Genomic DNA, 144,179 nt, shown 5'->3' with positions numbered 1-144,179 from the left:
TCTGGAATCAAGGATAGAAGTCATCCACTGCTTCCTGGGTAAAACCTAGTGAGACCACCTATGGATAAATTTGATGTTCGTTAATTCAGAGCAGGAAGAAAAACAAAAAATTCTCACTGTACCCACCAACCGGTATATTTTCCATCACAAGCTGGATAATTATCTGGAAGGCCTAATTATCTGGAAGCCTCAAAAGTGTGAAACTTTTGAGTTTCAGTGATTTTTCCATGTATGAATCAAGATTCCATTATGTACACGTATGACTGATTCTATTTTCTAAAGATGTCCACGCTAATGTACATTCTGGGTACATGTTCTTCTCCAAACATGATACTGATATTCCTTCACTGAGAGACGGTGAAAAAAATAAAAGAAAGAAAAAAAGAAAAACACTGCTTTAGGGTTTTGATTTTATTTTTTTGCCTTCATTTTTGACAGTTGTTAACAGCATTAGGCTTGCCTAATTAGAAACAGTATTTTCCTGACGTTGTTCATCAGTCCATTTCAATGGGTTCTCAGCTCATCTGTTGCTACCATGTTCTGAAGTGAGTCACAGAACAGGGGGCTCCAGAGACACAGTAACCTCTGAAGGAGGTAACTAATCATTTTGATCCTGTCCACTGCAGATCACCTTGGTTACAAATGACCTCCCCAAAACTGTTCAACTTGGATGGTTCTAAAGGCATCTGGTTGTGGGGAGTGCTGCTCAGGCCTGAAGTTCTGATTAATAGCCATTTTCTTTTGTCCCACCTCCTTAATTATATGGTAAAATAAAATATAAGATGGTTCTGGAATCAAGGATAGAAGTCACCCACTGTTTCCTGGATAAAACCCAGTGAGACCACCTATGGATACATTTGAACCTGTGGGGATCCAGTGTCTCCACACATAGGATGAGACAGAAATAACACTGCATAACTTCAAGACTAGGTCATAAAAGGCGAGACGGCTTCCCCTTGGCCCCTTCTCTTTGGGATCACTGCAGAGACCCCTTGGGTAGATTTCTATGGTGGCAGTATTCCCTGACAGGTTCTCTGGGTCATTCTTGGTTCACTGCTGCTGCTCTTCAAAGTTTTACCCATGTCAATCCTGAGCCAAGGTGAACAGAGGCTGGCTGGGTTTCCCTAGGAGGAGCCTGGCAAGATAGGAAGGTGAAGCAGGATGTAGTTGCCGCTGTGTTTGTTTTTTGCTGTGGTGGTTGTGTTGTGTTTTGTTTTACCACATCACCAGTCTTCACCTACCCAACCAGAAACACCCTGTGTAATCTCTGTCACACCAGTATTATTTTAAGTAAACCCAAGGAGGTGGGACAAAAGAAAATGGCTATTAATCAGAACTTCAGGCCTGAGCAGCACTCCCCACAACCAGATGCCTTTAGAACCATCCAAGTTGAACAGTTTTGGGGAGGTCATTTGTAACCAAGGTGATCTGCAGTGGACAGGATCAAAATGATTAGTTACCTCCTTCAGAATTCATGGTTACTGCTGTCTCTGGAGCCCCCTGTTCTGTGACTCACTTCAGAACATGGTAGCAACAGATGAGCTGAGAACCCATTGAAATGGACTGATGAACAACGTCAGGAAAATACTGTTTCTAGTTAGGTAAGCCTAATGCTCTTAACAATTGTCAAAAATGAAGGCAAAAAAAAAAAAATCAAACCCTAAAGCAGTGTTTTCCTTTCTTTCTTTCTTTCTTTCTTTCTTTCTTTCTTTCTTTCTTTCTTTCTTTCCTTTTTTCTTTCCTGAATAATCAGCTTCCTGAGACTATGTGGATATATATTCCCCTTTCAAATACAGAATCATAAGGCGCCTGCGTGGCTCAGTCAGTTGAGCATCAGACTTCAGCTCAGGTCATGATCTCGCGGTTCATGAGTTTGAGCCCCACGTCGGGCTTCCTGCTGTCAGCACAGAGCTTGCTTCAGACCCTCTGTTCCCCCACCCATCTCAAAAATGAATAAACATTAAAAAAAAACCCACAAATATAGAATCGAGTGCTTTGCAGCTTGATTTCTTTCCTGTCCTTGCCCAGGCCTGAGCACAGCTAGCAAAGGGAGAAGGAAGGAGGGCTGTAACTCAGCAGTGAGGAGTGAAGTCATGGTCCCCCTTCCAGCTTAGGCACCCCACCCACCCTACACTGCAGCCTCAACATGTGCGGCATCTCATACACTTGGTTATTCCCAGGCAGGGTCTCTCCTGGTTAAGGGCATGAGCGTGTTGCCAAAATGCTTGGGTTTGAACCCTGGCTCAGCCACTTACCCTGTGGTTTCACCCCCTTGTGCTTCAGCTTTCCTATCTGTAAAATGGGGATGATAATACTATCTACCCTTCAGCTGTGGGAATATTAAACATGTTAGTATCTATAAAACACTAAACCAGGGCCCCAAATGTATTAACCACCCAATAAATGTCAGCTATGATTAGTACCACCTAGGAATATAGCAAAATCATAATTACAATGCAACATTATATAGTATTGTCCCCTAGCTGCATACCATGAAACCACTGTATAGGCAAAAATTAGCCAGAACTTTTGCTACTGCAGTTCCTAAATGCTTTGTTATGAGATCCAACGGGCAACAACTCAGGCTGACTGAAGTCAGTGAAGACTAACGAGAGGCTCTGTTAGTCTTTTGTGCCAGTAATCCTACTTCTAGGAATGCTGTCTATGGGAATTTTCTTTCTTTTTTAATGTTTATTTATTTTGAGAAAGAGAGAGAGAGAGAGAGAGAGAGAGAGAGAATCCCAAGCAGCCTCCATGCTGTCAGCACAGAGCCCGACTTGGGGCTTGAACTCATGAGCTATGAGATCATGACCTGAGCTGAGATCCAGAGTCAGACGCTTAACTGACTGAGCCACCCAGACGCCCCAGGAATTTTCAAATATGCAAGCACAAGGTACAAAGAAGCTCACTGCAGCATTATTTATATAGTGACAAGCCAGACCCAGCCTACCTGTGGAGCAATCTAAGAATGATTAAATAATGTTATAAATATTATGCAGCCACTAAGAGGGGTGCTTCTGAAGAATTTTTAATGACTACTAAATGCTCATAGAAATAAAAGTGGAAAAGCCAGCCTCAAAAATACATGTAAAACAGTGTCACATTGGGTAACTGTGTATGCACATCTGCAGAGAAAACAAAACTCTAGGGAAATGTATCATGATGTTTACAGTGGGGTTTCTGAGGGTGGAAGGACTTTACGCCTGGTTTTTATTTCTTGATATTTTTTGGTGTCACATATTATTTTACATTTGAGGAAAACATTAGGTCATAAAGTCAAAACATTTTTTAATAAAGCATCTTTTAGGGGCAGCTGGGTGGCTCAGTCGGTTGAGCGTCCGACTTTGGCTCAGGTCATGATCTCGTGGTTTGTGAGTTTGAGCCCTACATCAGGCTTGCTGCTGTCAGCCTGTCAGTGCAGAGCCCACTTTGGATCCTCTGTCCCTCTTTCTCTGTTCCTTCCCTGCTTGTACTTCCCCAAAATAAATATTGAAAAAAAAAAACCAAAAAACCAAAACTTAGAGAATCTTTCAGAAGACACACAGTGGACTAACAGAAACTGAACCTTGTGCTTCCTAAATTCCTAGGTATTTTCTGTGGCTTATTTATTTATTTTTTAGCCCGAAACAATGCCAAATAGCAGAGACAGGTGTTGCTACTCTTCAACTTAGTTTGGAAAGAAAAACTGAGAAATTTCTTGGCTAAAACAAAACCAACCAACCAACCAAACCCAAAAACGAGAGAGAGACAGAGAGACAGAGAGACAGGGAGGGAGAGAGAGACGGGCGAAGGTCATGGGGGAGGACAGCAAGGGTTTCCTAAGACACTAGGCCACAATTTGGCACTAACTAATCATAACCGTTGTTTTCACAACATCGGGTAGAAACATCCTTGGCCTATAGGAAAATGGAAAAGAGCCCTCTACCAGTTTTTTTTGGGAAGAAGTTTAAAAAAAAAAGAAATCTGTGGTGAAAGAAAGAAAGAAAGAGACAGAGAAAGGGAAATAAAGAAAGAGAAAGAGAGACAGAAAGAAAGAGAAAGAAAGAGAAAGGGAGAGAGAAGGAAAGGGATAGAGAGAAAGAAAGAGAGAAAGGGAGATAAAGGGAGATAAAAAGAGAAAGAGAAGAAAGAAAGAAAGAAAGAAAGAAAGAAAGAAAGAAAGAAAGAAAAACTACCAAAAACAGCACATGAGGCAGGTTCAAATGGACAAGTAACAGAATTCCATGAATTCCCATGCGTCTGCACACAGAACCTTGCTAACGCACCTCCTGTTTTGAGTCCTGCACCTAATGAAAGGTTACTAGGAAGAGCCACACTCTGAAAGGGCCCGGAAACCTCAGGGGCTGTCAGTTTCAACTGCAGGCCACCTAATGCCCTTCACCAGGGGCCCAGGTACTGCGCTCTGCCTGGGGGCCTTCCCCCAGCTGTGTGCTCCAGAGGCGAGGGGGAAGGCTTGTAGGAGCTGAGCTTCGGCCTGAGATGCAAGATTAATAAAATTAGGATTATTTATGATGCTGGAGTGATTTAATAATATTTTTCAAGAACCTGAAGGATTTATGTCGAGGTACTGCTGTTTTAGTAACTAAACCCTTTTGGATGGACTCCAAGATAAACTAGTCTTGTCTGGCTTCCGCCCCGAGCCCCTCCACCTTTTTCCAGTTTCTCTTGGCAAAGAATCTCTTCTAATTCACCGGAGGGTGATGGGCAAGGAGATGACCTTCCTGGCTGCTTTATCTGCCCTTGTCCCACCTCAAAATGCCTCTCAGCTTTTCTTTGTCCCTTCAAATCTCAAAGGAAGAATCAAGAGGGGAGGGAAGTAACATTTGCTGAAGGCCTACTACATGCCAGGAACTGGCAGATACATTACCTCATTCAATTCCCACAAACACCTTGTGAGGTAGGCATAATTATCCCTATTTTGCTTGTTAGGGGATAGAGGAAATTTATTCTTTTAGCAGCTGGTGGAAGAATTCCTCTTGGGGACAGAACCATCTTTGTGGGGAAATGCCTTAATCAGCCTCTTTGGGCTATAAAGCAGGGATATGGGGAAATGTGTGGAGAACTGGGGGCGGGGGGAGATCGGGTGGGGGCTCCTTATTCAGAAAGAAGAGACAGAAGCAAGAGGAGAGCAGGAGGAGGAGGGGAGGAGCACAATACACTCCACTCTCAAGAGTATTAGCTCTTTAAATCTCTAATAAATATGCTAACCTCAGGAAATGCTTGCCGAAAGAGAATTCTCTGAATGGGATTGTTGGCACTGGGTGAAACTGAAGCCCCGTGTGTGTGTGTCACCTGAATTGGGGAGAGGTGGTACCAGAAGGATTTGTTTCCTAAATCAAAGAGTAGGAAAGCCCCCACTTGTCATGTGAGCTCCATCAAGGGTTGGGGGACAGGGGCTGAGGCTCAGAGAAGTCTATCGAAGTTACTAAGGTCACACAGCAGCGATGAATACATGCATCACTTGCTGAGAAAGAAACGAATCCAGGTGTGTTTATTGTCAACCTCCTTTGTTTTTGCTCTATTCTACACGCAGCACTAAGACAGGTGACCCTCTCCTCTCCAAGGTCAACTGTTCCACTGCTGTACTCCATCCAGTCCTAGTCATAGCAGTGAGTGTTTATTGAGTGCCTACTATAAGCCAACCATTGTTGCATGCACTTGCTCCATTCAGTCCTCACAACATCACTCTACACTCTACATTCGAGTATAATTGTTCAGATTCCAGAATATGAGAATTTCTCCTTAGAGAAGGGAAGACACTGGCTCAAGGTCCCCCGGCTGTAGATGGTGAAACCAGACTGCTTGGTTATCTCATCTCATCCCTTCCCCACCTCCATCAGGTATGAGTCCTCTAATTAATCTATCAAATTAACTGATTCTTTCCCCACCACCCCCTGGGCTGCACCCGGTGGGGGGTGCACAGGTAGCACAACACCGAACACAGAAGTCACTCTGCTGAGCTCAGGTCAAAGTCATTCTCACAGCTCAGGCTAGTAGGGTTACTCAGGGCTTGGCAAACCTTTTCTCCACAGGGCCAGACAGTAAATGTTTTCGACTTCATGGGCCGAAAACGATCTCTGAAGGCAAACTACTCAGCTCTGCCTTTGTAACATGAAAGTGGCCATAGACATAAAGGAATGAGCATTGTTAGGTTCTAGTAAGACTTCATTTATGGACACTGAAATTTGAATTTCATGTAACTTTTACATGTCACAAAATATTCTTCTGATTTTCCCCTCCAACTATTTAATCAGGTACAAACCTGGGCACCTGGGTGGCTCGGTCAGCTAAACATCCAACCCCTGACCTTGGCTCAGGTCACAATCTTGCAATTCGTGAGTTCCAGCCCCGCATGGGGCTCTGCACTGACGGCGTGGAGCCTGCTTGGGATTCTCTCCTTCTCCCTCTCTGCTTCTCTCTCAAAGAAATAAAAAAATATATAGATTGTTCTTTAAAAAAAAAAGAACAACAACAACAACAACAACAAAAAGGTAAAAACCATTCTCAGTGTAAGAGGCACATAAAAACTGGAGGCAGCTGGATTTGGCTTATAGGTCACAGCTTGCTGACCTCTGGTTTTAGTAAATGCTCCCTCCTCTGGGGTTCTGCGTCCAGCTGGGCCTGCATCCAGGCCAAACAGCCTGTGGGCTGGGCTTTGATCCTTCTCTCCCCTCGCCTATAAAACCACACATGTTCAGTTCCTGAGCTTCCGCACATCACTCTCTCATTAGGAGCACTCCTCCACCTCTATAGTTTCTTCCACTGAATAAGAAGAAAGGTGGTCTGCTGTCCCTGAAGGAGGTGGCCATCAGATAAGACAGAACTGCCATTACTTACATGATCGGTGAAGCTAAGCCCCAGGGCAGGTGAAAGGAGTGTTACCCTAAGGCTGTGACAAGGCTTGGGAATAATATGCTTCAAACAGACGAATATCCTAGAAGGAAATCTCCAGGGAGGGTGGAGAAGATGTTGCCAAGAATGTGTCTCCAAGGAAGGAGTCTTGGAGCCCAAAATGGGAATCTCTTTCTCATCCAGAAGGCCACAAGACAAGAGAACAAGGGATGGAGGGCAGGTGAAGGACAGGAATGAAATTCAGTCCACTGCCAGGGGACAGCATAAGTCCAGAGCGGGGAAAAGTGACTAAGAAGCACTAAGGAACAACTGAGGATGATAACTGCTAACATTTATTAACCATCTGCTATGCTCCAGGCACTATATTGCTGGGTTCTTTACATATATTATCTCATTTAACCCTTTTAACACTCTGGTAAAATAGACACTTAAAAAAATTCTCCTTGCGGGGCACCTGGGTGGTTCAGTCCGTTAAGCATCCAACTCTTGATTGAGGCTCAGGCCATGATCTCACAGTTCATGGGTTCAAGCCCTGCATCAGGGTCCATGCTGACAGCGTGGAGCCTGTCAGGGATTCTCTCTCTCCTGTCTCTGCTCCTCCCCTGCTTGCACACATTCTCTCTCTCTCTTAAAAATAAATAAATAAATAAACTTAAAAAAATAAAATAACTAAATAAAAATGCTTTAAAAATCTTCTTGCATTTATTTAAAAACACAAACAAAAACAAATATTTTTGTGCATCTTCTATGTAGCAGACACTGTGTAGATGCTGAAGACAGATGAATAAGCAAAAAAAGACCTTGTACCTGCTCTCACAAAGATTATAATGTAGTACAGAAGTTGGCAATTTTTTGCGATAAAGAAGACAATAAATATTTTAGGTTTTGCAAGTCATAAAGTCTCCACTACAACCACTCCACTCTGCCACTGTAGTACAAAAATGGCCACAGATAATATGTAAATAAGTGAGCTTGTTCCTGCTCCAATAAAACTTTATTTATCAAAACAAGGTGCAGGTTAAAGCTGGCTATAGTTTGCTGATCCCTGGTGCAGCAGTAGACCAACTTAAGCAAATAATTTCACAAATAATAACCATGAAGTGCTATCACATAAAAGTTCCTGATAATAGAAAAGCCTATAATAGGAAGGAGTTTACCTATTCAGGGAAATTAGAGATTTTCTAGAGGGAGTGGGTTTAGATCTAAATGTAGTGATTACTGAAGAGGACAGCAAGAACTATTCCAGAGGAATCAGTATGTGCAAAGGCCCTGTGGTAGAAGGGAGCATGATAAACACAAGCTTGAAATAGAAGGGTGATGTGGTTGGAGCAGAAAGAGTGGCTGACTATAAGATGAGGCTGAAAAAGGCACATAGGGGCCAGACTATGGAAAATCTTATGGATCTTACTAGGGAATTAAGTCTCTAAGTACAGAAACTATGGCATAAGAAGTTAAGTAACATGCTTAAGGCAGTATAGCTAGTAAACAATGAAGCTAGAAGCCTACTCTGTTTACCTCCAGACCCAACTTCTGTATTCTCTTTGCTTACTTTGGTTTTATGTTTGCCTGTGTTGTTACAAATTCCTTTTATGAAATTCCAAAATCTCTTGGCTAAATTAAAAGGAAATGGAATTTTGTCTACACCTAGGCTGGAAGGCTAGCAAAACCCAGACATCAGCTGAAAACCAAAGTAAACCTGGTAGAGGAGTCCTAGTTATAGAGAAGGAAGCACTGGGGATAGCTGTACTGTCTATTCTCTTTCATCTCTAATGTCCCCTTACAGGGAGCCTGATCAAATTGTTCTTAACACTTAACGTCAATTAGTAGTCTTCAGAATCTTGCCAAATTCCTTCAACCTGCTCTGATGTCCCTTCTTTTTTCCCTTTTTTTAAGATTTTATTTTTAAGTAATCTCTACACCCAACATGGGGCTTGAACTTAAAATCCTGAGAACAAGAGTCACACACTCTATACCAACTGAGCCAGTGACATGACCCTCTGATGTTCCTTCTTGGTCTAGCTCCTGCCTGCTCTGTCATCACCACTTTGTCACCCTTCCCTTTGGGAAAACTGCATGACTTGATGTTGCATGAAAACTCCCCACTCCCTCTTCAATTCCATACAGTTCCTTCTGCTGGAAGAGCCAGGCCACCCCTGTCCTTTTGTCAGGATACCTTCCCTTCTTCAGGACTTAATCCTCAGGCTTCCAGTTCTGCAGGAAGCCTTCCAGGCCTATTCTGCACCTAGCCTGAATGCTGTGTTCCTCCTCTGTTCTCACACAGTTTCTTGTGTTAATGGTTAACACATCCTAACCTACTGTTCATGGCCAGCCTCCCTCACTGGACCCTGAGTTTGTGAGCTCTGTGACAACAAAGAACTTCTCTGGTAGATATTTAGCATTTTCTATGTAGAGATTGATTTGTTTAACATCACTTTCTATATGGAAGTTAACTTGCTTAACTTGTTAATCTTCTTGCTTCTCTGCCTCCTAATTATTTTCATATTTCTTCTTTGGAAGTCCCAGAATCCCAGTTCTCGAGGTGAGGTCCCTGGTCCAATAGCATCAGCGTTACCTGGGAACATACTAGAAATGCAGATTCTCAAGCCTTCCTCCACCTCAGTAATCAGACACTCTGAGGGGTGGGGACCAGTATCTGTGTTTTTCATAAGGCTCCAGGTGATTCTGATGGTCTCTAAAGTTTGAGAACCACTGCCGTGTAGGAAGTTAGTGCTCATTTAAAGTTTCTTAAATAGTACCCAGAAGACAGTCCCTTCAGTACCCTGAAGCTAGTACCCAGTTATTTTCAATCTGGAAAAGAAAAAGTAATTGAGGAGATGACAATGGAAACTTTATTAGACTGGATTTTTAGAAAAGGAATTTTTCTGACATGATACTTCAAATACATAATTGGTTCAGAGAAGGCTTTCCTTCATATGCCTTAAAAATAAGACTCCTCCAGGGGTGTCTCAGTGGTTCAGTTGGTTAAGCGTCCGGCTTCTGCTCAGGTCATGATCTCGGATGTGAGTTCAAGCCCTGTGAGTTCAAGCCCCGCATCCAGCTCTGTGCTGATAGCTCAGAGCCTGGAGTCTGCTTCAGATTCTGTTTCTCTCTCTCTCTCTCTCTCTCTCTCTCTTTGGCCCTCCCTCGCTTGTGCTCTGTCTCTGTCTCTCAACAATAAATAAAATGTATTAAAAAATTAAAAAAAAAAAAAAAGACTCCTCTGTCTGGCTTGGGTGTGGTTTTGGCAGGGGTCTGAACAAGATAACCCTATTAGGTGCCTTCCAGGGCTCAGGTTCTCTGCTTCTAGGATTTTCTATACACTGTGAAAGAAATATAAGGTATGGGGCAGGGCATTATTAGTAGGGGATCTGGGGCTTTCAACACACAAGGAAGTATATGCTTTTTTTCCCCTTCCTAAGTTGAGTCTTTGCCAGTCTATACTCATAAAAAGAGATGACCAGGACCTTTCGAGAATGGTAATTGTTTGTTTTTAGGTCATAAAAATGAATCCTTGCTTTGTTTTCAAAGGAACACGCTCTTCATGCAATCTATACAAACTGAATGACAAGTAGGTGAGGCCCAAGATTGGGAAGATAAAACTTCATTTGTTGATTTTTGGCCGAGAGCTGAAACAATGGGACAAAGGAGTGGCTTGTTGGTAGAAGCTCTATAAAACACAATAATATTAGTCATGTAAACAGAAGAAAATAGGAGAGGCTTAATGAGATAAATTACACCAAGCCACCACATTAGGGATTAAAATATTCTGATAAAGCAAACACTAAAAGGACCAGAAGAAAGGATAAGGGGAAGAGTGATAACTTTAGATTTAGAAAACAATGGGTCCTTCTATCTAGGGAGCTGACAAGAGGAGTTTTCAGAGGCTGCCTGAGCTGACTGAGCGCCCATTAAGATCCTACTTTTCATCCAAAAAAAAAAAACCTCTACTCAAACCACTGGCAGACAAAGCCAACACATTCTTTTCTTCTCCGCTTCCCTATTCTTTTTTTTTTTTTCCTTCACAATTGCAAAGCAATCCATTTTGCTATGTAAGTCTGTGAAGGGAATAAAAGCGCTCACAGGTTTCTCTCTATTTGCATTCGCTAGATTTGTTGGCCTGACTTCCAAAGTGTGAATCGGCCGTTGTTCTCAAGCTCAGAGGATAAGAGCCAACTTATCAATGTTTAAGATTGCCCATGTACCTGTGTGAACAGCAACTTTTTCATAACCGTTTTTATAAGGACATTTGAACAATTGAAGTGTAGTGCATGGATTTGTGCTATTTAAACTAATAGCGCTGCCAGGCCTTGAGTGGATATTACATATTTCTATAGCTGTCTTTATTAAGTGTATGTCAATAACTATGAAGTAGAACTTTTCCCAAAACTTGGAACAGGTAAATTCTCACTAGGTCACACTACCATAAACTTCTTGGCAATGGTGATGAACACAAGGGTGCCAAAAGCCAGTGAGTGTTTAAAAAAGAGTGAATAGTAGTAGCTGTAATAATATTAATATTAATAATAATAATAATAATAACCAGGCTACCAGATCTGCCTCCAGGCCAAGAGCTGACATTGCTACTGTTAGAGATAAGACTCCAACTGTGCTTTTCAGAAATATTCTTTTTGAGTGTCAAAACTTGAACCTATGGGGGAAAAAAAACCAAACCTGAGCCTATGGGGAAAAAACAAAACAAAACCACTTGGGCCTAGGTATTTTCACAATAAACTTCTGATGATTTGGTTGTTTTTATTTATTTTTATTTATTTATTTTTAAGTAGACTCCATGCAGAACGTGGGGGCTTGAACTCATGTCCCTGAGATCAAGCGTTTCATGGTTTACCGACTGAGCCAGCTAGGTGCCCCTATTTGGTTGCTATTAAAAGAAGTGTTATGTACTTTTGTATTGTTATTTTTTAGAGAAAAAAAACACAAGGGAGGGAGAGGGTCAGGGAGAAAATCTTAAGCAGGCTCCAGGCTCAGTGCAGAGCCTGTTGTGGGGCTTGATCCCATGACCCTGGGATCATGACCTGAGCCAAAATCAAGAGTTGAACACTCAACCGATTAATGCACCTATGTGCCCCAGTATATATGCATTTGTTGTGGAAAATATTAAAAATATTAAAAATGCAAAGAAAAATTAAAACAGCATTGATCATAAGACCTACATAAAACCATATTTTGGTTTATTTCCTTCCAGACTTTTTCTGTGCATATATTAAAACATGCATACACACACAAATACACAAAAGTATCATCCAATTCAATACCATACTATGATATACTACTGCATTATGTACTTTTTCACTTAAAAATTATACACATTTTCTTGTCAGTAAAAATCTTAAAGCACAGGTTGTAAACGGATAGCCAATGAAGAGGTCTGATTGGCTCACACAGTGGTCAACCAAGTGGAGCTGAGGAACAGCTAAGCCTGTGAGACAAGGCTGTGCTCTCTACTTTCCTGAAGTCCCCACTACTCTATTGTTCTCCATCTGAGACTGGTAACTGCGATTTCTAATTTCACTTGCACTCTTTATAAATAATAATAATAATGACAGTCTTAGAGGAACGTGAAATAATCCTTCTCTTCTCCATGTCTGCACTTTACATCCAGACTACTTCACTCACTTCTGTTACTGCTTAACCCCCAGGTGTGGGATCCTTTTACTAAAGCATGTTTTATAAAAGCTTTAGAAAATACAGCATTATGTGACTTCCATAATTTATTGAACCAAATCACTGCTGCTGGACATTCAAGTTGTTTCCAGTGTGTTGATATTACCATTAAAAGGGACATCCTTTTACATAAATGTAAAAAAGAAGTTCCTAGAAGCAGAATTGGTTCTGAAGGGCAGAAATACTTTCATTCATTTTTGATATATACTTCCAAATGCCTTTCAGAAAAGTTGCACCAAATGTAACAGGGGGTGACTTTGCTTATTTCCTGTTCTCTGTGCCATAGCATTACTATACATTTTGGTAAAAGTAGTTGCCAATTTGGGGAGTTAAAAGTGGCATTTCAGGCATTACACTAAGTGAAATAAGTCAGAGAAAGACAAATACTGCCTGAGCTCACTTATACATGGAATTTTTAAAAATGGCATTTTAAAAAAATAATAAAAATAGGGGCACCTGCATAGCTCAGTCAGTTGAGCACTGGACTCTTGATTTCAGCTCAGGTCATGATCTCATGGTTTGTGAGATCGAGCATATTGGGATCTGTACTGACAGAGCAGAGCCTGCTTAGGATTCTCTCTCCCCTCCCCCTCACAATACATACATACATACATACAATATAATAAATATAATAAAAATGGCATTTTTAGGGGGTCCTGGTTGGCTCAGTCAGTAGACCATGTAACTCTTGATCTCGGGGTCATGGGTTCAAGCCCCATGTTGGGTGTAGAGTCTACTTTTAACAAATATTATTTAAAATTTTTTTCTATGTTTATTTATTTTGAGAGAGAGCGAGTGAGAGCATGTACGAGCAGGAGAGGGGCAGAGAGGGAGGGAGAGAATCCCAAGTACTGACATGGGGTTTGATCTCATGAACTGTGAGATCATGACCTAAGCCGAAATCAAGAGTCAGACACTTAACTGACTGAGCCACCCAAGTGACCCCTGAAAAAGGCATTTTTAATATGTATTTCATACTCATTTTTTCATATATAGCCAATTATATTTTCTTTTGGAATTGCCTATTCATGGGTTTGCTCCTTTTCTACTAGGGTATTCATAATTTTCTTTTTTTTTTTTTTAAGTTTATTTATTTATTTCTGAGAGAGAAGGGGCGGGAGAGAGAGAGGGGGAGAAAGAATCCCAAGGGGGCTCTGCAATGACACAGAGCTCAATCTCATGAACCGTGAGATCATGACCTGAGCCAAAATCAAGAGTGGGATGGTTAACTGACTGAGTCACCCAGGCTCCCAGGTATTCATAATTCTCTAAATGGATTATAAAAGTTTCGTAAGTTAATGATATTATTTTACTTGGTCATATATGCTACCGGGTTCCTCCAATGTTCATTTTAATGTTTTGTGTGTGTGATTTTCTTTCACATGCTGAAGTATTTAACATTCATGAAGTCGAACCTGGCAATACTGTGTTTCCTTCTTTTGCTTTTATGCTTACAAAGTTCTCTACCTTGTGCCTGGGTAAAATTTGACATATATTTTCTTCTGTTCTTTTACATTTATGCTTTCAGTACCCTCTTGCCCTCTCAGCAACATTGGCCAGGGCTCTGTAGTGAAACTCTGCTTCTTGGCTGTGTGGCACCCGTATCACCCAGAGTTACCTCTTACTTCTCATGCTTCTCTAATTCTTCCCAACTTCCCATAATAGCTCCTTGCATTTTCACAATCCTTTAAATATTTCTTAGACTGATATATGCTTCAGAAAACACTTAGGGGTGGGGGCCGCCTCGGTGGCTCAGTTGGTTGAGCTTCTGACTTTGGCTCAGGTCATGATCTCTGGTTTGTGAGTTCAAGCCCCATGTCAGGCTCACTGCTGTCAGTGCAGAGCCTGCTTCGGATCATCTGTCCCCCTCTCCCTGTGCCCCCACCTGTGTTCTCTCTCAAAAATAAATAAACAATTAAAAAAAAACTTGGGGAGTATCATAAAAATGCATTTGTTCTGCTCCCTGAGGTAGGACCCAGAAAAATACATTTTCATCAAGCATCTGAGAGAATTTTTCTGCAAAGTGATGAAGGAACTCTTGGGCCCTCCTACCAATCTGCACTCTGTCTATATCTGTTTCTCCATGTCTACACAGAGCTACATCCACATCCATATCTGTGTAGTACCCACTGAACATCTCCAGCTGTCTATCTCCCAGGTACATCAAACTCCATCCGAAGCACAATTCACTACCTCTCTGCTCAAAACTGCTCATCCACTAACAACAAGATGTTTCCCTGCTCCAGATCTGAATCAGCCATTTCTTCGAGGATATCTGATATCTTTTATTGGCTAATGGTATTTAGAAACTAAGATCCGGGCACTGTATACCTCCCATTATCTTGCGTTACTTTGAACTGTTCCCTCGGGACACAGTTCCAGCAGTGAGATTATTGGATTAAGGAAGATGAAATATTTTATGGCTCTTGATTCGATATTGACAAAGGTACAACCAGTCCATTCGTGGGCCCTGTTGGGACCATATATCTTTACCTCTCCACCCCCAGCTTGTGTCAGTTGCAAATATTAAAGCAGCAGCATTCCCTAACACTGTCTTCCTGATAGAAGTTTGGGGAAGAGTTCTGACATACAGCTCCTATCTCTGTCTTCTCTAGTCTTCCAGGGATCTTTGCTGTTGGAGAGAACAGACACAACTCTGAACAAGAGCCAAATGGGGAAGAAAGAATTAGCGGGGCAAGTACCCTAACCAGCTCCCACTCAGCGCTCCTTCTCTAAGTCAGTGCGTATCTCATTCGTAGAGGAAGATGGGGCCAAGGCCAGGACCTGTAAGAAAGGCTTCCCACTTGCATTTACCTCCTTGGTCTAAGCATCTTCAAAATGTACTGGGAAGGCTAGCCTCAGGATGGCAGTGAAAAACAGAGATGAATAGTAATAACATCTACCAAAAATGTGTGGTGCAGATTAGCATAGTGGAGGGAACGGAGGATGGAAAGAAAGGCATTCAAGAAGAGGGTAGAAAGGGGGCAGAATGGTGACTTCTCCTAGACTCCCGTAGAGTTATCGTTTGTGACAAGGAGATGAGATTCCCTCTCCTAAAGTACTACCAGGCATGCCCTCCAACCACGTTTACTCTCCCTTCCCTGATGTAAAGTCCACATTTGCTCACCCAAACTAACTCCAAAAGACACTACGAAGCTCTTGGAAAGAACAAGACTTGCTATAAGCTATCTCAATATCCTTAAGGACTAGAAGTGAAGAAAGAAATGCCAGGAATACAACACTGTATATTAACTATCCTGGAATTAAAATACTGGTCAGGGTTCTCTACAGAAACAGCACCAATAGGCGATATATAGTGGGAGTGAGTGAGGGAGAGAGAATTAATATAGGAAATAGCTCATGTGATGATGGACGATGAGAAGTCTGCCTGCAAGCTGAAGAACCAGGAAAGTCAGTGTTGGAATTCATTCTGATTCTAAAGGCCCAAGAACCAAGGGAGCTGATGGTGTAACTCAGTTGGAGGCCAACGAGAGGACAAGGATTGAGATGGTAGGAGGGATAGTGGGAGTGGTGATGGTGTAAATCCCAATCTGAGTCTGAGGACCAGCAGTACTGTCAGAGGGTAGAAGATGGGTGTCTCAGCTCAAGCAAAGAGAGCAATTCACCCTTCTCCTACCTTTTTGTTCTATTCAAGCCCTGACCTGAGCTGACTGGATGATGCCCAATCACATTGGTGAGGGCAATCTTCTTTACTCAGGCTGATTCAAATGCTAATCCCTTCCTGAAATACTGCCACAGTTACACCCAGAAGTAATGTTTTACCAGCTTTCTGGGCATCCATCCCCCTTAGTCCAGTCAAGATGACCCATAAAATTAACCATCACAGGTGATAACAGTACTGACTTCAGAGTCATTGTGAAGAATAAATGGATTCCTACGTAAAGCATTTAGAACAGTGAACTCAGGAACAATAGTTAAAAGGTGACAATGATTTCAGCTCAGGTCATGATCTCCTGGTTCACAGGAACCCCAGTTTGGGCTCCGCTCTGATAGCACAAAGCCTGCCTGGGGTTTTCTCTCTCCCTCTCTCTGCCCCTCCCCTGTTCACCCATGCTCTCTCTCTCTCAAAATAAATAAACATTTAAAAAAAGAGAGAAGGTGATGATAATGGCAATGACAGTGGCCAACTAGGAAGGTGCCAAAAGGCATCTTCCTTCAACCTTCCAGTACTAAAATTCCCTCTGACCACTGCTATAATTTGAAAGTGGTCCCAAGACCATGTTTCAGGAGCTGGACCATGGACCAAAGTAATGTACTGCTAAATCGAACAATGATAGCCTATCCTGCCCCTTTCTCCACCCAATGCAGATCAAATTAAGTTAACGGACAGAATTTTTAAACTTATATTCTCATCCTATTAGTTTTTACACCTTCAGTGCCTAGTGAGTGTTTGGAAGGAAACAATTATTATTGGAAATGCTCAGAAATGGACACCTAAGCCTAGCTCGATAGCCAGATTATTTTTCATGAAGATGTACTCACTGTTTGTGTTCTAGATTGCATAGGTTTAAGAGTTATTTTCTGCTAGTAAAATTAGTCTTAATTTGTATGAGAGAATGAAATAGGTCAGAATTTAGTTTTGCCCTGGCAAGAGGATAGTAGCATCAAGGTTCACTGCCAGCTCAGAGAATCTGGGTCCCCAAGGTGAGGTACTAAAGGCTTCCTGAGCCATCTCCAGGCACAGAGCTCCTCTACTGGGTACAGGGCTCACTGACTGTAACACTTATTTGAGTGTTAGCATGTACTGTCTTACAGGCTTTTAAATTTTTTTTAATTATTACTCATTATTTAAAGTAAAAGTTTTTATTTCCCAGTAGTACTTATGCTCTCTGAAAGAAGAACCAACTTTTATATAGTTCTTTGTGTCTTCAGTGTCTAGAAGGGAGGCATATTTTTTGTGTATATCCAAATAAACACATTGGTTAATAACCTTTTACCTAGAATGGATCATGCTTCGAAACATTTAACTTCCATTAATCACCCCCAAAGTGAGACGTGGGGTAGCTAAATCTTAACAGTTAAGGGAAAATGTCCACCTACTAAGGACCAACAGCCCATAGTATGAAGTCTGAAGCTGGAGCTTCATGAGTCAGGCATTAGCCCCTAAGAGCTGTTGTGGCTGGGGAAAAAAGGAAAAAAGAAAAACACACACAAAAAACAACCCGCTCCCCCAAAGAAATGCCACTCACTTTAAAGGCTGGCTGGAGGCCATCACTACCAAACTGTAAAATGATTTGCACTTTTCTGTGTAATATTTGAAGAGGCTGTTTCTCTACTGATTCCCTTTACATATGGAAGAACTGTTTATTTTGCTTTCTATACAGACCACTTAGCTAAACTCAGTGAAACTAAATTCAGCTTGAGATTCTTATTGGGTATCTGTTGAGACTGCGGAATTATTCAGCATGCTATCAGAACATTTTTCAAGAAATGTGAATGATAGGGTTCACGGAAGGAACATTTTAGGCTCTTTTTGCACTAGAAATAAAGATTCTCACCATCAACCTCTTCCACTCACGATGAACACCCCCTCCCCACCCACACTTTTCCCCAACACCATCTTGGCTGCCATACTCAACCCAAAAGGATGATGGAAATGAGAATATTTCATGCCTAGAAAAGAATCTTCTAATTCTAGCCCAGTGCAATTATGGACCTTCCAGTCCATGCTTGTCCTAATGTCTGTGAATGTATTATTATGTGAACACATGTATTGAAAAACAGGGGTATATTCTGAAAGATCTGCTTGAAGATATTGGATAACACTTAAAGGACTGCAAATTCTTGATATGCCTCTCCATTTGACACTGAAGGAATTCCTATTGAGTGAAATGTAAGAAGAACTGAGTACCACCTTCTCCTTGTTCATTATTCCTTCTTCATCTCCCCTCCTCCAATCCTGGGAGCTCAGTACTGTTCACAGAATAAAGACAGGCTTTGTTCTATCTTCCCAAACAGAAGTTTTCCTGAAATGGCTGCCATGGGGGAGGGAAACAATAGCTATGTAAAAGCTGATAGAATTGGTGTACATACACAGCAATGCTAAGCATACTGTGTTTTATAAATCATAAGGCATAAGGTTCTTTTTTTTTTTTTTTTAAGTCTAATTGGAGTAGCCAAGATTGTTTACTTGATGGTCTAATTTTTCCTTACTGGGAACAGCCAAACCTACAGAGAAAAATCCTTTTTTTTTTTTTTTTTTTTTTGTCTCTCATTCTTCTTATAAACAAAGGTTTTATATTTCAATTTTTCCCATCTTTCTAAAGTAGGCAGGCCTGATTTCAAATGAAAGATTTCAAATGAAGAAAGACACATAGAAGAGGTCCTAAACAGTCTCTTGGTAGACAGAGAATTGTTGAATTTAAAGATAATTGAGTTTGACTTCTACCATATAACAGCAACCCATGGCCATTAGGATTCTTACTTAGACAGGGCTCATCAATTCTCACTAAACCTTATTCACAGATTTGAGAGACCTTGGCCACCGCTAATAAAATAGATGATGTGAAAGGGAAGTCTCTGGGAGGAAAGTGGAAGTTCCCAGTTCAAAAATAATCCTAGACCAGATCACACTCCTAAAAAGAGTCCCATTAATATCTAACTGACTTCCTAATTTCTGTATGTATTTCTCAAGGTCTTTCCAATGTACAACTTCATATTCATTGGGTGAGATGGCGGGACATTCAAGAAGAGCATACTTGAGACCTAACTCCATTAAGCTCTCACTGGTTAGCTACATTTTTTTTCCTTATTATATTATCTAAATTGGGCAATCCAAGGCATTTGGCCACCAAAAGTAACTGTTTTATGTTGTGATGAACTGTTGTTCATTATTTTTCATAGCCCTTCCGCCCCAAATTCCATTTTTATTTCCCAAAAGATATGTGTATTATTGTTATTTCTTCTTGGGTATGAAACAGCCTATGAATGTAGTGGGGGTGGGGGGGGCATTCAAGGTCAATGGCTCCTGCCTTTTCCTGAGATCCACTTACCCTGTCCCCAAGAAGCACATGATGACGTACTTCTTGAGCCCCAGAGGACTGGGCCATGACTGGACTAAAGTTCCACAGAAAACACCTTTGGAATCCATGCTGCACAGTAGCAAGCGTGGTACTTCCCGAGCTCCGCTCCGAGGGGGTAGGGCCTTCATCAAGCCCCAGGCAAAGAAGGGAAAGGGAAGAAGGCTGTCAGGGCCAGCCACGGTGTTAACTACTTTACTGCGTTATCTCAGGTCATCTCTTTCAGTCTAGCAACCACCAGGAGAAACCTGTGCTATCATCTGACTTAATAGGTGAGGAAACTGAGGCCCAGAGAGGGGAAGTGGTTTGTCCAAGGTCACACAGTAGGAAGCTGACTGGAATTCCATTTCAGGACCCCCTGTCTCTGAGCCTGGTACTCTGTTACACATTTGTTAAATTTTTGTTTTTGTTTCTAGGGTTGGGGGTATGTGTGAGCAGGGAGGTAGATGAGGGGTACCATGGATGTGGGGGATGGGATGGGGATGCAGAAAGGAAGAAAAGGGCCAGCGGAAAAGGGAATGACAAAAGAATATGCAGGAAATTCCCTGAAGAGCTTTGAATCCTACTGATTTGGAACTGTGACTAACTTTAAGGCAAGAATTATGATTTATCATTGTAAAAAGTGTAAAGGAAAGAACAATCTTGTCCGAATGTTACTGAGTATTGTTTGGGGTAATGACTTTCGATGAGCCTGAGGTGTTAATTGAATTAAAACATTCCATAGCTGTGATGGTTCATCTTAGGTCAATTTGGGCCAAGGGATGCTCGGATAGCTGGTAAAACATTACTTCTGGGTGTGTCTGTGGGTGTGTTTCTGGAGATTAGCATTTGATTCAGTAGAGAATAAAAAGGAGGAAGGGCAAACTCTCCTTTTTTCCTGAGCTGGGAGGTGAAGCTCCTGGTTCTCTGGCCTCTAGTTTCCAAAACTGATACCAGGAGCCCCTCTGTTCTCAGGCCTTTATACATGAATTGGATTATACCCCTGGCTGTCCTGTTCTCTAACCTGCAGATAGCAGACAGTGGGACTTTCTGGCCTCCATAAAGTGTATGTGCCAATTCCTAACATCGGTCCCCTATTGCTTCTTTTTCTCTAGACAACCTTCACTAACATGACTGTGTAATTTAAAGCAGTGTTGGTCAACCAGGTGTTATATGCTTGTGGCCTGTGTATGCATGTGTATGTGTGTGTGTGTGTGTGTGTGTGTGTGTGTGTGAAAGAGAGAACTAGACAGAGATTTAAAAAATGTATTTCTTACTATGGTTCATGGTCAAAGATACTTGAAAGCCATTGATTTTAAGAAGGCTTTGGAGGATAGAAATAAATCCATTTACATTTGATAGGCCAAATGTTTCCAGACATGTTATCAAGGCCCCAACTGTATGTCTACTGTTACCAGCACATCTCAAATTACTATTAATCACAGAACTATCTTGGTCTCCCTAATTTTGTAATTTTATTTTTAAAAGTGTTACCATTTGTGAAATTGTATATAAGAACAAGTTGCTCTGCTGTTCTAATTGAATGAAGACTTACAGTCTCCCTCATTCCTCTGCTCAGTTGGCTACTGAGCCTGCCTTTATTTGCTGAACTGCAATTTGGGGTATGGATTGGGTGCTGCCAGAAAGCGCACAGCTGAAAGTGACTGCATTTCTCTGCTGGCGGGCACAATTCCAGAGCCCTGAGGCAGCTGTTAGCTCTGTTTGCAGGAATATAAATTCTTAAAGTATCAACCTTACCTCCAAAGTGCCAAGAGAAATCCTACCAAGCTTGTGGGCAAAAGACATATAAACCTTTTTCTATCAGTAGGTCAATGAGGGATGTAATCTAGTGAGAGGAGAGTGAGAAATGGCACTGTGAAAGGGTAACTAAGTACTCAGCTGTGGGTAGTGGCTCCTAGTGAGCTCTCCCGAGTGCCAGGGTTCAAAACCAGCCCTCCCAACTGTGACTCTGTACTCGGCTGTACTCGGCTTCAGGTTTCTTGTTCCATAAAACATGGATAATGATAGTACTTGCCTCATAAAAATGATGTGAGGATCAAATGAGGTAACACAAACAAGTAAAGCACTCAGAAGAATGTCTGACACATAGTAAGTGCTCAATAAACAATGGAATGTATACACAAATTTAGGAAATGAATAGGATGAGAATCCACTGTAAAACTAACTGGTGCACAACAGAACGGAATCCTATTGACTTAACAAAACTGGTAACATATACATAACATAAAATGTATCATCTTAACCATTTTTAAGCATAGTTTAGTGTCATTAAGTTCATTCTCACTGTTGTGGTGCCCTCCCCACCATACATCCGGCGGACTCTACAGCTTGCAAAATTGAGATGCCGAACCTATTAGGCAGTAATGCCCCATTCCTTCCTCTCCCCAGTCCCTGGCAACTTCAACTTGACTTTCTGTTCATGAATTTGGTTACTCCAGACATCTCACGTAAGTGGAATCATACAGTATTTGTCTTTGTGTCTGGCTTATTTCACTTAACATAATGTTCTGCAGGTTTGTCCATATTGTAGCATGTGTCAGAATTTCTTTCCTTCTTAAGGCCTGTTGACTTTTTAATCTATCAGTTGCTTCTTTTCAAGTTTTCTGAAAATAAGATGTCAATATGACAACCCCCCCCCCCCAACAAAGACAAATAACTTCTTGAAACACTCCCCTGAGTTACCTGGAGATACCTGTCTCCATAGAAATGCTAATTGGAAAACCAGTTTTCTTAAGAAAGATATTATTCCTTGAGGCAGGCTGTTTACATTAATCAACATTCCTGTAATACTTGTCAGTGTTTTGTAACACTTTTTTCAAGTGCCAATGGTAGCTTGCCAGTTCTTCTGAAGTGTGGAGGCTGAGAATGGGGGAAACCAGAATGGTAACTCTGTCCCCTGGGGGCTTTTTCCATCAGAGTGAAGCAGTAATTTTTATCATATTCATTTTACAGTCATTACTTAGGTGGATGGTGGCTAGAAACACTGGATGGACTGATTTGTCCCTGTGTGAAAAGTCCCGGTGTCCCTGTATTTTCCTATTTTGCCTCCCTATAAGGTACTCAAGGTTTTCATTGAAAGTCATGGATTTCATCTGTTCACACACAAACCAGAATCTGCTTACCACTGTCACAGAAAGTTTTCCTTTCAATAAACATAATGGTGATAGGAAAAACAAAAACACGCTAAACAGCTACAATGAAAGAAAAAGAAAAGATAGAGGGGACATTCCAACTGCGGACTCAGATAATTCCTTGTCACTCTTCACGACTTTCTGGGAAACTCCTTTTAACGCATCATAAATATGTGCTTCTGTGGTTTTAGATAAGCATAACATCAGTGTCTGGGATTTAGTGCTATTCTCATTTCTTTCATGATTAATATTTAAAGGTTAGCATAGAACAATCATATGTTTCAGCATTAAATTTGAAAATATTAAGGAAATTTCAACATCAAACCAATAATATATAAATTTCACTGTGAAGCTCAAGTGATGAAACAGACAGCAGAACAACTATTTATAATGGGAATTAAGAAATTAAAACAGGGATGCCTGGGTGGCTCAGTTGGTTAAGCATCTGACTTAGGCCCAGGCCATGGTTTTCATGGTTCTTGAGTTTGAGCTGATAGCTCAGAGCCTAGAGCCTGCTTCAGATTCTGTGTCTCCCTCTTTCTCTGTTCCTCCCCTGTTAGCACTCTCTCTCTCTCAAATATAAATAAAGATTAAAAAATAATACTTAAAATTTATTTGCTGCTACCTTATTTTTAATATATAAAGTTTTCTTTGTTTTATAGTAGATTTTCTGGTGATTCTGAGCTTGATGGCCCACAAAACGATGCATTTAAGGATTACTAATGTAATGTGCTAATTTATTTAAAGATTTCCATTTTATATTAATTGATTGCTAAGGTTCATTTGAGACTGTAGAGAAAACAAACAAAAATAAAGTAACATAAATAATAAAAGAACTAAAAGATCCAGAGCAGAGATAGTGGGTAATACTTCGGTTATCAGTATGGCAGCTTTTCCATGATCAGAAAGAAAAAAATACACACCATTTTTTCTCGTACTTTTTAAAACTGGAAACATCATGAATCAATCTTTTCGGAATCCCCTTTTTAACACATGAAGAAAAAGGTGTAACACTGATCTTGAAGTGGTTTTCCCATCTTTTATCATGAAAAATTTCAAACATACAGAAAAGTTGAAATGCTAAAAGGGGTAGCTACAGGTTCTATCCCTACATTCTGTGACTGCAGACCCTCATCAAATTTGCTTTTTCTTTCTGCACACACACTCGTTATTTGTGGTTGCAGACATCACTTGAAGTTACATGCCATGCATCTTCTCAGAACAACATCCTCCTATACAACCAGAATTTTCTCACATCAAGAAAATTAACCATAGTTCCGTATAACCTAATATCTAGTCCACATTCAAAGTGCCCAAGAAAGTCTTTCCTAGTTGCTGGTTTTCTTTTTTTTTTTTTTTTTTTCTTTCTTTCTTTCTTTCTTTCTTTCTTTCTTTCTTTCTTTCTTTCTTTTTTGAACAAGGAGACAATAAAGATTAACATATTGCATTTCCATGATTATGTCTTTGTTTTTAGGGAATACTCTTCCCCATTCTCTTCCCCACACCCATAATATTGACTTTTAATTTTTATTTATTTATTTGTTCTAAAATAGGCTCCGCATCCAACTTGGGGCTTCAACCTAGTACCCTGAGGTGTTTTTTTTGTTTGTTTGTTTTTAAGTTTATTTATTTTGAGAGAGAGAGAGAGAGAGAGAGAGCAAGCAGGAGAGGTGCAGAGAGAGAGGGGAGAGAGAATCTCAGGCAGGCTCAGCACTGTCGATGCAGAGCCAGATGTGGGGCTCAAACCCAAACCAACTTAACCAACTGAGCCACCCAGGAGCCTCCAGGCCAGTTATCTCATGAAATGTCCCAACATCCTGTACTTATGCCACATGATTTGTTCATCTAGGCATAGAATTTCCAATCTAGAGACCTTGAAGCCAACTGGAATATTGCCTAGGCTTCTAGCTCCTTATCTATTCCCAGAGCTCACCCGCCTTCCACCATGAGGAACACCAAGAGATCAGAGATTAGCTGAACTCCAGCTTCAACTCCTCAAAAACAATTGCTAGTGTCAGGAAGAAAAGTTATTTAAACGATACTGCCAAAGCAAAAGCTTTTAAGGTCAAGAGAGAGGTGTCCCGGTTTCATGTTGATTTCCTAGCAAGTCCAGGGCCTGCAGCAAGGTAGGTCATCACAGACAGCATTCAGGGGTCAAGGTTGGCTCTTGTGAGGTGAACATGTCAGAAGGACCAGCAAAGGTGCTTCCTTTAACTACTTTTTTCTTTTTTTCTTTTGACTCTTCAGCTTCTGTTGAGCTAAATGGTAAACTGAAATTAAACTTTTATCGGACATTGGAATGGGCTAAAAGAGGCAGGGGCTTGCTAACTTCACTGAGACACACTGGTATGTTATGGTCTGAGCTCCAGGAATTATCTGATCTTGCCTCAAAATACTGTCTTTGCTTTTCAAGGGCAGCTCCCCAAAGACTTGGAGCGCTCTGACGGAAAGGCCCTCTGCTTGAACTATTTCAAGGAAAACTAATCGTGAATCTATGAACACATAGGAGCGTGCCATCCATGGACATAAGATGGAAACAGGCCGAGGGGGCATGTGTATGTGGGAGAAAATGCTCTAGTGGGGTTTGTATCTGTGCTTCCATGACGGCTTATGGACACAGGCTATTTTGGACAGATACCTCTCTAGAAATACAGACTTAAATAAACAAAAGTTCAGCCTCCACGGAGGTGGTGTTCTTCTGCAGGCCAAGTGTTTTGAAAAACGTGACTGGCCAGCTAAGAAGTTTATCCGCCTGGTGCCTCAAATTCTCAAACAGTTTATTTGAATACCATGTGAATGGCTAATCTCCTACAAGTTTTGGGGCTTTAACAAGGTAAACAAATGAGTGGCTGTGAAAGTAAACACTGCATTTCCTCTCAGGCTCATCCTTGGCTCCAAAATTCTGTTCCCTCCAACCCTCCCACTATCCCCAGCTTTCCCCTTCCCAAGCTTGGTCTCTTGTACCCTGTGCAAGTACTGAAATTGCAAAAGAGACATTTTTAATTATAAGTACTACAGTAATGAATTCAAGTACACTCGTTTATCATAAAGGGCTTTCCCATCTGTCTCTAAAGTATACTTAAAAAGGCTGTGTATTTGATAACATTAGCACCAAGCATCTTCCACATGTTAATGTTCAGCGTTTTAGATGTTCACTTTCCCCCACTCCCAAAGACAACATGGTGGTTCCAGAAAAGGCACATTGATCTCCGTGTTTGGGAGTGCCTGTGTGGTCTCTTCCTAATTTATTTGTACTCTAATCCTCAGGGATAGCATCCCAATCCCCATAGGCAAAGGGAGATTAGGGAATGGGGCTGTCTGCTACTCCCCACCCTACCAGAGAAGGAAAACAACTTCCTCAAGTCCCTCAAGTTCATCTGGCCACTGTACAAATTGTTCTTGAGCATGGAGGGTTTCCAAAAGCCCTAATTAGCAACTCACAGCAAACATTTCTTTGCATTAGCTAATGATCCGGCTACACTTGTAAGCAAACAGAACCAACATATCTAATCAATGCTGAAAAACCAACCAAATGCCTATTAAACATCTGGATGTAATTTTCTAGTTAGAACAAAATGAAAACATATGCAGGTTCCTTTGATCTGCATCTTAACAAAGAAATTGTTGATAAAAAAGCATACTGGTCAGTCAATGTGTCATTTTCATAAACTCTGCTCGTTTCTCTTCAAATGCTCCCAGTTTAATTTAGTTGGTTTCCTGCAATCTCTAATTTTACCATATTGTGTGAAACCGCAAGAGATTCTTTGGATGTGATTTTATTTGAGGTTTTACTGCTGCATGGATCTGCTACTGATTTTTTTTTTCTTTCTTTGCTTTCTCTCCTCCATGCCCCACGCCCGTACTGCCCTTTTCTTTGGTAAAGAGGTGGGGGAAAGGGTTATATAGCAATGCTGAGAAAATTTCTTTTGGACCCTACATTCTCAGGTTTAAGAAAACCCTCAGTTAAAAAAAAAAGGCAGATGAAAAAACATATAAGAAATAATTCACAGCTATAAGAGAAAATAACAAGTGAACTTTAGATATTATTCATTTCAAATAAAAAAGTAATAGATTTAAAAGATGCATAATTTCTATGACCAGCATCCACAGTGTTTTCTATTTTGTCCAGAATCTATACTATATACAACATCTAGTTTTTTGTTTTTTTTTTTTTAATTTTTTTTTTTTAACATTTATTTATTTTTGAGACAGAGAGAGACAGAGCATGAACGGGGGAGGGTCAGAGAGAGAGGGAGACACAGAATCCGAAACGGGCTCCAGGCTCTGAGCAGTCAGCACAGAGCCCGATGCGGGGCTCGAACTCACATACCGCGAGATCGTGACCTGAGCCGAAGTCGGACACTTAACCAACTGAGCCACCCAGGCGCCCCCAACATCTAGTTTTTGTAATGACTTGTGCCATTTCATGAGTTATGAAAATTTGATAGTCAGCAACAAATGAATGGAAATATACCCATATATACATCAACGATAAAATAAACAATCTGGCAATCTTTTTGTTTCTTTGCAGAGGATAAAAAGGGGATTGTTTTTTTCAGAGACAATTTTCTGTGGAAGCACAGTACTTAATATCATTTTATGTTAAAACATCACCAACATATGAATATGTTAAAGGTAAAAAAGACTATGGTTAGCAGACTTTAAATAGAAGACTAAAATTATAGATTTCATGAGTAGGATTATTTTCTTCTAAACAGGCTGTAGACAATCTGCACATATATCATTTAAAACATAAGATTAAAGCTACTTGATTGTTTAAACACCATCATTTGTAATGCAGTTTGATGAGAGTTTTGTAGTATAATTATTACAGCATGACAATCACAGAGGAAAATATGACCTTGAAAAGGGGCCCAGCCTTCTCCCTCTGTCAAGGAGGATGGGATACACTCGAAAACCAACCATCTTTATGCACACAATTAAAGGTCTTCCAATTTTAAAATCATTACTCTTTCTTTTTTCCAGATACTACATTATAAGGAATTCAGAAGGCTCCTGTCTCAAAATACACCGTTTTAATTTCTCTGTTTAAACCTAATTACCAGTGTGTGCCAGTAAATCAAAGTAAAGCTTGGGTAAGCCAGGGAGAAGTCTCAGTTGTTTCAGTTGGACGAGCAGGCACAGGCATATTTGTGGCATCCAAGTTCTTTTTACACAGTCCTGAGGCTGATTATGGGATGAACTGACCACAGACTGGCCCACTCAAGAGACCAAGTTTTCGAGGGAACGCAGGTTGCCAAAGTCAAAGCTTAGTTGCCCATGGATCATATTATTTCAAAAAGTCCTATATGTGGAGCAAGCCTGCTTTGAGTCATCAATCAATCTAACTCAGGAAAGTGGGGCAGTGCTTGCTTCCTTTTCATTCTCCAAGTTAGCAAAATGAATATAACCCCCTCCCCAAACCCACTTAATGAGAACACTGGAAAACCGCATGCCGAAACTTGTTTAAGAATTTACTATGGCCTTGTACAAGCTGGCTAAAATTGCTCCTTTAATTTTTCATTTATAATTGATATTTGGGATTGATGCAATTATAGACAAATCAATATCATACATATTTAAAATCAACTCCAACAGTGAAATGTATTATCTAAAATGATTCTTTTAATATTTCAAGAAAAAGGTCTCTGAGAAAGCAAACCTTCGAATAAAATGTATTTCTGTTTAAATAAATGCCTTTTCATAAGTCTCTTGAAAGTAAAATAATGAGGACACGGGGGCTATTAATACCAAAAACGTGTTAAGTATATTCCAACGTAGGATCAATGCTTGTCGATGTGTCTTTCTTATAGAAGAATTCACCACCATTTGGCTACAACACCGTTGTTCATTCACCAATCTTGTGTGTGTGTGTCTGTGTGTCTGTGTGGCAACAGCTCAACCTAACTATTCTTTAAACAAAAATATAAATGCGGCAATACTGAAGGTTTTCTGCTGGGTGGTATATTTGGAGAAACAGACAAAAACCGGAGATTTACACAGTGTGCCCCGTTTATTTAAAATCTCAAAAAACCTTTTAGGTCAAATTCCACTCATAAGAATTTTAGCCATGTCATGCACCCAACGCTTCCCATTTAGCTCCTTACGCAGCTCAGCCCGGGGAAACCACCCGAAGCATGGGGCTAAGAGTGGGCAGGACAGGTTTCCAGGTCAAAGCTGGTTTATCCCATTGTCTCCCTTTGTTTCTAGTAATTGGAATCAGACTCGTGCTCAAGCTGCTGAGAGGCCCCTAAAACTCTCAGCAGTCCCCTACTCCAAGCCCGCGAAGTCCATACTTTGAAGACAAGGACCAGAGATTTCGAACCCGGGCAAAAGCCTCGATTTAAGACTGGGACGCGCGTGCCTTACCCCGGCAGTAACTTAGGTATCCTTCCCGCCAAACGAAAACAGGCCAACCTTTTTGCAAAGTCCTTTGAAAGGCGCCAATAAAAGCCAATCTCTACCACGTTGGGTGCAAAGAAGGGAGTGAGCACTAAAATTAAAAGCCTAGTCTTAGACGGCCGGTGTACGTACGCCAGCCAAGGCGCTGCCGCATTTTCCACCAAGTGCACAGTCCACGCCTTCTCACGAAAAGGCAGCTCAAGGAAAAACAATCCTCAGAGAAATTTTTGAATGTGACCTCACTTTCAAAAGAGGAGCATCAAACAAGAGGCGAACACTGAAAGACGCGTTTGGCTCGAGCTACCACCCCTCCCACCCCCAAATCCCGCACCCCATAAGAAACTACGCGGTTAGTTGAGTTACTTTCACTGATATTTTAGGATTTCCGTTAAAGGGAAAAGTGAACAAGTGGCAAGATTTTTTTTTTTTTTTTTTGCAAACTCGAGCCCCCAGCTTCCGCGACTACACACTCTCTGGGCCCTCCCGCTCGCGCGCTCCCGCGCGCTCCCTCGCAGGCCCCACGTTACTTTGATTGACAGCCCAGCCCCGCCGCTCTCCTTCCCACCGACCTTCCCATCCACAGTGCCAATCTCCGCGTCTCGCCTCTTCTCATTGGTTGGTTTCGACGTCCCGCGGCTCCTCCAGGAACAGTTCCTCTCCGAGCCCGGGAGGACGCGGCTGGCGGAGGAGGGGTAGAGGGGTGGGAGGGGAGACCGAGGAGACGGCGGAGATGGAAGCAAACCGGGTAGGAGAGGAGGGGGAGGACGGTCCGTCCGGTGCTCTGCTGCCATAGGCTCCGGGGACGCGTCGCGTCAGCACCCCACGTTGGGCGCGACGCGCGCGATTGGCTGGCGACGCTTCCCTGCTTCCCCCCCCCCCACAACTCCCCCCGTCACCGCCGGGCCCACGTCCCCGCCGGCTCTGCGCTCCCGCCCCCCGCCCGCGCGGGGCTGGGCGGGGCCGGCGCTGGTTAGCTCCGGAGTGTGAAACCGCGTGTTAATGTAACCGGCGCGAGAGGCGCGGGCGGCGGCGGCGGGAGCGGCGGCTGCAGAACAGCAGCAGCGGCGGGTACCCTGTGCCCCGCGTCCCTGAGGCGGCCGACTGCGCCACCCCCACTCTCTCACGGCCGGGCGGGACCCGCGCCACCATCCCGGACCTCCGCCGGCCGGTGGCGACCTAACCCCCGCCGCGACTACTCCCGACCCGCCCGCGGAGTTTGCCCGCCGGGTAGGGAGGCCGAGCTTCGGAGCGCACTCCTGCTTTTTTCCCCCATCATCTCCTGGATGTCGCCCCCCGGGTCGTGAGAGAACTTTGCAGCGGGCTGGAGCGCCCTTTGCGGAGCAGCAGACGAAGGGAAGGAAGGAAAGAGGGCCGAGGAAGGGGCTCGGAGGAAGAGTCCAGAGCGGCCGGGCCGGCCGTGCGGGGCGAGTGCGCGCGGGGCGAGTGCGCGCGGGGCGCGGCGCCCTGATGCGCCCCGGGATCGAGGAGCAGCGGGCGGCTGCGGGACTACCCTCCGTGGAGTAGCCCCGCCGGGCCAGGAGGGTTTGTGCAACCGGGGAGAACACCGAGTGTTGGTCGCACGGGGCGTGCCGAGCCGCCTCCCGGCGCGCCCTCCGCACTTTCCCCGCCTCATCGTCATCCCGCGCTCCTCCGCCCGGGCTGAGGCTTCGGAGCGCCGGGCGCGGAGCCTCTGCCGCTCCCCGGAGCCCGCGAGCGCCCGGCTGAAGGCGCTGCCCGGACCCGCAGCGGTCGGTCCTTAACGTCGCCAGGTTTGTTTGTGTGGTGTTAGCCGGGGGCGCCGGGCCACCTGCACCTCACCCGCGGTCGGCGCCGCGGGGAAAACCCGGAGAGGAGGCGGACCGGGGGAAGAGCGAAGAAAAGCAGTCCGCTTGGATTTGTTTGCCCCGGAAGAGTGCCGCGCACGCGGATCGCCGAGAGGAGCGCGGCCAGAATCACCGCGCCCTCACCTCCCCGCCGGGGCGGCCGAGGCCCGCGGGTTGGATCGCAGCCCCCGCGCCCTTTTCTTGGGGGCCGGCGTCACCGCGCAGGTTCTTGGTGCAGCCGGGCCTGGGGCGCCCCGAAATGTGGCCCTGAGCGAGGGAACCCGCAGCGGCGGGAGCAGGAGCAGCCGGGCGCCAAGTGACCGGTGCGCCCCGCCGAGCGCGCCTGCGTGCGTGGCCAGCGCGCTCCCCGCGCTCCTCGTTTCTGCCTGGCTTCTCGGCTAAATTTTCCTCGGCAGGATTAAAGTTGGAAATTGAGCGGAGAATCGAGTTGTCCGGAAACAGAGCTGCGGCCGCCGCCAGAGCGATGTTCCCGCAGAGCCGGCACCCGGTGAGGCGCGGCAGGGTGCTGGTTGGAGGGTCTGGGCTGTGGGATAGGGGGTGGGGTAGGGATGGGCGCTTTTCCCGAGCTGGAGACGGGTCTCTGTTACATTTCTGGAGGACTCCCTAGCCTCTAGGGGTGCAAGGCTGATTAGGTCCCCTCTTGGGCTGGGGAATGAGCTGAAACTCTCAATTTCCCCCCTTTACTATGGACCCCCTCGAAGTTGATGTCTAGACAGGGCGGGTGGGGGCGCCCGGGGAGGCTGGGGTTTCTTTTTCGAAGCGACATCGCCCCCCCCCCCCCCCCCCGCCTCCCTGTGGCGGGTAGGGCGCCCCCACCCCTTTGTTTCTCGTCTCGCCTATTTACATGTCAATGCAGCCCCCGTTCCGGCGCTCCTGGAGATGGCCCCGGCGATTCTGGGAACGGGGAGCGTTAGGGAGTTGTTTTTCTACTCTGATCCTTGGGGTCATTATTGCTCCCTTGGGGGAGGGGGCGGTGTCCTCGATGACAATCTGGCCGGGTGTTCCCCGGCCGCCCGGGAGCCTCTGTCGTTCCAGCCGGGCGACTTGGGCGCACGTAACCGCGACCCGCCCTGAAGCCTGGAAGAAGCTCTGAATCTCTTTGGAGGCTCGAGCACCGGCGAAGGACCACTTCCTGCCTCTGTAAAGTGCGGAGCAAACTCGAGTTCGGGGCTCCGTTTCTTGTCATTTCTAACTATTTTTTATGTCCCACCCACTTCTCCGTTCTCTGACTTACTGTTTTATCTATCTGCCCCCACCCCCGTCCCTCGGTTCCCCTCACTGGTGGCCCCCAGACGCCGCACCAGGCTGCAGGCCAGCCCTTCAAGTTCACTATCCCGGAGTCCCTGGACCGGATTAAAGAGGAATTCCAGTTTCTGCAGGCCCAGTATCACAGGTGCGTGTCCGGCCGCGCTGGGCGAGCAGTAGTCCGGGGGCAGCCCGGTGCCCCTCCTCGCCCTGCCTGGTGGCGGTGGCGGCTGTACTTAGTACTTGCGTCCAGGCGGTGGCGTGTGGAGTCGCAGTTAAGACCTGTCATTCAAGTTACCCCCTTTCCAGGTTCTTCCCGGGCCGCCTCTTCTCTAGTCTCCTCCTCCTACCATTGTTTCCCTTTTGCCCGTTTGCTGCTGTTCCAGGGAGTCTTTTCGAGTATTTAGGAGTTGCATGAGAACCGTCAATATTTGCACTTCGTTTATTTATTTTGCAACAAGCTGAGCTGAAACTTTGGTTCAATCGATGCCCCAGCCCTGGAGTGCAGGTTTAGGGAGGCAGAGCCAATGTTGAAATCGCTCTGCTATACTAAAGGATTGGTTTGTCTGAGGCAAAGTCCATCATGGAAGGCTAGATGCTGGTAGCTGTGCCCATCATTGGTGGTGAAGATGGGGGTGGATATGTGTAGGGTAAAGCTTCCCTGCTTTGGCGTCATTCTTCCTTGGTTTGGGTAGGACAAGGGATTCCAGTCTCATTTATATACATTTCAGGTTAGTCTCTTCACCTGATGAGACCTACTTCAAGAGGTTCATAATGAAAAATGATTTAAAACACCTGTCCATAGTGAATTTTCCAGAAATGTTATTTTCTTTCCTTGTTTCTATGAAGTCTTAGCTGATTAGCGCTAAGAGATAACTGTAATGACAGTTTTTATTTTTGTCCTGCTTGAGAAAAAGCACACAGACACTTGGGTGTGAATTTTCTTCTTTTGTCAGAAGCTTTCTGATTATTGACCTTTTGTCTGCTTCAAGATAATTATCTCTGGAACTTGAGGCATACCTGCCCACTAGTGTTTACCAAGCAAGGAGGACTTCAAAGCACTTTATTGCAGCAGCTACTTAACATATTTTGGCAGGGATTTAAAAACCAAAGGTTTTAAAACGGACCAACAATTGTAGAAGTAACTTTATAAGTACAGTTTTCAAACCTAGAGACTATTTGAGTTGGCAAAGGTAGTACAGTCTATGTCTGAGGCTGAGAATTGTGCAAAGGCCAGATTTTGGTGGAGTCCAAAGGAGCAAACTGGTGTGGGGAAGTAGGAGGGAACAGATGACCAGGAGGAGGAATTGGTCTTCTGGGAAGATCAGAGGTTTTTTCTTGACAGATTCTTCATTCTTGGCATCTGACCAGGTATACACTAAGAAGGAAAATAATAGCTGAATGGATACCCTATACTGTTCACCTTATCCCTTTTCCCTATTAAATGCAAGGACAAAGCTTTTGGATGTTTACCTAGATAGTTTATGGCTTTTCCACATTGGTCTGTGTTTTTACTTGAAGTGCAAATATGTGAGGCAGATGTTAAAACAAGTGACATAATGTTTACATTAAGTTGCATGTTTTGTTTTTGTAGCCTTAAATTGGAATGTGAGAAACTGGCAAGTGAAAAGACAGAAATGCAGAGGCACTATGTGATGGTAGGTATCAAAGATTGTCCTTTTTTCCTTTTTATGTGATATTAGCAAATATGTGTTCTTAACGTTATAAAACATGAGTTAACGAAATGCTTGATTTTTTTCTTTTTGCAGTATTATGAAATGTCTTATGGATTAAACATAGAAATGCATAAACAGGTAAGCTTTAGTTAAATCAAGTTGAAATGAGAAATTAGTGACGTTTCTATAAAACTGGCTTTATCCTCAATAGTGGGAGGATTTGTATGCTGGTTTTCTGCCTTGGTTTCCCTTCCTGTGAATTGGTGACAGTGTTTTGCAGCAAGGGTTGCTTCTTGACAATTACAGAATCTTTAAATGACTAGATGAGAGGTGCTTTGAAAATGTGAACCAACCTGTTTACAAACTGATAGAAATTGAGTCTTGAGTTGACTTTTCCACCTGGATAGATTTATTCTTCTCTGGAAAGATCTGGGTATCCTGTAGCATTCTGGAATTCAGAATAGCTAATGTTTTTTTGCTAGTTTGGAAAGCAGTGTGGTCTTTTGGGGGAAAGAAGGATATTTGGGAGTTCCCTAATCAGGTTAAAAAATGTATGACTAACTATGGGGTTCTCTTTTATGCTTTGGGGTTGCATAAAATGACACTCAAGGTTAGTGGCTTATTAGCAGACATCTTTTTGAAAAATTTCTCAATTGATGCGGATTTGGAGGTGAAAAAGCATTCTTTTATGGCCACAGCATATGTTGGGAGTTGCTTCAGTCCTAGTGGTTTTAAAAGCATGAAAAGATTAGTGACTGGAAAGCTCTAGCTATGACTATGAGTTTGCAAGTTCCCATAAAATTCACACTTATGGCTACTATAATGGTGTATAAAAAGAGTATTGAGCTGGAACAAGGCACTAAGGACCTCATAAGAGAAGAAAAGCTAAATGATTGCTCAGCCCAAAGGACCCTCGATTGAGTAGTCATTGTCTGCCAAAGAAAGCATTAATGGCAGGGTGTAAGTATTCTGGAGATATGCTGACATTCACTTTTTCATCAAGACGCTGGTACAATAAGTCTTTTAGAAATCGATTGCCTCTTAAAAAATTATCATCAGATGAAGTTGCACAGTTGGACACATTTCAAAGTGCAACAATACAATTCTTACTTGATGTATATGTGCTATTTCATCTCAAACCCTTGTTTCATTAAATTAAAGAGCATGGCTGACCGGCTGGGGCACAGTGGAGAAATTGATTAGTTCAGCCTTCAGATCTTCCTTATATTCAAAGACTTTCATTAAGCAAGTGTGTTTCAGAGTTGAATTCTGCTTTTGTAACTCCGCACTCTTTGATTTTTAATTCATCATAGATTTCATAATGTTAAGTTACCGTCTTGTACAGTAGATCTGTTCTCAGATATGTTTTTGGAAAGAGATAGTTAAGTTCAAGGCCTTTCATTAATAATATAATTGGGCCTTTAAAATGCTGATTTTATTCTGATTTGCAAAGTTGGTAGCCTAGATTATGTTGGGCTTGTGCCTTTGTTTTTTGTGTGTTTCAGTGGCTAGTGTCTGATTGAGGCAGTTGTAACTTGTTGATAGTAATTGGGCAAGAAGTTGTATGGTCATTTAAATGAATTATGCAAATAAACTGGGTGAAGAGTTGTAACCTGCCACTTTTTTTGTAAGTTACCCTAAAGGCACATATTTTGCTAACAAATATCGTAGAAGGGTAAGAGGAGACTGAGTTTTTTCTTAAACTCATGAACTCAAAGAATTTAATAACTTCACCAACTCCTTTACAAGGAAGCACCACCTCCGTATGATGTTGTATGCTGGTGCAGGATTTATTGGGGAGGTAAAGGAGGTGTATAATTCTTCTGGGTTCCTGTAGGTTACATGACCTCTTCGTTATCAAGTAGGAAAAAGGAAGAAGGGGTGAAGAGGGTCAGGAGCCCCATGGTGTGAAAATAGGTTTCTAATGAGTTTCTATACTCTATTGGGCATTTGTGGGTGTATATTGTCCATCCATGAGCCAGTATGCATTAATAATATGCTGTGTGTAATTGGCTCAGTAATTTGAAAAATGTGAAAAGCTGAGAGATGCCATGTTCTTCATGGTAGGGTATTAAGTCCCCTGAAATTTAGTTTATACTGTAAATGCTGACAGACCCTTAACTAGAGTGGTGTGCAAAGCAGTGCTATAATTCAGTTTAAAGTGGCCTTACATTTGAAAAACATCCTTCTGAATGTCACACATTAATAATAAGTTCTGAGGAGGCATTTGGTGCAGCTAGTAATCATAATTCTTATTAAAACTGGTGACGTCTGGCCCCCAGGGTGTAGCCAGGCTCAAATTGATGCTTTTTGCCGCCTGATCACCAGCATGGCCTAAGTGCTCATTATATTGTAGAGAGAGCCTTTGGAGCTCTCATTAGATTTGACAGGAATTCTCTCTGGGGGGAAACTGGGCATTAGCGAGACTCCTGACAGGCTGGAATTAGTCCTGCTTTATGGCTTATAACCAAATGCTAGCAAGGCATCATCAAGGGACACAAAAAATTGTCATTTCTGACAACATCTTTGTTACTGAAGAAAAAAAAAAAAACACACAGCGATGGGGAAACTTTCCGTGGAGAGAGCTTTAATGTTAAGATTTGTCTGCACTGTGACTACCGCTCTCTCTCCCCACCTTTCAGCGGGTTTGTCGACAGAGTGAGTTGTAGAGATTTCAGTGTCAGATCTCACCACCGACTTTTCCGTCTGGAAGTTTTAAAGTGGAAGTGCGTCCAAATCGAGAATGGTATAATTGTGGTTTCCTTACTTGGTTTTGTGCCCACGGTCCATGTTTATGTTGTGTCAACACTTCCTGATAAGCCTTCCCCTTACTTTCTCTGTTCCCATTTGTGGCTGGTTACTGAAAAGTCAGCGGACTAGGGATGGTAATGGGTACTTAAATTTGTTATTGTAGCGCTAAGACAGTTTTTTTGTTTTTTTTTTTGTTTTGAGTCTTTTATAGATCTCTGCCTGTCCTTCCTTCTCTCTCCAGGTAGATCATAAATTTTAGGTATATCTCTACAGGAGAGGTGGAGACATCTCATGAAAAATTGAGGCAATTTGATACCACCGAAGTGTTAGGGTGCGTTAGAAAATAGCAGGTTAATGTGAATCTAGTTGTTTTGAGGGCTGTGGCTAGTGTGTTTGGCAGTGTGATCTTTAAAGTTTTGTTTTCTGTCATGTGGTGTGTGGTATTACCTCATTTGATAGTTTTGGAACAAGATTCACTGTAAATACATAAGCCTTATTTATTCTACTTGTGTATCTTTTCAGCGTGCTGATGAAGCCATGCCATAAGTTGTCTTTAGTGGTGTGAATTTATATAGCACTTAACAGTTTTGAAAAGTGATTAGCCCCATCCTGTGATGAGGTATTTTGGGTAGGTGTTTTGATCTGCCTGCAGCTCTGGGCCTGTGTTCAGAGTGTGGGATTTGTCAAGCCCAAGTTTCTGTTGAAGCTGGATTTGGGTCACCTCGTCCCTAGAATTTAGGGCTTCATTCCTTTACCCACCCCGCTGCCATTGGAGGATGAGGCTAGTGATGAAATCACCTTTAGGCCTGTGTGGTGGCCCAGTCTGCCTGGCTGCGTGTCTCTCCTGTTCTCTCGCTCTTTGTGCTGACAGCTTCATGATACACAATCACATCGGGCCTCGGTGCATGTTCTAGGAGTTCGTGAAAATCAGCAGTACTGACTGGTCTGTGGAGGTCACAGCCATGGGTCGGTAGAAAGTTGTAGCCAACCGAGCAATACTGTCTGCAGGTTAAAATATGTCTAAGAACAAAAGAAAATTTGAAACTGTTGTCGGGACTCCTGGTTGAGGCCGAGCTCACAGCCAGCGAGTGTGATCAGTCACTTTGTCTCTCTGTGCCTCTCTTCTTCTGAAGAGCGGGCAGAGTAGGCACTCGGGGCTCTCCAGGGCGGCCAAGAATTTAAAAATAAATGAAAGGACTCGCTCTGGAAGGAAAGAGGTATTCTGCAGTGCTGGTTGTGGGGTGGGGAAGGAGAGGAGAAAGAGAAAAAAACAGATGAGAGCCTAACCAAGCTCCATGTGATGTTGCAGCCAGCGTGGTGTCTCAGACCACGTAAATTTCGGAGTGACAGTGCTTCCACCGTTTTGATATGTGCTTTAAAGTTTCCCTTAAAAAATAAATTGTTCTCTGGTAGTGTTTTAAAAGTGCTTAGGTGGCCCTGTTAAGGGTTCACCTGTGGGTTAATCCCTTAGATGTGACTTACTATTTGTCTGCAAGTCTTACCTTTCTTCCTGCTTTTTAACCATGTGTGTTTTCTGTCTACTGTTCTCACTTTGAGATTTTTTTTTTCTAAGTCCACGTCTCAGAATGGGAAAAGACTAGCTGGAGTACTTGCACTCAGAGTTAAGCTCCGCCAGGTGTTAGTAACCTTGTGATACAGCAGCTGTCATCAAGACTGAAGTGGTCCCCAACTTTACTTCAGTAGCCAGGCCTGCCCTTGATAAGCATCAGTTAAAACAGAGAAAGTTCCCTGTGTATTTAGAACCCACATTTTGAGGCACAAGGTTAGCCTTTGTTTTTTTATTGGCAATCAGGGCGATTCCTCCCTACTTTCTGTCACCCTGCCCGACCCCTTCAACAATCAACTAGTTCACGGTTTCTCTCCAGAGCCTGGACTAGGGTGAGGTGAGGTATGCACTTGCCTTGGGCACAGAATTTAAGGGAGGGTTCACAAAACATAGTCTTTAAGATAAAAATATTTTTAAAATTCAAAATTAATGCCAAAAAACTATGAGGAACCAGGGGTGCCTGGGTGCTTCAATGGTTAAGTGTCTGACTCGATTTCAGTTCAGGTCATGATCTCACGGAACCCCGTGTCAGTCTCGGTGCTGGGCCTGTAGCCTGCTTGATTCTCCCTCTCTCTCCCTCAGCCCCTACCCCTGCAAAACAACAACCCAGAAACAAACTCTGTGAGGAACAAAATATGTGATCTTTATTTAGGATGGCCCTTGGTGTAAAATACAGTTCATTTAGGGGACTTTGATTAGTGACTGGGTGAGTCATTGACTAGTTGCCTGGGCCTCAGTTTCCCTTTCTGTAAATGAGGTTAGACTGGGCAGGTTCTCAAGTATGGCTTCTCTTAGGAGAGGAGAGTCATCCCTCCAGACCTCACCTCCAACCAGTGTTTGAAACCCAGTGCTTGGGTTGTGTATCCATTGAGAAGAGTCTTTGGCCAGAGGGCTTAAGACGTTCCTCTTCTGTGTTTATTAAGAAACACAGAAAGAATCTGTTCCTTTAGCAGATATTTAAGTAAATCATCTTATGTGGTAGTTAAACTAATGATATATTCAGTTTTGGGCTCATGGAACCATTTTAGTTTTCCATAGATTTTGAGTCTTTGCTCTTCTGTTATTAAATATTTGTGGTCTTCAGGAGTGGATTAAATTGGACGAAACTAAGAAACTGACTGGGCTTCTCATAGGCTTGGATTGGCTGGATTGTCCCTACCACCCCCATCCCTGTTGCTTACTGTTACTTCAGATTTTGAAAATTGAGATTTTTTTTAGAACTCTAGTACCTTTAATGCTGAATATTTGGTATAATGATTTTTAATTAAGTTTTAGGCAGTTGTTTCAGAGGGTGGCTAATAACTGACAAGAGTAGGCATTTATAGATAGAAAACAGTCCTCACCAATGGGATTGGTGAGTTTTGCAATATGAAACATGCCATAGTATTGTTCTATGACTGTAGTTGGGTGTTTTGAGTTAGAGTGCATGCCCGAGTGTGTGTGTGTGTGTGTGTGTGTGTGTGTGTGTGTGTGTGTAGGTGTGGGCACTCATGTGGGAGAGCTTTTCTAATTTTTTTCTGAGACGTAGCTTGATCTGAAAAATGAAAAAAATTTACACTGAAATGTTTAACATAAATTAAGATATTCATTTGTTGTTATTCACTTGGCTTAACAAAAAAAGTTTCTAAAATTGTTTGCAAAATGATGATGTTCACAGAATCGTTTAGTTTATAGACCACCCACTTGCCATGCGTTTTATGAAACCAAGAAATGTTGACACAGTGTTATCATACAACCTGTGAATTTGCACAAACCTGTATTTTCATCATTTCACATTTCAATTTTTTTAAGTTTATTTTGAGAGAGAGAGAGAGAGTGAGCATCAAGCGTGAGTAGGCGAGGGGCAGAGAGAGAGAGAGAGAGAGAGAGAGAGAGAATCCCAAGCAGGCTCTGTGCTGTGAGTGTGGAGCCCGACGCCGGGCTCCATGTCACAAACTGTGAGATCATGACCTGAGCCGAAATTAAGTGTTCAACGTTTAACCGACTAGGCCACCTAGGCGCCCCTCACGTTTCAGTTTTTAATCACTACTGAGTTTAATTCTGTTTGCCTGCTTTGAAGCAACATGAAAGCAACTCAGAGCACAATGTTTATAACCTTCCCCCACGCGTTCTCGCACAAGGTATAACAAACAAATCTTGGCTTTTCTGGAAGTGTTATTTGCTGCTTAGATGTTCTTTGACCACAAAACGTTAGCCAAGAAAGGGTAGGGTGAAGGTCATTTTGGATATAAGGAAAAGACTGGGAGGAAAAAACAAACGGAGACTTCCATCCATTGAATTTATTTTTTCATCTGCCAAATAGAGAAAACTGTGAAGTGTGGTGTGTGTATACCACCGTACATGTGGGAGAGGTAGAGTTGTGTGTACAGCTATTTCCTGTGTACTGGTAGATATTCATTAGATTTTCATTATTCACTTGATGAAGTGGAATCAGTTTTTGAGAATGTAAGTATGTTTGAGTTTTGCACGTTCAAATCATATGATTTGTATAGCTGCCGAAATACATGCAGTACTGTATTGGGTTTGGTATTAGTGCTGTTATTGGTCTAACTGGATTATTAGCCAGTGGTATTTTGTGCAACATGTCAGTAAAACGCTTGAAAATGTATCACCAGACTTATACTTACAGATTTATAAGTTATAAATATATTATGTACTAATATATCGTATACATTTGTAATAAGTGGAAATTTTAAGCCGAGGGGTTAAAATACAAGTTCTCATCACATCCTCCATGCCCCCTATTGGCATGTCCTGGGCGGCCTCTGGCATATGTGCACTCTACTTTAGAGACCACCAGCTTACATCCAGACGCTCATGACTCCAGCCCTGGTATTGGGGCATCTTTAACGTAGTGAAGGCAAAACCCCTTTAGGGTCTCTGGGTATGTTGTTATGTCTGTTCTTTCTGATTTTGACTTCTTACTCCAGTAATGGCCTCTTTGCCTGTCACTCACACAGCTTCGTGTGTCTGCCCTGATCACTGTCCTTGGTAGTCTTACCAGGTCAGCTTTGTCCTCCTCTTAACAAGTCCTTTATTCCAGCCAGTGGGTCTCCTCTTCGTGCCTGAAAAAGTGTTGTGTGTTGTTGTGTTTTCTTTATAAAAAGTCCAGGCCTTTTTGTGAAGCTTCACATGGCCTTTCTCAATATCCTTCAAGGTCCAGTTCAAATAACAACACTCATGTGTACTTCAAGGCCTTCCACGACAGCTCCAACAGTGGCCTGTCACACCACTGATTTTTGCTCCAAGTTCTGTAATCATGTTTTTTTCATGTGTGTCTTTTGTTACTCCCAAGGAGGCTGCGGACTGCTTGAAGCTTGCATTCAAGACTTCCCTCCGTACCCTTGCCAGTGGGTTGGACTGAGGGGGCACTTGTTTTGTAGTGTTTAATGTGCTTCCTATGGAGGGTGCTACTTGTAAGCACTGCGGATCCTGAGCCTGTATGAAAATCAGGTAGAAGTTGCTTGGCAAAAAAATCCCACACATTTAAAAAAAATTTCTTTAATGTTTATTTATTTATTTATTTATTTATTTATTTTTAATGTGTATTTACTTTTGAGGGAAAGACAGAGCATGAGCAGGGGAGAGGCAGAGAGAGAGGGAGACAATCTGAAACAGGCTGTAGGCTCTGAACTGTGAGCACAGAGCCTGACGTGGGGCTCTAACCCATGAGCCATGAGATCATGACCTGAGCCAAAGTCGGACACTCAGTTGACTAAGCCACCCAGGCGCCCCCCCAATTTTTAAAAAAATTTTTAAATGTTTATTTATTTTTGAGAGAGAGAGGAAAAAAAACATCCCACATGTTTTTATACACAACATAGCTTTTCCACAACAACTTTGGCCGTTTGTGGACATATTACAATCCTTCAGTAAATCTGTGGAATCCAGATTGAAAACTTGAGCCAAGAGTACGAGTCTGGGTCCTAATGCTGAAATTCAGAATGAAATCTCTTTGAGGCACCTGGGTGGTTCAGTTGGTTAAGCATCCAACTTCGGCTCCGGTCCTGATCTCATAGTCTGTGGGTTTGAGCCCCACGTTGGGGTCTGTGCTGACAGCTCAGAGCCTAGAGTCTGCTTTGGATTCTGTGTCTTCCTCTCCCTGTCCCAGCTCTGCCTGCACTCTCTCTCTCATAAATAAACATAAAAAAAAAAAAAAAAAATGAAGTCTGTTTGATATCACTAGATGTTTTACAGGACTTTAGTTCTCACATAACCACTTTTGCTCAGTTGTTTTTCTTTTGGAAAAGTGATTTATGGTCAGAATATCCAGAGGCTTTTAAAAAAAAATTTTTTTAATGTTTATTTATTTTTGAGAGAGAGAGAGAGAGAGAGACAGAGCACAAGTGGGGGAGGGGCAGAGAGGGAGACACAGAATCTGAAGTAGCCTCCAGGCTCCAGGCTGAACTGTCAGCACAAAGCCCGATGCAGGGCTTGAACTCACAAACTGCATGATCATGACCTATTTGAAGTCAGACACTCAACCCACTGAGCTACTCAGGCGCACATCCAGAGGCTTTGTAGTGGGGAGTTTCATTATAGTGATATATTTGGGTTTGTACTGAAGAAAAGACCGCGAAAACAGAAGTAGTGTGTGGCCAAGGCCTGGGTTTCTGTGTGAACTGAGTGTGTGTGTGCATCTCTGTCCCTGAAGCCCCTGTGTGTCTCTTCAGGATGACCACAGCCCCTAAATAGAGTTGTGGATTAGTTGCTTGTAATGCATTAAGTATAAAGGCATTTAACTTGCCTTAGTTGCCAGATTTAATAATAATGATCATACCCCTTGATGATTTACTTTTGGCCGCTGCATGGTTCCTTCACCCCACCAAACATTTTATTGAGAATTTCCTTTTTTTTTTTTTTTCATGTTTATTTTTGAGAGAGAGAAAGCGAGTGTGCACACAAGTGGGGGAGGGGTAGAGACAGAGGGGTCATGATCCAAAGCGGGTTCTGCGCAGACAGCAGAGAGCCTGATGCAGGGCTCAAACTCATGAAGTTAGATGCTTAACTGAATGAATCATCCAGGTACCCCTGGAGAATTTCAAATATACAGAAAAGAAGAAGGAAATACAGAGTGAACACCCATGCTATCCCCACTTGTATGATGCCAGGAGTCTATAAATTAACATTTTGTGTTATTTGCCTGTTGCATACCTTACAAAGAGCTTTTGCTCCCCTCTCCCCAATAGATAAGCAAATAACTCTGGAAAACTTGGAAGGATTTGTTGGAGGGCCAGGCATTTCTTTAGCTACCTACCCTGTTTTAGACTGGTAGATGAAGAAGGGCTTTTCTCCAGGTACATTTTAAGATTTCCATCTCAACAGGTGTTTACAGCATTTTATAGTACTTTCTCCTGGACTCACCCTTTGTGTTTTGGCCTGGTTGTATTAGGGGGATCCACCATTATATGGTGTTAGGGTGCTTTCTTTTTCAGCTATCACCTGGAAGCAGAGATTTGCACTTAACAGAAAAGCCAGACTCCCTTTCTCCCCAAGCCTTCCTACTTTTTAGTCTTTTGTAATGTACCTTTAAGGTGCCATCAGCATGTTTGCAGTGGGGAATAGTTTGAGCGTCCTTAGGTAGGAAACCAGGAAATAATTGTGCTAAAGGACTCTGATTTTGAACTTTGTATGACTGGAAACTGTCCTATTAGAGAGTTTAAGTTGGCCTCAGAGGCCATGGGTGGTGCAGGGATAAGAAGTGCCAAAAAACAAACCTCTTTGAGGACCCCAGCGTGAGGAGGAGGCTCTCCAAGGCTGGGCCCTCCAGGAGCACAGTCTTTGTCTCTCATAGGCACCTTCTTGATGCCTTGAGCAAACAGCCGGTCAGAGCCTCTTACAAGTAAGGTGACCAGCCAGTGTATTGACACGCACAGACACAATAGAAAACTGCATTAGGAGGCAAGCCGTTGGGATTTGCAGTAAATATATTACAGAACACAAGTGACTTGCCGATACTGCTTGTTTAGCAGTTTGCAAGGGCAATGGCAGTATGGATTTTTGAATTAGAAGGGAAGGGCTGTTCTTTCTCTGTGCGGGAACATCTAGTTGATGGCTGGGGAGAAAATTGATTTAGAGCACAAAATGCAGCCGCCTTTATTTGTGCCATTTGAAAGGCTTCTATGGATTAGTGAGTGAAAATAAAAAGGTTGAGTTCAGTTTAGGAAAGGAGGTCTTAACATTGATCTGCATCTTGGTCTGGAATGGAGAGAAGGAAGGTTGGGCCACCGAGATGGAGGAAGGGTATCCAGTGTCCAAGCAGCCTGCAGCTACAGGTGCCCACTCGGTTCCTAGTTGTCTTTTTCAGCGCTTTGGATTTCAAAAGTCAGCATCTCGGGCTGATTGTTGTAGAGTAAGCTGATTTGGGACATCAGAGTGAGCAGTCATGGCTCCCATCCATTGAGTGCCCATGTACCCTAGGAGCTCTATATAAGTCCTCCCAGCCTCCTTTTGTGTGGTTATTATTCCTGCTTACAAAAGAGAAGGAAGGCTAGTGGGGTGGGGGATGGCAACAGTGCCTACTCCATGTAGGTTAGTTGTCGGGAGTGAGTTTCTCACATGGGAGCAATTACATTGGTGCCTGGCACTTGGACACTTTGAGGGAAGAACACCTGTTCTTGAAATTGATTATCTAAATATATTATTGGTCGCTTTGAAACTATACCCTGTTGTTGGAATTCTAGGCCATGCTCCCATCTTGTTTTTCCAAAGCCCAACAGCTTCCTTCCTCCCTACATCTGAATCATTCACTTCTCATTATTTCCCTCAATTACAAAGGTTTTTTTTTGTTTCCTTCTAAGATCAGAAGAATTTATCTTTAGGCTCAAAAGGAAATGTTTTTGTTTTGTTTTGTTTTGTTTTAAGTCACCCATTGGTAACCTCTGTTGTCTAAGGAATCTAGAGGAATTAAAATGCCTTATTTAGGCTAAGCAGCAAAATGTCTCCTTGCAAGGCAACGGTCTTAAGTATTTAATACAGCTACCATTGAGAATAGAGTTATGTGGAGTTTTTTTGATTTAAGGGGATGGAGAAGAAACAGAGAGGATTTGGTTCATTTTGTGGAAGTGAGTTTTGGGGGAAAAAAAAGGATGAGAGCTTCATTTTTTAAAAATTTTTTTAATGTAGTGTGAAAGTTCATCTCTTAATTGGAAGAGAGATTTTGTCATCCTGAAAAAAAAAAGGGAGGTCAGGATTACCAGGTTCAGTTGTTGCTCGGTTTGAGAAGGAAAAAGTCACCAGCCTTGGTGAGGTATACATACAGACCAGTGTCCTTTCAGCTTGAGTAGACACTTGTCTTATTTTCTCCACGTACTCCTTGGGCTTGGGATTTTTGTGGACTGTCACCTTCATAGCTGCTGCTTATGTGCTGGTATTTGGGGAAGCAGGAAAAAAAAACACATGAGGGGAAATCAGGGCCATTGGGATTAGACACAGTGGAAGATTAGGCTGTTGGCTCTTACTGCCAGGCACGATGCAGTAGAAACTGGACGTCATCATAAGTGTCTGGGATAGAGGAGGGCACTGCTCAAATTGTGTTCCAGTTGTGCCATTACCTGCTCTCACACTTAATTCAAGGCTCGGCCACCTGCTGACATCTGTGTCCTGAGAAGCCCCATGTTGCTATCTCTGTGTTGAGCTTGAGAGAAGCAGTCCTGAAGTCCTGAATATCTGCAGGGGAAGCACGAGGTTCTCCACAACCCATTCAGCCTGCCAGTTGGCCTGGGTTCTGGAGCCTTTTCCATTTGTGAGCCGCTGGCTCTTTTACAGTGCTCGGGCCACGAGCTCCTGCCTGCAGAGCCAGTCTCCTTGCACAGCTACCCAGAAGATTGGAATTGGACCGCTGAAATGTGTCCAGCTTCTGTAGTTTTTAGCTGACCAAAGGCCAGAAGCATACCACTAACTCAAGAGGGGAATTGTTGACTTTTGAATCTCCTAAGAAATCTGTATTCCATAATAGACTTACCCAAGATGCTGTAATATTTGTACATTAACTGAAATACAGAAAGGTGTCACTTTTGACTACATGTTTGGCTTTCTCTAAGGGTACAGAGATTTTTGAGCTAGTTGTTGAATTCTGTATTCATTCTTATTCTTGACTAATGCATCAAATATGGCTTACCCACCTAAAGAGCCCAGACAGATCAATGTCAGTGCACTGATAGAATCTTGCGTAGCTATTGTTTGGTTATTATTTTATCACAAGGTCAGATACCTCCAAAAAGCTGTGATTTTTATTTTTATTTTTTCTGATTAGCTTGTGGAATTACTCTTGTCAGTTTCCTTCCAAGTACTGAAATTGCTCAGGGTTTGTGTGGAATGAATCCCAATTGTTGCTTCTCAAATTAAAACAGTATAAAAGAGAAGGAGCTTTTGAGTAGACTTTGCACTGTGAGAATATTGGTATTGACACCATTTATAATTTGGAGTATAGTTTGAAGACCAGATTCTACTGTTTGTCGCATACTGGTTAATATGGCTGTAAAGAGGAGATGAATGTGGCTACTTTTCCAAGTCTATTACTCAGGAGGACTGTAAATTTGATTGGCTGTTACAATTCTAGCAGAATCATTCGATTTGAGAGCAATAGAAAGATAAGATATCCAATTACCCAAATGATTTGCAGGGTTAGCCAACGTTGTCATGGAGACACGAGTTGGAACAAATTAAATTTTAAGCAATAAAATAATCTTAAAGCCCGTCTGGGAACAAGAAAATTTGGCAGTGGCACTTACCTGAATTGAATCTTAGCTTGACACGATGTTGTTTGACATTGATATACTGTGGGGGCCTAAACTTATATATGGTGCAACATTACCTTAAAAAAGGAGCTCTGCCAAACCAGTGAAGCGGGGAGGGGGTGGGAGGGGTGGGTATTAGTATAAAGTCAGGATATTAATGTTTATTCCATGGCCTAAATGATAATTAGGGTCTGCGTTCCCAGAAATATTTTGTATTTAAGGATTGAAATGCCTTAATAATGATTAAGCAGCATTAATTGGACACTTGGAAAAAGAAAGATTTATTTCATAGCAGCATGCAGTTTCTGGAACTACTGCTGTTCCCTCTTTGTGTGTGTGTGCTCGCAGATGTAATAGAAATCGTGTGGATGTCTTTTGGTGGGGGTGGAGGTGTAAGTATGCATATATTTGCATGTACAAACAAGGAGATTTTGGCACATGCCCCTGCACTGCAGAGGATTCTCCGTATTCGTTAAAATTTCTACTTTGCAGTGCCGCGTGCAGACTGGAAAATTGCGTTCCAAACTTTAGCCGATGGCCTAAAACCTGAGTAAGCGTTGGTCTGGGGCTTAGGAGGTTATTTCCCCTCATTAATGTATTGTTTAACTGGTTCCTGGCTTGTGCTGCGGATTTGGAAACAGCCGAGTGGCCCAGAAGGAGGGAGGGGGAGGGCCTTTTATCCACATGTCTATTAGACAGATGGAGATGAAAATTGGTCTGAGGTCAGGCCATTTGCAGTGTTCTCTCAGCCTTCGATTTTCCTCTCATCCTCACCACAGATCATCTCAAATGATTCAGTAATGACCAAAAGTGCAACATTGACCTTTATTCCCTGGTGGATTACTGTTTCACAGTCCAAATGGCAGGAAGTCTATTCTGTTCTTCCAGAAGGAGCTCAGCATTATTGAGGCAGCCCAGCCTGGTGGGAACCAGTGTAACAGAATACAGGGTTCAGTTTGGTTTCTGCTGCTCTGGGAAACAAGAATTGACATGTCCCAAACCCACATAATGAATGAAAGGGTATCTGGGATGCTTTCTAAAAACACACATAAGCATATAAATTGATTTGTCCATTTGTAAAAGAACTGGTGAGTTACAGGAGTAGTGACTTCTGGTGGCCTGTGGCTTATAACTTGTTTTCACATTCATGGCCCTGATTGTTCCCCCTTCTAGGTAATGCTTCCTCAGTATAGCTTAGACAACACAGTGACATCATAACGCTGGTTCATTTTCAAATTACAAGTTGGCGTGACAACTCAGTATAAGGGGACTCCGGGTTTTTCTTTGACATGCTTTTAATTATACATATTTTTGGTCAATCCATGTAACCCTGAATAAAATATCTCTCATGCAGCACCCCTACCCCCAAAGTGGCTTGATTGTTGTTTTGAAGAGTTGGTAATTTTTTTGTTGCTTAGATTTTTCCACAGATTGCATTGTGATGCTATGGTCAGGGTTGTTTTTTTGTTTTTTGGGTTTTTTTTTTAGTAATTTAATTTTATATTTAAAATGATATTCCTGTTTGCCTCCACTTGCATTGCTGAGTAAATACTCTGTGAATCTTTAATACACTAGTGAAGTCTGTCATCTAGAATCCTTGTACTTACCCTCTTCTAAATATTTAAAAACTTTTGCAAAAGGAGTATGCGTTGAAAATTTTCACCAGCATCCCACATTTCATTTTAATCATGATCTAAGATGCTTTTCAAGAAAATAATTTGTTTCTTGACTGTTGATTTCACTGTGCACGGTTCTTTTTCTACCTCAGTGGCTCCCAGCCTGTGATGGCTCCCCCTGCCCCCCATACTTGCTGCATTCTGGAGCTTTGTGGGCTTCTTCGATTGTGGATTGGAAAGAGAATCCCAGGTTCCAACTGGGAAAGGCCAGGAACCTTGTCTTCCTTCCCAAAGGACCACCTTTCCAGTAGCTCAGCCTGTGAGGAATAAAGCCCAGGGGTGGGACTTCCCAGTTGAGACTGAATTTGGGGCTCTGAAGGCTTTGCCTGGGTGCTCACCATCACAAACCTGTATCTAACTTGTGGCCATTCTGCTGCCATGCCACATGGCACTGATGGGCTAGGCCTCCCGGTAGGGTAGCTGCTTTCTTTCCCTAAGAAGTTGCTTTGGAAGAAGAATAGCAGCCGTCATGCATATGTGTGGGTCATTCATCTGCAGCATGCTTTTTAAAGTTTGGGAATCCCTGGCTCATGGTCACCCCGGGCTGGAATTTCCTTTCCCACTATCTGGATTGGCTAAAGATTCCAACCTGTTTAGGGAAATACTCAGTGCCCAACTATTTATTCAGTGATCTCCAAACAAGATGTGGGAAACGAGGCAATGGTTAATGGTAAAGCTAATAATGATGGCTAGGGCTTTATACAGTTAATGTGCACTGGTTGTTTGCTTTGTCGTGACGGAAGACGTGGAGATGGTGATTGTAGACGGTTGGAAGTCAGTACCAACCAAAGACAGGTTACACAGTTCTAAAAGGTAGGTGTTACTACATTCTTTTGGGAGGAAAATAATGTTAACAATTTTTGAAAAAGAACAGCCTCCTAAACCCCATTTTCAGAGGTAACTGGATTTTTGCATATTCCTGTGCAGTCTTTGTCTTTACATAGGCATGTTTTATTTTCGTAATTGTAATTTTAGCCTTCGTGCCAGGATGATGTAGTCTGCTTTTCCTCCCACTAACCCTGCTATTGTATGATATTATCTAATTTCTCATGAGTTCCCTAATGACTAAGACCCGTGAAGAGGGTGAAAGGTGTGGGCTTGCTCTGGGTGTGTTCCAGGAGAGGCTTGTTCTCTTTCCAGAGCGAGAACAATAGGTGGTGACTTCATGGTCGTGTTCTGTGATTCACCCCACGGAATGTATCTTGAAAACCTTCTGTGGCATAGCAGTGCATTTTCCTTTAAGGGCCACCAAAAGCTGTCTTTTTCCATCACGGGACAAGTCCGTACTATTTCATGTGAGCAGCACTTGCTGAACTCCGTAACAAGGGTTTCTGAATAATGGAAATGTGCTGTTTGAGCCCTGAAACAGCTGCGATGCTTTTGTCAAGGATGCATCTTTACCAAAATGACAAATTAAAGCCCAAATGCTCTGCTTGGCAACAGTTGGGTCAAAACATTTAAGTCATTAATTAGAAGGAACTGAAGGGGGAAAATTTTTACACAAATACACAGTGTTGCAGACTCAACTTCATCTTGGAAAATGCAACTGAATTCTTACAAAAAAAAAAAAAAAATGAGGGCAGCCCTCAAGTGGGGCCTGCCAGGCTTGTCATTTGCAAATAAATCAAAAGACCATCATTGCAGGACAGAGAACCAATGAATAGAGTTGCTTTGTCATTCTTTGATGGGCCCCACACTCAAGCCTGCTATTAAAAATGAATGCATTCAAGAGGCTCTGCATTAAGAACATAAACAATTAAGGGCACTTGAGTTGCTCTGCTGAGAGCTTTCTCCGGAGATGCAGGCCCCTACAATCTGCCTCACGAGGAGCCAGAGAATGGGAGCAATTAGTGTTGCTATCTCAGCCCCAGCAGCCTTCAGCAGGGGTTTTTTTCCCCCTCCCCTTCCTTTTAACCCCTCCTTGTTTTCAGAGGAGCCGGGAGTGTGAAAGATGGGGAGGGGGGAGGATGGAGTATGCGCCCAGTTGGAAAGGGCTCAGGTTTAGAACACGGTAGGAGCTGCCAAATGAGGGGGAGGTAGGACATAAAAGTTATTATCTGCCAGTAATTGGTGACTTCTGTTCTGATTAATTGAGCCACTAAAGGGTTTCTGTCATCTGGTACTCTTTGTTTTGTTTTAATCATAGGGTTTAAGCAGGGGCGAGACTACATTGCCAGGGATGGAATCATTTAAATGAATATTGTTTGAGGTTTCCCACAGTAGGCAAATGTGCTCCTACATCCCCCCCCCCCCCCCCCCCCCCCCCCCCGGTTGTGTTCCTGTCTTGCTCTAATTTGGTAAAATTGAGTGGAGAAGGGCTCCGTGGCTTGTGGCAAGGCCTTGGGGGAGAGATGGGCCTGACCTCCCTACCTGCTTGTTTCTGTGGCAAGGCCTTGGGGGAGATATGGGCCTGACCTCCCTACCTGCTTGTTTCTGACCCCAGACAGGTTTTGCTAACCTTTCAGCCCCTTCTCTCTGGGAACCTGTACAGATTGACAGGTGTGAGAGGGTCGGCCCTGTTTGTGCACTAAGCAGTTGTCGCTGCAGCCACTGTCCTGGTGGACCATGTTTTCAGCGTGGGTTCCTGGTCCAATAGCTGCAGATCATCTGGGAACTTGTTAGGAATGCAGATGCTTGGGCTGCAGACCTCTGGACTCAGTCTGGGGCGGGGGGGGGGGGGGGGGGTGGGGGGGTGGGGGGGAGGCGCCCAGTCATCTGTGTTTTAACAAGGCTTTCATGTGATCTCACTGCACCCTTAAGTTTGAAAACCACTGACAACCTCGTTAAACCATTAAAACCTCAAAGAGACACCAGACCCTTTCCATTTGGATTTCCCCAAAATGTGGTTAGTCATTTATCTACGTATTTATATTTTAAACAGAAAGCTACTCTGATTCATTAGAATATAAGATAAAATTATCTTTCCATTAGCATACCTGTGAAGCAAGGTGCCATCATGCTGGGATGGCATGTGGAGGTCTGCTAAATAGCCGACCTTCTGAAGAAGTTCTCCAGGCAAGGAGCCTTTCTCCTCCTGTAAAGGACAGGGCAGAGTATTGAAAGATTGTTTACAGTGTTTTGCATATATCATTTTAGGTACGCAGTTTTTATTCAAACATCTTGAATTTTTCTTAGGTATATCAGATGTCATCTTTAGGATTATAGAAATGTATTCGTGGATGTGTTTTTGTGGAGTTTGCTTTATGGTGGAGCTAGATTGTCTGATGTTAGGGCTGATGCACTGATTCTCTCTGCCTGTGAAGGGGAGGATGAAAATGCAGAGTGGGGCGGCTACTCTTTATTTGCAATTTATTAACGGAGGTCCCTTATGAAATTCCTGCTCTGCCTTGCAGAGCACTTCTGCCGTATCAGTGACAGACTGGGGCCACTTGTTGTGGTACCATTGTTGGCTGAGGAATAACACGCTCTTGGCTTTGAGCTGCTGTGGTCCTGTTTGGCTGTATTGCTTAGCAAACAAGGCTGAGTTCATCAGCTTTGTTTCCGGTTTTGAGTGTGTCCCTATTTCCCACTTCTACTTCTTAGAGAAAGGACTAGGCAGAGAAAGTGGTTTCTAATCTTGCTTTATGATCCTGGGCCAATCATTTCCTTTAGACATTGGTTTTTCCATGTGTGATAAGAGGGTTGTAAGAGGCTGGGCACACCCCAAGGGTTTCAGGGTTTAAGTCAGTGCCACTTGTCAGTCACAGGAGTAGTGAGTGGGTCTGACCGTTCTTTTCTCCCTTCCCCATGTAATCATACACTTAAACAGTAAATCAAGGGTGGTGTTCCCAAGGCCACTGGAGGGGGAAAAAAAGTTACAGATAACCCTGCCACCCCAGCATAATTACTGTTTTTATTTTGGGTATCAAATTACAGTGCTTGGCCACATGCGTTTTTTTTTTTTTTTTTTTTTTTTTGAATAGGCAGCCTAACACCACATCTTTGTTCTTCCCCTCTTGCTTCACCTAGTAAATGTGTTGGCCATTTAAGCATCATTATCCATAAAAATGACTTTAATGGTTGCTAGCCATGCCTTTGGGTTGATGTAGTATATTTAAACATTCTCCTAGTATTAGACAACTGATATATCAGGAGGGCAAATGTTAAGTTTTTCAAAAACTCTGCAGATGGTTGTGATGTGTTGAACTGCTCTTATATCTTTACCTGGCTTTTTCTCTTTTGCTTTGAAGCGAGTGCCGCAGTGAACAGCTTCATGCATGGAATGCTTTTCATCTGAACTATTTCCTTAGGATAAATTCTTAGCTGTGGGAAGCTTTACCAAAGGGTTTGAATAATTTCATGCTCTTGAAACACATTGCCGAGTTCTTTCCAAGACGACTATACCAATTTACTCTGTCATCAGTAATGTTTGATTGTTCTGGCTTCCCAGAGGACTCATCATTGTTGGCTTTTATTAATTCTTTTTTTTTTTAATAAACTAACTTAACTGGTGCAGAATGACCCACCTTGGTTGTCAGTGAGATTGAACTGTTTTTTGTGGGGGTTTTTTTCTGTATTTCAGGTTGTCAATTCACAGACTCAGAAGCTTCCAGTCATAAGGGATTTAGAGATTATTTATTTCTTTTTTTGTATGCTTTATTTTCATGTTCTTGCCCGTTTATCTGTTGCCAGACACTTCTTACCAACACTTTACTGTGTTTTTCTCTTGGCTTCCCGCTTGGTTCAAGGAAACCAAAAGATCAGTTTGCCAGCCCTCAGCACAAGCAGCATTTTTTATGATCCTTCAATTTGCAATTTAATGGTGGTGGAGTTTCCCCTCCCTAAGCAGACTTTGGGCAAGGTGCCATTCATTGGATTGCTTGGAGACCCATGGACAATTATTCTTAAGCAGTCTTCGCCCTGTTTTGTGCTTCAGACAACACTCATTCTGTATTACTCTGTGTAGTGGAGAAATGGGCAGACGTTGGGGAGTGGACTCTTCAGGCTAGTAAGTAGATGGAAGGTATAAGGAGTATGAAAAACTGGAGAGCCGAGCTCTTCGGAATCATAAGATCCTACAACTTTTAAGTTCAGATGCCCGGAAGAACATGTGTTCAGTTCAAAAGCCCTGCAAAGATACACCAGGGTTTGGTTCATAGCTGGCCTTGGAGGTATTTGACCATATTTAACTCGGTCAAAAAATACATGTACGTGGATCTTCTCCTTGCTTAGATATGATTTCTTCATGTGAACAAAGCCTTATTCAAACACTGTTCAGACACATCTTATCTGGTTGCATCTTGGTCATTGAGTTTAGGGTGTATGGAGATTCCATTTTAGTTTTAGTGAAACATTCCTTTCAAAGTGTGTTGAATGTATACCGTGTGGTCAGTGTTGGTGGGGCAGGTATGGTGAGGAGCTGTGTCCCTGTTCAGTGGATGTCTTGTTCTCATGCTTCCCATCTTGCACGGAGAAGACTTTAATGCCAGAAAAGCTGGTAAGAAACTGTACAGAAGCTTTATGTAAATGTGATTTTAAACATAGAGGCTTGGGGCACCTGGGTGGCTCAATCGATTAAGCTTCCACCTTTCCGCTCAGGTCGTGATTTCATGGCTTGTGAGTTCGAGCCCTGCATCAGGCTCTGCTGACAGCTCAGAGCCTGGGGCCTGCTCCAGGGTCTGTGTTTCCCCTGTCTCTCTGGCCCTCCGCCACTCATGCTCTGTCTCTCAAAAATGAATAAATGTTAAAAAAAAATTAAAAAATAAATTGACATAGAGGCTTAGTTTGGTAAATGACAGTAAATGCTGTGGAAGATCTTGAAGGGCCTAGACAAGTGTTTTTGGTGTTATGGGGCAGCTTCTGACTGGATTTGAGACAGGCCTTCAAGAGTTGGGGTAAGAGTGTAACACTTTGTCTTTTTTTTTCCTTCAAGTTTGTTTATTTTGAGAGAGACAGAGAGCAAGTGGGGGAGGGGCAGAAAGACAGAGGCTCTGAAGCGGGTTCTGTGCTGACAGCAGAGAGCCCGATGCAGGGCTTGAACTCATAAACTGTGAGATCGTGATCTGAGCCGAAGTCAGATGCTTAATCAGCTGAGCCACCCGGGTGCCCCAAGAGCATAGCACTTTGTAGTAGTGTAGCTATAGTTGACATATTTGCTCACTTGATTCTGATGAAACACTAAAGCAGGTTGGCAGAGACCTGGGGCCCAGCAGTTGAAGTGACTTCCCTGAGGACACCTCCTACTCATTTGCTGAGATGCAAACCCAAGTTTTTGGATTAGGAGAGCCAACCCTGTTATAACCAAATCAGTATGGGGAGTTGGCATTGACAAGGAGAATTGAAGATCTTTCTGGACAGGCAGTTTGGATTCCTGTTTCCTGCTTGCTGCTTCAGTGTGGCAGCTGTTCATGAAGTAAGGCTTGATACTGGAGCCTTTCACCTGCTGGTTAAGCTTCTGGGCACTAAGTTTCCTTGCAAATCTGGTTTGGGGAAAGCTCTTGAACGCTGACTTAATGTTGTTGCCTTATGTGGTGTCAGAAATACAAGCACAGGGAAAGTTTATTTATAAGCGTTATGACTATTAGCAGGGACCGAATATAATCTTCAGCTTTGGGCAGGAGAAGGATTTCTAGGTGGAAAATATGGTTAGCCTTCAGGTTCCCCCCTTCAACGCTCTTCCCCCCCCCCCCCCCCCCCGGAGTTGTCCAGCCCTCGGAAGACGTAGAAGGCAGTCTTGAAAGAGTCACAGAACTTTCTCAATCCCTGCTGAAGCAGGGTCACACGTCCAGTTTAACCTGCTTGCAAACTCTGTGGTTAGGAATTAGAAGCACAAGTGGAAAACTGCACCTTGTTAATTTGTGCTAAATGAAAGGTCTTATCAAGAATATCCTTGCATTCAGGCAAGAGGTAATACTGAAGAATTATTGTCAGTTTTTATGCTATCATCCACACTGTTTTATTTAAGGGCTGGGAAGAATGTTTATGAAACCGTCCTGGGGTGGGGGGGGGGGGGGGATATTTTAGAACGCCCAGAGCATACTATCAGGGAAGCAAGTGGCATCCTCGGGAGGGTAGGTACTCTCTTTGTGGAGAACCAGGGCAGCTGGAGGAATGTCAATAAGTCAGAGGTGAGATCTGAATTCAGCTTCATGGCTCAAAATCCAGCTCACGTGTCAGAGGATAGTTTAAGATGAGGGCTTTGAGACCTGGCGGAGGAGGGGACAGCTAGGATAAGAACCTCCTCTGTTTTTCTTATTTCCATTCTTTCTCCAGATCATTTATTGCGAATTCCCGGGGCAGATGGTATGGCTTTTGATGTTTCTTCATTGGTTTGAGCTTTGATCTTTAACCTTCTTCTGTTTTCGTTCTTACCTACTCTCCCCTAATTTATATTGTCTCTGCTTTAATCTGTACTTTTCTCCTTTTGTGTTTAGTAACTTTGATATTATTAAAGGTTCGTGAGTTCATTCCAGAGTCTTAACTGTCCCCTGGCAATTAAGTTTAGTTCTCCCTTAAAGCCATTTTATGTAATAACACATATAATTATTATTACAAATTACATCTTCTTAAACAAAATAAATTCCATTAACAGCCCTAGAAGAAAATTAAGAATGGCTTCTATAATTTTGGGGTGTTCTAACCCTGGCCTGAAAGCCAGGAACACAGGAAAAAATTCTTTATTGTGACCACATAAAAATTTAAAGTTACTTACGGCAAAAAAATCCATAGTAAGCAAGGTTGAAAGACAAGTGGCAAGCTGGAAAAACTATGGGAAAGGGTCAGTATTTGTCATATGGAAAGGAGTATTACAAAAAGTGATGAAGAAACACCAAAGGAAAAATAGAGAAAAGGACATATAATGTGGATCAATAAATAATATGAAAAGATGTTTAACTTAAGGGAGAATCTAATGCAAATAAAAATGAGGTCATTTTTTAAAATCTACTAGGTGGCTAAAGATTTTAGAAAGGTCAACAAAACCCAATATTGACATTGGGTAGGAGAACAAGCCCCCTCATAGACCAATGATACTGTAAATTGTAACCTTCTCTGCTGGGTACTTTATCAGCATGCATTACAATGTAAAATATGTATACACTTTGACCTAGCAGTTTCACTTCTAGCGATGCCTTTTGGAGATCTATGTAGCGGGTTATTCCACACAGAGTTTGTAATTACGGAAAATTAAGTGAAGTATGAATATCTACAGATACCAGGAGTGCTTAAACACTAGCATGCTTGTATAGTGGATGGTGTTCTTTTTTTGTTGTTGTTTTTCTAAGTTCATTTATTTATTTTGAGAGAGAGAGTGCCAGCGAGCACATACAAGCAGGGGAGGGGCAGAGAGAGAGGGAGAGAGAATCCCAAGCAGGACTCCCCCACCCCACCCCCTGAACTGTCAGCGAAGAGTCCAACACAAACCGTGAGATCATGACCTGAGCCGAAATCAGGAGTCAGATGCTCAACCGGCTGAGCCCCCAGGCGCCCGTCATATGTGTATTTATTGAGTGGAAAGGTACCCATATACGTTTTTTTTTTCCTAGACATAACATATTATGGAAAAGCAGTGTTTATAATGGGACCTCTTCGTGTAGAAGTAGCTGTTTCCCCTCTGGGCTTGTGTGCACATATATAATGAAAGTCTGGAATGATGCTTTCCAGAATCACCAAAATGTTAACTAATCATGGATGATAGACTTAAGGTTATTTTAACTTTCTTTTTTATTTCTGTATATACAGCTGTGTGTGTGCCTGTGTATGCTCAAAGTGAGCATATATCATCTCTAAAAGTGGAAAATCTTAGGAGAAATTTTGAGAAGGGGAAAATACAGAATACTGTTGGGATGTATGGAGTGGAGGCTGACGACCTACAAGTCCACAAAGGGCATCCCTACTCCTTCACACGTACCCAAACATATAGTGCAGAACCCTGTTGTGAAAGAAAGGGAAGCCCGCCCATACTTTCGAGGAGAACCATGACCTTGAGTTAGCTTGAGTGTGTGGCTGTGATCATACGAGCTGGGTGGGGCTCACCCAGTTCTGTTTTTGCACCTGGTACAGCTTCAGCCTTTTTGCATAGATCTATTTGCCCCGCTGGTTAAAGCAAGGTCACGGGTTTGCTCTCTGTGCTAGTCATTTCCCCCTTTCTTCCAAGGCAAGGTCTGTATGTAACCCTAGCTCATTGGTGGTCAGGGAGAATGGTTGGGTTGGCCTAAATCCCATCCCATGAAACCAAAGGCCTTGTTGCTCATTTAACTGGAATCATCTTGGAGGACAAAGGCAGCTCTTTTTAATGTACTTGATTACACAGTTCCCGAGTTTTCTACTTCATCTTACTTATTCCATTCTCGCTTTCTCAAGGGCATGGTCTGTGCACTTCATAATTTTCTTCTCCTCATGTTCCTTTTCATTGCCTAATTCGGTAATAGAGGTGGCATTAGTAAGCATTGACAGAAAATGATGAAATAAATAAGGTCAACGCTGGGACTCTTTTAAGATGACTTTTTTTTTTTTTTTTTTTCCAAGCGGAACTGGTTCTTCAGAGTTAGAAGAAAGCATAGCTGCTTTGCAGTGCTGGAGGATGTTGGAGGTGGGGTGGGCAGGTAGATTCTCCCCTAGGCTGGAAGCAGAGCACCTTTATTTCTTCTCTTGGCCAGTTTGTTCCTTAGAGCAGAGGGACTGCTGTGGATTTGGACTCGAGGCAGGGACTTCTGCTTTCTTTACAATAGTCTGTGCCACAGACACTCAGGACACATTTTGTTATGTTCAGCTGACCCTTGGGCTCTGTCAGGGAGGTGTTTGCATTTGATGCTGAATTGTGGGCAAACTTGACAAATACCTAGAACATCTCAATATGACCCTCATGTTGGACTTGGGTTCTGTTTCAGCAATGTTTTTCTTGGCTTGTTTGAGACAGCGAGACTCAGTGAAGGCTACTAACGTTGAAGTCGAATATGAGTTGTATAACAGGTGGGACAAGCAAGGGGGCACCTGGGTGGCTCAGTGGGTTGAGCACCTGACCTCGGCTCAGGTCACAATCTCACAGTTCATGAGTTTGAGCCTCACGTCGGGCTTTGTGGTGACAGCTCAGAGCCTGGAGCCTGCTTCAGATTCTGTGTCTCCCTCTCTCTGCTCCTCTCCTGCTTGTGTTCTGTCTCTCTCTCTCAAAAATAAATTAAACATTAAAAAAAAAAAAAAAAGAGTGGGGACAAGCAGGAAGGAGGTCTGTGGGCTCCTTTCTTCTCTCTCACTCTCGACTTTGTCTTGAAAGCTAGATGGTGTTTGACCGGTCCCCTGCCCCGCTGGCCTCTGACACCAGTAGGAATAAACTTGCTGTAACAGTGTAAATGTGTGTTGGTACACCATAATTGAATAAGCGTACAAGGGGCTTGGCAATCACCAGGTTAAAGGATCATACAGCCTTAAACCATGCAGATTTCCCAACTCAATTAAACTACCCATTATCTTTTCTTTAAGTGACCAATAAAGCGTGTGGTTATGTCTTACTTTGCAAGTGGGATTAATATCTGCTGTTTATCTCCAGATAAATATTAGCAGCACAGGCCGGGAAAAGCCAGTTTTATGCCCTTGAGAGTGAGGTAGTGGAGGGCTCAAGTGTTGGGCATGAAGTTTTATCTTTCTGAACTGATTATGAAGTATACTAAACATTTATCTGGCTTTGTCTTTATAGACTGAAATCGCCAAGAGATTGAATACAATTTGTGCACAAGTCATTCCATTTCTGTCTCAGGAAGTAAGTAAAACTGTTCAGCTGTTAAAGTGCAATTATGTTGCTTCTCTGTTTGCAAATTAGCTAGTTTTAAGATGTTAATTTTATCACAAGGAACAAGTGTGAAGAACATCTGTTACAGCTGAAGTGTGTAAACCCCCTGCTATTCCATCTCACAGATCTGAGGGCACACTGTAAAAGTGGTGACAGTAGCTCAACCCCAAATTAATTTTTTTTTCCTGTGGAAGACTGCAAAATGACGATCAAACAGAACAGCTTTTCTTTTCTTTGACGAGTAGTATAAGCCTGGTAGCTGCTGCTGATTCAAGTGTCCTTCCTCTAGAGAGCTTTTCCTTTGCTGCGTTTTCAGAATAGTTCCATCAGGGTTGACTTGACCATGAAAGCAGGTGTCTCATTGGTCGGTCCTTGTACCTCAAGTCAGGTTGACTTCACGCTGTCCACGAAGGAAGCGGATGTTCATACTCTTCAAGTTTACTTTACTTTCGGATACATGCCGATAAATGCTAAACTGTTTTAAGTGTGTACAGGATGCATGTGTCTTGAGACAGAAAAGCTGTAAAAGCTTTTTGGGCCCGCAGCTAGAATACTGGGTGTGTGTTCTTGTTAGTATCTGCTGCTCCTTGCTGGATAGCACCCCTCTGCCTTTTCCTGCCTAAAACATCTACTTGATGTTACAAGTTCGATTTGTTAACCTTTGGCATCATGTTGTTAGACTTGAGTAATCCTGGTTTCTGCTAAAGTCTCATGCTTCCCAGAACAAAGATGTGGCTTTGTTTTTATTTGTGGGTGGAGTTGGGAGGTATGCAGGGTGTTTCCAGCGTGTGAACTAATTGTTGAGGGGGGGGTGGGGGGTCCTTCGTTTTCCCCTCAGGAGGATGAAAAATCTAAAGGCTAAAGAAGGAGAGGAATTCCCAGAGTTCCCAAAAACTGCTGGTGGGTTGAGATTTGTTGGCCAGAGAAGTAATCGAAGATTTCAAGTTTAAATTTTCAGTATAGAAATGGGGGTTTTAAACTAGCTGTAAACTTTACCTGTTCAAACTTACAACAAACCCCTTTTGCAGGCCAGGGTGATCTTCCGAATCCCATACTATTGATTTTCTAAGGCTTCGGGTTATCAGTTTGGATATCCTTTTTGACTTTTCTATCATTCCAAGCCCCAAATTCCCATCTGAAGTTAAGCGGGGACTAGTGTTGGTTAGAAATAGGGAAGTGCCCTTCTCTGTTTTCCTTTTCCTGCTGTACTTGTGTTCTGTGAAATAGCAGTAAGTGCTTGAGACCTTCACATTTGAATCCATAGTCTCCTTGATCTGCATTGCATGTGCCTTTGTGTTTTTGTTGTTGTTGGAAGGTACAGTGAAGTTCTTTGCTAACACTTTTTCTTCTCTTTGTTTTCGAAGCATCAACAACAGGTGGCCCAGGCCGTCGAGCGTGCCAAACAGGTGACCATGGCAGAGTTGAATGCCATCATCGGGGTACGTGGCCTTCCAGGTCTACCTCCTACAGTGTGTATAACCAGCTTTCATTTCTTATTAATTTGATGGCTTAATCTGTCTACCTATCTGTATAGTGTTATGTGGTTTAACATTGGCCTGTTTGATAAGTATGGGGGAGGGGGGCTTAGGTATGGCAAGGTGTGTAGGGGAAATACAGAGGAGCATAAGGAAGGTGATAGCAACATGTTGAGGAGGGGAAGAAATACCTACTTTTCAATGGGAACATAAATGCCGTGTATCCTCTGACACTTAAATCACCCTTGCTCTATTAGTTAAATCAGAGCTTCAGGTTAGAGTTGTATATACTTCCCTTACTTCTGGCTTTTTTTATACCTTTTTTTATACCTTTGGATCACAGAGAGGTCAAGACAGGTCTCAGAATTATCCCTTTTTTGGTCATCTAGGGTATTAGACCCAATGTAACTGCTCTTTCCCTTTCTTGTGCCTCCTTCATGAATTTTTAAGTGGCACCCCAATGAAAAGAGCGCTCTCTTGCCGTTGAAGAAGTGATAATTGTCTGCCCCAGTGCTCTCTAGCCTTTCACCAGGTTTCTGCTCTCCTGCCTTGAGTTCAGTTAGCACTCCATGCTGGCGACTGCTTGTCAATCACAGGTCATTTGCTCTGCATTAATGAGCCCAGTGAACCATGCGGTCCATCCCCTGCATGAGCCCTTCCCCCACCACTGCAGGACCCTGGATGGTTCTCATGTTTGCTGCCCTTCCAGACTAAGCCAGAGAAGTAGCTGAAACAAGGGACCATCCTTTCTGATTTTATTCATATGTGACTGCCTTGAGCGGATTCAAATCACTCATTTATCAATTTATGTTAATTGCTTGTGAGAAGATGCCCTGCTGGTCTTTATAGTTCCCTCAGACACTTTGTAATGATAATTAGACATGCTGCTGTACGGATTAAGAGTGCCATAGTCCAATGACGGCCACAGACAATGGAACCAGTTAATCCATCAGGGTTTAAAATTACATCCCAACTGGAGATGGAGAAAAAACATAAGAGCCAAGGAGGATTAAAGAATGAGCCTCAGCTTGAAAACTCTCCTTTCATCAGTTTCTCAATTGCGGATCTGCAGTCGGGTTGCCTGTGGTAAGCTATTGGCAGTCAATTAGGTGAAATAAACTGGGAGGGTGACCTTCATTTCCTTTTAATAGCTTTTTCCTCCCCGAAATGGGGAGCTTCAGTGGATTTTCAGCTTAAATTTTATTCAAGCTGCTTTATTACACTTGACAGCTTAGCTCTGCATAAACAATTCTCCCCTCCTCCTCTTTCCCCCAGACCCAGGCTCTGCCTTTCTCCCCCTTTAGATCACATTTTTGACTGTTACTTAGTGGGCTCTCTAATCACATTTCAACAAAAAACACAATTACATCTGCATTTGTCGGCTGCCTTCTGTACCCTTTTCTTGTGTAATGAATTGCTTTATTTCAGAGATCAAATCAAATATTCGCTGGTACTTTTGCATGTACCGTGTTTGATTAGCAAAGACTAATAGCAAATTGTACTTGTAGCTCGAGCACAGAAATTTTTTAACCCAAATGAATGAGGATGGAAAAGCCTGTTTTGATTAAAGAAAAACATATGCAAAGCAGTTCTCAAGTACCCAGTTAAACTTTGTGGAACATGTTTGTTTTCTGATAGTCTCTCAATTTTTACATATCATCCTCATACCTACAAATTCTCAAAGGCACTGCCCAGTCCTCCACATTAGAAAGGAGGAAATTGTATTAACCAGATGTTTATAGGTAATACCCACTTTGAATTGAATCAGAAAATAAAAATAGCAGGTTGCTCTAGAAGGGCAGATGAATCGCTAATTTTATGAATGGCTTTCATCCAGGAAACATGTTGTTGAGATTATAAAGGCAGATTAGCTCTGATAGCTAGCAACAATAACTCAAATCAGTGAATTGGGCCTAGCACAAGACTTAATGCCAATTGCATGTCTCCAGCATGTGCAGTTTTTTATAATTGTAATTTTTGGCTCAGTATATTAATTTATGTCAGAAGGCTCTTTTAAAGTTCGTAGTGATCAATAATTATCCTGCAACCGTAAGTTTCATGCTCTGGCATATGCTTGATTTTTGCTTGAAAGGAATTGTGCGCGTCCCGGAAAATTGAAGTAGCATAAAATTGGGTTGACAATTCAGTGGACCTTTGCACCCCTTCATTGAACATGCAGTGTGTCAACCTGTCTCCCCAGAGGGGAGGAGGCTCCGGGAGGCTGTCTGTTCCTACAAGCAGCAGCTGCGCACAGAGTAAATGCAGCCCGGTTTGATAGCAGCTGTCAGTATTGTTCAGGAACGACTCAGGATGAAGAACAATGGGAGAGGCCACGCTCTTCGTCTGCATCGACTTTCAGGCTAAGAAAAGAAATAGTAATTTAACGGTTTAGACATCTATTACAAGTGTGAAAGATCATGAAAGAGTAGCCTTTAAAATGCAAATGAGCCGAAACATTCTCATTCCCTTTAAGGTACAATCAAGGGGGCTTACTGCTTGCTTGGCAGGGCTAAAGACATTTCTCTTTAGCAAACCTGGAAAAAGTGAAATCTTCTCAAGGACACCAAGCTTCTAACGTAGGCTCAGCTTGTGTCCTGGGACTCTGGATGGTCTTGGAGAAGGACGAGAGAGGTTCAATTTTTTGCGTCCTTGTTGAGTGAATTAATGACGCCCATTTCTCAGCAGCGTAGCAAACTTAGTTCTCGTACCTGACAAAAAACACTGAATTTTAAATCTTTTCCACTACAGATAGCACCTGCCTTTAACTTACAGATTACTGGTATTTAAGAAAGATAAGTCTCTTGGATACTTGATATTTGGAGAAACTATTGAAATAGTTTGGCCATACTTTTTTTTTTCTCAACAGTTTCATTGATAGTGTATTTGATAATTGGTGGAATAATTGCAACCCTGATTCCTGAATTTTGCTTTTTATAAGCTCTTTTGCTATTAAACAAGTTATGTTCTTGTAGCAATAGAAAGTATTTAATAATGCAGAGATCTTAATAGGCACAGTGTTTATTTGGTTTGACACAGCTCACTTGTGCTTTAGAAAACAGGTGGGAAGGGAAACTTACTGGAGGCCTTGATTTTTTTTTTTTATTTAATCAATTAAATTTATTTATTTTTTACATCAGGACAGTCTCCATGATGTAAGCAGTCTTCCTCAAAAGATTTTTTTTCTTTGGGGCACGTGGGTGGCTCAGTCGGTTGAGCGTCCCGACTTCAGCTCAGGTCATGATCTCACAGCTTGTGAGTTCGGGCCCCACATCGGGCTCTGTGCTGACAGCTCAGAGCCTGGAGCCTGCTTCACATTCTGTGTCTCCCTCTCTCTCTCCCTCTAACCCACTCACATTCTGTCTCTGTCTCTCTCAAAAATTAATAAACATTAAAAAAAAATTTTAGAAGATTTTTTTTCTTTTTCCAATTTAGAATTCTGTTAAAAATGCTCAAAACAAAATAGGTTTTTAGATGACAACAGTTTTTGGAATAGTTAACGTCCCTGAAGGCAGGGAAAATGATTCAAGGACTCTTCAAGATCACCTTTCCTTGTATTATTTGGGGAGTTTGGCACTAAGAACTTTTCTTCTACTTGCTATAATAATAATTGATTTTCATTGAGATTAGTTTCCAGATAATTAGTGTTATCTTTTAATGGGTTTATGTCACATGTAATTAATATAGATCACGAAGATACATATATATTTGTACATATGGGCTTTTTAAAAAATTGAGGTATATTTTATATTGTTCTAAATTGCACCAATCTTTTTTTTTTTTTAATTAAAAAAAGTATTTATTTTTTGAGAGAGAGTGAGTCGGTGAGGGAGAGAGAACCAGGGACACAGGATCCCAAGTGGGCTCTGTGCTGACAGCAGCAAGCCCGATGCGGGGCTCAAACTCATGTACTGTGAGATCGTGATCTGAGCCAAAGTTGGATGCTCAACTGACAGAGCCACCCAGGTGACCCACACCAATCTTTTTTTTTTTTTTTTTTTTTTTAAGGTTTATTTATTTATCTTAGAGAGAGAGAGCAGGAGGGGCAGAGAGAGAGGGAGATGGGGAGAATCCCAAGCAGGCACTCTGCTCTCAGTGCAGAGCCTGACTTGGGTCTCACACTTAGGGACCATGAGATCATGACCTGAGGCAAAATCAAGAGTTGGATGCTTAACTGACTGAGCCACCCTGGTGCTCGTGAATTGCACCTATCTTACACATATAGATCACTTTGGTGTGTGCACATACCCTGTACCCCACACTACTTTTGCAGTGCAAGTTTTCTCTTTCACCCCAGGAAGTTCCCTTGTACTTTTTCTTAGCCAGTGTTTCTCTACTCCCAAAGAAAGATGGTTTTTGTTTGTTTTTTGTTGTTGTTTTTGTTTTTTTGAGAGAGGAAGAGAAAATCTAAAGCAGGCTCCTCACACAGCATGGAGCATGACTCGGGGCTCCATCTCACAGCCATGAGATCATGACCTGAGCTGAAATCAAGAGTCAGACGCCCGGTTGCTTTTTGATGAGCCAGCCAGGTGCCCCAGTTGCTTTTTGATTGAAAAATAAAAAATGATTGGCCAAGTGTAATTTAAAACAAAACAAAACAAACCCTGCATGATTGTATGTCCACTTCCATCCGAGTACTGGCTGCCCAACTTCATGGTGTTCTGTACTCATCTTTCTAAGAGCATTTGCCTTGTGTTACCTTGGACAGAGCATAGGTCTGGGATCAAATGGACTTAAGTAGGACACTTGGTGCTGCCACTCTGTAGCCTTATGACCCTGTACAGTCAGTTAACCTCCTTTAGTGTCACCATCTATAGATGGATAATACCTTCTACCCTGCATGGCTTTTGTGGGGATAAGACCTTGACTGGCAGCCTTTACCCAGCATGGCGTCCTGACTCCTTGAACTGCAGTTCTGTCTGCCTCGTCTCTAAGTACCTGCAGCAGATCTGTGAGTCCATTTGCCTAAGTGCCCATGAGGGGTGATGGCTGCAAGTAGCGGGTCACCTCCCCTTTTGTCTTCTCTAGTGGTTACATGGGGTGTCGGTGTTTGAGATTAGACCCATCCAGACGCTCTGCTCCTGCCATTCCGTTGTCGTGCATGAATGACTTTTAATAAGGAGGCAGCAGTGAAGAAATGTCGGCTATTTGACTTTAGATGAGCAAAATTAAGGTTCAAAACAGAGGAAAAAGTTAAATTTGGGGAACAGATGGAGAGAAAATTGAGAAGCAAAAGTGAGGATAAGACCCCGTTGGCTTCCTTAAGAGGAAGGGAAACAAGGCTTTTGCTGGCACTGAGGGATTGCACAGATCATTGTGATGGAATTGGAAAGAGAGAGAGAAGAGGTGACCAGATGACCGGGGCGGGGTTGCCCTTCCCATACCACAGAATGCCTGATATTTGATAGCTGCCCGAGTGCTGACGTGTTGGATGTAAGAACATTTGAGCAATTTCCCGTAGCAATGCCTGTGAACTTCAGGAACTCCGAACATTTAGGGTTAATGTAGGCCACCTTGTTTTTCCTTTCTTGTTTATTTGGATCTTGTCTGACTTAATTTTCCATGAATAGAACTTCTGCCAAGGCCTTTGAAGCTGCAGTTATTGGTCAGATGTGTATATTCCTGCTTCATAGGCAAACTTATAACTCTCTATGTTTTGAAACAACTCAGTATGAAACGAGAGAAGTCTGGGGGCTTTTGTGATGTCTGACTATCTATGTTTGTGTAGGGGATGGCTATGAATACAAACTCCTGATGTGTCTGTAGTAGACTTCCTGTCCTTAAGAGATTGAGTTGTAGACCTACAGGCTCCCCATTGTTGCATGAGGTGATTGGTTTAAGGATTAGTAAAATGTAGGATTATTTTTCTCCTCCGGCTGTAGCTGTCAGCTATCTATAGGATTGTAGTGTGTGAAGTTTAAGAGGATGAGGTTAGCCTCTTATTCTTATGAGTATGCAGTTAATCCCTGGAAAGCCCATCAATAACCCAGCTGTAAGTTTCTTTATAAAGCAAATTTGCCCTAGGAGAATAATGCATAGCCTGCTACCAAGAGGAGAAAATGAAATGGCTACAACAAGCATGGATCTTCTAGCTCTGCTAACTTACATTTAGTGATATACCCTCCACCTAAATTCTAGTGGTCCAGCCCATTTATTAATTTTCCAAGGAGAAGGAGCAATATTGCAAAGTCTGTTACATGTATCCCACTTCTTTGGTTCAGGTTAGATTTTTACTGAGAGTTGATGTAGGTATGTCTGCCAAATGCAGGGCTTGGCTTGAAAGTCTGGGTTCTTCCAAATAGTCTGTGTGCTTTTTAGTTATTAGAAAACTTGTTGAGGCATTGTTTACTTTTTCATTTACCCGCATCTATTCATGTGATCTGTACTTGATTCCTTGGAAGAAGACATCATCATGTTTTCTCTCTTTTCAGAGTAGAAAGTAGAGCACCCCATGTTAAGAGTTCGAATTTTGAGCAGACGAGGTAGCCGAGTGGTTAAGGCGATGGACTGCTAAGAGTTAGATTTTGGTGTTTTTTTAAAGTTGATGTATAATTTACATACCATAACATTCGCTCTTTTAAAGCATACGAATCAGTGGGTTTTAGTATATTCACAAACTTGTGCAGCCATCACTGCTAATTCTAGAACATTTTTATCACTTCAAAAAGAAACCGCATGTCTCCCACCCCCCAGTCCCTGCAACCACTGATCTTTCTGTCTCTATGGGTTTGCCTGTTCCAAACATTTCATGGAAAAGGAATCCTATAACATGTGGCCTTTTGTGTCTGGGTTCTTGCACTTCGCATGAAGTTTTCAAGGTTTATTCATGTAGCATGTACTGTAACCCTTTTTACTCGTGAATAATATTCCATTGTACCAATATATCACATGTATTAATCCAGTCATCAGTTGATGGACATTTAGGTTGTTTCCACCTTTTAGCTGTTACGAATAAAACACAGTGAATGTTGTGTACATGTCGTGTGGACGCATTTTCTTCTGTTGTGAGTCTAAGCCTACAAGTGTGATCGCCGAGCTATGTGGTTACTCTGTTTAACTTTTTGAGCAATCGCCAGATTGTTTCTTAAAGTAGTGGATGAGAATTCCAGTTTTTCGACATTTTCTCCAACATTTGTTCTTGTCCATCTTTTTGATGCTAGCTCTTACAGTGGGTGTAACATGGTATCTTGTTTGTGATTTAGATTTGCATTTCCCTGATGGCTACTGACATTGAACATCTTTTCATCAAAACTTTACATGGTTTTAGAAGTGGATCTACCTAGGGGTGCTTGGGTGGCTCAGTCGGTTGAGCATCTGACTCTTGATCTCTCCTCAGGTCATGATTTCACCAGTGATTTATGAGTTCAAGCCCCACGTTAGGCTCCACGCAGCGCAGAGCCTCTTGGGCTTCTGTCTCTCCTCTCTGCCTCTCCCCAACTTGTTTTTTTTCCTCTCTCTGTCTCTCTCTCAAAACTAAATAAATAAATATTAAAAAAAAGAAGTGGATCTACCTAAATAAACATGGTGTTTTAAAACTTACTCTAATTCAGGCCTTTCAGTCCTGGTGCTCTCTGAGTATTGTCACCACTGTAACCGTCATCTAGGGCAGGTGGGACGAACAAGTAAGTCGGTGATGATGCAGGATGAGTTGGCTTTTGTGGATTCTCTGAAATGCAGAAAAAATAAAGATGAGTTCAGATCCTCTTTAGAAATTTCGCCCTTCATCCTGGTGCCTGCCTTCATATAGGCTGTCCATTTTGCCTGCATCATTTTCTGTGCGCTCCTGCATTGAGATGGGGCCTTGAAGTGGATTGGGTTTTGTTGTTGGTGGTGGTGATGGTGGTGGTGATGGTGGTGGTGATGGTGGTGGTGGTGGTGGTGGTGGTGGTGGTGGTGGTGGTGGAGTGTGTGTGTGTGTGTGTTAAACTGTGTTCAAGTGGCTTGAGAATTCTTGGCCCCACTAAGCAGTTTCTGCCTGTTTATCACCCTTGCCCCTCTTCATGAGAGAGGCCATTCACATAATGGGAGGATTTCAGGTGGCTCCTATAGTAGTGTCCTTGATGCTTCTGCTCCCATACAGTTCTTTCCCACTCTCCCTGCTTGTTTACTGTAGCATGCCAATTTTCTTTTTCTGCAGTCTCCCAAGATAAGAACTGAGTGTTTTAAAGAACAGGGAAATAGAAATCGAGGAAGAATGATTTGGAGAGAACTGTCAACAAATGCTACTTTTCACATTTTTTTTCCCCTTTAAAAGTGTTTAAATACCAAACACCATAAATGCCACTTACTGTCACGCTTTTAGCATTAGAGATGCTATTTTGGGCCATGGTTTTAGTTCTGGTTGGGTTCAGTTTGTGATCTTGTGACGTGGTTTTCCCTAAGGTTACAAAGCGGGTTAACTTTCAAAAATTCAAGTTGATTCTGTGGTCGGTGATAAAGAGCTTAGCAATCTGGTGAGGTTAAGGTGGGCGTTAGCCTTCTTTTTCTTTCTGGGTGTCCTTTCCAGTTGTACAGGCAGCTCTGTGGCGATAAAGCATGTGCTACAGCTGTTTCAGAAAGAAAACTGTAGAAACCACTACAGCATTACATTAAAGCTGGGAATGTAAACAGCAAAGTCAATTTCATTATAGTAACATAATTGACCCAGGCTGCACTAGGTAAAATGGGAATTAAAATTCTGAGTGCGTGGCTGTTGTTTGACATGGATGAGGTGACTTTATTCTTTGTGGGTTTTCATTATCATTAACTCAGGGTTTCGTGTTTGTTTTACTTGTCTCGCTCCCAGCCTGTCCACATTGTTTGGGTAAGAGCAAGTGCATGTGTCTCCTTCTGTCAACACCGAAACCTTTACAGAACCACCTGAGAGGCGCAAAAACACCAGTATCTGGAAGTTTCCAGTGTAGCTGTTGTACCTTTTTTTTTTTTTTTTGCCTTTTTTCCCCCCAGTGTAGTTTTTTAAAATTGTTTGATGAAATGTGAACTTTTTTCCCATTGTTTTATTTTAAAATACTAGTCAGCTCTGGGAAGCAGATGCTTGTTTTGTGAGTTTTGACAGGGTATTTCATGGCAATGAAGGGACAGTGAACAATTGAATGCTGGAAAGCGTTTTTATTTTTTTAAGCAACAATTTGTCAGGTCACTTGCTGTATAATAACATGAATTCTAATGTAATGGGGCAGGATTCCAGCTTCGATCTAGACTAAAAGTTTTCAGCCTCTGCACGGTTGACATTTTGGGCTTGTTAATTCTCTGTGGTGGGTGGGAGGGGGCTGTCCTATGCATTGTAGGATATTTAACAGCACTCCTCCCACCCCCACAATTCCTCCAGGTGTGACAACTGTAAATGTCTCTATACATTGCCAGATGTCCCTAGGGTGGGGAAAGGAGGGTGTCAAAATTGCTGTTTGAGAACCACTGGTTGTCTGAGAAACCACCTGCATTGCTAAAAACGACCATTGCTCATCCAAAATATCTTTTCTGGTAGCTTGACAAGCTTTTTGCCTGTGTGTCCTGTGCTGTATAAATCTGCAAGCATTAACTAAAAAAAAAGAAAAAAAAAAGGTTTGCTAATTAGTATAAGGTAACCAGGAAGTGGAAGGTTGGATTTTCTCACCCTTGCTGTCATGTTGAGAAACATCTCAGTTTCCCCATTGATCTGTGCAGGTTTGGGTCTATGGAAGACCGATGCATGTAGGTTCCTGTAGTTGGTAGAGCCTTTGGGGTTTTTTTGTTTGTTTTGTTTTTTTGAGGTTTTCCTGGCTGTATGGCAATGTCAGTATCACTTTTGTTGTAAAATACATTTTTCAGGTAGCATTCATGCTATCCCATTCCCACCCCTCCCCCCCCCCCCCCATTTTGGTGAAGGTGGCGGTCACTAGATTGTTTCCAGTGAGCCCTGTTGAGAAAAAATGTCCTTTCAAAGACACACGGTGCAGGTGGGCTGCTCTTTTGGACTTAATTGTTTACTCTCCTGGATGTGGTCCTTGTGTGCATTCCAATATGTGTGTGATGTTCAGAAATAACACTTTTTATTTGTTAAGCATCTTCTTCTGCAAGAAGCCGTAGCTGCCACTCTTCAGGCTTGATTCTTTGCAAGCTTCCTTGGAAGAGAGCTGGAACAAAAGAGATCTTTCTTTTTCAAACACAGGGATGGAGGATTGGGGATTGGAGACTAGAGAGTGGGGCTCATGAGGCACAAATCTAAGAACACATTTCCATCTGTCACTGCTGTTAAGGCTTCATGGTAAAGGTGGATTTATCTCTGGTAAACGTCCAGTGGTGAAGGTGGATTGTCTCAGGATATGTGGCATTATATGCCCACAGGAGCATCCCCTTACCTGGGAAGGGAGAGACATGGGAGGTCTTTGTTGGAGGAGATCACCTCTTCCTTCCTCTTGCTTGGGAGAACACTCTAACTGCTTGTGAACAGGGCTGGGCTGCTGGGTCATAGGAGAAATACTGTTCTAGGGAATGAAAGGCTTATAGTCCTCATGGCGGCTGTGAGCCCCGTGTAAGCCACTCTCTTCTCTGTGAAATGGGATTTGTGATGCCCACCCTTCTTGCCTTGGGTGTGTTCTGAGCTGAGGCCATGTAGTGGACACGAAGATGTCTAGGAGTGCTGCATGGCAGGAAAAGAAGTAGAATGTGAGGCCACAGAATCCACGTTCCCTGGATCCACAGCATCTTCGGTAGTTGTGATCCATCCTGTCACTGCTTAGTACTCCTTCCAGTTTGATAGGATTTTGCTTTAAAAGGGAAGAAGTGTGGCTAAGCTAGGGATGGAGGAACTTGGTTGCCTCCAGTAATGAACAGGGAGCTTTCTTCAAGAGGAGGGGAGTTTCCCCGGGGCCTATTAGGCTGTTGGATATCCCTGTTGATAGTTATTCGCTTAAATGTTGGGTTTAATCACGTGGGTCTACTTCACAGCTGTGGTGAAGCCCCTTTATTATATAAGCTAGTTTTTCTTTTCACTGATGTATCAGACAATGCTTTCTAGTTCATCTTTCTCAAAACCAACTTGGGTTTGGCAGAAAAGCTCTATTTCTCGGGTGTCCAGACATGTGCTTCAAGGATGCCTTTGCTGTGACATAAAATCGCACCTCCAGGAACATCTTTTGGTGACTCTGTTCTGGATTTTTGGGGGAACGGGGTGTGCAGGGAGGGGTGAAAGGGTGGTGGCCTCCACCTGGTAGTTAAATCCCTTCCCCTCTGCTTGGCCTCTCTCATCTTGTAATCCGTGCCGTGCTTAATTACCCCGTTGCACTTGCTTGTGTATGCATCATTGCCTTTCCCTCCCAGAAGCCGGACATAGCTCTTATTCTCCAAGTAATGATAGCAATTGCTGGTAGGGCAGACCTGTTCCTCATCCTTCTCCGAGCACATTTCTTATGGCAGGTGTCTAGTTCCTAATTAAGCGCTAATGAGCATGCCTAGTGGACCATGAGCCTGCTGCCAGCCCCTCCAGTTTTATGTCTTGCTGTTGCCAAGCTCTTAAAAGGTGACAGAGCAAGAATTAGTGTCTTTGGGATGACAGGAAGGTGATTTTATGCATAAAGAAATTGTTATTATGATCTCAGATGGTGAATGAGGAGTTTATAAATACTTTGCAAGGATACTATCAATGCCGCCTGCTCTGACCTCTCCCCCTTTCCACTTTTCCTCTGTTTAGCACTGTGCTCCCCTCGGAAGGATTGGGAGTGTCAAGAGAAGGTTGGCTCCCAAAGATTTTTTAAAAGACGCTAGGAGTGGTTGAAAATTTATTGTAAACTGACTGAGACACCAATTTCTGGCTTTAAGATGCTGTTTTCTCTCACTCTGGAGGGCGGGAAGCATATTTAGGATTCAATTAAGGACCAGTGGTCTGGGTAGAAACTACTGAAGATCTGGCGTGAAGATTTAATGTATTCAGTACACGCGAGGGGGTAATAAATAAACGAGTAATTGAGTCCCAGGGAAGTGAGCACAAATCAGAATCTTAAGAATTTTCTAACATTACACCTTAGAAATTGAGCTTTAATCGTTTTTACTGTCTCATCAAAAATGAGTTTTATGTTGGACAGCTGAAATGTGGCCAGATTTATGGCTCAGGGGCCATTTCTTGGATACTTTTTCATTTACTACAACATGCTCTTAAATATAATGTATGGGAGTAATGGTACTTTTCAGTGTGAACAGATTTCTAACTTCTGGAATGGGTTAAGGGATAGAGGCAAAGGCATTGGGAGTGGGGGCTTGGGTCACCGTGGGTAGAGTCCACACAACAGGGGAGAGTGTGTTCCTCATCAAGGCCTCTCAGTGTTGTCCTCTGTGACACTACAGGGGTGGGTTTAGGGAAAGGAAGCAATAAACAAAGTCTCATGCTATAGTTTCTTCCAGCTATCACAGTGTGGCCCTTGGTGCCTCCCTCTGTGTGTGGTGGGATGAGGGCAGCCTTGAGGGGCATTGCTACATGACCCCACTCCCCTCCCGCCTGGCGGGACAACCTTGGCAGTTCAGTCAACACCCTGAGCCTCCGTTCCTTCTGTGAAATGGGAATGTCAGTACTTCCTCCTACTTGTGTGAGGGCTTGTGAAATGAGGACCCAGGAGTACTTGGGAGGGGAGGGGATATGCCTAAGATGCTGATTCTTTCTTCAGCCTTCCATTAATTTAAGGTAGTATTTTGGTTATGTCTCCTCATACCGCTGTGGTAATTTAGCACAAGAATATTGGGGAAACAGGGTCACCCCATGTCACCAGTCCCTGGTGACTGGTCGAGAGTAGAGTTACGGTCTGCGGGGTGCACATCTGCGCCTCCCCTGCTTTAACTTTCCTGAAATCAGGAAGAGTCTCACCTTCAGCAGCACACTGGGTTTCGTCCCTGGAGGCGTGGAGAGGTGGATCTAACATTGGAGTGCCTACCCACTAGGCCAGCTCACTGCTGGTCATCGACACTGTGCCAGGAGGACCCGTGCCAGAAGGAGGCAGTGTAGATAGAGCTCCGAGTCTGTTTGGGGAAGATGGGGAGAGGTAACTGTATAGGTGGAAGCTTTTGATGAACTGAAAACACTAATCACATTTTTTCCTTTTCTCCCTTTTGTGTCTTTGTTCTTTTCATGTGTTTGTTGAACCTCCTGTTTTGTTTCCTCCACTCTCTCATGTCGTGGGTATTTGTCCTCTGGATGTTGCTGTGCCACTGCCACCTCTTCCCTCATCTTCTCCCCCTTGCTGTCTCATCACCTCTTCTCCTTCCTCTTCCCTCTCCTCCCCTTCTTTTCTCTCCTCCAATCCCTTCCTCCTATACTTCCTCTCTCACCTCCTCCCCTTCCTCACATCTCTTCCTTCCCCTCCTCCCTCCCTTCCTTCCTTCTCCCCTTCCATTCTCACCTCCTCCCCTTCCTTCCCCTCCTCCCCCCTCCTTTCCCCTCCTCTTATACTTCCTGTCTCACCTTCTCCCCTTCCCCATCACTTCCTTCTCCTCCTCCCCCCTTCTCTCACCTCCTCCCCTTCTTCTCTCACCTCCTCCCCTCTTCTCTCACCTCCTCCCCTTCTTCTCTCACCTCCTCCCCTTCTTCTCTCACCTCCTCCCCTTCTTCTCTCACCTCCTCCCCTTCTTCTCTCACCTCCTCCCCTTCTTCTCTCACCTCCTCCCCTTCTTCTCTCACCTCCTCCCCTTCTTCTCTCACCTCCTCCCCTTCTTCTCTCACCTCCTCCCCTTCTTCTCTCACCTCCTCCCCTTCCTTCTCCTCCACCTTCCTCTCTCCGCTCCTCCTCTTCCTCCCATCTCTTCCTTCTCCTTCCCTTCCTCCTCCCCTTCATCTCTCACCTCCTTCCCTCCTTCTCCTCCCCTTTCCTCTCTTACCTTTTCCCCTTCCCGCCATCTTTTCCTTCTCCTCCTTCCTCCCTGCTCCTCCTCCTCCTCCCCCCCTTCCTCTCTCAACTGCCACCAACAGCAGCAGCAGTTGCAAGCTCAGCATCTTTCTCACGGCCATGGACCCCCAGTGCCCCTAACGCCTCACCCCTCGGGACTTCAGCCTCCTGGCATCCCGCCCCTCGGGGGCAGTGCTGGCCTCCTGGCACTGTCTAGTGCTCTGAGTGGGCAGTCTCACTTGGCAATAAAAGATGACAAGAAGCACCATGATGCAGAGCACCACAGAGGTGAGAGGCCGGGCAAGCCAGATTAGGACTTGGTCCTAACACTCATACAGTGCTGCAAAGTTGTGTGCACCGCTAAAGAGAGCCCCACCCCATGCAGAGAGCAAACAATGAGCTAAGAGGAACTGTCGCAAAGCTTGGCCACTGAAACACAGTCCTCCCTGGAAGTTTTCAGGGTTTAACGTGGGCATCTGTAGATTTCCCGATCTCTTTAGATTGCAGGCATCTTGACATCTTGGCAACTGCCTAGTTAATGCCAGTGGCCTGTACCATATTATGGAAAACTGTTAACTGCTTAATTGGGTAATTTTCAAAGAAAGTAATGTTGTTAAATGGGGCGAAATAAGAAGTTAAATTTGAAAGTGAATGTGTTCAAATGAAAGGTTTGATAATTGCATCTGTTACTACTTAGTTTCATAGGCTTTAATTCTAGTATGCATAAAATATTGGGCAAAATTGCACTTGACTAATTTTTTGAAGAAAAGTAATTTATTCTGTCAAGAAATAAAAAAATAGGCTTTGTGTATGGTTAAACTGTAAATCTTATGTTTACAAAATACTGTAATTTTCAGGAAATCACTGTATTAGGAATGTGCAATGACTTATATAAATAAAAGCCATTTTTAAAACTGTTTGGGGCTTGTGTTCTAATTATTCCCCCCTTTTTTTTATTTCTGTTCTTGCCTCTGTGTCTGAACGGGCATGTCTGTGCGTTTCTTGGTAACCTCGGGAGCAGACAGAGAACCGGGCACAGTAAGTACTCAACCGCCTGCTGCACATAATACATTTCCCTTCCTCCAATGCACCCCAAGCTGCCTTTTGTGAAACAGGCACAGACACGTATATTCTCCCTGTCTCTCTCAGCGACCTGGTTTTTTTCTTTTTCTTTTTTTTTCATAGGACTATCCCCCATTTCCCCCTGCCTTTTGTCTTTTATTTATTTATTTATTTATTTATTTTTAAATAAAACTTTCGTTAGGTGAGAGGGACATGATTTGGAGGCAAAGCTGTCTGCTATGATTACTCACTTGGAAATATGCTTTGATCTGTAGGTGCTCCGAACCCACTTTAAAAATATGTTTATCATTGCATTCCGACTCCAGGTTGCCTCTAGTTTAAAAGAGTATTCATTTTTATCTTAAATCAGTTTTACAGGCAAGAGGTCACAATCCATATGTGAAATTGGTTAGTAATGTGTTATTTCTACCTAAACCATTCATTATCCTCTACAAATGCATCTTAGTTGCTAGGTTTCCATATCTGGTTTTCCTTCCGTAATTGTCCTTGGAGGGTGAACTTGAACTTTAATTTATTTTCAACTGAAGAACCGTGTGTCTGAGTAAGTTCTTAAAAACAAGGAAATTCAGTGGACGGAGGTTCTGGGCTTCTACAGTTCCATTTTTTCACCAGCCTAAACCTTAGCCATTTTACATACTGCACGTTCAATCTGTACATGCACTTGCCAGTTAGCTGTGGGGAGATCTGTACCTAAAATGCATCTCTCAAATGTTGTGGAGCAAATGGAGTGAGAAATTGGCCCCTTTCAGCTGGGATGACCTACAGTTTTTTGCCCCCTTTCCTTTTTCCTTCTAAACACGGCAGTATTTTGGCCATGTTAAATCTAAATAAGGTAGCAAAATTGGGATACTGAACTTTTAAATCATTCTGATCCTTTTTTTTTTTTTTTTTTTAATGAGTTTGGGGGAAGATATGTAAGTCATTTGAGTTTGAAAAGTTCCCCTTACCTCTTCTGTGTAGAATAGTGGCACTTTTAAAATTCTCTTTGAGACTGATCTCAGTGTACTTTATGTATCAGGATGCATTGGGGGCATTGGGTAAGGGTGAAAGGGTGGGGTAGCTAGTTTTAAAATCCTTGTACTGTAAGTTTTCTCTGGAAAACGTTGGGAAGGAAAGAGGGGAGGAAAAATTACAGCTAGGGAATAAAATATCCTACTCCCAAAGTACAAACCTAAGTAAACTGACTTTGATGGAGGTGACCTTTATGTTTGTTGCTGGTTCAGTGTCACTGTAGGTTGTCATTGTCATAGTTTTTTATACCATGTTCTTTTAGTAGAGTGTCAGATTAAAAACCCTAATCCTAGACCAAAGAACAGAGATGGCAGGAGATGTTGAGAAAGCTCCTGTCCTGTAGTCTGCTGCAGGTTTTAATTTATTGAGCTTATGCTACGTTTAGAACTATATTTCTAATTTAGCTTTCTGTTCTCAGGACTGTTTCATCTAAAAACCAATATATATTTATTGAGTACTTACTATATATGTAAGGCTACATGGGAAATGCAGCTATAGTTAGAGATATGTAGGCACACATATTACAAGCCTTTTCTCAAAGAACTGAGGAAATGTGACAAAAATACTACAAGATTTAAGCCTGTAGAAAGTTTCAGCAGGAGTTCTAGACAATTGTCAAAGGGGTACCATGGTATATATCTGAGATGCCGTCGCAAGACTGGTGTTTTCCATACCGCTGCGTGTGTATTTTTGAGTGTATCGAATAACTTCCTATTTATATTTTTGGCTGACAAATGTAAGCAAGAACTTAATTCATTGGGGAAGTGAGGGTGGGTGGAGGAAGGGTAAGGAGTTCTACCCTCCAAATACAAAACAGTTCTTGAATTTCAGACAGCTGTGGATTGTTTCTAGGTCCTCATGTTGAGTTCACAGTCTGGACTGTTAAGTCAAAATATGGTGGATACATTGCATAAACTAATCTATGCAATAACACAAAATAAATGGTTAATGTGTTGTTTGCATATTTCTTTCACGACAAATTTTACACAAGTTTCTTAATGATAATTTTAATGGGTATTTTCAGAATAAGTATAGGTACTGTGTTTCCTGCCTAATTCCTACAAGCATCTCTTGCTGATGATGATATAAAATGAGAAAACGACACTAATTTGTAACCTAAACATTTAATTCAGTCTGTAGAGAGGAGTGAAATTGTTCACTGTCCACATAAGTGGGATTTCGCTGCAGTTGTATAAAATGAAGTAGCTCTTTAAACTTTGTGTAAAATTGAATATGAAAAGCAATGGATAATGAGATGATGTGTACTATTAGTTGCCTAAAATATTGTAGTACTTACTTATTTAATAAAGTGGTTTGAATTATGAAGTATTTTACTTGGCAGAAAAAGTCAGTTGATCACCATATGGTGGCTGTGGTTTGTTTTTTATTTTTTGTTTTTTTGCCCCAACCAGTGAAGGGTTAAGGGCAGTTGCTACAGGGCACTGGTTTTCAAACCTTATGGTCTCAGGATCTTTACATCTTAAATTAAAATTATTGATGACCCCAGAGAATTTTTGTTTATGTGGATCATATATTTTGAAAATTTTCTGGAAATTAAAAAAAAAAAATTAAAAATCACTTTAACAGGTAAAGAGCTACTTAATTTGGGTTACCGTAAATAACATGATTAGTGAAAACTATTTTCCAAAACAAAAAATTATAGTGGGAAGAATGGCTTTGTTTTGCACGATTGCAGACATCTTCAGTGCTTGACTAAAAAGAGGATAGATATATTCTCGTCCACATCTGCATCCAATCTTTTGCAAGACATTGTTTTGGCTGAAGTGTAAGGAAGAAAATCTGCCCCCATAGAGATTTGTAACAGTCTCTGGGAACCTCAGGGGGCCCTTGGACCAACCTGAGAACCTCTGTCATAAATAAGGCTAAGGAGTTCTGAAACATCCCAGGCTGGTATATAGCCTTATTTTTTTCCTGCTGTTCTTTCTGTATTGAACAAATACGATAATTATATGTGTCAAGTGCAGAAGTCAGGGACTTCTATAGATCCAGAGGGGATGTGAGTATGTATGGATTTTCATCTGTGAGTCTAAAACTGGTTTGTAGATAGTTTGTTTGTTTATTGTTAGTGACAAAATTATTTCATTCCCTAGTTTAAAGTTTTGTTGGTAAGAAAACAAATGAGCCCTACTGTGGCCTGTTTGAATGTAAAACCTAGGAAATGAAGGTACTAAGGACAGTGAAAATATGGACACTATTTTTTAAGTTTCTTCTTTTTGACAGGGATGAATGATAAAGGTGGTAACTTTTAAGAGGGTTTGCTATTTGGCTATTGATTTTAAATTAAGATTTGACTACTGTTTTTATTAATTTGCAAAACTTGTTTGCTTTTTTTTTTTTTTTAAACATAAGGCTGCTTCTCCGAATGCTACAGTTGAGCAAAGAAATATGACTTAACAAAAAGGACTTTATTTCTTACGTAGTAATAAAAACTTGAGATATTTCAATTAATTTAAAGGTGAATTGTGTTCAATTTTGGTTGAAGGAAGTATTTAATAAGTCTGCTTGAAAGATCTGGAATCAGAGAATTGACAAAACGTTGTATGGCTTTTGAAAAAGTATGATAGAACATGTGTTTATTTTTTTTAACAAACATTCATTGAGCACTTTCTATGTGCCAGGCACTGTGTAAGGCACTGCATGTACAGTTAACAACATGGGTTTGAACAATGGATTTTTGTTGATAAACACAATATAGTACTTTATATTTTCTTCTTCCTCATTATTAACATTCTCTTTGGTACCTTTTTTTTTTTTTAAATTTTTTTTTCAACGTTTTTTATTTATTTTTGGGACAGAGAGAGACAGAGCATGAACAGGGGAGGGGCAGAGAGAGAGGGAGACACAGAATCGGAAACAGGCTCCAGGCTCCGAGCCATCAGCCCAGAGCCCGACGCGGGGCTCGAACTCACGGACCGCGAGATCGTGACCTGGCTGAAGTCGGACGCTTAACCGACTGCGCCACCCAGGCGCCCCTGGCTTACCTTTAAGAATACAGTATATAACACATATACAACGTATGTGTTAATCAACTGTGATCAGTAAGACTTCTAGTCAGCATTAGACTATTAGTACTTAAGTTCTGGGGGAGTCAAAAGTTAGGCATGGATTTTTTACTGAGATGGGGGCGCCCCAAATCCCCACACTGTTCATGCGTCACCTGTACCTGCTGCCATTTTGCAGTGATGCCTTTTAACGTCACAGTCAAATATCTGTTGAATGAAAAACACTGGGATACCTCACACATGTGATCACTATTTGGAACATTTGGGGAAGGGAGAAGACGATGGTGATAGGTGTCTGGGAGAGACTCCAGAGCAGAAGCAGAGTCTTGGACTTAGGTGGGGCACACAGATTGGCTTCAGAAGGTCCTTGAATCCCTCTCCAGTTGTGTCCACATTGTTCTGGGTTCGTGCTCTACTTTCATCAAATTCTCAAAAGGGGCTCCTGGTCCAGAAAAGCGTAATCATTGTGGATCTGTTTAGAGGTCATAACGGTGCAACACCATCATCTTACCGGTAAGACACCAAGCTCAAGGAGGCTAGGTGCCTCTAATCGTGTAGTTAATTAATGGAGGTAGAGATTAAGATTATGTCTTCTTGCCCAAGGGACTGTTTTGTCACTCTCCCATAACTGACTTCTGGAATTACCAAGTTCATCTTTAGAACTTATTTAAAAATAATGATGACAGCCATCACTTTATCTCCTATGAGGTGGTGTCTTTGTGTTTCTTCTGTGGCTGTTGCACTTAAGTAGATCTCAGTGGAATTGTCACTGCACAGGCAAGGTTTTTCATCCTTTTGAACATTCCCCTAGCCTCATCTGTGAATTGGTGATGGAGTCTGCCTCACAGGGTGAGGGGTTTTAGGGACCACAAATGCAAAGTCATCAGACATAGCATAGCTTTTAGGAATGTTCTCCCTGTCCTCCCTACTTGCAGAGTAGCAGGACAGCAATAAATGCATTATTAGTCATGCTCAATGTAGTGACTATTGGTTTCTTTTCCTTTTTTTAAATGTGTGAGGCATGGGGCTCCTGGGTGGCTCAGTCGGTTAAGCAGCTAACTCTTGATTTCTTTGGGTCAGGGTCATGATCTCAGGAGAGATCAAGCTCTGCATTGGGCTTTGTGCTGACAGGGTGGAGCCTGCTTGAGATTCTCTCTCCCCCACCCTCCCTCTCCTCCCCTCCCCCAGCCCCCTGCCTCTGCCCCTCCCCCACACATGTGGGCTGACTCTCTCTCAAATAAATAAACTTTATTTAATTTTTTTTTCTAATGTTTACTTCTTTTTTGAGAAAGAGAGAGTGCAAGCTGGGGAGGTGTAGAGAGAAGGAGACACAGAATGCAAAGCAGACTCTAGGCTCTGAGCTGTCAGCACAGAGCCTGACACGGGGCTCAAACTCACCAACCATGAGATCATGACCTGAGCTGAAGTGGGACATCTGACCAACTGAGCCACCCAGGCGCCCCTTAAATAAATAAACTTTAAAAAATGTAAGGCAGTTGTGAAGATGTGGGCCGTTACTGATGTTTCTCAGTGTCGAGATAAGACTGACCTGAGTCTATTATGAACTTGATTGGTTTCATGCTATTCAGTTCATGAAAGGAGGAGGTGTTTCCACCTAAACGTTTATGAATTTATGTCCTGGCATATTTCAAGGGATTGCCTGGAAACTAAGGATAAAACTGAGATGAGTCACCTAAAATCTCAATATTTAGGCACTGTGGAAAACACTTAAGTTTTCTTAAGCAGTTGTCTCAGCAGATTTCCTTTTTGGCAAAATTGAAAACTATGTGCTTAAAAAATCCTCTGGGAAAACTGCTCACTGCATCACTGCTGTGGGAAGGGTGAACCCTGAAGAATGGAAGGCTCCAGCAGTTTCTAGGTGGTGGGGAGTGGTCCATCCCTGTACCGGGCGGAGGGGTCTGTCTACCGTGGATGCCGTAACTCACTGAGTGGGTACTAGAGCCTGTGTGTAACTAGAGAAATGTTCAGGTTTTATCTCACTGTGCTTACAGTGAAGATCGGCCATCAGGCATCTTTACTCTAAAAAACCAAAAAGCAGATGGAGAATATTTCCTCCCTCCAAAGCTGTTTTCAGACTTCAGTTTGTGCTCTGCAAGTAGGAAACTTAATGCCCATCATTTCGAGTAGGTTTTTGAAAATTTTATTTTCCTTTTGGCCCCATGATCATTTTTACCATTCCTTCTGAAACGTAGTAAGCAACAAACTGTGTGTCCGTCTTTCAGATGAGAAGAGGTGGATGTGAGTGCCATCAGATATTTAGGTAACTCACAGGCAAGTCCTGACCCAGTGCTTTCTAATTTCTTATATTAGAAAGTACCTCATCTGGGACTGGAGAAGGAAGGGGGACATTAACAGCTAAGCAGAGCTAAGTGGCTGTACAAAAAGTGTTTTTAAAAATGATTTGAAATATGGATTTGATTTTTGCTGTCACCAGGGTCCTGATCAGGGGGAATGAAGTTGTCATGAGGGCATTTAAAAGTTACTTTGAAATAATCGTATTTGTTGTGTACGCGTGGTGTGTTTTATTTTGCTTTACCTGGAGAACGCAGTAGTGGAAGGGCAACCCGGGGACTTAGCAAGAGAGGCCAAGGGTGACTATATAGTGCCTCCTCCAGACCACGTATTTACTGGGTGTGTGGGTCTTCTACCTGGCCACCTTCCTTTCTGAGAGTTCTCCTGACTGAAGCGCTCATCTGCCTCCGACAGCGCTGAGTTCCTAGATCGAGGTGCGAGAACACGCGGCTTCTTTCCCACATTTTGCATTCAAACCCTATGAAAAATGGACGCATACCCTTCAGACCCTCCAGCGCTCCTAGGGCGCGATGAGGGTGCCAAGTGGACACATTTCCACACATCTTCACTTTCTTACACTTCTCGCCGTTGACAAGCGGGGATCCTGTTAGTTTTAGGGGTTAAAAATGCATTTGTTGAAATGTCAGGCACAATCTGTGAATGACCCGTTGGACTGCCGCAAAAAGTACAGCGGCAGGGTGATGGCTTAATTGGCACCAGGTGTAGCTGGAGAAGGCACACAGATGTGATGGGGGTGCGTCACTACCTAATTGTTTTAATGTTCACCGAGAAGTTAATTGTCAGTGTAGAGTGTGCTAGCAAATTAGGTTCCCACTGCCTTAGTGTAACTGAGGATAAATGAGGTGTCATGAGTTTCCAATCTGTACCTCTGACACAAACACTTTTCCTGCGGGGAGGAGAAAGTTCCCAAGGGGAATCAGCATGGCAGCTCAAGAAATCCATTTGAATAATGTGCATTATTTTCACATTAGGGAAAGCTGTCTAGCTTTTGCTTTCTCCACGAGTGAGTTTTCCTTTCAGATTTGCTGCTGGTGGCTTCAAGGTTTAGACACGGTTGGCAGAAGAGTTGCTTTGAGGTCTCAGAATCGATGAAGGATACATGAAGGCTCTGTAACAAGTGTTCTGGTAACACTGACAGTGTAACATTCCATTAAACTCGCTTTCTCTCATATTTTCTGGAGTTTACCTTCCAGAATATCCACCGACATGAACAGCCATTACTGTTAAATTGCTAAAGAAAAGTGCAAGTTTTGGAACAAAGGGTATAAAGACTGGTTTTCATCTGTATTGAAGGATCTGGGTCTCTGTCTCATTTTTGAGTAGATATTTAGAGCATGAAATAGAAACGTCATTGTCCAGGGTGGTGAGAATAAAGGTCACACAAAGTCCAAATCTTGATGTACTTGTTTGATTCAACTGAATGAACAGTCTCCAGGTCAGCAGGCTCTTAATGCTTAACATCAAAAGTTCTTGAATGAAGGCATGGTTTAATAATTGCATGTGGATGTTTATTTTTGATTTACGAGAATAATACATTGTCCACTTCTCCCCACGAGGTTCAAACACTCTGCCAACTCTCTAGGTGCCAACTTGCACCCAGAGAGCTACAGCAGGGAAGAGTCCTGGTATGTGTTTTTAGAAAACGTGTTTCACCCAGTTGGGATGATGGGATCAGGCTCCAGCAGCTCAAGGGAGTGTATACCACTTGTAATAGATCTGCCACTTTTTTTCTTTTCTTCTCTGAGTAGCTCTTTTACTCTTGTGACTGTTCTTAACCATCACATCACTGAATGGGAGGAGAAACGACCCTCAGGGAGTGTGTATTAATTGTAGTGAACAACTCTCCTGTTGTCAGGGAAGGTGCACACTGAGATTTTATGTTCTCCAGATTTTTTAAGAGGGAGAGTTCCCTTGGGGCACATGTTTTCTTTGTCCCTGCACCTCATCTATTTATTTCATGTGTAGTTTTCTACCTGCAGATGGAGAGAACCGTATGCCATGGGGCTGACAGGTCTTGTGGACCCTCTTTCTTCTGACTGGTGGTCAGCATTGGAGGGGGATCTTTTTTTTTTCTCTAGAGACCTGTCAGATGTACCTCTCCCTTTACTGTTTTCCTTGGCTCTCTTCTCATAAGTGTGTGCCACATGTACAGAAAATCATCGCGGTTTTAGAATTTTTTTTTTATTTTTAATGGTTTTTTAAAGTTTATCCATTTTGAGAGAGAGACTGGGGAGAGGGGCAGAAAGAGGGAGAATCCTGAGCAGGCTCCGTGCTCACATGGGAGCCCGATGCGGGGCTCGATCTCACAAGCTCAGGTGAGATCTCTACCTGAGCTGAAATCAAGAGTCAGACACTTAACCAGGGTGCCTGGGTGTGTCATTTGGTTAAGTGTCCAGCTCAGGTCAGATCTCACAGTTTGTGAGTTTGAGTCCTGCATTGCATCGGGCTCCGGGCTGACAGCTTGGAGTCTGCTTGGGATTCTCATTCTCTCTCTCTCTCTCTCTCTCTCTCTCTGCCCCGCCCCCCACATGCTAGCTCTCTCTCTCTCTCTCTCAAAATAAACAAACAAACAAAAAGTCCGACACATAACTAGCTGAGCCACCCGGGCACCCCATGGTTTTAGAATTTCAGTTTGTTTTGAAGTCATAATGTGTTTTTCGACCTTGATTTGCTCAGATTTGTAATCTCCCCTGTGGCTGTGTAAATCTCCCAATTTCGAGCTCTTGTGGAAGATACAGAGTAAATAAGATGATTTTGTTTAGTTAAAACAGAATTTTGAAAACAAAGGGAAACTTACATGCAGTCTCAAAAATCCCAGACCTCAGGACATTTGTAATAGAAATTTGCCCAGTAATTATCATTTTTGAAAATTTCTGGCAGATATTTAAATTTTACCAGCTGCAAGGTGAAATAAAACACTGAGTTTCTTGGCTAGAATTAGAGTATATCAGTCCGTGTGATAACCCTAGTTCTCATGCGGGTTAAAAAAACTCTGATTCGCAATTAAATATTTATTTGGCAGATTAAATGTTTGAAAATGAACTTTACGTGATGAATGCTGTTTAATAGATTAAAGCCTTTCAAAATATGAACGCTGGGAGAAGTCTGGTGGCAACTAAGTCTGCACAGCGGCTAGTGGCCGTGGTTGACATCGCGTGAAGTGATGCTGTGGGTCCCTGGACTACTTTGAGTTGCCCTCTGCCGACGCCTGTTTTAGTTTGCATCTTGGGTTGCAAATGGCAGGATTCGGGAGTGGAAAGGCAGGAATTTGGGACTGTCTTGGGGTCATTTTAATATAGAATGTAATTTTTTAAAACATGTTCACAGTTTTTGTATGGTGGCATAAAACCAAGTGTGTGTTTGTGTGTGTGTGAGAGAGAGAGACAGAGACAGAGACCGTTAAGGAATCTGAGTGGGGGGGGGGGGTTGTCAGAGAAAGCATGCAGCTTGCATTAGGTATTGTTCTGTCATATTAGAATGTTAAATGGGGAGGGGCGCCTGGGTGGCTCAGTCAGTTAAGCAACGACTTTGGCTCCGGTCATGATCTGAAGGTTCATGGGTTTGAGGCCCACTTTGGGTTCTGTGCTGACAGCTCAGAGCCTGGAGCCTGCCTCAGATTCTGTCTCCTCCTCTCTCTCTGATCCTCCTTTGCTTGCACCCTATCTCTCTCTGTCTCTCAAAAATAAATAAACGTTAAAAAAAAAAAAAGAATGTTAAATGGTTAAATGTTAATGGTTAACAGAGCCAGTGTGACTTTTAAGTGATAAGTATGTGGGGGAAAGTATTCAATGTACATAAGTTACATATAAGAATCACTCCTCTGGGAGTGGAGACACTGACTTAATAGGAAGAGCTTTGTGACTTTAGATAAATTGCCTCCCCTCTCTGGTCAGCCTCCAGATAAAAGGAGGGGGATGAAGAAGATGAATAGTAAGTCTGTTTAAGGTTGCTTTGGCCTCTTCAAAGGTTTGATCTAATTACCATCTGTATTTCCAATGTACAAGTTTAAAAAAACAGTGAAGCAGCCTTAAGTTTCGTTCTTTGGCCTTTTTCAATGTTGATTAAATGTTAAATGTTAATGTTGAATGTGATACTATCTTATCCAAGTCCAGATCTAACAAATCAAGATAGAACTCTAAATTTTGAAAAAGCCAAATGATACTCAGTCACTACCCAGGAATAATCTTTTTATTCTTACAGTGTGTATAAAATGGCTCCTAATGCCTATTACTCACCCTTGAGCTGTGAGGAACAGAAGCTGGTGTGTGAGGAAAGCACAGAGCTCTGGGGGGGTAGGGGGAGCTTATGGTATCACGAGACAGCCACTAATACCTGTGAAGTCACTTTTGGGTTTCTGGGGAGTGCACAAGGGGACCATGAAGATTAGGGTCACCTAGGCAGTAGTTTAACCAAAACAGCTGTTGTTGCCGACAGTGAAGTTCATTAGGCTGGAACTGTTTGCTGAAATCAGGAAAAACAATGAAAGCAGTGTCAGAGCTGGAAGATGTCGGGGACAGTTACACAAAGGAGACTGGGTTCATGGGAACAAGGGTAAAAGGAAGTGGTCTGTTTTTGGTGGGGTTGCGGCATGAACCAGCTACCCCCTGGCTCCTGACTGTGGCTCTCCCAGGCCTTTCCACCCACAGTCTTTGGGGCCTTGTTTTGAATCCATTTTATGGCATCAAAGGTACCATGAGACATTGTGTTTCGTAACTTGTCTGAGTCTGCCATTTTGAATGGAGCCAATTTTCACATAAGTAGGGGTGCTAATTACTAGCTGTGTCCAAATTTAGAGGAACTTCCAGAGCTTTTCAAAACCTATTCAGATTATAGACCTCATTGAAGCCCTTCATGCGGGAATTACAGTAGTAACTTCTAACGTGTAGAGAAGCAGAGGTGTCAAAGCTTGACAGGCTTATGGGTCCGGCTATAGAAATGTCACTGTTGCTGACAAATTGCATTGTTGCTAACAGAAGTGTAGTTTACTTTTATGTTTACAATACCACTTGACATCATTAAAAAAAAAATAATAGGATCCTTAAAAAACTGTCTATGAATGGCTGAGCGGTTTGGATGTCCAGTGCTGGTTATAGCAGGAAGGCTATGGAGAGACTTAACTTTAAAATTGCATGTGGACACCAAGCCTATGCTGCATTCTTCAGGGCACTGGGGCAGCTGTAAAGTTGAGTGTGCTGTGGCACTACCCTTAATGCATCTATCTGGTCAGTGTCTGGACAAGGAGACTTCAGAGCTGATAACATCGAAAACACAGGCAGGTGCATTTATTGGACGCTGTTTACACCTGAGCACAAGCTGCTCCTCCCCTCCATGGCTCAGCTTTTAGGAATACGCATTAACACTTTCAGGAGTTTTCTTAAGTCTCCTGTGTCCTATTGGGGGCGGCGGGGGAGGGGGGGTGGCGGTGAGTCTGGGTCGGAAGGGTTAGTTTTTAGCAGACATTTACTAAGGTAATTAGTTTAGGGATCCAGCCAGCTCACCTTTCAGCCCCACACACTGTGCTAAAGACAGTACTCGGAGCTACTCTGTATTGAATTGCATGGGTCCCTCCCTCTGCTTTTATGAAAGCCTCCTGCATTTGTATAGCTTGAATGGTCATGAATCAAAGCTCAGCTCACTTCGGTGTCAGCCCCTGCAGTGGGCAAAGAGGCTTCAGATTGCCTCCTGGTCCCCAGTTTTGATTTCCTCCTGTGTGTGGTTGAGCTGGGAATGCCCCCATGGTGAAGTCCACAGTTTTCACGAGGAGGCTTTGAGAGCCAGCCACCTGGCTATCATCTTGGACTGGTTAGGAGTGAAGACCCCCCCCCCCCAATCCCCCACCCCGGCTTTTAAAAATTTGTTTCTGGTACATGCCATTGCATTAGGGGTGGTCTAACTTAAAGGTTTTCCCCATCCCCTTCCATTTTACATTGTGGCAGAGAAAGGTTACATAATTGTCTGTTTGCCCTGGACATCCTCTTGTTAGTTCTCCTACATCTTGCAGAAATTGGGGTTATCGGGGCTTTGTGAAGGAGATTTTTGCACAGCTCCTTCAGTATTGTTCAAGGCAGTAACACATCACTGAACAAATTGCCCCCTTGCATATGCTAATCCCGTACTTAAAAGGACTCATTGTAACTTGTTCTGATGCTTTAGCCTGAGGGGAGATGGGAATTGAAGGGATGGCAGATCGTGTCATGTGACCCCCAAATACCTAAAATGCTTGTTTTCTTTGGGTCAACAGTTCCTACTTGGCACTTGCGAATGAAAGTCTCCTGTGTGGTTGGTAGAAAAGATTAGTCCTTGCTCCTGCTTTTGTGTGGGGGAGCTGGCCTAGCTGTTGAAGATTCACTGGCTGAAATGCCCGCTTTGGGTCTTAAATTTCAGTGCTATTGGCAAGGAACACCAAATCTTATTTTCAACAGTAAATTAAAAGAATTCAAAAGAGTTCCTTCATTGTTGCTGTGGAGAATGTGATTTGCCTTTTAGGAAGCCACGCTGTTAATCTCACCTGCTCTCTCGGTGTGTGTTTTTTGAGGGGCACACATTGACTGTTACAGTCACAGAATACGTCTAATAGAATAATCTCAGGTTCTGCTCATAGGCCATTTATATTCCTGACCAGGAAATCGCAGTGGGAAAGAATAAAAAAACACATCCTCATGTAAACAGCAAGCTCCCATTTCTCTAACAGTAAAAAGAACGGAAGAACATTTTAAGTGAGTAGGGCCTGAAGGATCCACCAGGCTTCAGATGGTTTGATTGCATAGTCAGGGTCTCTCTTTTAAGTGCTTGAACCTCCATAAATGTTTGCCATCAAAGTCTTCAGCCAAGATGAATTAAATGGAATGAAAGGCTGTGTAGGTATCACCTTTCTAATATAGCTGTCACATCCAGGTTGGGTTTTCATGTGTACAAAGAGACCTGGGAAGGAATCCTTGATTTTTTTTTTTTTTTTTTTTTTGTCTTGCAGAGTAATTCCCTCCTGGTCCCAGACAGTCTAAGGGGCACAGATAAACGCAGAAATGGGCCTGAATTTTCCAATGACATCAAAAAAAGAAAGGTGGATGACAAGGACTCCAGCCACTATGTAAGTAAATAAAGGACTTGAAACAGTATTTGTTTGCTTACTTCTAAGTGAACATACAAGCGTACTCTAAGATTTTAGTGATAATCTCACATCCTTTAAATTTCTAATACTATAAAGAGAATAGATTCTTACATTATAAGGTACTGTTTCCCTCTAGAGCTGTAAATTATGCTCTGTCAGGCTCACTATTACATTTTAGGCTTTCTGCCTAAGTTCCTCCTAAGAGGGGATTTAAGCATGCAGGACTACCTTTGTGGACTTGAAGCCTGTGCATTTGCATAGGGCCCTGCTCTTAAAGGGACCTTGCCCTTGGTTTAATGCTCTGCTCTCATCATCTTCAAATTCTCAATTTTTGAACAAGGGCCTGCATCTTCTTTCTGTCCTCGGCCCTATAAATTCGGTAGCCTGTCCTGCTAAAATAATCAGGGTAAGAATTTCACTGTTACAGAATACCTTTTGGGATGCTGTTCTGTTGATGTATTCAGACTCATATTCGGTCTTGAGGTATAGTTCATCCTCTTGAACAGCAAGCAGTTTAGCGATGTAAGTCCGTTGGTGAAAATGGGAAAAACTCTGAAGGCATCTAAATCAGACCCTGCAGACTGAGAACACAGGCCTGTGGAGGGAGGGCACCTGACTCAGATCTAGCTGCAACCACATTCACAAGGAGAGCAAACCAAGCCACATGGCGATTGGCTCAGGTCCGAGGGTCATAAACTGCAGCTGATAGATGACTTGGCGTTTTCTGTGTGTCCCCGAGTGTGTCTATTTCAAGATGGACACATTCCTGGGAACAGCATGAGACCAGAATGCTGTATTAGGCCACTTCCTGTTGCTTGTGGAAGAAGTGTCCGCCTCTGGCTGGCATGCAGGTTATATGGGGGTTTACACGCTAGGCCTCTCGGCCTCCTTCTGGCCGGCTCAAGCCAAGAGCCAACAGTGGGTAATATTTCCTGAGCAACAGCTTGTTAGTATCAGGTACTGTGTGCTTTTACATGGATTGTTTCATTGGGTGGGCTCTTAACTCTGTGAGTTCAGTGCCATGACTTCCATTTTAGAGGAAGAAACTGAGGCACAGAGCTTGTAAGTGATTTGCCCAAGGTCAGAGTTAGTGGCAGAGCTGGAGGCAGTCTAACTCCAGAATGCATTGTCTTCACCAGGCTAAGATTCCCAAACCGAGGGTCTAGGAATGGATATTTTGCCAGAGGTCCTTGTATTGGTCCACACTTTGCACTATGATAACATTCCCAGGACATGACATGCAGAAATTTGGAGGTTGCCGATAATACAGTTTTGAGTTCTGCATGAGGCTTGTGTAGATATTTAGTAGCAAGTGATCGAGAACAGAATCCATAGCTGTGCCTTACTGTTTTATAACCTGCTTATATTAGGTATGGCCAGTTGTATAGGTAGTTCAGGGTGATGTGTTGACATGATGTTGGAGAGTCTGGGGCGAAGTCCTCAGACCTTAGCTCTTTGATGACCTTCACACTGTACTGTGAAGGCTTAACATTGGCGGAAGCGTCCAGTGCAAAGCTGATTGAAATTACAGACTCCTTAAGGACTTCACAGGCTCATTGTAGTAAATGAGTTATTTGCTACTTTTTGCCAGTTTGTACAATATGTGAACCATTTTTGTAATTGTTTTTCTAAAAGGGAAAACCTTTTGGCTTCTATTTTTCACTGCCGCTGTCTTTGGGTTCTTAACGCCTGAAAAACATTTGTGCTTTTCTGAAGTCTTTTACTAAGAGAGAAAGCAAATTTTCTTTAGTATTAACTTTTTTTTTTTTATTACATAAAAATATTTCTTTCAATAGGCTGTTATTTTGAATTACCCAGGCTTCCTCACTGGTTATAATTTTATGTTGTTACAGTGAATTGCATGGTGCTTTAACAACAATGATTAAAGTAAATCTAGTAACACACTGTTGGAAGAAAGTAAATTGGGTCTTCCACATGTAACATTCTAGGTACAGTTAGAAAAAAACATTTAAGGGGCTCCTGGGTGGCTCAGTTGGTTAAACAGCTGACTTCAGCTCAGGTCATGATCTCACGGTTCGTGAGTTCAAGCCCTGTGTGGGGCTCTGTGCTGACAGCTCAGAGCCTGGAGCCTGCTTCGGAGTCTGTGTCTCCCTCTCTCTCTCTGCCCCTCCCCAGCTTCTGCTCTCTCTCTTCCCTCTCTTTCTAAAAATAAATAAACATTTTAAAAAGAAGAAAACATTTAAAAGGTATGAATTTAAAGTTGAAGATAACTTTCTAGTTGAACATAGAGGCCCCTTAGAAAGCCATTGTGGCTAATATTCGCCCTCGTACTTATTAGTACAAATTGTCAGACACTTGTGTATTCGTAATTAACAGTGACATCAGTAAAAGGATTGTTTAGATCATAAATTCGTCACCTACTACTTTTTGAGAACCGGGACCCATGGCGACATCATACTTCTTTCATGTACCCATTGTATTACTCTGTACTAAAGGACGCAAAGCCTTTTGGCTAAGAAAGTAGACTTTTTCAGTCTGCCCTAAACTTGATGTAGGAATGATAACATAATTGAATAGCCTTTCTGAAGTTTTTTCAAACTTAGTGCAACCTTGCAGTTTCCTTGATTAGCAAATTTTATGGCTTTATGAAGAGAAAATAAAAGCCCAAGGGCAGGACTCTAGTGCCTCCAGATTTTGCCGTCCTGTGTTCCTTCCATCTCTCCAAAAATATTCCAAACTCATTGCCAACAAGGTTTATTCTTAACATGTCCTAACGTTATTCCAGTTGAGTGGATAGCTTTGTTGTTTTTAGTTTTTTGCTGTTTTTTTTCCTCAGTAATTAGTAACCCAATGGGAACATGGTTTAAGTTTGTCTTTGCGATTACAAATTGTCTATGAACACGAGATTTGTTGGCTGTCTTCAAGAATGATACACACAAAGCAATGACATGAAATTGTATTCTTAACATCCAGTGGGAAAGTGTCCTCTTATAAAGACATGGCGGATTTTAGATTATAAAAGAGATTCAGCTGTTACAAGCATTTATTGAGCTCTTACTAGGTACCCAGTGTTTGCAACTTGCGCTCACCAGTATGATATGTAGCAGGTATGCAACTGCAACAGTTCCTCGCTGGAGCTTTGCGTAGCCCCAGGTCAGATAAGTAGCGGGGAGGTGGTGTTAATGACAAGGGGCTGGCAATCTGGAATGGAACCTGTAGGCATGTCCTAGGCCATGTTTTAGTCTGTCTGCTACCAAGAACTCTTGAAATTTAACTGGGCCTCCAACCCTTTAATAAATGGCATTAAAATGTCTTTTTCCAGGACAGCGATGGTGACAAAAGCGATGACAACTTAGTTGTGGATGTGTCTAACGAGGTAACCATTCATTTTCTCAGAGTTTATGTTCAGAGTGACTTTTGAGAAAACAGAACGGTGGAGCCATGGTGTTTGGTTTCTTACAACTTTACACGTTAAACACTTAGTGGCTGTTCACGGGTGGAACGACAGTGGTCTACCTGATGAGAACTTTTGTTTCCTTTAAAAAGAGAAATCTGTTTTCCCTATCATTTTGGATTTGTATGCTGGATATCTGGTGCTCCTTTCTTTCCTGTGCCCTCTGGGCAAAGTATGAGCATGAGGGGAGGATATGATAGTTCCTAGAAAACTTCCTCTGTGCTGTCTTCATGGGTGTGTTTGCAAATACCATCCTGGTAATGATAACAACATTGCACACCCCCAAGTCCCCCAGATCTAAAGGACTTAGAGCGCCCTCCTTTAATTTAGAGAATTGGTGTGGAAATAGAGTCTGTAAAGCGCAAGTTCCGTCCATTGTAAATGAAATCACGAAAACTTTACTTATGCTTGTTGAGGACCCTTCTTCTCCGCGAGCAAGCCCTGCCCATTCACCCAGGGAAAACGGGATCGACAAAAACCGTCTGCTGAAGAAAGATGCTTCTAGCAGCCCAGCATCCACAGCCTCCTCGGGAAGCTCCACTTCTTTGAAATCCAAAGAAATGAGCTTGGTAGGTCATAAGAGCCATCACTTGCCCATTTAGCAGTTTACTTATCCTTGGTGGTTCAGAGGACCCTCAAGTATTTGAAACGTGGGGATTTTTTTTTTTTTTTTTTTTTTACTGAGTGAGAGTCCTGTTTTTAAGTGTTTAAAGTGAGTCTGCTCCTCGTACTCTTTGTCCCACACAGTGTTTTCCTTTCTCCCTCTCAGTAGGCTCTTTTAGGCCGTGATTAGAGAGCTTCCACGTCCATTACCCTTTTACTGGGCAACCTCGTAGATCCTGAGAAATCCTCATTTTCTTAAGCTGTCCATTTTGCCTTGTATTAAACTGACCCATTGTGTCAGGGCATGTTAGAATTGGGTTGGGGTCAGAGTGGGGAGGTACTCAAATGGCCCCGGGGCCCAGGGGAAGCCTGGAACTGGCATGGGGAGGGCAGAGCCTTGGAGCCTGTTCATGCTTTCAACCGTTCAGCAAATACTGGGGAGTGTGTCATCTCATAATTCACAAAAACCGAGCCATAACAACCCTGTGTTTGATTCCTACACAGTCTTCCTAGGCATTATCCCATTTCACTGATGGGGAGGAAAGCCTGAGGAGCTTGCCAAGTTTACACAGCCCATCAGATCCATGGCCAGAGGGGGCTGTGGTCCCTCCCTAGCCCATGCATGCTCTTTGCTACCCCACAGCACTTCTCAGGCCTGGATTTAAAGAATGAAAGGTTGAGATGACAAGGATGATGCCCTGTAACCCCGTTACTGACTCCTGAAGGCCTCTGTGCTCGCGGGTCCACACCGGTTATGTAGGCAAGCGGGTGGCCGTGTGAAACTCCACACACATCTCTCAAACTGATAAGACTCCTTCTCGGGCTTTTGCCTTTGAGATGCCGGTTTGCTTCTCATCAGATCAGTGGCCCTGCTGCCTCTCACCATTCATCTCAATTCCACTGCTACTAAAAGGCAAGATTAGAAAATAGAGATCCTCCCTCTGACATTCTTGGTGACCGGGCCATTTGTTTCTGAGTGACTGGGAATTTTTCTCTGGGTGGTCATCATTCTAACTTGGCCCAGTTCCAAAGTCCACACGCCTGATGGAAAAATACTTTTTAAAATAAAATCTGCGGAGGAAGAAGTGTGATCATGTTCTGTGTCTCTAGCTAGAGTTTTAATTCTGGCAGGAAGAGGAAAGGTCAACATTTCTCGCTCACAAGTTAATGCTGTCAACATTGTGTGGATTTATGGAAATTGGCTGAGGGAGTAGCTAGAAGGTGCCCAGTGTCCCAGCTGCTGTTGTGATAAATTGTGTAATATGGCTTGGATTAAAAATAATACTCATTTAATTTGTTTAATGATACCAGCATGAAAAAGCCAGCACGCCTGTTCTGAAATCCAGCACACCGACGCCTCGGAGCGACATGCCAACGCCGGGCACCAGCGCCACTCCAGGACTCCGTCCAGGCCTCGGCAAGCCTCCAGCCATGGACCCCCTCGTTAACCAAGCCGGTAGAGCATTGCCTCTTGTTGTGCTTTGTTTTGTTTTTTCCCTTTCCCGGCTTGGTTCGTTGTCTGTGCACTCCTGACGCCATTTCCCCATGAATATGAAATGCACTTACTGCCTGCCTGCCTCCTTCCTATCCCTGAAAAGCCATGATAAGAAACAGATGTTTGTCCTGAGAGGTTCAGCAGCTGCACCCTGTTCGGTCTCCGACTGTTTACATTTGGCGTTTTTAAAAAATTTATTTCCAAATAATCCAAATCCTAGGAACTTCGATGAAGTTTCCGATAATAATTCCGCATGTAAGCTCTTTCCCGAACTGTCACTGTGTGTCTGAGTTCCCTAACTCTGACTGAAACGGGTGGCCCAAGTGTGCTGCTTGCTCACGTTACTTGGCAGGTTTTCTGCCGGCTCATCCCTCAGGAATCACTGGTCTCTCTGGCAGGAGAAATTGGGAGGGTTTCGCTGAGAGTCGAGCGAATAAATTGGTAACTTTTGACTTTATCTTCCTTAACATCTTGGGCCCAGAGGAAAATAGGCCCCAGAATATTCCTCCTGAACCTATGCTTTGGCTTACTAAACCCAGGGTCAGGTTTTTGTTTGGAATTGGTACCAAGGAGCGGAAAGTTTGAACTGAAGGAGAAATCTTGGATTTTATCCAAACCTTCTTTTGGGATTAAGTCAAGTAGACAGGTAGTGTGTGGGCCTTGGTTTGCCATCTATGAATTGGGTACGATACTGCTGCTTCATTTTAATTCCCTGATTTCTCAGTGGTGCCAAGCCTATACCAAGGAGGAAGTGCGTGGGCAGTGCTTTCCTTGGGGTCTCTTTTTCCCTGGAGAGGACTTCAGCCAAGTTGGTGGTGATCAAACCACCCACCCAAGCTTTCCCGGCTTGTCCTCGCCTCTCGTGAATGGCGCTAGAAGGGACCCCGGAGCTGATAGTCAGGCTGGACCACAGCGGCCGGCTGAGTCACGTCACGCGCGCGGCTTGTGCTTCCTTGCAGCGGCCGGCCTGAGGACGCCGCTGGCGGTGCCCGGCCCGTACCCTGCCCCGTTCGGGATGGTGCCCCACGCCGGCATGAACGGGGAGCTGACCAGCCCCGGCGCTGCCTACGCCAGCCTGCACAACATGTCCCCGCAGATGAGCGCGGCCGCCGCCGCCGCCGCCGTGGTGGCCTACGGGCGCTCCCCGATGGTAGGTGTCCCCGCCCGCGCCTGCGGAACAGAGCCCCAGTGTCCCCGCGCCTGCTGCCCTCAGCATGCCGCTTCGTGACGTTAGGGCCCACCGCGTCTTGGATCACTGTTTTTGTGGATGAAATGAGGCAGTGTTAAGGAGCTGCTTTGATGGCTCCAGGGACGTCCGATTTTCTCCCCCAAGGTAGATTTTTTTTATTTGTTTATTTTTTGGAAGGTGATGGAATGACTCAAATAGCTTACAGACGCCTTTTCATGCATTTTCTTGAGGTTTTTTTTCCCCCCCTCTTTAATTATTAGGAAAAAATATTTGAGAAGCTGTAACTTGTTCTTTCTGTGCCTTTATTATTCTTTAAACCCAACAGTGTGGCTCAGGTATAAGCAGGGATCTCTCAAAGCAACAGGGAGAAAACAGGGATGACTGAAGCCTTCAGGCATGTTGCCGTGTTCTTGCCTTGCCTTTTGCCACTGTGTAAACCACCTCCTTTTTGATCCAGAAGATACAAAACTGCATGTAAAGGGTAAAATCAACTGTAATCCTTGACTGCATCGGAGAAAGGGAATAGATTATACCGAATAGAAGTCCCGATATATTCTCTTGACCGGAATATGTTGTGTTCATATTTCTCCTCTCCCCTCTTCAGATAGCGTTACCTCCAGTAGTTGGGGCTGAGAGTGAAGTTTGTGTTTTTTTCTCTTACATTGCACTAGTAGGAACGGCTGTGCAGTAGAGAGCAAGATAGTTTTTTTTGGCTTTTTTTAAAATTACTTTTGACGGGCAGGGGAGGGGCCGAGAGAGAGGTAGACACAGAATCTGAAGCAGGCTCTAGGCTCAGAGCTGTCAGCACAGAGCCCAGTGTGGGTCTTGAACCCACGAATTGTGAGATCGTGACCTAAGCCGAAGTCGGACGCTTAACCAGCTGAGCCACCCAGGCACCCCGAGGGCAAGATAGTTTAAAGCAAAGTGGGCAGCCAAGGGGCTAGGTATCTTCGTTAGGGCGCACAAACTAGGGAACCTATGAATGTTTAAGCAGTAACTGTGAAACTGGGAGGTTATTTTGCCCCCTTGGGACATTTGGTAATATGTGGAGACACTTTTTACGATCAGTAGCACTGATACTTTTGGTACGTATTGTGTAGAAGCCAGGGGTGCTGCTAAACGTCCTTCCATGCCCAGGACAGCCCCAAACTATCCGGCCCAAAAACATTGATCGTGCCAAGGTCAAGGAGTCCTGACTCAGGCAGCATACTGCTCTCTGCACTTGTTTGGGCAAGGCAGGCCATCCTAAGTCCACAGGAAGTATTTACTGTGGGAAGCTGGATCTCCACGTACAAGTAGACCATGCTCCAGCCCACCTCCCCAAAAAGATGCGTAGCTTGTCATCTAGAGGTGCTTGTATTACTTCTTGCATTATAATTTTTCTTTTGAAAAATGTTAGCACATGTTCCTGTTCCTGTTTATGTTGCTTTGGAGATCTAGGAGTTTCTAGTGAAAAGTCTTTATAGATGTTCACAAAGTGCCTACGCTATATAAACTGAGTCTTCAATGCCTTATTTTGTTTCCAGGTTGGGTTTGATCCTCCCCCTCACATGAGAGTACCTACAATCCCTCCCAACCTGGCAGGAATCCCTGGGGGGAAACCGTAAGTACCTCTAACTCCTCAGTTTTGTTTTAAAGGCAATTACTTAGTCATGGGTATTAGCAGACTAGAATTCCAAAGGGAGCACAGGCTTGGGCGTTTCCAAGGAGATTTCTAGTGCCTTTTCCTGAGGAGTGTTAACACTTTCTATAAATAGGCACCTTGTAGGTGTCATGCCTCTGTCTTCTCACTATGGGTGATCTCATGCATTTAGTTATTTCTGGAGAGAAGCTGTTGTAGACAGGGACCAGGAGGAAGGCAAGAACCGGGGGTGGTTGGCCCTCCTTGCTTGACCCTTCTTCAGAAAGCTGCCCTGCTTTGCCTTTGGTCAGAGGGTAGCTGCTGGAGATTTCCAACAGGACTGTGTTGTGAGCAGTAAGCTGTCACAAACTCTTGAAATCTCAAACTTGAAACGAGTTGTCTTTTTACCCAGCTCAGCGCTACCTTTTTGTTATTTTGGTGGAAACTAGAGTTGTGCAAAGGGTAGTTGTGGCATCTAGGCATCTGTTATTGGACCTCTCCGCCCGCCCACTGAAGTTTGGTGCGTGCTTTACTCTGAGAGGTCCAGAACTACAAAACACAGAATGGCTTTGACAGAAAACAAGAAAGATAGATTAAAGGGGCAAAAGAGCATTCAGAATTTGGAAAACCCTGTTGGTTATTCTCCCAGGGTCACTTAAAATCACTTGCTTCCATATGTTAGTAATTAGAAATGTGATTTTAAAGAATTCCGAAAGTTCTCAGTTTTTGTACAAAGCAGAGTAAACTACGGGTGTCTGTCTTATCTGCCATCGTGCACTCTGCCTTTCTAGGACCTTTTACAATTTTGGTTTTTCCAAATAGGGTTGTGTGTCATAGGCCTTCAGTTCTTTTTCTTTTTCTTTCTTTTTTTTTTTTTAATGTTTATTTACTTTAAGAGAGAGTGAGCATGAGCGGGGGAGGGACAGAAAGAGAGAGCGAGAGAATCCCAAGCAGGCTCTGCACTGTCAGCTCAGAGCCTAATGTGAGGCTTGAACTCACAGACCGTGAGGTCATGACCTGAGCTGAAATCAAGAGTCAGATGCTTAACTGACTGAGCCCCCCAGGCGCCCCCAGTTTATTTTTCTTATACTCTCTACCTTTGTGTGGTTGCTTTTAGCTTTTATTTATGTGTCCACTGTGTATTGTATATTACATTATTCTGAGTGGTCCATTCAACCACCTGCTCATCTTTGTGTGATTTTGATTGGAGCCTTTCTTCAAATTAACCAGCAGCGTGAGGAAGAATGGAATTCCTTACTCCCATCACCTGCATTTTGGAAAGCAGATTTCCATGGCTGTACTTCACATGCATTATAATGTCTGTTTCATGGTAATTTGATCCATGACGAAATGAGAGTTTTGTCTACAGTAGGAACTGGTAGAGATGTTAGGAATTTACAGTGACATCTAGGCCCAGGGAAGAGCAGGACTGGGGCAGGGGGAGGAGTGTTGCAAATGCTTTCTTACCTGGTAGATCTCTTCTGATTGAATAACCATGAACTGCTATGTCATGTATTTTGTTGGGTATGCCCCTCTGCATCCAGCCTGAGATGCCCCAGGGCACGTAATGGGTATTTATCTGTCGTCTCTGGCAGTGTGGCTGTTGTGTGTCCTACAAACTGGTGAGAGGATAAAGGGCAAATGAGTAATGTGAATAAGAGGCAATAATTAATAGTAACTGATGAATCTTCAGGGGAATAATCCACAAGTAATGCCAAGTTCAACTGACCAGTAGGGAAAGCCGGTTTCAAGAGTTGGAGGTGTGGGGGTACGTCTGGCTGCCAGGACCCCACCCTGAATGGGATATGTGAGGCAGTTGGGGTGGGGTGACAAGAGCAATGAGCTGTCATGATGGTGTTGGAGGTTGCTGTGCAGAGGACTATTAACTCAGACCTAACTAGGTCCTTACAGTGGTGTGTGTGTTCATAATGCAATTAGACACCAAGTTTAAACCTTGTGTGAATGATAATACTGGTGTCATTTACTAAAGCCAAAATATTCATGTCCTTGGCTTGTGAGCACCTTGGATTTCTTTGTGTTCACAGCTCCATTATAAGATACGACGTGTTCAGGGACAATGACAGTGGGTTCAGCAGCAGAGTTGTGAGGGTGAGTCTCTGGGTCAGAGTGGTCACTGCTCTCCAACACAGTGAAAATACATTTTTTAGGATTTTCTTTTAAGTTTGAGGGGAGCTATATTATGTGAGGATGATCGAGTTAATATCAGAGGGAAAAATGGGAGTTCACCATTGTCTTTGGGGTCTGGGCTATACATATTACTCCCTTGTTTTGGTCCATTAATTAGCGTGAGAGGACTTCCTGTCCTCATTGTTGAGTAAAGGAATACTTCTTGAGGCAGTGCTTCTCCAGTTTTTTCCCAACGTGACCAAGATTGGTACTCTGGTAACAGACAAGTACAGATGAATAGGGGAAGAAAGCTAGAAAATACAAGCCCAAGTTTTTTATTACAAGAGTCAGCTGTCAGGAACTGACTTTGTCAAGCTGCTGTAGAAACGTTTTCAACACCTACTCTCCATGAGTGAGCTGATGTCAGTGCAGAGAGTAGCAAATGTTTGCAGACCACACTTTGAGCAGCTTTGGTGTGAAGCACTTAAGAGAAATGGTGGAAAAACCAGCATGGCCAGGGTGAGGGTGGACAAGGTGTGGTAAAAGTTTGCAGGTGTCACCCTCTGAGAAATACCAATTGAAGTAATATTTGGGTAGGGTGATGGATGGCTGTCCGTGGACATTTAAGCAAGATCCACGTGTCAGACTCTGTGCTAGATGCTGGGCAGGCTCTAGGAAAGAGAATGTTCATCTTCCCTGCCTTTGGGGGCCTACTGATGTGGAAACATTAAAGGGACAAATGCTGTGATTACACTTGTGAGAGGTGCTGTGAAGGCAGAGCAGTGTAAAGAGTGACCAAGGGCTTCCTTGGGGTGAGGGAGATACACAGAAAGCTGAGGCTTGTGCAAGAGAAACAAGCCCACAGGGCAGAGAAAGTGGAAAAGGTGGGCCATTGTAGGTAGAGGGGACAGCCCATGACCTGTTCCTAGGGATTCATGTGCAAACGCATGGGTGCCTCCCGAGAGCGGGCAGTACAGCCAGAAGAGTTCAGTTGGGGCTGGAGGGACCTTCAAAGTGCCTCTAGCGTAAATGTCTACCCGTGCATCAAGTCACCTATATAGCCTCTCCAGGTGGCTGTGTGCCTCTGACCGAGCATGTCTAGTGACAGGGACTTGCGGGTGCCTGGAGGAAGCCATTTTCCCTGGCTCCGTCAAAATTGCTCCAGCCCTTGAGCTGAGATCTGTCTCCTTGCAACCTTTATCCATCAGTCCTGGTCCTTTTCTACCCCTGGAGACCACACAGTGCACCATTAATCCATCGTCCCCACAATAGCCCTTCAGATATTTGGAGACCACCAGCTTGCCATGAGGCTTCTCTTCTGGCTGAATATGTCCGTTGCTTCAGCCCTCTCTTGTGGGATGTGATTTCAGGTCCCCACACCATCTGCTCACTAAAATCTAACAGTCACCTCTCTCTTGTCCCCTCTTTCATAGATTTCATTGAGACCTGCTACATAGGCATGGGGGACCCTATTGGAAGCTCACAGCTTAGTGATGGAGAGACTACATTAATCAAATAATCACAAAAATAAGTGCATAATCATAATTGAGAGAAGAGCTATGACTGAGAGGAACACTATCCCATCAAAGCATGTGACAGGCTGATCCTTTCTGAGAGGGTCAAGAAAGAGTGTTCTGAGCTGCTTTAACTCCATAGGGGCTGGACTTAAACCTCTAGGCTGAGGAACCTGTATATACAAAGGCCCTGTGGCCTTACTTTTATTTTTTTTTTAATCAAAGTGGAATAGAGCAAGGTAGGTGACTTGTGTTGCCACTGTTCTGTACTTGTTGTTGGTGTCACAGTGATGTAAGATCTCAGTAGGGTTTCCCAGCCAACCTGGTCATTTTCCCTGTCTCCCTCACCCCCATAACAGTGTCTCCGAACTTCAGTTTGTTAAAGGCATCTTCCCCATTCTCTCTGACATCTGGCACAAACTGTAGCCTGTAATTCTTCCTTTTTTAAGTCACATTTTACCAATTTTATTCGTTAAAATCCCCACTTATTTCCTACTCACTTTTGTCAGTAAGATCCTAGGTGAGTGCGCCCCCTTTTTATTTTTTTAAATGTTTATTTATTTATTTTGAGAGAGATTGAAAGAGAGAAAGTGAGCACAGGCAGGGAACGGGCAGAGAGAGGGAGAGAGTCCCAAACAGATTCCATGCTCAGCAAAGAGCCTGAGGCAGGGCTTGATCCTACAACCCTGGGATCACGACCTGAGCTGAAACCACGAGTTGGACATTTAACTGATTGAGCCACCCAGGCACCCCAAGTTTTCCCCCTTTTAAAGTGCTTACCTGGTTAGGTCTTTTCTTGCTTCAGAGATCTTCAGGAGTTGCACATAAACTCATGATGGGGGACATTCAAGGCCCTTCTGGTAGTATTACCCCCACCTGCTTTTCTAGCCTCATGTCATGTGTTCCTTGCATCTTGTGCTTGGGCTGAAAGAGATAACGTTCCATTCCCTGAAAGCCTTTCCTTTTTCTCTGGAGCAGTGACCCTTCTACCAGTCTTACCTCTTCCTGTGGGAATACTTCTTGTCCTTCCTGTCTAGCCACTTCTGTTGCTGCCTTAACTCGAAGCCTTCACTGATGCCTTGTTAAATGTGAGCCCTCTCCAGGAGCACCTTGTAACATCTTGTGACATGTTGCACACCATGGCCTTGAGTTATCATCATGTGTGCATGTCATACTTGTACCTGCTTCTTCCCCAGTAGAATTGAAGCTTCTGAAGTCCCTCTGTCCCTCTGAGCTCATATACCCAGTAAACACATATTTGGTGCATTGAGTAGGTGGGAGATGAGTCCAGGATTGTGTAAGACTCTATGATTCATCCTTTCCAAAGGAGATTCACATTTTGCATTTTAGAGTTCAGCACTGTTGATTTATAAGAGGTAACCCTGACTGTGTTTTCAAACCCTTGAGGCGAGATTTAATTGGTATTATTTGGTCAGCTTTATGTGAACTCACTTTTAGTTTTAGGAAATGTGCTCCCCTGAGCTTTGTGGAGATCCCCGGTAAGAGAAATTCTCAAGGTTAGTCAGGTCAACATCTCTTTGCTATGCTTCCCACTGCACTACCCCCAAGATGTCATTTTGGCCCTGATGTACTGGCTTCCTCCCCATAAATACTTGGGAGCTGGGCTCTACCTGCCTCATGTAGTAGCACCTAGAGGTCAGTAATAACTCAGACTAATAATAGTTTGGCTTAAGATTCCAGCTTAGTTCCAAGTTCCTTCACCCTGTGTTTTAATGCTAGACATGTAATTGAGAAATCTTACACCCACTCGTTTAGTGTTTAAATAAATCTTTAAAGTACCTTTTTGGAGTTGGAGCCTAAAGAGGAAAGAAAATCTTAACTACATATGGGGTAAAATTGCCTCTTAGGAAAACATGTTTTGCAGCAGTGAATAGAGGCTATCCCTGCTGCTAGCCAAGGAGACATTTCCGTGGTCAGTCCCCCCTCCCTCCCCAACTCCATTTTCCATTCTTGATCTTGCTTCTGGTTCCTCTGTTGACGATGTCTAGATGTCTAGAATCCACAACTGGCTTGTTTAGTGGATTTGAAAATTAATTCAGCCCTCTTTTTACTTGGCATGGTTTTGGGGTATTTTTTGTCTATTAAATGCTGAAAGTAACTTGCCTGTTTTGTGCCATATTATCACCATTGGGTTTTGGTTTATTTTACGTATTTATTTTTATTTTTTTTTTAAATTTTTTTGGTAACGTTTATTTATTTTTGATAAAATAAATTTTATCAAAGAGATAAAGAGACAGAGCATGAACGGGGGAGGAACAGAGAGAGAGGGAGACACAGAATCCGAAACAGGCTCCAGGCTCTGAGCTGTCAGCACAGAGCCCGACGCGGGGCTCGAACTCACGGACCGCGAGATCATGACCCGAGCCGAAGTCGGCCGCTTAACCGACTGAGCCACCCAGGCGCCCCACGTATTTATTTTTAAAGTTTATTTATTTATTTGGAGAGAGAGAGCACGTAAGCATGCGTAAGCAGGGGGGAGGGACATAGAGAGAGAGAGAGAATTCCAAGCAGCCTCTGCACTGTCAGCGAGGAGCCCTTCATGGGGCTCCATCTCATGAACTCCCAGATCATGACCTTAGCCGAAATCAAGAGTCGGACGCTTAACCAACAGAGCCACCCAGATGCCGCATTTGGGTTTTGGTTTAATTTCTATTTTTATACTATTTGATCTTCTGGGATTGCAGAGTTAATTTCTTGAGAATCTGTTGAAATGTGAGGCCCTTTATTTTGATGTGTGTTATGTTTAGTTTCTAGACAGTTGTCCTCCCTGCACATATCTCCCTTCTCCCTCCTCACCTCCTCAGAAATGCCTTTCAGTTTATCAGATAGAAATGTAGTTTATTTCTTGCTCAGATAATGCTTCTTTGCCCATAGTAGTTGGTTCCTCTGCTAGACTTTTCAAATTCAGCTTAGAAATGACTGTATTTTAAACTTTTCTTTGTCTTATTTTTCATCCAGGAATCTCTCGGTTTGAATCTTTGCCCTGCATGGAAGCCTCGTTGCTCCCCTAACACATTTACACATTTTGAAACATTTAGTTGGTGGAAGAAGTAGGGCCTAGAATTCAGAATCATGAATGCTAACTTTGCTAGAGAATCTCCTAGTTTTATCAAGTAGCCAGTCTCCTGTTTTCTCTGTCTAGTGATTTTCCTTATCATGTCCATTCTAAGAAGTTCTGCATTTGCCTTTTCAAGAAACGAGAATGGCCATGTGTTAAAGTAAATAAGGAAACAGACAAAAAAAGGCTCTCATCTTAATGCTTTAAGTTCACACCGTGTAATTGAATTGTTAGCAAAGCCCTCCATTCATGTAGAAATGCTGTCTTCCAAATAGGGTACGAATTGTACCCTGATCTGCATATTTGCTGTTTGGGAGGAGGCCAGGAGGCCAAGCTGGAAAAATTGTGCATTTTATAGATGTTATGGGTGAGAGATGCAGACCCTAAGAAGAGTTAAAGATCAACCTTGTTATATTGGCGGTGAAGGAGATTTTAACATAAATAGATGAATTATATTCCCAAGGACCTGTTTTTTTTCCCCTGAAATCTTAGAATCATATGGCTCTGATTTCCTTATGACCTCACATTACAATCCCCCCAGTCACCACCTTCATTGCACTCATTCTTGAGGCTAAGAGTATCTCCACCATCATAAATTAATTATTCTCATCTACCTTAGAATGACCCACATGCTCCAGCCCTCAAAGCCTCCAGTGCCAGGACTCTATAATGAAATTGCACTGGTGGCATTGACATGAAGGTCTCTTTTGTGTAAGTTACATGTTTCTATCCTGATGGGCATGTGTTCTCCCTCTTCAGGGGAAGGTGTCCAAGGTAGTGCCAATGTGAAGCTAGGTCGAAGATTAAAAGTTCTACGTTTGTGGCAGGCCTTCCCTGGGTGCCCTGGACTTGGATCTTGGCTTTTCCATTTACTTTTTAAGTTTATTTATTTATTTTGAGAGAGAGTGAGAGAGCACGCACGTGCTTGTGTGCACAAGTGGAGGAGGGCAGAGAGGGAAGGAGAGAGAATCCCAAGCAGGCCCCACTCAGTCAGCAGAGAGCCTGACTCGCGGCTCAAACCCATGAACTATGCGATCATGACCTGAGCTGAAACCAAGCATTGGACACTCAACCAACTGAGCCACCCAGGTGCCCCTACTTAAAGCTATGCTTTTCAGTGGCCAGACACAGGATCGTGCTTTTTTGCATGTGACCTATGGCAGCTTCTGCCGTGTTTTGCTTTGGAAGGAAGGGTCCTGCATCCACTGGGCTCTGCTGACTTAGGGAAGGGCCATGGACTTTACACTGTTACTATAGTTGCTTTCATTGTTCTTTGTTTTGGTCCAGAATACCTCTCTAGGGACCACTTTTCCCCTCCCCAGGAATGTTGATAGCATCTCCCAGCGACATTTGGTACGACTACTGGAAAATTCTTGGGGAAGGTTGGTTGGCATAACCCAAGTGGCTAGAAGACCCTCCTCCACTTTCTTGTAGCTTTCTCTCCTTGCCAGAGTGACCTCTCGTGCCTCAGTTTAATAAGTGATTAGGGTAGCGATAAATGACCTGGGGAATTGAGATTCATGTACTGAGTGCCAGCTGTATGCGAGCTGGCAAAGTCCACTGAGAAAAACAATGAATGAGAAGTGTCAACACGTGCAGTGGTCCACAGTTCTGATACGTGCCATAGTTGAGATTTACAGGAAGAGCTAGGACCCTGGAAAAGAACCCTCCTGCCTGCAGAAGTTGTGGCCCACCGAGGAGGAGAGAGAACAAGTGCCCGAGCACGTCGGAGGGAGGCGGTGCTATTCTAAGCAGGAGGGAACAGTTTGTGCACAACTCAGAGATGTGACGGCATATGATATTTTAGGGGACTGGCCCATCATTCCACATGGCAGGGAATTTAGGATACAGGACGGTCATGTGAACTGAGGCCCAGTGACACTAAACCTGGTAATACAGCAAGAGAGTCCCCGCTGAGAGCGCCAAGTCCACAGGCAGCAAGGTCTTGGCCACAGCCATTACCTCCGGGGTCCATGGTTCTCCATCACTGTTGACTGGATCCTGCTGCTGTTCCTATTTCCAGCAAACCAGCAACTCTGTAAACACCTGTTTTCCTTTGGTCTCAGAACACAGCATAGTTTTATTAGCAGGAGTCTGTCTGCTAGGAAAAAACCTGCTTCTCCAAAACACGGTCTTGTTTTCTAGCCTGCCACTCCCTGTGAGGATTCCCAGTGGGGACTCTTTGAGTTTGAGTTCCCGCACCTCTGCTGTGTGTCCAATAAAGGAAGAGTCATCCGCTCTGGAAGAGTTTGATTTTATTCCGTTTTTACATTTGTGCTGTCCAGGGAGCTTTATTCTTTTCAGTTCTCCTGACTAGATCACAGAATTAGGCCCTCATCAACAGGTGTTTGTTCAGAAAGCTGGGTTGAGGGGGGTGCTCAGTTCTGTGCAGGTGGGTGGCCCCAGCAGTGTGGCCTCTAACAAGAGCGCCAGGGACTTATTCTTTCCACTTCACAGTTTGCCCCAGTCCTAGCTAAACATTTTCCTCTCCTCTTTGCCAAATACTGTCTCCCCATTCTTGTCCTTAGGGATTTATGGATTTCCTGGTTTTCTTTGCCTAGTCACTGCTGTATGCTTTCTCGACTCCCATCCGCACCTTCCTCCCATTGTGCATTCCTGGCTCGTACACTTGTCCACTGATAAAAGAGCCCTTGATGGAGCATACCCTCACTTTCCTCTTTTTAATACCAATGCTCCCATTTTCTGAAGGCCCCTGCAGGTGTGGAGTGTGGCGTTCGATGTTTTATGGTTTTGTAGCTCCTTTCATCCTTACAGCAATCCTTGCAACCCTTCTGTTTTGTTAATTATCTTGTGGATCAGGAATGGACACATTATAGGCTGCAGATAGTTAGGCTGGTAAGGACGACCACAGTTAGTGAGGTCAGCGAGCCAGGCATTTCCTGTATATTTAACAGTAGAGTCAGGGCTCTCGACTTGGCTGTGGACTCAGTCTACTTGATCATGGGTCAGGAGCCCTCTTGACTTTTTCTTGAATAAACAAATAAATCTCACCTTTATCTTAAAATTGAGATATATACATAAGGGTGCCTGGGTGGCTTAGTTGGTTAAGCATCCAAACTCAGGTCATAATCTCATTGTTCATGGGTTTGAGCCCTGAGTTGGGCTCCATGCTGACAGCGTGGAGCCTGCTTGGGATTCTCTCTGTCTCCCTCTCTCTCATCCCTTCCCCCGCTCGTGCTCTCTCTCAAAATAAATACATAAACTTAAACACTACAAAATATTAAAATTGAGATATACCTATAGAAGAGTGCATGAATCATATGTGTATAGCTCAGTGACTTTTCACCAGGGACACTGACAAAGCCCCTCTCACGTTCCTTGCAGTAGCTGTGGGGAGTCACCACTCTGGATTAATATTACAGATGAATTCTGCCTGTATTTGAAATTCTATAAATCCAGTCATTCCATGTACATTCTTTGGTGGCTGGCCTCTTTCTGAATTCAGGCTTGCGAGGTATTTATTAAATCCTCACTCTCTATAAATTCCCCTTCCTGGTTGATTTTACTTTTCCTGGTTCTTCAATAAGTAGGAAATCTAAGTTTCCTTCTGGGAAGTCTTTAACGTTGCCATGATATGCCATCAATGTGGCCTTTTCTCAACAAGATTCTTGTTCTTCCTGTAGGTGAATAACTAATTCCAGGCTCTCATTTGTTCCCCTCATTTTTCCTTCCAGTTGATCCCTCTTTGAGACCTATCAGCCCTTTGCATCGGTCTGGTTTGTTCATTTGATTAGGCTTTCCAGCACAGTGGGCAGCACCAGCTTCCTGCAAGGCCCCCTGTGACTGATGTATTAACATCCATATGGGTTTCTCCTGGGACCAAGCAGTGTTTACAGCTTCTGGCTGCAGTTCACTACTCTGTGAATCCATTTTAAATTGCCTCAGTATGATATCACAGCCCACCTGTGTGGTTTAAAGAAGGGGACACCTGGGAGAGAGGCGGGTATCTTCCAAAAATGAATGTACAGCTCTCTGTCTACACTTTGTGCATCGATTTTAATCTGGATCATTTAACTCTATAATAAGTGGGCTTCCAGTTGAAACAAGGTAAAATTGTCTTCCCCTAAAAATCTAGAAATGCTATAAGGGTGCCTGATGGAAAGTTTGCCCACCTGGGGGCACCCACCTTGATTTATGGAAGACCAAGAAACTAACCTTCACACAGCGCCATTATTCTCACAGCATAGAAAGCTTTAAGAGGCAAGTTCTCTCCCCACGTCAGCCATTGTTCTAACCAAATACGTTCAGTTCAATTGTTTTATGAAAACGCTCTGGTCATTTCTCTAAGCTTCACCTGGCTGTTTGTTATTTTCAGACTCAACTCATGGTACCTGATGTCTGGGTCACACAACTTACTACTGGACCTTGAAGAATTCTTCCAGAACATGAATAGAGTTAATCTCCAGTTCTTGTGGTCCTATCTTCAGGGCAATACAGTGAATGTTATTTGATTCCAACCCCAAATATCTTGTAATAAATAGCATAGGTTCAATTAACTACAGTGTGCTTGTATTAGAATTAGAATATCATGTGGGCTTGATGTGTTACTAAGGACACCAAAGGATACCGTTGGGTAAAAAACAGGGAATTTAGTCGTGTGGTGTTGTAAGGGCTTGGAGCTGTAGTTGTTTTGTATGCATATTTATTTTCTAGGACATTCTGTAGGGCTCCCATTATGTGTGCTCAATTATTCAAATTAAGAGTAATGTTAAGGATTTGGTTCGGCTAGCCATTTAAGATTAGTTACTGGAACCAGTCTGTCAGGAAATAACATATATCTAAGATTGTGTTGTTTGGTTTGGGGTCAAGGCAGTTCTTTTTCAAGCCTTCCACGTATATGATATTTTGCGTTCATAAAGAGAAAGTAATAGCCTAATTTTCTTCTCAAGCTTAGGGAATTATGTGGGTTTTATGTGCAGGCATGTTGGAAACCTAATAACCTTGTATCAGTTTTCAATTTTGTGCGTGCTAAGTTATTTTACAAAATTTGAGTGAACGTTTAAATGAAAACTTGAGTTCTGTGGTAATACCCATGGTCTTTAGATCTGTAAAGGGAATGTAAGGTGCCAATGACAAGTTCCAGAAAGTGCCCCAGACTTATCCCAGAGGGTTATGGAAACTCTACATCCTTTATTTATTATATATGCAGACCTATAGAAAAGGCTTAATGTTGAACTTCTAGACTGCCTAGTGATGTTTCAGATAAGAAGAAAGTGAATGTAGTGGTCTCTTCAAAAGTGTCATGTGCATAATTCCATCTGCTTGGATGCTGGGGGCGGGTATTAGCACTTCTGTACCTTCCACCTTCTTTTTTTTTAATGTTTATTTCTTTTTTTGAGAGAGAGAGAGAGAGCACGAGAGGGGTAGGGGCAGAGAGAGGGAGATACAGAATTCGAAGCAGACTCCAGGGTCTGAGCTTGTCAGTACAGAGCCCGATGCGGGGCTCGAACCCACGAACCATGAGATCATGACCTGAGCCGAAGTTGGACGCTTAACTGAGCCACCCAGGTGCCCCTGCATTTTCCACCTTCTAAAGTGTCTTTTCTTTGTGCATGTTTTATATCTGTAATATATTATTGCTTGGAGTTTAAATCATTAGATCACAAAACATAAAATATGCCTTAAGATTTTGAGGTGGAAATAAATATGTACTGGGATTAGGTTTGTATTTTACAGGAGAGGAAAACAATAGCTTAAGCAACATGAAGGTTTATTTCTCTCTCCCATAAAAGATACTGGCTGTCAGTAGCCCAGGTCAGGTCTCACAGCCCCTCTGCATCCTATCTTTGTGTTCTACTTCCTTCAGCAATTGATTTCCATCTTCAGAGTCACCTTGAAGGTGACCCCAAAAGGCTGGCTGAGCAAGGCACCTTGCTCATAGTTGAGGCAGTGGAAGGAGGAAGAAAAGAGGACAGGAATCCTGATCTTCCTCACTTAAAAAAATTTTTTTTTCTTTTAATTAATCGCCTTTGTTTTTTAGAGCAGTTTTAGGTTCATAGCAAAATTGAGCCAAAAGTACAGAGAGCTTCTGGATCCCCTGGCGTCCCTCTCTTTGAAGTTATGAACCACATGCCCCCAGCAGTGCATGTATGTTGAGCATGTACCTCTTACTGCTGAAAACGTGGCATACCTAGCCAAAGGGAAGCTGGGGAGGGTACCAAAGAGTACTTTGCTGCCTTAGATAAAACTGGGGTTCGTGGCCAAGGTAGGGAGATTGTTGAGGAGAAAACTTGAAATCTGTCATAAAGTTGGAGTGCCTGGGTGGCTCAGTTGGTTAGGCCACCAACTTCGGCTCAGGTCATGATCTCACGGTTCGTGGGTTCTAGCCCCGTGTCGAGCTCTGTGCTGACAGCTCAGAGCCTGGAGCCTACTTCAGATTCTCTGTCTCTCTCTCTCTCTCTCTCTCTCTCTCTCTGCCCCAGCCTCCCCCAAAATAAAAATATACATCACAAAAAAAATCTGTCATAAAGCCAATCTTTTATTGGGGTACCTGGGTGGCTCAGTCAATTGAGCATCTGACTTCGGCTCAGGTCATGACCTTGTGGTTTGTGGGTTCGAGCCCTGCGCCGGGCTCCCTGCTGTCAGCGCAGAGCCTGCTTCAGATCCTCTGTCCCCCTGTCTCTCTGCCCCTCCTCTGCTCACGCTCTGTCTCAAAAATAGATAAACATTAAAAAAAAGAGAGAATCTTTCATTATTTTTTCTTGATTATGCAAAAGAGTAACTTCAAGCCTGAAACTGGTACGTTTAGAACTGTTTTCATATGTTAGTGTTGGAATATAGTGTTTACTGTGTGAAATTATTATGAGTTCTTGAGGGCTTCATCTGAAGCATAAAAAATAATCATTTAAAATTATGGTAAGAAATCATACAATTATACAGGGTGTGTTGGGAAGGAGGTATTTTATGTTAATTAGGAAGCGTAGTTAGCGTTGTAGATGGGATTTGAAGGGATGCTTTCTGGAATGGTTAGGCACAATTGAGAAATTTCTAAATATTTAAAAAATACAGTTTAATAAACGTACACCCTAGACTTCTGCTATTATGTATTTTAAATTTGTTCCTTCGGTAAATACTTCAGCTTCTGTTGATTTCAGAGAATCATGAGGAGAATCGTTCTTTCCTCTTCTTCCTCACAGAGACTGCTGAGGTGATGACTAACTGCTTTATGATCCGTGTTTTCTCTGTCTCCTCTCCTGTCTCTCTCTCTCTCTCTAACTGTCCCCTTCCCCAAAAGTGCATACTCCTTCCACGTCACCGCAGACGGTCAGATGCAGCCCGTCCCTTTCCCCCCCGACGCCCTCATCGGACCCGGCATCCCCCGCCACGCGCGCCAGATCAACACCCTGAACCACGGGGAGGTGGTGTGCGCGGTGACCATCAGCAACCCCACGAGACACGTGTACACGGGCGGGAAGGGCTGCGTCAAGGTCTGGGACATCAGCCACCCCGGCAACAAGAGCCCCGTGTCTCAGCTCGACTGTCTGGTGAGCGAACAGGAACTGGTGCACAAGGGTAATGTCTCCCTGGAGACTCAATAAGGAAATAGCTGTTTGGGCCTGGGTTTTATTCCCATTATGAGGAAATGGAAGCCCTTTCTGTTTCCTGCGTTAGCTATTTAGCCCCCGCACCACCACCACCCCGCCCGAAATGTGAAGGTTTCATTTGTTGCTGTTTCAGTGGTTAAATCCCAGAGTTGATGGATTTCTTTCACAAAATATTTTACAGTGGTTTACAGAAGCTGTCCTTGTTTGAACGTGTACTCAGAAGGGGGTTTCCCATTGAACTAGGCCTGGACTCTGAGCCCTGCGGTCCACTTAACTTGTGATTTCCCTACAGCCTTTGCATAAATATTGAATAGTAAACATTTCATAATGTGGCATAAAAACCGTTCTGAACAGGGCCTGTGTTTTCAGGGAGACCTGGGAGGGCTGGCTGGGTTTTATTACCTTAACTTCGGGAAAGGTTAATAGATCACACTGCAAGGAAACAGGGTGGCCATCCGCAAAACTGGAACGGTGAGAACGCTTTCCCAAGGCACCCAAAGCCACCTCCTCCCAGAGTATGAGAATGCCATTTTGCATTTTTCAGGATCCATACGCCATGTTGGGACATGTTCTCTTCTCTGAACTGTAACCCCAGAATTTACAGACCACGTACCATTGGCCCTAAGCAGACTAAAGGCCACCTTGCCCCTGATGTGGTGTTTGCTTGCACTTCGCCGTGATGGGTGGAACAGTTCACCCACTGCGTGCCTAGCGACTGGTGAGGATTCCAGAGACAGTGTTCAGAAAGAAGAACGGTGTTTTTGAGATACAAAAGCCTTTTTTGGAGTAGTTATTGATTTATTTTATTTTCAATTTTATTTTTTAATGTTTATATTTTTGAGAGAGAGAGAGACAGAGTGCAGGTGGGGGAGAGGCAGAGAGAGAGGGAGACAGAATCTGAAGCAGGCTCCAGGCTCCGAGCTGTCAGCAGAGCTTGACATGGGACTTGAACCCATGAACCGAGAGATCGTGGCCTGAGCTAAAGTCAGACACTTAACCAACTGAGCCACCCAAGTGCCCCATTGATTTATTTTTTAATCAGATAACTTTATTTTTATTTTAATGTTTATTCATGAGAGAGCGAGCGCAAGCGGGGGAGGGGCAGAGAGAGGGAGACACAGGATCTGAAGCAGGCTCTGCGAATCGGATGTGAGGCTAGAACTCACAAACTATGAGATCATGACCTGAGCCGAAGTCCGATGCTCAACTGACTAAACCACCAGGCTCCCCAAATCAAATAACTTTAAAAATTAATCTCCATTAATGAAATTGAAACACGCTGAAACATAGCCGGACATTCTAAAATAGTAGGAGTGTTTTGTAATGTTCATCGTCTCTTTTGAAATTTATGAATGATAGGTCAAAGCATAGTGAAAACTTCAGCTCGGTCTATTTGGGTTGAAGAATAGCAATTACTTCTTTCAGGGAGGGGAGGGTTATTTTAGGTCTCACCTTACTTTTTTAATGTGTGTTGCTTTCGATAGGAAGATGCCATCTTTTATCGATTTCTTTGGACTGAGAGGCTTGAATATGGTAGCAGCCATGTTATCGCTTGAGAAAGCAGCTCTGTTAAATTCTTAATAAGGATCCACATGACTAGTGCAAGCCTTAGGTAGAGATTTAACAGTAACGAAAATCAAAACCTAGGCAGTAGGTCTGCAGTTTCCAAATAGTAAATAATGGAGGGTGATGAGGTCGGACATTTATAAGCTAGCTTTGAAAAGTGGTTTCTTCATAGAGAGGTACATGTACACCTATCTTGCATCCACTGATCATTTCAGTTCTTTCTACTCAGCAGGAAACTGGACGTCGGGAACAGTTCTATCCAAATGTTTGCACATGCCCGAGCAAGCCCAGGAGTTTGTTTTATTTACCGTTTCAAAGGGAACAGTTACAACTCGATCCCAATTTTTACAACAGAACTCTTGCTTTATTAAATAGTGTCCATGAAATACTATTTTTCAAGTCAAAAGCCAAGATAGCAGTTAGAGAACATGGTATTGTTAGTGCTGGCTAATGCATCATAGCAATTGAATTACATTTATTTCACAGAACAGAGATAACTACATCCGTTCCTGCAAATTGCTCCCTGATGGTTGCACCCTCATTGTGGGAGGGGAAGCCAGCACTCTGTCCATCTGGGACCTGGCGGCTCCGACCCCGCGCATCAAGGCGGAGCTGACGTCCTCGGCCCCTGCGTGCTACGCCCTGGCCATCAGCCCCGACTCCAAGGTCTGCTTCTCGTGCTGCAGTGACGGCAACATCGCGGTCTGGGACCTGCACAACCAGACGCTGGTGAGGTGAGCAGACATGGTTGTCTATGGTGGGGGTTCCCTCCTTAGGTACCTGGGCCTGAAGGCCTCCTGTCCCCTCTGTTTCTCTGGCTGCACCCAGACTCTCGGCCCATGTTCAGAGCCTCTTGTGTGCCAGGCTGGGAGTTCCAGGTATTGGGAGTATGAAGACAAAACTGTGGCAGTTGCCCTCTGGGGGGTTTACAGTCTGGCTGCTATGCTCAGTGTCCCCCGCAATTTATATTTACCTCCCTGATGTCCCCATTCTTCAGCCACTTACAGATGCCAGACCTGTCCAAAAAGTATTCCTGATTTTTGCCAAGGGGCAGCACGTGCACCATGGATTACCTGGCAGTATCAAGGGTCCTTAATACTCGATGTTTTTGGCTTTGGCTAGAACTTTGTGCAAACAGGAGCCGAGTGATAAAGGAGAACAGAAAACCAACAAAAGGACATGAGAAGAGGAGATTCCATGAACTTTACTCGCAAAATGATTTTATTTATTTTTTTCTAAATGTTTATTCAGTTTTGAGAGAGAGAGCGTGAGCAGGGGAGAGGCAGAGAGAGAGGGAGACAGAGAAGCTGGCTCTGCCCTGACAGCAGACAGCTCAACGTGGGGCTCAAAACCACGAACCGTGAGATCATGACCTGAGCCAAAGTCTGACGTTTAACTGACTGAGCCACCCAGGTGCTCCCACAAAAATTATATTAAAGTATACATGTTTCTCAGTAACTAAATCAGCCCTTTCCAGGGGTTACTCCACCCAGGAATGGGCCTGGCTTCCTGGAATCATTCCTCTGAACTGTTGACAGCTGCAGTCCTGCCATCTCTGTGTCTCTCCTGGGCTCTGGCCACCTCATTCCCTCTGCCGAAGTCGAAGTCCACACTTACAGCAAAGTCTTTGTGAAGGGAAGCGCTAGCTAAACATCCCAGGGAAAACCTGTCATCTTTTGCTTTTTTGTTTTCTATTTCATCTTCACTCGGAAATGGTCTTTGTTGATATTGTGATTTTAGGCGTGTAGATTATTTAGCAGGGCTCTTCTCATGCTTTGGGCCCAAGTGCCACAGTGAAGGGGACAGACTTTAGGAGTCATTATAGCAGCTTCGTCTCCCTTCAGACCTCTTCTGTAGAAATCCAGTGTCACCAAACCAGGCTCTGTCCCTGCGTACGGGTGGCACTCTGGTAGTAATTTTTCCCTTGTAGGGCACTGGGCAACTCAGAATGAGCAAAATTGACAAACGTAGCTAGAGCTGACAGCCACTTCAGATTTTTTTAGCCTAGCAAGTGTTTGTTGTTTTTCTTTTCTTCTTCTTCTTTTTTAAGTTTATTTAGTTTGAGAGAGAGAGAGAGCGTGCAGGGGAGGGGCAGAGAGAGATGGAGAGAGAGAATCCCAAACAGGCTCCACACTGCCAGCACAGAGCCTGATGCAGGGCTGAAACCCACGAACCATGAGATCATGACCTGAGCCAAATCCAAGAGCCAGAAGCTGAATGACTGAGCCACCTAGGTGCCCCTCTTCCTCTTCTTTTTTTGAAAAAAATCTTAATAAATAGCACTTTCAAAATTTTAATTCTAAGTGCTTTTTAAACACTAATCCTTTTAATCCTCATAATGTCTGCATTGTAATTATCCTAATTTTATAGATGAGGAACCCGAGGTACAGAGAAGGTAAAAGTCAGCTTGTCTGCTCACACATTCGGGCGTGGGGGAGATGTGATGGGGTGCAGGCGTGCTGCTCTCCTGTCTGTGCCCTGAACCCCTGCTCTGTGCCGGCTCCCGCGAGTAAGCACCTGCTGGATACAATGGGGTAGTGCTTTACAAATGTCTTGCTCAGTGTGGGCTGACCACATGCGGCTAGTGGCTACTCTGTGTGAGAGGGTAGCACAGAGTCTGCTGAGCATCTCAGTATCTACTGAGACCCACCACAGCCTGGACAGTCCTGGTATCTGCCTTCTAGGAGGCTGAGGTAGTGCTGCGATGTGCGGACAGGGGGGTGGAGGAGCCACCACCAAGCACCTGAAGTCAGAAGAGAACAGCATTTGTAGTCAAGGCGAGAAAGTATTTTATGACCTCTAGAGGATGCAGAGGGAGGTCACTGGGTTTCCAGAGCAGTTTGATGGAAAGAAGAGCAAATCAGCTTTCAAAAGCTGCATCTGGGACTGGCGTGACCCGCGGGGGAGTCTTGGAGGCAAGCTGGGGTGGTTGGGGGAACGTGTGTGTGCATGGGACAGGAGTGGGGGCAGAGAACTAAGATGGACATTCAGAATAGCTTTTGGAGGAACAATTTTTGAAATGATAGCTCTCACCTTGTCTCAGAATTCACAGCAAGTGGTGCTTTTGTCTTACCTTCCATGCTCTTTAAATTCCAAGCCCAGTTTAAAAGTTTGGAGATCTGTGGGAAAAAGAATAAGGGGAGGAAGGGCATCTAGAGGAAGGACAGACATAGAAACCTTCCTCTGAGTGTTGGAATTCCTAAGCCACTCGAATGCATCCCGCCTAGTTCACCATAGTGATTGGGCCTGTTCTGGTCACTTCCCTGCCGGTTCCCTGTTGGCATGCAAAACCAGGTCCGGGACCCACAGATCACCAACCCTGCGGTAGCTCACTTTTGCCTACCCCTCAGCAAACCCTGCTTTGGCCTGGCAAAGCATCTGTGCTCAGTGAGTCCCTGTTGGTTGATTGGTTTTGGTAGTGTTTTCCAAAGCACAAGGTTTCCCTTTCAGAGAACAAGCATGTGCTCAGCTTCCAGGCAGGGTCCTGCAGAGGTGCCCACGGGGCCGCCTCAGCAATTAGCTCTGACTCTGTTCAGCGCCCCTAAGTCAGGAGGCCAGCATGACCCTTTGTCTCTGGGAGTCCAGATTTCCTAATGCAGGGCTCTTTCTAATACAGAAAGCAAGGTTGAGTAAATACGTGAGCTCATGCTTTGTTGGCATGAAGGGCATTGCTGTGTTGATTCACTCATGGAAAAGGAGTGCTTCTGGACCCTGAGCTTATAATGTAGTGATGGAGGCCTACCTCTTTCCTTACAGAATACATGTGGGATTTTGTGTGTTTGTCCTTTTTCTTTTCTTTTCTTTTTTTTTTTTCTTTTAACACTCAAACACTTTTTCCAGACCTGGGAGGAATTTTCCCTTCCAGACGGATTTGTAAGAAGAGCTGTAAGAGTGTATTTAGCTTCTCCCGTATGATGACCTAAAGTGGCATTCCATTTCTTTAACGCTTGGATTGCGAAAAAAGAAAATCCGCGAGTGCTGTTACCTCCTCAGGGTGGGGGATGTTAGTTTGATCTTGCACATCAGAAGACACTGAGGAGATCTCACACACACACACACACACATACACACACACACACACACACACACTGAGTCCAAAACTAACAACACAACAGTGTTTACCTTGAGCTCTGGCAGGAAATCATTATTCAATCTGGTTTGTTTTATCAGGCAATTCCAGGGCCACACAGATGGGGCCAGCTGTATTGACATTTCTAATGATGGCACCAAGCTCTGGACGGGCGGCCTGGACAACACGGTCAGGTCCTGGGACCTGCGCGAAGGGCGGCAGCTACAGCAGCATGACTTCACCTCACAGGTGACGGGCTTTTCCCCACCAGGAATCTCTGTGTGGGGCGTCCTGCTCCCTCCCTTCACATCTCATGGTAATAACAACTGGGCCAACGGACCAGGCTTAAATTTGAGATACTGATTAAAAACAACAACAACCCACAGACAAGCAGAACCCCTGAAATGCTTAGAGTGGTTTCTAAAACCCTACTGGTTAAGACCTGCTAGTTGTTTACTTCTACAGGAGTTCATTGAAGGAATTTGTTCAGTGAAGAATAGACGGTTGGACCTGTTGTACATGTTCCCACCATCTAATGTGGGGGTGAGAGAAGATTATTTGATTCACATATAAATAGAGCTTGAAAAATATGCAGGGTTATTATAAGGAGTAGAGAACAATCACAACAGCTCTGGAGTTAATTCATTTCCCTTGCATCAGGGAGCTTAAAAAAGACAGCAGTATCTCACTGGAGGCCCATTTTATTATTCAACCCTTAGCAAATGGACTCAATGGCTGACTAGATTTATGGAAGTTTGAAGTGATATAAAATGGCAACTTTATGGATTGTGAAGACTGTCTAGATGTGGAGTATCTGAATCTGAATCTAGACCTGCTTTGGGAAAGACATTGCCTTGTTAAGTGCCTTCTGTTGGTAGAATTGTTCTTTTGATTACGACTTGTTTACAAGCATGTGTTTTACTAAATTTCATGTCCCTGTTAATCTTTTGTTGAGTTTCTTATAGTCTTCCTCATTCCAGTCTTTTTCCAAATATATGGAGGGTACTATTTTTGGTCTGCCTTTTTTTTTTAAAGCTTCTTAAAATGCCCATCACCCAGCTTTATAGTTTCTAACCCATGACCAGTCTGGTCTCATGTATCATCCCTGCCCCCAAACACTGGATTATTTTAAATATTGGGTTTTTTTTTTTTTTAAGTTTATTTTTATTATTCATTTTGAGAGAGAGAGTGCAAGTGGGGCAGAGAGAGAAGGAGAGAGACAGAATCCGCACTGAGAGTGCAGAGCCCGATGCGGGGCTCAAACTCATGAACCATGAGATCATGACCTGAGCTGAAATCAAGAGTCAGACACTTAACTGACTGAGCCGCTGAGGCACCCCTGCACTGGATTATTTTAAAGTAAATCTCAGACACTATCTGCAAGTGTTTCAGTTAGTATCTGCAAAAGACAGGGACCACTTTAAAATGCCATATACACAAATGCCATTATTATTAAGAATAATTTCTTAATCACATGTGATAAGTGTTCCAAGTTTTCCGATTGTTTCATAAAGGTTTTCCACACTCGGCTTGTCTGGGTTCGGTCTCTGGTGCTGTGGACTATGCTACAATCTGGAGTTTGCTGATTACATCCCCCTCTTCTTGCTATTTTCCCCATTTCTTGTTTATCACTTCTCAGTTCATTGGGCAAAATCACTAGTGAGCCTGTTCTGCTTCCTACAGATATTCTCCCTTGGATACTGCCCAACTGGGGAGTGGCTGGCCGTGGGCATGGAGAGTAGCAATGTGGAAGTTCTTCACGTAAACAAACCCGACAAGTACCAGCTGCATCTCCATGAGAGCTGTGTGCTGTCCCTCAAATTTGCTTATTGTGGTGAGTTTAGCGGAAAGGAAACGGGAGGACACCGATGGCCTCAATGGAAAATACTTCTAAAAAAAAAATTACAGTAGAGATCATGTCTGGAAAAAATGTTCTCTGAGCAGCTGGATGCAATCATTCTATTGTCTTAATATGTCCCTCAGAGCATAGTGATGTCCGTTTCGGCCTGTTTTCGTAATGGGAGAAAGGTCAGCAGGTGATGCAGTTGCCTAATATGATGTTTTGACACAGATATTTTTTTTTTCTTTTTTTTTTTTAGCGGGGGAGTCTGAGGCAGAGGTGGAGGACAAGTAGTTACCACTCTGAAGGGGGGCAGGATTTATAGAAGCCTGGGGCAGCCACGTTGGAAGTCATTATGGACTGAGGAGGAGAGGGAAGTAGGGTCAGAGAAGAGAATATTTTTAGCTCCCCCCAGACCATTATACTCTGCAGTGAAGATGAAGAAGTTCACGTAGGGTCAAATATTTGTTCTCAGGATGGATGGAGAGATGTGTAGCCATTAGTCACTGAGCCCATTCTATGTGCCATGCGTCATGTCTGGCATTTTACTTAAGTTCATCATTTATTCCTTCCTAGTCCCATTTCATCAAGAGGAGACTGACTGAAAGAACAGCAGCTTCACTGATTCACTATTTTAGGACCCGCTGTGTGCTGGGTGTGATGCTACCCGAAATGTATCCTTCTAGTGGCTAATGGGGCTGACACGGTCCCTGCCACTGCTTTGACAAAACCCAAGACCACAGATGGTTCATAGTGGAGCCCAGATTCAAAACCTGCTCTCTCAAGTTCTAGCCTAACCCGTTGGACATGATAGTTCGTGATTAGAAATGCGTGGAGTTCAATTAAGTCCAGGTTGCTAATAGTATAGCAGGAATTTTAATATTGTTGAACTACATGTTCCTTTGCTAATTCTAGGTAAATGGTTTGTGAGTACTGGCAAAGACAACCTCCTCAATGCTTGGCGGACCCCCTACGGAGCTAGTATATTCCAGGTAAGTCAGCTCTCCTTACCAAGAATGACAATTTGATCACGGCATTCGCCATGACTCCAGGAGCGAAGGTGCCTTCAGAAGCCTCGGGGGGGGAGCAGGGCCCCTGAGTATCTCTATTCACATTAAACGTGAGCCTGTTGTTTTCTCTTCCAGTCCAAAGAGTCCTCGTCCGTGCTTAGCTGTGACATCTCTGTGGATGATAAGTACATAGTCACTGGCTCAGGGGACAAGAAGGCTACAGTCTACGAAGTCATCTACTGAAAACATTATGTGGTTTCACATTTATAGTTGAATTGGGCCAAAATGTTTTGAATTTGTAGAAATAGAAAAGTTGTAATTTTAAAAGGAAAAAAAAACAACATGAAAACCTATTTCCAAACTTTGACACAAAACTACTTTGAGTCTATAAAGAGGAGGCGACGAGTCCATCAACTGAAGGTCACCTATCTACCTAGACCAAATGGAGCACCGAAGCAAAGTGGGCAGAGGGGCCAAGGGGTAGGCAGAGCCTGTTTTGTTTTTTTTTCTTTCTGTGTGATCTGCCGAGATTACTTTCTGTTCCTTGCAGTTCCCCTCAATGTTCTGTGCTTGGTAGAGCAGTGGTGTCTCCAATGAACTTGTTTCTTGGTTTTGCATCTTGTGAAATGTTTTTTTGTATTTTTGTTGAAGGTTAAACATTTGTATAAATTGTAAATATATTTGGTTTATTACAGTAAAGGCTTTAGTACCAATAAGTGGTTTTCCTTTTCCTTCTTTGTTATTTTTAATCAAAGCTTTGGGATCATTGATGGGGGTTTTATAAGCAAAGTTCACACATTTGCAGAAGAAGTTTAAAATGAATGCACCTCTTAATTTATAAATATATTTGGACGTCGCCTTGCATCACACTAGAACCTAATCAACACGCCTGAGTTACCGGGAACTCAAGACTAGGAATCCTCAGTAATTGAAGGTTTACTAATGGCAGTTTTATCTGGGAAGCTAAAGTGACTTCATCAGGATTCATGTTTTTGCTAAGATACTCTTGTGATTGGAGGTCACAGATTAAAGCTCTCCTTTTTCTTGGCGAATCCTTGGGAGACAGAACATTGTCTTCTGAATGAAAGCCCAGCATCTTCAAATTTTTATTTTCTCCCTTGGCAAGCATCACATCTCATGACATGTGGGTGACTTGGGTTTAGTGTTAAGACTGACGATATTCACAAAGCTATGGAATTCGTTAACCTGTAAAAGAAAGGTTGGGATGCCAACTGGTTTTGTCTCATTAATACTCATTATAATACTCATTATAATTTGATCTATTATATGGAATGACTTAGCCAACCACACCTAGCACTGAGCCCCGTTCTTTTCCTTAAGGCTTTCCCTGAAGCTTCTAGGCATTTCGATCTCTCATTAGTGTGGTCTTCCTCTTTGTGGACAAGCTTTCATTGATTTGATTAGATGAAATCTGTAACCCCAGGCTTTTAATAAGTTGATTATGCATGTTTCTTCCCCAAAATGCTCCATGTCTCACTCTTCATATACCTATTATTTACTGTTAGGTTTTAGGAAATAATGGTGAAAATTTTTAAACCAAGTTTCCTGGCTGTTTAAAAATAGAACCTAAGGAATTTTTAATGTTCTTGTTTTCTTATGATCCAGCAAGTTGTTGGCAGTTTGTCTTAATATTTTTCGTTTGTTACCCAGACCTTCTTGTTTTTATACATTTAACAGTATTTTGTTTGCTTTTTACCAAAATATTTGTTTGTACAGTTTGTTAAATATTTTCTCTTCTCGTTAAGTGAATGGCAAAGCCCTAATTACTGAAGCTGATTTCTCTCTCATCCTTTCCTAATCTAATGAAGTAGGTTTCTATATTATAGATGCTGATGACTTATTACTGTAGTATCTATCTTTTCTGTTCTCTCTTTCCTTTCCTGCCTTACTTCCCTATATTCTGTAATAGAAGGGGAGAAGTCAAGTTGCTAGAACAGAGACCCAACAATACAGTGGCTCAGAAACCACAGGGGCTTGTGTCTCACATAGAGGCCCAGGCCAGCAGTACAGCTCTATGCTCTCCTGCTTCTTCAGTCATCACCACTTCCAGCCACGAGTGGGGATAGTGAAAGTCCAGGGGGACAGATGTGCTTTCCAGCAGATGACTTAATAATTTGTCCATTATTTCCATTGGCTGGGACTTAGTCACGTGGGAGACTGGGCAATGAGGTCTCTTGCTTGCTGTGCAGCTCTGTGCCCATTAAGAAGAGCGGGGCACAGGGGCATCTGGGTGGCTCAGTCGGTTCAGCATCCAACTCTTGGTTTCAGGTCAGGTCATGATCTCATGGTTTTGTGAGCTTGAGCCCCACGCTGGGCTCTGCACTGACAGTGCTAGAGCTAGTCCTGCTCCTCGAGTCAGGGTGTTTGGAATCTTGGGGAATTGTGGCGACAAGTACTTCCCTACTTGTAAAATGGGAACAATACTGTAGTCACGCCTGCCTCTGAGTCCTGTCAGAAGCAGGTATGTGAAGCGGGACTGAGTAGCAACTGTTTCACAATTGGAGGATGTGAGTGGGAAAACAATTTTTTCCTAAACTGAGATTAGGAGTCACAGTCTTGCCTCCAAGGAGACTGGAATCCTGGGATTGTTGAAACCCTGGTGAACCAAATGTTAGTGTACCCCTTGCCTTGCATATGGATTACAAATTTGGGTTCAGTGAATTCGGATTCAACTAGACATTCATTGATCATCTGTATTTGCCAAGACCTGTGCTGGTGGTTTCACCTATAAAATGTTAGGAGATGATTGTTATTATCCCTAGATGTATTTAATCTTGGTTTTTTATCACTCACAGTCTTTGCATCCTGTAATGCAGATTTCTGCCATGTAGCTCTCCCATGGAATGAAGTTCACTGGGTAAAAATTGAAATCCTGGTAAGATTAGGTTTGGAATGCCTTTTTCATAAATTTATTTTGAGAAAGAGAACAAGCAGGGGAGGGACAGAGAGAGAAGGGGAGAGAATCCCAAGCAGGCTATATGCTCTAGCGCAGAGCCTGATGTGGGGCTTGAACTCACAAACCTGTGAGATTATGACCTGAGCCAAAATTGAGTCAGTTAACCAACTGTACCACCTGGGCACCCGAGCGGATTTTTTAAAATGTTTTATTTATTTGGGGGGGTGGTCAACATGGTGGGGGGGACAGAGGATCTGAGTGGGCTCCACACTGTGGGGCTTGAACTCAAAAACTACGAGCTATGACCTGAGCAGAAATTGGACGCTCAACTGGCTGAACCACTCAGGTTGCCCCGAGAGATAGGATTTTTGATGGCCCGGGTTTTTTTGTTTTGTTTTGTTTTTTTAAGATTTCATGACTGTAAGTAGCATCTGGTTCTAAAGCCGTAGAGCATTCATACAGGGATTTTCAAATTGTACTTTTGCTAATGGCACACAGAGGTGGTGACTTTCCCAAAAGTTTTCCAACAAATCAGAGAGAGAGATCAAATTTTTCAGCATGCTGTTTCATGCCATCAGGAGACTGCTGCCTCTGTCATCAGCTTGAAATCAAGTGATGACATTTCAAACCCTCCACTCTACTGTGGATCCATGGATTGTTTTCTTCTCTGATATCTTCATTCCTCTCTCAGCAACGAAATGGTCAGGTCACCACAGTTCTGGGCTGGCACTTAGTTAAATGTTTGTTAGTTGGGTTCCTGTTTCTAGAAAGAGTTGTTCTCAAACTTCAGGCTGCATCAGAATCACCAGGAGGATCAGATTCAGATTTCTGGGTCCCGGTCTGTGAGTTTTTGAGTCAGTAGATCAGGGTGGGACCTGAGAATTTGTATTTTTCCCAAGTTCCCACTTCGTCATGAGGCTGCTGGTCTGGAGACCACACTTTGAGAGCTGCTAATGTAGAGCAATAATCTTTACAATAGAACTATCAGTGTTTTCAAAAACTATTAGAATATATTCATATTCTCTTAAGACTGGAACTCTCCCATCTTTGTTGGTGAGGATAAAAAGTAAAATGATAACAAAGTGCAAGACATACTGTTTTGAAGTAGCTGTTCTTGCATTAGTCTTTGTTCGCCAAACTAACTTTTAAAGCTGACTATTACAACCCATCTAAATGCAAATTGAGTTCTTTAAAAAGTTGCTTTTTTTTACTTAGTCATAACTTAATCTGAGTTATGTGAGTCTCCCATCAGGGTTAGAAAACCTACCAGAATGACCTAATGTAGTGGAAGCCATGCTTAATTGGAGTGGTGATGCATAATTAAAAGTTAGAAATTGTTCTTTGAAAATTGGAATACTTGGTGTGTGTAGAACAATAAACTGCTGACTTTATAGAATGTTTTTGTTCTTCAAATTATCCTATTAGATTCAGTCAATCAGCCAGCATCTACTAAGGATGTGAAGTCGGCACGGGGCAAGGTGGCCACTGGGGCTGGTGGCTAAGGTGCAGTTTTTTTAATGAGGGTTGACTGGGGAAGAATCTGCTGATGGTAACGGAGAGGGATATGGGTGAGGCGCTGCCTTAAGGAAACCCAGCAGTAACAGATGGACAGGCAGCTCTTAACAGTCTTGGATGTAAATTACTCATTTGACATCAGCTGTCTGGGACAACCAATTGTGCCCTTCCAGCAAGTGTTTGGAACTGTTGTGTGCCAGGCACAGGGCCAAGGGCTTCCAGATGTTCTCACATGATAATTTTTTTTTTTATTCACAAAAGTATCATATACCTCTGATTTCAATTTGGAAAATATAGCAAGGTACAAAGAAGAAAAATAAGCCCCATAATTGTGCCACTTAGAAACAATATTTTACCATTTTCCTACCAAATATGTTCAATATAATACAGATGATTCAGAATAACAGACATTTGTTGGGTATTTACTACATACCAAGGACATTTGAGCAATTTGTGTTATCCCACTTAATCTTCAAAAAAGCCCAATGAGGTAGTTACTGGGTTCATGCTCATTTAACAGATAAGGAAACTGAGGCACAGAGATGCAGTAACTGGCTGGAGGCTCAAGGCTAATTGTTAGTCGAGTCAGATTTTAACCCATTTGGTCAGACTCTAAAGCCAATTGTTTTAAATCTGTTCTGGGGCATCTGGGTGGCTCAGTCGGTTGAGCGTCTGACTTCAGCTCAGGTCATGATCTCATGGTCTGTGAGTTTGAGCTCTGCGTCGGGCTCTGTGCTGACAGCTCAGAGCCTGGAGCCTGCTTCAGATTCTGTGTCTCCCTCTCTCTCTGCCTCTCCCCTGCTCATGCTCTCTCTCTGTCTTAAAGATAAACATTAAAAAAAATTAAAAATAAATCTGTTCTACCTCCTTGTCCACATGGTTTTATAATGTGTTTCTCACTTGTTTTTAGCTTGAAGTGTAATGGACATATTAAAAATTGTAGGTATTTAAAGTGTACAGTGTAATGATTTGATATAAGAATATATTATGAAAGGATTCCCTCCAAGTTAATTAACATATCCGTCACCTCAAATATTTATTTTTGTGGGCTTAGTGAGAACACTTAAGTTCTACTTAGCAAATTTAACTTATACAGTACGGTATCATTATCCTCAGACCTTATTCACCTTAAAACGGAAAGCTGGTACCCTTCACCAACCTCTGCCTATTACCCCCCACTAACCAGCCCCTGGCAATCACCGTTCTACTCTGTTTCTAGGAGTTCAACCTTCTTTTTGTTAATTGCACATAGGTGATAGTTGATACCATGTAATATTTATCTTTCTCGACTTATTTTGTTTAGTATAATGACCTCTGGATTCATCTATGTTGTCACAAATGCCAGCATTTCATTCTTTTTAAAGGCTGAATAATCACTCTGTGTGTGTGTGTGTGTGTGTGTGTGTGTGTGTGTGTGTGTGTGTGTGACATTTCCTTTATCTGTTCATCTACTTATGGACCCTTAGGTTGTTTCCATACCTTAGCTGTTGTGAACAATGCAGCATTGATATGGGGTGTAGATATCTCTTTTGAGATAGTCATTTCATTTCCTTTGGATATAAACCCAGAATCGGGGTGACTGGATCACATGATAGTTCTATTTTAAATTTTTTGAGGAGCCTCCGTACTGTTTTCCTTAGTGTCTCTACCAGTTAACATTCCTACCAACAGTGCACAAGGGGCCCCTTTTCTCCACATTCTTGCCAGAATTTGTTATCTCTTGTGTTTTTGATAATAGATGTCCTAACAGGTGTGAGGTGGTATCACCTTGTGGTTTTGTTTTCGATTTCTTTTAATGATTAGTGATGCTAAGCACCTTCCCATGTATCTGTAGGCCACTTGTATGTCTTCTTTGGAAAAACATCTACTTGTGTCCTTTGTCCCTTTGTTCTTGTTTTTGCTAGTTGGTTGACTTTATTTTTCTTCATTAAAATTTATTCACAAACAACTTACAATGTTGGATTTACTATAATTTGCTCATTTCTCATTTGTTAGGTAGGTAGGCTATCTCAAACATTGAGATATTATTATAATCCTTGGAAAGAAAATGTTCATATATAATTTTCTCTCCTTATTTCTGTCCTTTTCCTTAGGATTAATCCCGAGGAATGGAATTACGACATCAAAAGATAAAATGTTATTTCAGATCTTTGATATACACTGTCAAATTGCTTTCCAGAAATCCTGGGCCTATTTATGTTACTCCCAGCAGAGCATGGTAATGCTGGCTTGCCTCAGGTCAGACACATTGTTCTTACTCTGAAAAGTATTTGCTAATGATAGGCAATAAGTGATACCTCATTTTCCCATTTAGTTTTGCTCTAGCTTGGATTTGTTCTTTGAAAGGATCGTGACGAGGTCAGCTCATTGACCATCCGAGCCTCATACTTAAGATATCTGTCCATTAACGGTTCCTAGGAAACCTTTCCTAGAGCCTTGATAGCTTCTTTTAGACACCTAAAGTGGATGTCCAATTTTCTCAGGATAGGTTTCTATTATATAAACTTATGTGTTCTATTTTCAGTATTAAGAAAGTGTGTTCATTATTTTTCACCGTGTTCCTTTGCTTGCTTCAAAGAGGTAATTTACAAACCCCAATGATGATAAACCTTAGTAATGAGTTAAAAGTAGGGAACTATAACTTGCTTCTATATTGTTTTTGTTGTTTGAAATGAAAGGCTCTTTTGTAGTTGCAGGTGTGATACCCTACTTGTAAGGAGAATGTGAACCGGAAGTAGCCCACCGGGCATGGCGATGTGCTAGAAGGACACCAAGTTTGGAATCCGGCACAAATCCCAGGCGCGATATGTGTTTATCATTTGTGTATGGCCCTGGGCAACTTCCTTAGCCTCTCTCAGGACTTTTCGACAACTATGAAAATGGAAATAAAAATACTATCTTACCAGGGCTGTTGAAGGGATTAAACAAGATACCATTTTCTGAGAATTTAACAATTTTAACAAATTTGAGAGTTTCTGAACAGTTTTAAAGGATTTGTATCTTTTTTTGTTTTGTTTTTTGAGATTTTAACAGTTCTGAGAATTTAACAGTACTAGCTGTGTTTTTCTTTTAGTTGCTGCTTTAGGTCCAGTTTAGCTGACCATTGAACTCATCAGCTGGCTTTTAATTGTGAATGCCTTGAGCAGAGAGTTGATGGTCTCGGGGTGGACTTTAACAAAAGCTTGTACATCAGTAACCACAACAGTAACTGGAGGCTCCAGTTCAGTCTGTTCAGGTACATCTGTGTATCTTGTCAAGTCAAGCCTCTGTGTCCAGGACCCTCTGAACTGGCATCTTTCCCTAGAAATAACCCCACTCAAATGTCACCTTCTGAAAAGGCAATTTGTAAAGAAACTTGGAATTGTTTTGCAGCATGCTCGGACTGGGGGGCCGGGGCGGGAGGGGGCCATGCTGTGGGTGTTTGTTCACTCTGTGCTCTGGAAAAAGATGTTGATGGTGCTGATGAATGAACTTTAGCTTAATGGGTTAGTTTGGGAGGGTTCTCTTCATGTTTTTGGAACACTGATCATTCAGACCATGCTCTCTAGGAGGTGAATGTGTGTTTCCATGTCCGTTAGAGTTTGGGTGGTATGTACCTCTTGCCATTTTAAAGGCTCTATTATGCATTTCACCCAAAAGGAGTGAGCTATGAGGCTTGCATAATTTCCACCTGCCCCATGCCGTCAAATGCTGTTCCACTGAGTTATATCCCCACCACTCTACCTGCCCCATGAATTGTCAGTGTGTCAGCAATGTTTTGATGCATGTGGCCATTGCCCTTGCTGTAAGCAGAGCATGCTATTATTTCCCTACTTTCCTCAGTCTGTGTCTGGTTAGGAAAGTAACCAGTGTAACACCCAGCTTTACTGTATGCTGTGAAGCTGAAGCCATAAGCAACAGCCAATGTGCAAAGCCACTTGCAAAAGTGAGGTGGGAAGGGTCCAAAAATCAATTACTGCCTTACATATATATGTATCATTGAGGGAAGGGGCTACAAAGCATCAAAAAAAAACCCAAACCCCTCCATCCTAATGTTTCTATTTTTGATGTGTTTCCCATGCATTCATTCATATGCGAGCACAACGCTCCTCCCATTTCATATTCTGCTCTTCTCATTAAGCTATCACGAGTCCTTTCCCCATATTTCTGGGTAGTCTTCAGTTCTTTTTATTGGTTCCATCAAATGATACACCACCATTTATTAGACTCCTCCTACAATGTTTCATGACTATTTTTTTTTTACCACATTTTAACTCTAATAACTACTGCATTAAGCAGCTTCACAGATAGAACTGCTTTCTTCTTCCTTTGAACTATTTCCTTGGAATCATCTCAGGAATGGGATTGCTGGATCGTAGGGTGTGAATGTATTAGAAGCCCATTTTTCACTTCTGCAGTTGGCTTTCCTGTTTGCACAAAAGTAAAATCTGTTACCTCCACCCAACACAAGCATCTCAATCAAGAGTTTTATTTTTATCAAGCATTTCGGGTATAATATTTCACGGGAATGTTTTCGATGGCAAAATTAAAGAAAGGAACACACTGTTTCCCATAATACAAACCATCAAGCACTCATATAAGGTCTACGTGCTGAAACCTAGGCCCTTCGGCTTTTCTTTCTGATACTGTATGAAGTGACCCATATCCTACTTGTGCATAAAAGACAGTTGATGAGAAAGACAAAGCTCTTGTTCTTTGGGTGAGTGATTCATTGGTTGATTGCCTAGAGTTTTCCACTTGGGAGCAAATTCCTTCTGTGGTTTCCAGAGCTTGAAGAGACATTAGTTTGCTTTTCAATTTACATGGCCATTCTACTGAATCCCTGCACAGCACTCTGCAATTGTAATAGCCCCAATACATAACTTCACATTTGGAATGTAAAGTGCAACCATTCTTAATAGTTTAGTTTAATGGCCACTCTTTTCTTTCCCCTATGGTTTCTTGTGTATTATTTTTTTTTAAGCAGACGGCCATTTCAGTGCCACCACATTCTCCACTGAACATACCCTCTGCGGTGAAAATCCTTTTAAAAACTTATAGTCGCTTGGAAAGCAAATCACTTAGGATGAGAAAACATTGATCTGTGGGGGAAAATGATCCAGTGAGTCCTTGTCTGGAATTTTCCTCCCTTTTTGTTTTTTTCCCCTCTGAGAAAAATGAGCATGATGTGTATGAAAATGCATGAGCAGGCTGTCTGAGCTACAGGGAGAGGAGTTGTGTAGACCAGCGGGGTTTAGGTAGTTACCTCGCGTGGTGGCAGTTTCTAAGGTCAATGGCAGACCACTACCTGTATATTTGTTTTGCTTGAATGACTAGATCCTTAATTAAAGAAAACCTTGTATTCTTTTTTTTTTTTAACCTTAGGAAGTTACAGGTGACTTCCAATTCTTTCCACTCCCTCAGCTGATCCCAGGAATCCTCGCCTTGCTGGCTTTCCCCTTCAGTGCTGTCTTCTGAGATCAGCAAAGAAAGAGTTCTTGCTCTCAGCTCTTAGGGGGCGGCATCCCTGTTTCTGTTACCAGGGAAACCAGTTTCAGATGGGTGCAAAGAAGGCAAAAGGTTCAAACATCTTATTTGAAATAATGAAATAAGAATGCAACCTATAACTCCCCCTCTCGCCAACTATCTAATGTCAATTTCCATGGCAACAAGATCAGAAAGGCCCCTGACAGCCAGCAACTGACAGTAAACTCACGTGTCTCTCTAGGTGGCAGGCATCCTTTTGATAACCGTAAATGCCAATTTGTTCAATCCCATGACATATCATTGGGCTGGAAAGACTCTTATTTGAAGAGTGAATAAAATAGAATCCACCTAGCTAAGATGTCTGTCCTTCTAACTTCTCTCAGACAAAAAATAAATCAGGCATACTGTTCAGGTGATTACTGTTGCTTTCGTGATAGCCACTTTGTCAATGTGCAAACCTTGTTTGTGTCTACCGTGTTTGTCTTTCTAATTTCTGGACTAACATGTAACAGCATGATGAGCATCTCCTCCGGGCTGTACTTGGTTAGATTGGATATTCTGACCCTCAATATGTGTGGACTTTCTGGACTGTTAGCATATAGAATGTAAATGTTAGTGTTGATTTTAATCTCTGCAGTGGTGCCTAAACATTTGGTCATATTGTCTACTAATGTATATCCATTGTGGATGTTTTGCCTTCTCGAAGACATGGACTCTCAGGATGAAATAGTTGGAAATTAATGTACACATCTAAATAGTTAAAAAGCTCTAGGTGGTCACTAGCATATGAGGGGCTGAATCCCTCACAGGTAAGCAACATACTATTCAAGAATGCTTTGTCATGGCCATAATCCAACTGAACATTTCAACACAAGATGGCTATTTCTTAACATGGGCAAAGTAGTAGCAGAAGGGACTCTTTAAAAGGAATAGAGGGGGGCGCCTGGGTGGCTCAGTCGGTTAAGCGGCTAACTTCGGCTCAGGTCATGATCTCGCGGTCTGTGGGTTCGAGCCCCGCGTCGGGCTCTGTGCTGACAGCTCAGAGCCTGGAGCCTGTTTCAGATTCTGTGTCTCCCTCTCTCTGACCCTCCCCCATTCATGCTTTGTGTCTCTCTGTCTCAAAAATAAATAAACGTTAAAAAATAAATAAATAAATAAATAAATAAATAAATAAATAAATAAATAAAAGGAATAGAGGACTTCAAAAGGATTTCAGCCCTTACCATTGTGTAGAGATGCTGGATCACTTACATTATGAATTTTTGCCTTTTCCGTTGGCTTTTGCTAAAATCCCATCCCATCTTCTCTGGGCTCCCATCCCATCTTCTCTGGGCTCCTCTAGTTTCGCATCCCATCTTCTCTGGGCTCCTCTAGTAATATTAGACTTAAATTATTTAGACTGAATCAATTAGATGTTCACTAAGTTTTAAATCAATGGATTATTTGCACTTAGTAAATATCAATTGCTGTTAATGGTGGTATGAAATATATAAAACTCTTAAATTTTTTAGCACATACCTGCCTGTCTGATGAAACACATCTGTAGAGCAGTCCCAACGTATGCCAAGCTCAGCCCTGGGTCCGTGCTGCCCTTGTCAGCCACGTTCCTCTTAACATTCATAGCTGAGGGAAGCTTTCCCATTAGACAACTCAACACGTTTTCTGGGGGCGAGGTGACAGAGAGTTAGTTGAGTTGGTTCAGTGACTCACACAGGAAAAGTGCTGACATGGATTTTGGTGTTGGCCTTTCTCCCCACTCCTGGGGACAGAGAAACATTAGGATAAGACACCAGTGAGCTGATATTTTCACAAGCTAAAAAAAAAATTAAGCTTGCCACTTTCTCTGTTCTCCTCCTCTATCTTTCTTCACGTTGTGTCATGGGCAAGGCTGACATCCCACCTGGGCTTGACTGAAGCCCTTGACACACACATGATTTCTTTGAGTTAGGTTGGGAGATATAGAAATGCGTATAAACAAAAAAAATGTGCATTTGATTTGAACAGAAATTTCATTGTCTGTAATGCCATGGTTCCTTATGTTGTCAATCAACAGCTGTTCAAAGCAGGTTATTAAATAGCTTGCCTTGTGCAATTGTGAGAACCTTTGGAATAACTTCTTGGCACAATCACAAAAATATCAGTGACTATCCAGTTTGAATGGGAAATGTTTCTCCTGGCATTTCCATAGACTATTTCACAAGATTCTCTCGTCATTATTTTATATTCTGAGCTACTTTGGTTTATGGCGATTTCAGTTTTAGGAATTGTAATTCTGTACTTTGCCAGTAATTGAAAGCTTCTACGTCCTTTGGATCAACATTTCAATGATTCTAGAATGTGAGGAAAATCATAGAAGAAGTAAACGCTGATCAAGTAAAACTAGAGTTGATAAAAACATTAGAGCAAACCCTAAAGTCAGTGCTGAATTACACTTTAGTTTTTGAACTTTAAATAGAAAATAACCACAGTGGCATGTAGCCATGTGTAAGTGACACTGCCTGGGGCACTTTTTATTGAATCATAATGTTATTTTAATCACCAGTAGAATCCCGGAGCAAATACCTATCCACTTTGCACTCCATAACAAGAAAGGCAAAGGAAACCAGGTTTTTTTTTACAGCCTGGATAGAAAATATTTTCTTTTTTCCATCCAGAACCCAGTGGAAGCATTTACTACCTAAAAGCAGTAGATTTGATTTCCAGTGTTTGAAATGTTAGAAGTAAACATAAAGATGTGGACAGGCCCCAAACACCAAATCTGCCCAGCCTGACAAAGCAGACAATAGCATACTTTTAAAATACATGAAAGTTTAGAGGATACTTCAATTGTATGAAAAGCCATACTTCATTCAATAAACATTTACTATGTTCAGGTAACTCTGAAAGGCTATTTGAGGGACATAATACTATGGTTAACATTTATTGAATACTTACTGTATATCAGGTACTTCACTAAGTACTCTATTTGCCAAATTTCATTTAAAAATAAGACCTGGTGGGGCACATGGGTGGCTCAGTCGGTTAAGTCTCTGACTTCAGCTCAGGTCATGATCTTGTGGCTCATGATTTCAAGCTCCATGTCGGGCTCAGTGCTGACAGCTCAGAGCCTGGAGCCTTCTTCGGATTCTGTGTGTGTGTGTGTGTGTGTGTGTGTGTGTGTGTGTGTGAAAAATAAATAAACATTAAAAATAAGACATGGTTTCTGCCCTAAAGGAGCTGAGTTGGGGCCAGCACTAGGGTAGTTGAGGAAGAACTATTCTTGGGCTCCCAAGTTTAAGGTGGCACCAAAAAACTCAGTGATCAAGATAAATAAGGTTTTGCTTTAATTTTTAAAATATCAAAATCAGTGCAAAAACAACTGTGATGATCTGAAACAAGAGGGACTCTCATTCATTGCTGGTGGGAATGCAAAATGCTACAGCCACTTTGGAAGGCAGTTGGCAGTTTGTTAGAAAACCAAACATACTCTTACCATATAGTCCAGCAATCAATGCTCCTTGGTATTTATCCAAAGGAGTTGAAAACTTATGTCCACACAAAAACCCACACAGAGATGTTTATAGCAGCTTCCTTCAATATTGTCAAAATTTGGAAGCAACCATGATGTCCTTCATTAAGTGAGTGGATATGGTGATTAATTTTATGTGTCAACTTGACTAACCCCTGGTGTGCCCATATATTTGCTAAAACGTTATTCTGGTGTGTGTGTGATGGCATCTCTGGATGAGATTAGTGTTTGAGTTGAATAAGCTGAATAAAGCAGATTGCCCTCCCTAATGAGTGGGTCTCATTCAATATTTGAAGGCCCAAATAGAACAAAAAGACTAGTAAGAGAGAATTCACTCTCTGCCTATCTTCAAACTGGGACTGTCTTCTGCCTTCAGCCTCCGACTTGGATTGGCATTACATCACTGGCTCCCCTGGGTCTCCAGCTTACTGACTACAGAACTTGGGACTTCTCCGTCTCCATAATCACATGAGCTAATTCCATAAAATAAATTTCTCTCTCTCTCTCTCTCTCTCTCTCTCTCTCTCTCTCTCTCTGTGTGTGTGTGTGTGTGTGTGTGTGTGTGTTTACATATATCCATAGATGTATATATTACCTATTGATTTTGTTTCCTTGAAGAACCTGGACCAATATGGTAGATGAATAAACACTGGCATATCCAGGCAAAGGAGTATTACTCAGCAGTAAAAAGAGGTGAACCGTCAGGCCTTGAAAAGTCATGGAAGAAACTTAAATGCACATTACTAAGTGAAAGAAGCCAATCTGAAAAGCCTGTGTACCCTAGGATTCCAACTATATGACATTCTGGAAAAGGCAAAACAATGAAGACAGTAGAAAGATTGTGGTTGCCAGGGTGGTAGTGGAGAGGGAGGGATGAATAAGTGAAGCAATAGATTCACCAATTGTAACAAATGTACCACTTGGGTGTGGGATGGTGGTAGTGGGGAGGTATGTTTGTGTGGGGGCAGCAGGTGTATGGAAAGTGTGTACTTTCCACTCAATTTCATGGTGAACCTAACACTGTTCTAAAAAATAAAGTCTCCTTAAAAAATCCATAATCAATACAATATGAAGATTTTAAATCAAAGCATATCTAACCCTATCCTTGCATAATATTGCCCCCTACCCCTCACCTTACCCTACATTTGATCATATTGGATCCTGGCTTTGCTTAAAATTTTGACACTGTTCATTATGGATTTTTTGCATCAATATTTTAAAAGTACTGCTTTAAAACATTTCTTTTGATTACAGAGTTTCCCAACACCCCTTTAAATTTTGTAGCCACGGTGAATGCCTCTCACCCTAATTTCAGCCCTGAGTATGACAGATGTCATACACACAGCTAATTATAAAATAAGGTAATAAATGATATATTCCATTAAGGTAATTGTTATAGTCGCCAAAGAGAGGTATGAAAGATGTTCCGCCAGAGGCACGGGAAGGAAATATAGCGTCAATTATAAACATAGATTTACTATTTACATACATACATGGGTGTATATACAAATATTACTACTTTGATATATATTCTTTATAAATTTAAATAGAGATATTAATTGAAGTAGTATTTATTTACTTATAGAATAATAAAGCTTACTGATATTTAAAAGTAGGTTCTAAAAGCAGGTTTAACATTATAATCCCTACTGAGTCCATCTATGTCAGCAGGCCGTGTGTCCCATTCAGTTAATGAGAAGATGCGTCAAGAAATGGCAGGGCCAGTGGAGTGTGGGTTGACCGTGGTGTCCTCATAGCAAATTGCAATGTGTTGCAAATTCCATGTTCAGGTGAAATAGATTTCTGTACAAATGCACCTAATTTTAGCCAACTCACTCTTACCAGTTGTAGAGGTGACTTTACAACCTTTCAGCAGTGGAGCTGGAGGTTGAAAGTAATATTAGTGATACAAACATGCACAACCCAAAATGTCCGTGCTGACCCTTTTTCTGCTTGGAATATTTTGAACTCTTCGTCAGATAAATTATGAGATTAAAAAAAAGAGGGGGAATCTCACAAGAAGTTTGTCCAGAAGGAAAATTCAAAATTAACAAGAAGACTCTTTGAAGAGAGAGGTTAACATCTACTCTGGTTAAGGATGTGCCTTAACCTCATGTGCTGCGTTCTTGTGTTAAATGATTCAAGGTGGGAGTACATGGGAGTTCTTTGTCCCCCACCCCACCCCCACATAACCAATGGGGGAGCAGGTCATTATCATAATGGCCCCATGCTTTATTACTCCCCGTGACCTCTTTGCACTGTGATGTTGCTGCTAGTCCCATCGAGTGTCAGCGTCTATTTTTCTGTGCCCTTGAATTTGAGGTGGTCTTGGGACTCACTCCCTTTGACCAATATATAGCACATGACAGAAGTGACATTGAGCTAGTTTCTCTACAGGCCTTTCAGCTTCCATTCACAGTCTGAGAAGCCCACGATCATCATCTATGAAGAATTCAGAATCCAGCCTTCTGGAGGCTGACTGTTCACACGGAGGATGAGGGGCTCCGCTGACAGCCAGCACCAATAGCCCCAGTCGAATCACCAGACTACCATACCTGCATGAGACCAGCAGAACAATGGCCCAGACTTCCAACCAACAGAATTTTGAAAACTGATAAATCATTGCTTCAAACCACTAAGTTTGGGCTGGTTCATCACACAGCAACAGGTAACCGAAGCAGGTGGTCTGTTAGAAATGGATGCTGGTCTCCAATAGAATGTGCCAACTTTTGTAGGAAAACAGGTTCAAAAACATCACACAACCCTTCTGGGCTGGTAGTGTCCCTGTTCTCTGTCCTCATAGGTGTTCTGAACAGCATCCTGCATGAAAGGGTCCACAAGTCCTCCAGTTGGATCAGGCAACGAGTCCTTTCAGGACCACATGGCATTCTGGACGTGGGGAAGGTTCTGAAGTCGTGCTGCAGGCTTGATGTTTTGTTCCTGCAGGATGGTGGTACATGCATAATCATAAGCTTTAACACACTTATTTCCCCAGTGAAAAACTTAAACCTAGTCTCTCTGTGCTAATTAAGGAAACTTGGTGCTGATTTAGATAGTATTTGAAGCATTTGCAGAATCTGGAGTATAGACTCTTGATTAGGGTTCTTTGCTTCCTGATTAACTGCCCCTGGAGTAGAGATTCCTGAGTAGGGTTCACACTCATGGCAACCAGGGAGATTGCCATTAACCTACATGGATGTGTGGATCACTGATTTTATCGGCCTCTTTTTCCAGATAGCAACCTCAAACTTACGTGTAACACTGTCCTATACAAGACTGCTGACCTGAGAGAGGATAGGAACTCTCCAAGGGAGAAAGGCAGGGCAGACAATGGAGGTTGTGGCGGGGAGGGGGGCAACCAGGGGCCCATCCAGGAGGAGTTAGGAAAAAAGCAGAAGGACTGGTCTGACTTTTGCCTCTCACTCAGTGTTTGTTTGTTTGCTTGCTTGCTTTAATGTTTATTTATTTTTGAGAGAGAGAGAGACAGAGAGACAGAGCACGAGCAGGATTGGGGCAGAGAGACAGGAAGACACAGAATCTGAAGCAGGCTCCAGGCTCTGAGCTGTCAGCACAGAGCCTGACACAGGGCTGGAACCCACAAACGGTGAGATCATGACCTGAGCTGAAGTCGGACGCTTAACTGACCGAGCCACCTAGGTGCCCCCCTCCCCGACTCTGTTTTTAAGTAATTATTTCTTAACCTCCTTCAGGCTGTGGTACATGCAGAACAGGAAAATATTAATAAGATACAACGAGGGAACATAGAGTGAGCTGCTGCTGAGTATCACAACCACTGAGGGGACGGTGGTTCCCCCGAATGTGTTTCAAATAGCCAGTGGGAAGATCTGGCTATTTGTTAAAAACAAAACCAAAAAACTTCTTTTTATGGCATGTATATGTAATTACAGTAGATCAAAGTTGACCTTTAATAATCTGTACGATATTTTTCACTACCGCTTGAGATCACTGGACATTCTCTAGACTGGGCCCACCTGGGGCTGTGAGTCTACACCCTGCCACATTTAATCACAAGAGCTCAGTAGGAATAAGCCACAAGAGTGTAAGAGAAGAGACAAGTCTAAATTTAAAATTGCATACTGTAGAAAAAAGATTCTTTTATTACTTCCATAAACTCAGCAAATTAGATGCTAAAATCTCAATAGCTACTCATGGGTTAAATGAGAAGAGCTATCAGAAGAACTACCATTCTCAATTAAATTAGGAACAAAAATGTCCCAAGTTGCCAAATTAGCTGTCTCAAATTAGTTGGGTCTAAATAAAATCTAGTCACAAGGGTGAGGATGGAAACTGCATTTACTGAGTGACTGCGGTGTTCCAGAGACTTCTGCATCTTACCTTTCAGCCCATGCAGGCTGACCTATCTCCCATCTTTAAACCAAAAACCAAACTCAAATCCCAAAGTCAAAGCAAAACAAGCTCGCTGAGCTCCATGCCCCCGAGGGACTGGCCATTTGTCCTCTCTGTGTCACCTCAGCTCTTTTCAGAGTAATTCCATACCATTTGCCTCCCTTTCTTCATGCCCAGCCTCGGCTTAACACACTCAGGCTTTTAATCCCAACCATGTCTTGGAAACTGCTTGTGACAAGGTCTCTGGTGCTCTTCCTGCTAAACCCATTGACCAATGTTTTCTGTTTGACTTGTTCAAACTCTCAGCAGCTTTTTTTTTTTTTTTTTTTTTTTAGTTTATTTATTTATGAGAGAGACAGGAGACAGAAAATTCCAAGCAGCCTCCGTGCTGCCAGCGCAGAGCCCGACGCAGGACTCGAGGTCATGAACCATGACATCATGACCTGAACTGAAATCAAGAGTTGTATGCTTTAACCGACTGAGCCCCCCACGCGCCACGCCCCAGAAACTAGCCATTAAAACAGTTGATTACTCTGTCCTTTTAGAAACTCTCTTTTCTCAGTTTTGGAGACACCAAACTCTTCTAGGTTGCCATCTATCTTTCTGGATGCTGGCCTCTTCTCACTGGCACTCCCTGTTTCTATACTACCCTCCAGACACACTTGCTTTCTTTCTGTTTCTGAAACACATCGAGCTTGTTCAGGTTGGTCCAGTGCCTTTGCACAAACTGTTCCTTCTGTCTTGTTGCCGCATGGAGGTGTTCCTATATGCCATTCAGCTCTACTATCATTACCTCAGAGAGTCCCCCGACTTCATTATGTAAGGTCACTCTCCCACTTTGTCTCCTTCTGTTATTTCTTTATGCAAGTGTTTGTTTCAAATCCTTTTTGTGAACTTTACTATTTTTCTTCCCTTCCTAAGACGTTGAATTCCTTGAGAGCAAACTTACTATCTGTAGCAACCAGAAGATATACATTATAATAGCTAGCCCCCAAGATGGCCTCCAGTTATCCCTTTTAGGCCCTGTGTAATCCCTTCCTATACTGAATCAGGAATATGTGACCAATAGAATACTAAGGAATTGACAACATAACATTTTCTTTTGGGTGGCTTCCTTTGGGGGAAGCCAGCTGCCGTGTTGTGAGGGCACTCAAGCAACCCTATAGAGAGGACGTGAGGGCTGTACTAACATCCAGCCCAATTTGCCAACCATGTGAGTGAGCCAATCTTTTTTTTTTTTAAATGTTTATGTATTTATTTTGAGAGGGGGTGCGGAGGGCCAGAGAGAGAGGGAGAGAAAGAATCCCAAGCAGTCTCCACAGTCAGTATGGAGCCTGACACAGGGCTCGATCCCAAGACTGTGAGATCATGACCCGAGCCGAATCAAGAGTTGGCTGCTTAACTGACTAAGCCATCCAGGCACCCCTCGAAGCAGATTCTTATGGCCCAGTCAAGCCTTTGGTTTGCTTCAGCCCACCCTTATCTGACTCCAACCTCATCAGAGACCCCAAGCCAAGCTAGAACTGCCCAGCCAAGCCTGCCCTAAATTCCTGATTCACAGAAGCCATGAGAGAATAAATCAGTATTGTTGATTTAAGCCATTAAAGTTCTTCTTGTGGTTCGTTATGCAATATTAGATAATGAATATAAATACCTATATTTTATCCATTTGAAGAGAATGCTCAAATTAGCAACCAAATTGTTACCCCTCACTGAGTCATGTTTGGCTTCACTATGAATCCACATTATATCATCAGCCTATCAGCAAGTATTTATTGATCACTTGGTATATGGCAAACACTGCTGAGCTGGAGATAGAGCTGAACAAAGTACAGTCCCTGTTCTCAAGTAGCTGTTGAGATAGCTTGGAAGACAAGACAACAGTTATTGATATAATTTAGGAGACAAATAAGGGCATGTGAAAAGTTAAAAGGGAGGTAAAGGATGATGATTTCAGAGGAAGGCAAGAGATCTTAATGTTTGCTTACCAAGGGAAGTTTTCATGGTAGAGAAGGGCATGAATGTATGTGAGAAAATGGTCTAGATCTAGAAGGTTTGTGGTTCCCAAACTTGAGAGCACATCAGAGTTACCTGGAGAGCTTGTTAAAACTCAGATTTCTATACCCTCTATCCAGAGTTTCTGATTCAGTCTGTCTGGAGTGTGGTCTAAGAATTTGCATTTCTAATAAGTTCCCAGATGATGCTGGGATGTTTTTGGTCCAGGGAGAACACACCATGAAGCCTGCTACTCAAGTGGGGTCTGCATACCAGCATCATCAGTATCTCCTGGAAGCTTGTTAGAAGTGTAGATTCTCAGGCCCCACCCTGTACCCACTGACTCAGAATCGGCATGTTAACAAGATCCCCAGGTAACTCATGGACACGATAAAGTTCGAGAATCACTGCTACAGAGGAAAGAGGTCATGCTCTCTTTAGCAAGCTGGGCGAGTGCTGGATTTGCTAAACATATCTGAGGTCAGGCACGGCCTGTGTAGTATATGAGAGAATTCTTCTCTATGGTCAGCCCATCTTGGTTTCATCGATTTTCTCAGGCAGATCTTTTTTTTTTTTTTTTTTTTTTTTTTTTTACTCATTGATTTTTTTTCTGCAGCTTGAGTCTTCCTCATCAGTTCTCTGCAGGTAATTTCAATTCATTTTGATTCATTTCCTCACCAGCTTGGCATTTCTGCCCTGGCACCAGACGATGCAACTTAATTGTGCTTGTCTGTGAGTGTCTAGATATGACACAATTGTGGAAAACCGCAAAAGGTCAAGGGGATGCTGCCCTGTGGAAAAGCAGAGAGGCCTGGATGCCTTCTGGAAAGCCAGAGAATTTTAACCAGGGCCAGGCTTTTTGGGGTCTGGTGGTGTTTGTGCTGTTTGCTAAGTGAGAAGCAGATGACAACATGACAATGTCTGTGGCAGTGCTTTGAACACATCTGAAAAATTCTATGCTAACTTGAGGAGGAATGGGCTGTTTTCCACTGGTGATTATGAGATAGATGTGGTGACATCAGCTTCTCTAATGTTCAGCCCAGGAAATTTTATTTTGAGCTTTTTGTGCTGAAAGGAAGAAGGCCAAGCCATGCCCACGAACAGAGGGGGCTGTCGTGTCTGCGGTGTCATGTCAAGACACAGGGAAAGAAAACCCTACTACTCAAATCTTCTGGTCCCCAATTTTCTTCACTTCCTTTCTCATCTCTCTTGTGGGTTTTTGTATTTTATCCCATTGGCTGAAATCATACCTTAGCTACTTTCTTTTGTGAGTAACAAGCTCCTTCTACAAAAAGGAATATTTTTTGGTGATGATGGTTTCACAGGTATATACTTATCTCCAAACTCATCAAGTTGTGCACATTAAATATATATAGCTTTTGGTCTGTCAACCATACCTTGATAAAAGCGGTTTTAAAAATAAATGAGGGGCACCTGGTGGCTCAGTTGTTTGAACATCCACCTTTGGCTCAGGTCATGATCTCATGGTTTGTGAGTTCGAGCCCCACATCAGGCTCTGCACTGACAGAGGGGCATGCTTGAGATTCTCTCTCCCTCTCTCTCTCTCTCTGCCCCTTCCTCTCTCTCTCTCTCTCAAAATAAATAAACAAACTTAAAAAAATGGGAGTTCATTTTTTTTCTGAAGGTGTTCCTGAGATGCTTTATCCCGATCAATTAAAATGTTTATACATTTAAGGTCTCCAATATTGCAGAGTAATTAATTTTGTTGGTTTAGAATTTTTTTGTCATAAATTCATTTACTTTGTTGTACACACAGTAAAAAGAACCTATCAAATGTCAGCTGCTGAACTTTTACATAGATGAACACTGCTGACATTCAGACTGGGTAATTTACTGTGGGAGTTGCTCTGTGCAATGTAGGCTGTCTGGCCTCTACTCCCTAGGTGCCAGTAGCATGCCCACCCAGTTATGACAACCAAAGATACCTCCAGATGTTGACAAATTTCCAGTGGGGCAAAATCACCCCAAGTTGAGAAGCACTGGTCTACACACCCATGTAACCACCATCCTCAGTTTGCCAGATTTAGCAAATACAGATACAAGAGACCCAGTTAAATTTGAATTTCAGGTAAACAATAATTTTTAAAAATTTGTCTTCGATTTTATCTGGCAAGGCTTCACCACCGAGGTCAGGGTATGCAAATGCTTCCGGAACCACGGGAGACTCCTTTGCGCCCCGTCTCCGTCAATATCCCCGAGGCAACCACCGTTTTGGATGAAGTCGGTTTTTCGGTTCTCGCGAGATCTGCCGTAGCAGTTAACGACACGTTCCTCCTTTATGCAGTTTCCCTCTCTCCTCCGAGAGGTCTGAAAGCTTCTCTCAGCTCACCTGAAGAATCTCCTGGAACCCAGCCCTCGTACCTTTTCAGTTTCCCTCCGGGTCCTCGCTGTCTGTGACCTGTAGCAGCCTGTTCTGCTTTGTGCCTTGCACGTCCTCTGCGCGGGGGGAGCACGTCTGAGGACGGATCCCCTGGCAGACAGCTTTCCGCATTCCTGTCGCCTCTCACGTCGTGCCTGCTGCACATTTTCTGCATTCTGTGTCCGCACAAGACCGCGGACTAGGCTCACAGAGACAGACCTTTGTGTAGGTAATGGGTTTGGAGGGCGTGTTTGAGAGAAGGGGAAGACAGGTGACGCTGACCTGTTCGCACGGTGGCACTGGGGGCTGACATCATTTCTGGAACCTTGGAGGTTTCCCCACCTCAGCCCGCTTTGGCCTGTCCCCTTGCGTCTAACTGTGGGGTGAGACTAAAGGACACGGCCTCAGTGGCCCTTTGGGAGTGCAAGCGGGAACCTCCGCGTGTGGGCTCCACTCTGCCGCACACTCCTTTTTTGACTTTTGTTCACACACTGGGTTATTTTTTATTTCTTGATGCACAGGTGTCCTTCCACGCACATTTTATAGTTGGCCTTTGAAACAATTTGGTCGAATTTGCAGAAATCAAGTGAATGTTGCTGGGAGTTGCTGTTATGAACCAGGTGAGGGTTTGGTACCAAGCAGTGAGCCGCAATCTTTGCTGGGTGGATGTGAGTTGGGGAAGTTGCCAGAGTAAGTGATGCTTGAACTGAGATTTTGAACTCAGATTTTTCTAAATGGTTGTGCGTGAGGAAGTGTGTTCTAGGTTGAGTTGTGAAAGTTTAGAGGAAAGGTAAATATTTCAGTATGGTTCTGGGATGGAAGAGGGAGGAACAAGGTTTGAGTCCTGGGCAAAATGGTGGGTGTTTGGGGAGAGTGGGGATGCAGATGGAGTGAGGGTGGGAGCGTAAACATTTTCTGTGGGTCACAGGGAACCATCAGAACATGGTCAATTTTGCTTTTTGGACAGATCATCCTGGTATCACTGTGAAGGTGGACTAGAGGGTGAAGGTCAGTTAGGACACTTGCAATTTAGGTCAAAGGGGTCAGTCATTCACCTCTTAGTATGAATTTTTTTTTTTTTTATATTTTATTTTTTTTTTTAAACGTTTATTTATTTTTGAGACAGAGAGAGACAGAGCATGAACGGGGGAGGGTCAGAGAGAGGGAGACACGGAATCTGAAACAGGCTCCAGGCTCTGAGCTGTCAGCACAGAGCCCGACGCGGGGCTCGAACACACGGACCGTGAGATCATGACCTGAGCCGAAGTCGGACGCTTAACCGACTGAGCCACCCAGGCGCCCCTAGTATGAATTTTTATATACCTATTGCTTCCCTCCAAAACTCTAACATTAGCGGTAAAGACATGGGAGTTTTATTGAGGTAGTGAGATGACAACAGGATATTTAGAGGCAGTGGTCACAGGCTTGGTGGAGGGGTGCACCTCACTGCACAGGGTTGGCCTCTGGCAGCTTTTAGTCATTGACCACGTGAAGTTGGGGCAGGGAGGCAAGCATGGAATTAAAGAGAGTGGAAGGGACAACGATGATCCATGTCATGAGTCAGCCTGGGGTTGGCATCAGCCACACTGATGGGTATACCAGTATGGGATTGTTGAATACTCTGAGAATCCAGAGTTAGAAAGGTGTGACATCTCCTGAACATTTGGTCATGTATTTATCAGTGTGTCCGGGAATGAGTCCGAGATTAAAAGAACAAATAGTTTGGAGATTA

At 43.0% G+C, this 144,179-nt stretch overlaps 1 protein-coding gene across 4 annotated transcripts; it reads left to right on the top strand.

The window, feature by feature from the left end:
• The first annotated feature begins 30,544 nt into the window (after nucleotides 1–30,544).
• TLE1 (TLE family member 1, transcriptional corepressor) lies at nucleotides 30,545–121,014 on the top strand. Of its 4 annotated transcripts, none has more exons than XM_042912382.1 (20): nucleotides 30,545–31,438; nucleotides 32,244–32,344; nucleotides 33,791–33,854; nucleotides 33,966–34,010; nucleotides 59,235–59,297; nucleotides 60,692–60,766; nucleotides 74,730–74,934; nucleotides 75,668–75,684; nucleotides 89,068–89,184; nucleotides 92,489–92,542; nucleotides 93,037–93,189; nucleotides 94,535–94,679; nucleotides 95,678–95,868; nucleotides 97,434–97,510; nucleotides 111,504–111,753; nucleotides 113,866–114,113; nucleotides 117,550–117,697; nucleotides 119,132–119,282; nucleotides 120,204–120,280; nucleotides 120,434–121,014. In XM_042912382.1, exons 1-20 carry the CDS (start codon nucleotides 31,415–31,417, stop codon nucleotides 120,539–120,541), a joined length of 2,313 nt encoding a protein of 770 aa, XP_042768316.1. In that variant the 5' UTR covers nucleotides 30,545–31,414; the 3' UTR covers nucleotides 120,542–121,014. The 4 variants fall into 4 exon arrangements, with proteins under 4 accessions (XP_042768316.1, XP_042768315.1, XP_042768319.1 ...); XM_042912381.1 differs by having other exon boundaries at nucleotides 60,692–60,796; XM_042912385.1 differs by lacking the exon at nucleotides 59,235–59,297.
• The last annotated feature ends 23,165 nt before the right edge of the window (nucleotides 121,015–144,179 follow it).

Source organism: Panthera leo, chromosome D4 (genome assembly GCF_018350215.1).
Source record: "Panthera leo isolate Ple1 chromosome D4, P.leo_Ple1_pat1.1, whole genome shotgun sequence".
NCBI lineage: Eukaryota > Metazoa > Chordata > Mammalia > Carnivora > Felidae > Panthera > Panthera leo.
Note: the sequence above shows the minus strand (reverse complement) of the source record. Positions and strands in the feature narration are given on the sequence as shown.

Coding starts and splice junctions, on each gene's coding strand:
- TLE1 (XM_042912381.1), top strand. CDS start 31,415: ATGTTCCCGCAGAGCCGGCACCCG. Junction 32,345..33,790: donor CTGCAGGCCCAGTATCACAG/GTGCGTGTCCGG, acceptor TTGTTTTTGTAG/CCTTAAATTGGAATGTGAGA. Junction 97,511..111,503: donor GGAATCCCTGGGGGGAAACC/GTAAGTACCTCT, acceptor CTTCCCCAAAAG/TGCATACTCCTTCCACGTCA.